We start from the raw sequence: 144179 nt of genomic DNA on the forward strand, positions 1-144179 counted from the left end.
CATCGATTGTCTATTCAGCTGTGGATAATTTTTGACCATTTAAGGAACTACCGGTAACCCAGTCTTGAAAATTCGTGCAGGTTGAAAATTGATGCGATTATCGTAAAAGTAGAATAACAGCTGACACTATAGTTACGAGCTGCAATTAATCGCAGGAGATTAACCCATTGAATACCAGACACAAGGCCTGCACCGGAGATTAATACAATAAGTCCCCTCATAAGCATTGCTGCAGTGCCGTGGCCAGTGGTCTGGTCCAACTCGTCCTTAATACTGTACCTTCAATGAAGGTCCCTTCATTGTCTAGCGTCAAATCCAAAACAATTTAGAACTGTACATCAATAAAATAAAAATAACAACAATTCGAGATGCTTGCAAACAACTAAATGGAAGTACAACTTCATGGAAATTTTTTTTGTAAATTATTGGGGGGATGCTGCTAAAATATTGGGGGGGATACATCCTCCCATACTTCGGCACCACTGCTTTTTAAAGCAACAATCCAATTTATTGAACAGAAATGGAACATGCTTTTGACATCTGTGAAGTAAATTGTGATCAACATAGAAAGGAATAAAGGATTAGTTTACTGTAGGCCTATGTCAGAGGATTTTCGAAACTCGACAAATCAGGCAGCTTGTAATGATTTTGAATATGCATTCTAAGTCTGAATCAAATTAACTGATATGTCAATCAAATTAACTTGTAAGTTAATTGCAAGGTTGTTCGGTATTGTGCTGCAGCATTATAGGGAAGATAGCCCAACAGTGCCCAGTTTTTCTGAATATTTGAAATTTTTTCTCAAAACTTGTCAATGATATTCATTTTTCTACGCTATGTCTTAGTACTATCTTTATGCTATTTATTGATAGTTTAGTTTAAATTCTACGATAAGCAGTATTTGCATAATGGCAAAAGTAGAACTTGGATAACTCGTCACCCCAGGGGGAACAGAAAAAGTGACGACTTACGCGAACTGACGACCAATGCAAACAGCTAAATTTTGCCATTGTTTCGCGTCGCATTAATTTCATGGTGCTCCGCGACATAATTAAATGCGATAGTGGTAAAGTGAGACGAAGAGGATTTAGCGAGAAAAGAATTTAATTACGGTGCACAATAAAGTACAATAATAACTCACTTAACAGCTTAACTGAAAAACACAGATATTTTTAACTGCATTTTGCTTGCAAGTGTCTTGTCAACCAAGTAGGGGAAAGTGGTGTAACGTGGACCAGTGTGTAATTTGGACCAGTCCCCTAACTCGAAAAATAAAAATCGTTTTGTCAGTATTTTTGAACAGCTTGAAAGAAAAAATAATAATAGCCCGGATGTGAAAAACTCAGCTCATTAGGTTTAGAAACGTGGACGGGAGATTGGAATTTGTGGTTTTGGGTATGCTGATGTTATTTTGGGGAGTTGATTGCTAAGCGCTGAGACGTTATTGGCATGACGTTTGAGTCTGATATGATGTTGGTATTATCTTTAACCCATAAGGAGATGTTGTGCTCAATTACAAGACTTGTAACCAAGTGTGGAAGTCATAGTTGGTAATTTTTAACAGTGCATGAAAGTGTGTAATTTGGACCAGTCATTTCACCTATGCAGCATCGCGTCAGTTCAAAATTCCCAAAGCTGTAGTGTTAAAACATGTCCATAACAGGCTACCAATAAATATGCTACACAAGTGTCAAAAACCATTGGTCGACAACTTGATCTTCCCGAAAATATTCAAGATCAACAGGTCAAACATGTTTTGGAAATGGAGTGAAGATTTTATGGTTTAGGGGCCATAGATTTAAGAAAGCTTGCATATGACATTGCGTCTGCCAATAATATCAATACCCGCTTCAACAGTGAAAAGGGTCTGGCTGAAAAAGATTGGCTTAAGGGATTCTTGAACCGTCATCCAGAAATTTCATTTCGAAGACCTCAAGCAACTTCAGTTGAAATGACATACTCCAATGGTCCAAAATACACACCCCAATGGTCCAAAATACACACCATATGTGTAATTTGGACCATTTTTGAACATTTTTTATTGCTTAATTATTCTGTATTTTTTTATTGTATGTGATTTATATTTTCTACACTGGTTTGCAAGTACCTAGACTGTAACTGGGTGAAAAATAATACACATTGACCGGAAGTTGGCTGAGTTGTGCTTATTTTTCTTTAAGGGGTTCAAAATACACACCTTTCCCCTATTCATGCATATTTGATAGTGAGCTTGCGAATTCACCACTGTCTTTTTGGCATAACATATAGGTGGCACAGGCTCTTCTTCCTCTTGACCATCATCTTCTTCGTTGTCTTCATTTTCTGTACGTAAGGTGCTTTGGATTTCTTACAGCGCTTCTCTTATCGGCAACAGAGCACTTGCGCGCACACCCGCAATCGGCCAGACCAACATACTCCACGCATGTGCGTCTGGCCCGATAGAGTGTGTGCGTGCACACGTCTCAGCGCAGTAATTTCTTCTCGAAAGAGTTTGTAAATGCCACGTCAGCATTTGGGTGGATGACAACTTGGACGAATTTTACGTCCCAGGAGAATAAAAACAGTGACGACATAATCGAATTGACGAATTATGCGATGACCGCTTAACCGAACTTGATTGTGTACAAAAGATAGGCTTTCTGCCGGGACCTGGCAATCATTGACGACTTGGGCAAACTGACGAGTTTTCTGAAGACGAGTTATCCAAGTTCTACTGTGTAAAAATGCTTAAAAAAAGCGGGCACTGTAGGACACGAATGCCTAACACTGCCCATGTAGGGTTCCCACAGTGCCCACTTTCTGTAAACACATTGAAGAACACATCAATAGCAATTCCAATATTGTCGAAACCGATGTTTCTTTTTGTGAGCAGTCTACTAGCTACTAACTAGCATGAAAAACCGGAATTTTTTTATTGTATTTTACAGCAAGTTCGAATGCCAGTAGCCTATTCTAGCTGTCTTGGCCCTGTAGCCAAAGTGATGCTTTGCGCGTCTTGAAGTTTCACAAAGCTTTCTCTCTTCTTCTCTCGTTTGACTTGTAGTAGCTTAGATTGGCAATGCCTCCTCGTGCAGCCAAGATACGGTAGTTGGGTCCAGTTGTCGAATACCAGTGATTCCACTTGGGGGCCGTAAGATGGAACATTCGTGGAGTATGTGTTGCATTGTTTGTTCTACCGCTCCGCAGACACATATCGGCGAATTATGCAACCCCACCTAAACAGATTAGCGCCAGTGCAGCCAACGTCACGTCTGATCCTGTTCAATGTGACCCATGCCTTTCTTGAGAGGTCTGCTCCAGGAGGGATGGAGAGTGCCGGTATAACTGAAAACTGGGGAGGGATATGTGGCAGCTCGTTCCATTCCTGGGCCCATGTTTCCATGCAGCTGAAGTTCTTATCCACAAGTTGTGTAGCATATCGATGGAATGGGCGCCTTGATGATAGGCGTTGAGGTCTGACTAGTCCATTTGTTTGGGAGTGACTGTGGAGAAGGTGTTGAGGATCGAGTCTCGCATGCAAAGCCAGTTTGTGAGAGGCTTCTTCCCTACGGACATGAGCAGGAGCAATGCCAGCCAAAGTTGGCAGATAAGCAGTAGGTGTGGGGCGGAGACAGCCAGTGTCTGCTGCGATTCCACACAGCTAAGGCATATTCGGCTGAGCTGTAGACCAAGGCTAGTGCAATTGTACGCAAGGTTGATGCTCGGGCTCCCCATCCTGTTCCTGCTAGGCTTCTCAAGAGGTTATTTCGCGAGGTAACCTTGGCACGGAGTGATTCGATGTGGGGTCTGTAGGTCAACTGCCGGTCACGTTTTACTCCAAGGTAAGTTGGGTTTGCAGTATATGGTAAAGGATTTCCTTTTAGCTAAACAGACAGTAGACGCTGAGATTCCCGATTATTTAGATGGAAAGCAGAGATTGTTGTTTTCGACGCATTCAGTTTGAGCCTCCACTTGTCCAGATAGTCAGCCACCAGTTTCAGGTCAGTTTCAAGTTTTCTTTTCACCTCATGCCAGTTCCTGTGAGCATATAGAAGAGCTAGATCATCCGCATAGCCGTACTACTCTTACTACTCTTTCTCTCAAGTTGTCAACCTCCACGTGGTGAGCCCTGGATTCGACTGATGACAACAAACCGACAAGTAGCAAAGAGAAAGCAAAGCTTATCTGAAGCAAACAACATGCAAATGGAGTTGCAGTCTCCGATTAATTCCGGCCCCGATCAAGCGCCTTTATTAGGGCAGACATCAACGAATGTCGTAAGGGAAGGAATAATCTTGCTGCAGCTCAATGTGGAAGGCTTTTCAAGAGCCAAGTCTACAGTTTTAGAACACCTGATTGAACCCTTGCAACCGACTGCCATCCTGCTCCAAGAAACCCACTGCGTGGATGTTTCGCGCCTGAAGATAGCGGGCTTCCAACTTGCCTCCTACACTCTTAGTAAAATCCATGGAGTTGCGGCGTTTGTGCACAGTGCTGCAACTTGGTCACATGTGTCCTCTCTTCTTCGTTGGAGAATATTCTGTTAATGGTATAGGCCTAGTTCGGTTGAACGTTTTTCTGTGCTAAAGTTTCTAACTCATTGTTGGTGCACGTTTCTGAATAACGCCTCAGTGTCCTGCGAGGAATGCCGAATTCTTTGGAAATAGAATTGATAGACTTTCTATAGGTACGGGCTTCTTTGCAAGCTCTTTTCATGATTTCCGGAGAATGTTTGACCATTTTCTTAGCCATTTTTCTAGATCACTCTGCAACAATAGGCAATTAAGTTATACGTTACACATATGTAGTCAAGGGAGAAAACTGAAAATGGAGAACCGTAAAACGTTTGATAATGTAGTTTTGATCAAGCTAATAGCCTACAGACCATCTATCCTACCGAGTTGTCAGCTGACAATTTTATTCTGCAAGGTTCCAACAGTGCCCATTCTGAGCACTGTTGGAACTATCGTTGGTGGGCACTGTTGGCACCGACACCATTTTGAACAAAACAAGCTGTAACTTCCTAATTGCTGCAGTTATGTCTTGCCAAAACGTAACATATAAGACTAGCCTATAGGGCAGGCTACCTATTCACAATGGCATTGCTAAATATCTGATATAGTTGATGATGATTTGATGAGCACGGTTTTCCTTTTTATGTAAAATAATAATAATTTCCTTCAAATTTGACATCCTTTCGGAGCTAGCTGCCTGTCTTTAGTTAAGCCTTCAAGTTGTGACTGGGATATCATTGGTCAGGTGGCAATACCTCAAACTCGTTAAAGCGTTAAATCAGAATGCTGGTCACAGCGGTAAACCATAATCTCTTCGTGGGAAAATTGTAACATAAGATTTGCGGATCCGTTCGTCTGTATGCAATGACCGAAAGAAACACTCTTTTGAATCGTCTATTCAAAAAGTGTATATATTTCTGTAAAATTAGCCCGTAGCTATCGAAAATGGGATGCAACGCGATACACCACTAAAAACTTGTCACTAAAATCCAAACTACTTAGATAAAAGACGGAAATTTTGTTCAGCTGGCAGCACTAAGCAAAACAGTTAAATATGCGACTAACTTTCAAGCAACAATTTTACGAATGACGAAAATAATTTGCAATATCTCAAACGCACGTAAGCAGCTATGTGACGTAATAATGATAGGCAATGATAAGTTATTCAAGCATCTGTTCCAGCCTGGCTCACACCTGCTCAAGTCTAGGTCACACCTGCTCAAGTTTGGCTTACACTTGTTCAAGTAATTAAAGATTTAACGATGATGTAATCTTATGCTGCAGCTGCAAATGTTTTACAGGTCTTGCAAACGATTCTGCAATCTGCTCGTTTTTTAGCAATAGTCCATTACGTCAGACGCCAAGATTCAGTAGACCTGAACGGTTTTATATGACGTTTAATATGAAAATTGTCCGTAACAAATGCATTGCCGCCAAAAACGGAGGTTGAGCACTGTAGGACACTGGGCACTGTTGGAGGATCTCCCCTATTTGAAGTCTCTAATTACGAAGACCAACCGCGCATCTTGCGGTGGGAATTTATCTGCAATAGGCTACTTCCGCGTAATCATCCATCTTGATCAACGTATCCTACAAACCTGACGGGCTGTCGAGAAATCAATTCAAATATTTTCAAGCACAAAAAAAAAGTTGTCTTGCTTGTATATAAGAATTTTTGTTATTCATTCGCCATAATAAATCATCGCAAATGCTGTGGCAAGAAAAGCTGGCATCCAAACAGATATCAACTAATGTGGAGCTCTCTCCCGTAGAAAACTTTCCTTCAGCTAAACAACATGAGCCATAGACTATAGAGGTATAGACGATGCCTCAGCCAAAGAACTAGCATTGGCAGATGTAAAACGTTCATGCAACACTGGGGGTATTCCCAAAGCACAAGCGGACAGGAGCAAGCGATGCAACATCTACTTGAACGCAATGTCCTAAAAGCAAAATGCTCTGCACAAGATTTGGTTGAGTGCAACAAATAGAGCAAAAGCTTGCGTGATGCACTGGGCGTTGGCTGTGTGACACATGAAGATTCTTACCTTCCATTTTTTCGTCTCATATCTCTTATATCGAAGTAAGATAGGTCTGACAAGGCTCATCCTCAGCTTTCACTCATCACAATCTAGTGGATTAGTATTGGTCATACGCCCCCGCTTCCTGTCATCCTCGCAAATGTTTATTTTTTAAACATTTGTCTGGATGAAAAACGAGCGAGCAAACACCGAATGGAATTAATTTGATAAAATTGTTGCGATGAATGGCAAAAACAAAATTCAAAAGGGGTCTAGGCTAATCACTAGCCTACATTCGATTTCAAATTCAAGAAAACCTCGGAACCATAGGTAAAGGTGAGTCCCAAACCTGATCCAAGCATCGGGGGTTGAAAAGATGTGGTTCTCATTATACTAAGCCTTCGGCACCAACAAGAGTAGGGTGGTCGATTCTTTGCTCTCGACCGCCTTTCCTTTAACAACCTACGTCCATCCAATTTACTACACCCTAGGTAGAGGTGAAAGGTGTTTCCAACAACCAGCTTAGCCAGGAGTCGAACCAGGATTACATGATTGAAAAGCGAGCGTCTTATCCGTTGCGCACGACTCAAAAGCAGGATGGTCCGAAATTGGATGCAATGTGTTTAGGAAGGAAAGCGACATGTTTTAAGGAAGGAAAGCGACAAATTGATACAACAAACATAAGAAACTCGAAAACTTCAGATCATACAAGTTACAGATGGCGAAGAGGAAGTAAGGATAGCTCAGTAAACAAAACTCCAAATTTTCAATAATTAATCGACCAGACCTTTGCCAGCGACCAGAGTCGAAACTGATCATGACGTCAACGGAAAAAAATACTCTTGTTTGTAAAGCCTTGAAGACAAAGCATAACATACAGAAAAAAATGCAGCAGTAGTGCACTTTTATTTCATTTGTTTCGCCAGAGCCATATACAAAAATGCGTCGTAGGCTACGAAGGTTTTTGTTTTGGGAAATATGATAAGGTGTGTGAAAACTACTCTATGAAAGTAAGCTAATGTGGTTATTCTACAAAGAGATATTTGAAAAAGTAGGCCTGCTGTGATAGCAAAAGGATCGACCATCAGCACTCTTGATAACGCGCCATGGCCAATCTTCATATAGCAAATGTTTATTTATGCAATTCTTGAAAATATCAGCTAAAGTTATATTATGGGCTGTTGTGTTTGTTTTTTTTGTAACGTTTTCTTTTATTTCCTTTTCTATCTTAAATTTTTCTGAAGGTGTTGCAACCGTGCCAAATCCTTCGACTTACTAACTTACTTCGGTCGCAAGCACATTTTATCGTTCGCGTTTTATCGCTTCTACCTTTTTCCTCGACCTTCACTATGTAGACGTGTAGCCTATTGTTTTTGCTGTGATAGTCAGAAATAAAAACAACTGAGCTGATCGATTATCACAGCCTGCATGTTGTTGGAGTCGCTACAGCACGGCCACAAAGCAAAAGAACAATAAATAAAATGTAAGACTTTGCACAGAGAATTTTGATGTCGGAAATGATTTTTGCCAGTTTAGGTTTATGTTGCTGTGAATGTTTGGTCGTTTGAGTAAAATACATTGTCGGTATTTCAACTCTAGACTGTTTATAAAGAAGCTGTGTAGTTGGCTTTGTGCTATTAAAAGTTGTAGACATACAGATATTAACTACAACATTGTAAGCAAATGACTAAATAGGCACACATCATCAAAAAGTATTTGCACTGTATAAGACTCGAGAAGCTGCATATGAAACAATATTAGCACAATAGCATAACACTTTGCATAAAATGCAATCTCTGGTGGTAACAAAAATCATTATCAAAGAGCGTAAGGCAATTTAGCAGTCATTGTTGCAGTAGTCCATGAACCGCAAAAGTAAATAAACAGGAAAAAAGAGCTTGGACCACACCCACAAAAGTTAAAATAATTCTAGTTTTAAATCAGTTAAATGAACATAACAAGGTTTTACTTGAGGCGATACCATTTTTTGGGTGAAAGTTTGTGTGATGTTTTTCATTATTGTCTTTTGTGATTTTGAAATACCCCTTAAACGAGAAGATGGAAATTTTTTAAACTTGTTTGACCTTCTTTCTTGATCATCTACTTGAATCGCCTGACCTTCTTTCCTCAATCTATTGAGATTAGTCATATAGAGCAAATCCATTCGCAAGCTTTTAGGAGGTGCAGAAAAAGTCATCCGTGCCCGTTTTTTTGGAGTAGTATTAATAAAGTCACTTTCTTTTCTAAGCAAGTTTTCTTTTGTTCTGGTCGTCAACAAGGATGTGTGGGGTTGAACAATTGTCAAAGCAGAGCTGCGAACGATTTTCTCACAATTCGAAACAAGTGGTTTGGTATCCACTTTTGTGACTTTAGCAGAAACGAAGTCTTTGCTTATAACTTTCTCCTTCCGTAAAACAACTTCATCTAATTTATGAGTTAAATTTTCGTATTTTTCCTCCAATCTCTTGATATTGCCGACAACCTTACACTGGTTGTAAATGATTGTAAGAGAACGGTGCTTATTTTTTTTGTTTAAATTTCTTGATTTATTGTCCTTATGATGATTTGTTTTGCACTGTAAGGATTTTTTCTTTATTGATACTGAGTATTCTTTGTCATTGGAAATAGTACTGCGCCGTTTTTTCTTTGTTTTACATTTTTTATTATTTTTTGAAGGTGACAGAGAGCTTTCTACCCATTTTTCAATCGGTTCACTTTTTACAGGTTCAAAATGCTGATTTGAATCCATGTTAATTGTCTTCATATTTTCGTTCTCATGTTTAGTGCTCAAAGAAAAGCAACTAACAATCTGTACAAAGTCTTCTTCATCTTCGACAGTGGCGAGAGAAGAGGCTTGGTGGCTTGTGTTTAGTTGATTCGAAGCGTTATACGTGATATTCGCTTTAGCTTGCTGTACAGGAATTAAATCTTGTTCACGACATTCAGTTTGCATTGCACTTTGCAATGAAGTTGCATTTGAAAACAGTTCATTGGAAACGTCAGCAGACTGTTGCAACTGCACAGCTTCTGGTATAATGTTCCTTTTCTGGTTTGATGAATTGTAGTCAGTTGTTCTGTCAGCAGACGGTTGCAACTGCACAGCTAATGGTACAATGTTCCTTTTCTGGTTAGTTAAATTGTAGTCAGTTGTTCTGTCAGCAGACGGTTGCAACTGCACAGCTAATGGTACAATGTCCCTTTTCTGGTTAGTTAAATTGTAGTCATTTGTTTTGTCATGTAAATTTTGTTGGATAAATGGCATTTGAAGGACTCGATTTAATTTGTCTTCGACTATTTTAACCGAATAGCGGGTTGCAGACTGAGTGGGTTCAAAACAAGAATTCCTAAGCACTGGCAAGCCAGCGGCATTTTCTACGTATGGCATAGACTGCACTGTCTTTGCTGCTTTTGTGGTGGAATATATATTATCTATTCGAGCAGGTAATACATGTTTTCTTGGCAAAGGCAGCCGGTGCTCTGCTTGGTTTGCTTGATGAGGCATCACGTAGATATGCTGCTGTTCTGGTGGTAGGAATGTATTGGGGGATGGTTGATGGTGAGTAGGGATACTATTGGTTATGCAACCAAATGTTTGCGAGTGTTGTGAATTTGCTACAACAGGACGACTTGGCCCAGAAAAAGTAACTCGTTGCAAAGCATTTGCAGGTGTTGCTGGAGAATAACACAAATGATCCGGAGAAGGTGACGGAGTCAAGTAACCAGGATTAGCATAATGTGAAAGAGGCCGTGATGCTGTCTGGTTCAAGTTCATTCTTGTCTGTGTGTTAAAATACTGAAGACTCTCATCACGGGGTGGAGTTCGTTGAAATCTTAAGTTGTTCTGATCCGCTTGCAGCTGGCGAAAGTTTGCCTCATTGTAATAACTGTGAAGGGATGAAGCATTATTACGCCCTGTTGTGCACGGGGTCGCACACATGATATGTTTTGAAGGCATAGTTGGAAACTGATTGTGGCATTGCGTTGTATACTCTGTTGTATGTGGATGAACTTTGCCATTAGGAAGATTAACTGATGTTTGCCAGTTGTTATACGGTGAGTGACATTCTTGAGATATTCTTCTCAGGCTGGTAGCATGTTGCTGAGAGTATTGCAAATTTTTTGCTTGGACACCGTTTGTTTGATGACAAAAAAGTGTGCTGTAATAATTGCAGCCTTCCTGAAGTTGGTGACTGAATATTTTCTGTTGCTCCACTACAGTATACATTGAACACAAGTTTATTATGAAACGTAGCTACGTGCAAATTGATGGATGCTGGAAAACATAAATAAAAATATTGAATAAGATTGACCCAAACAAATACATAAGTATTGAAAATAAATAAACTTTTTGATTACTTGGTCCACCGTGTCCATACAAACATTGTTAAATCTAGGTGTTACTGCCTAGTTTATGATGATAACTTAACCATACGGCTATCCATAGAACAGCTAATCTTTTCCCATGGAGGACAAATCTATATAAGAAGCAAGACTTTGTATTTTCATTTTTTTACTTTTCAAATATACGTGTTGTTTTATGGGCTGTATTGGATTTCAGCTCCTGTGAATGACCTTGGTTTTATTGTAACGTAACTTGAAGCAAAAAACACATATTGCTTGTAAAAAAGATTGTCAAACTATTTTCACAAGCTCAATCAATATGACAACCGAAAACGACATAGGGGCCAAGGGGAGAGGGACAGGGCCGGATTAAGGGTACTGTAGGCCTAAGGTTGTTTACTAGAGAAGGGCCTATTTTTGCAAACCAAGCTACAAAAGTAATAAAAATACGTACATGAAAATTAAAATTATTTACTGCAAAATAACATAAACAGAACAAAAAATGTTTGTCAAATTTGAAGCAGATGTAAAAGATTATGGAAAGAAAGAAATAGATAGTAGGTATCTATGGTAATACTTTACCTAATGACACTCTAAACCAGCGGTTTTCAACCTTTTTTCCACCGCAACCCCTCTTAGCAATCAATGTAGTCTGAAAACGATACTAAGAAATCTATAATTTGCATAGGATTCTTCAAAGTTTTGCTTTTTTACCATAGCGGTGTTAATGTTTAACTTTAGTGTGCACAAAATAACGTAGGCCAACAAGAACTTTGTGAAAAATATCGAATGCTTTCCTATAGTTAAAGCCTTTGCAACGTCTGAAAGCTTAAACGATATAATAACCTCAAGTAGAGGAATGGGCGATTGCAAAAAAAACACAGTTTTTAATCTTTTCTGGCAAAAAAGAATTGAAAACAATACACTGGAATTTCAAGCGCCTCGCGAACCTCCGAAAAACGGCTTGCGACCCCTACGTTGAAAAGCTCTGCTCTAAACTCAATTTCGGTAAAAGTGGCCACTACGTGGTTTTGGAAATGGGCTTTTCACATGTATTGACTCAACTCAGTCATTCGTTTTTAAGCAAAAACTGTAGGCTATTGTACTGTTACTGGATCTGTATCACTATCAGCTTTACAAAAATTGAGGGCCGAATTTTTCCAGGGCCTAAGGCTATTTCCTATAGCCTTATTAGCCTAATGGTTAATCCGGCCCTGGAGAGGGACTATACCTTAAAGATAAACTTACCTTTCATTAGAGCAAAAATTATTAATAGCACAAATTAAAAAATACCAATGCAGAGTACTGACTTACATCGGCTGCAGATCCAAATATACATAAGTTGGCTGATGAGAGATTTTTTTTGAGACCTGATGAGAGGTGCAGATTTTTGTTTTCTGTAATCGTATATTATTCACATCCACTTCTTTCGAAGTCGCAGCTTTCATATTCTCATTTATGCAGGGTGATTGACACAAGTTAACAACTACAGTTATTAATTACGGTACACTAAAATTATTGAAGGGACTTAAGGGCTGAAATGGGGCCCTCAAGACACAAGAGGGTTTTTTTTCTGAATGACGGTTCTTTGCCAATACCAGAAGGAAAGAAAACAATTTTTTTGTCTCTTAAGCTCATTTGGAATTTGAATGGTTGTGTGGAGTGCAACTTTATCTGTTGCAGGTGAACAAGGAATATGCAACAGAAAATATCTGTTTACCAGAACTACAATAGAGGCATGAGCAACATTTTTCATCAGATGATTCATCATAGTTGATACACAAGTAATTCATTCACTCAGTTGAAAACTGTTTGAGAGTAAAAGAACAATTTGAACATATCCACGTCATTGCAATGGTCATTGGCGCATCATACTTATTTGTTTATTGTCAAGGGACTTTGGCTATTCATCAAAAACACAACAGCAAAAGCTTACCACAAATAAATCAACATGCTGTACTTTTATTCTAACATCACTGCTCAATCTCAATTTTATTAGTCGATGCTAAAAACATTCCAAACATTGACAAATCATCTTGAAGCAATATTTTCTTGAGCATGTAAGTTAAAGGCTACATTTTGTTTTGTGACATTTAAAGTAAAAATCATTAAATTTTTGAAACAATGAGAAATGAAGGTTGCCTGTTGATATGATTAGCCGTGTTTTAAAGCCACACATGTATATCCAAAGCGGAATTTAGACTTATTAAGCCTCAGAATGTTGATGAGGCCCCTTTCGCACTGGCTGCTCAATGTGGCTATAGATAGCTTGCATTAGAAAAGTATTGACAACCTACAGTAATGAACTAACTTATCTATGATATGATAACTAGAAACATTGATGTACATATTGTAAGTTTATTTACATTGCCTATTGCGTATATTGTTTATTATTTTTACCAATAAGCAAATTGAAATTGACAAAATTGAAAATTGTGCAGCTTAGAAAATTTGAAAAAAAGAGTCAAACTGTGAAGTATGGTGCTTAGAGTCAAATCTATTCACAGCAAGACGTTTAATTGGAAGCCGAAAGTCCGTAATTCAAGCGTAATATTCAGTTCAATACATCGAAATCGTCAACTTACACGAAACTCCATTTGTGGGGACTGTGAAAAAAATTTCAAATTAGGGGAAGCGTTGATATATCCGGTGTCGAATTAGCCAACCTTACTATGTACGAAACAAATGGCATTTTGCTGGATGTCAATTTTAGCGCTTTCTAGTGCACTGTACCCAGTGTTGGGCGCGATAACTCATTTTTCAGTTACGGTAAGCGATAACGATATAATCGATAAACGAAAAATGCCTAAAGCGATAACGATAAACAATAAATCAAAAAAAAGTTAAGCGATAACGATAAGCGATAAATTATCGCCGATAATGTCCGATAACGATAATTTTTTTTCTTGATTAGCGCTGCCCCATCCCATGCAGCACAAACTGTTTTCATCAACATGACGAAAAATCGAACATAATATACTGTAAAGGGACAAAACTTTTTGTAAGTTATGCATGAATAGAATCGCAACAGCGGCAGTAGGTATCGAATCTTCAACCTCTTGATCCAGAATCAAACCACTGAGGTAACCGCCGTGCTTATAATTATACCTTCAGATACCAGTTGGGTGCTTTTATCAATTGAGTTACACTGCCGCTTACGTGCAGTATGCAATAATTAAATCAAATGAAAATACCATAAAAAATTCCAAACTTTGTATTTTGCTTTCTGCTTAAAGGGCTGTCTACAGCAAAGTCAGCAATAATTGAAAAAATTCCAAAAAACGCAAAATGCTTGAAAATTTATCAGTAATCTTAAACGTTATTGGTAGTAAAAATGTGGATACTGTGAAATCCATCAAGCTTGTCAAATTAGTCGTGTTTGTTTACGAACAATAACATATTATCGTAATTTACTGATAATTTCAGATAATTTTTTTTGTTTTCTTTGTGAACACCATCATTAAAGCAATGGCAGAACGCTGAGTTGTTGAGATAAGAATTACAATATAGGCACTGTATTAGTGGGAATAAAAATATTTGATTGAGGTAGGCTAGGTCGCATAGGTAAATGAGAAAGGTTATACTGTATTTAGCATAATTTTACCACGCAACTCGATGCGCCTATTGTCATGCAAAAACTACTACAAGATGCAAAAAATGTGATGTCGGTCTGCATGTCAAATGCTTCAAGCAATATCATATTCCGCAATGACTTGTTTCAGTGATACGGTATTGTGTTACTTTGCTAATTTTCATCTTCATATTTTTTGAACTTTCATTTCAATAAAATGCTCAATGACAATAATGACATGAGAAGACATGAACAAGACATTTCCCATTTATCACTTTGAGCGATAAGTAAAATGTAATAACGCTTAAGCATTAAGCACAAGAAACTTGTGAAATTTGATAACGGATTTGCCTAGCGTCTGTCCTAACACAATTAGGAAAAAAATAATTGTGATATGTTCTTTAGGTCATAATTATGCAATATTTAAATTTTCCAAAATTTTTCTTAAGTACTTTCACTTTCGGCACAAATGGGTTAACTTTATAAGTTAAATGGCACTTACGAATTTGGTTATTATTTTTGGATTGAAGTTATATCGCCAAGCTAGAAAAAAATCGATCTTATAGTCTATAACCGATCTTGTGTTGTTATTGTGTGTAAATTTTGTCTTTTAAACTGAGTTTGTGACGTAACCGCACGTCTCAAGGCAAGTTCTTGCAATTTTAGTTAATCTATTCATCTAAAGATTTAATGCGCTTAAAACAGTAAGTTTCATGTTTTGACGAGAGGGATATTATTTTTTTACTGACAGTTACTAAAAACTAACACTTCCAACGAAAAAAAAACAACACAAGAATAAAATAGTTGATCGTGAGGTGGCGCGAAAGACCATGTTTCCGATGTAAAAGCGGCCTCGTATTGCGACACTTTCACAAACCACTTGCCAATTTCTTTCGCTTCGCTTCAAAGGAATCTGTACTGTCTGTGCGCTTACATTTTAATTGTAAAATTCACTCGCGATTGCCGATTGCAGCAAAACAGCAAGAGACTTGTTGCATACATTTCATTGCATTGCAATTTGCAACTCTAAAAATTATTGTGTTGTCAGGGCCGTCGCTGCAGGGGGCGTGCCCCCTCCCTTGACAACGACCTGTGCACATACACTTCAGGCACTGAAGAAGAACTGGTTTTAATTTTAGTTTCATTAACTAGGTGGCTAGCAAAAATATTACTTTTCATGGTCTTTCCCCTTGTGCGTTGATCCGAAATAAAATTTATCGGCGATAATCAAATATTGCCTTTGGCGAAAACGATAAACGATAACTGAAAAAATAATTGAGCGATAACGATAAGCGATAAAAATTTATCGCCGATAATGCCCATCACTGACTGCACCTACATTATAAAAAGAAATTACCTTTCTGAGCTTACAAAATTCCTCTCTGGAAATGACTTCTCCCGTTAGAAACTGCTGTGTTAATTAACTTGCCCACTTTTTAGCCAGTAACAAAGGATTATTTGCGAACCTCCTTTGCCAGGTCTTCCTCCCTACACACCAAACTGGGAAATCATGTATCTCTTTCAACTATCACTGTAACTTGCAACGTAGGCTACCGTAGTATTGAACTTTGAGGCATAACTAATTTGTTTCAAATAAGATCAAGTTAAACAGGGGCGCAATTTTTCTGCAGATGGAGGGGCAGGGGGGCAATGGTGCCCTTTTAAAGTCATGTCAGCTACTGCACACTTTGCAACATAACAATTTCCGTAATTCGCTTTTAGCCTAATTATAATCCTTCATTTTTGCCTCAAAATAATATTTACGGCAAAAAAATTTTGCAACACAGTAGCCTAGGTTACATCATAATATCAAAGGATGATGCCCTTCTTTGTATACCGGACACTTGTAGGCTATCAATACTCAATACATAGTGAGCTGATAGATTAGCATTATCGCTATATCTTATCTTAAAGCTTTAAAAAAAATTGGCCTTTTAGTAAACAAAAGTGCCTCTTTTTCATAATCCTGCCCCCCCCCAGTCAAAAATCGTTTCGGCGCCCCTGAAGCTAAACATTGCTTGTTACGATATACTGTATATCAGAAAACTGCTCTTACTCAGGTACCGTAATTCAATCACAGTCCGACATGATTCCAAGCTAGCATGAATTTTACATAAAATTTACAACACAGCAGCAAACCACCAAAGCAACGGCAAAACTATTCCACAACGATGCAACAAAACTTAACCTCACCATCTGTCATCTTCTTATCGTGCCATAATTAATACTGGAAAGTGCTTATACAGTACTACATATACGCCTAACACACAACCAGAAACCACTAGGCACTGGCTTTGGCTGAGCGCAGATCACAAATTGACATTTATGAAGCGAGTGACTGCAGGCAGAAAAAAGGCAAAAGTTCTTTTCTGCCATGCATATCAAAGCAAGCGTGCAATGATGACCACAGCACGAATGGCTGGCCTGCTGCGTTGAGTTTTGTTCTTTGCAAAAAATGTTACTGCATTTCCTGATTCAGGAGGAAGTTTACACGTACAAACAACTGGATCGCAAATCATTTGCACAGTGTGCACGCGGGCGTATAGAATCTTCGGCTGCAACTCTTGCGGTAATTGATGGCCTACCTCGCAGCACTTGACCATCGAACACAGACTGAATACGGGTACACTTTTGTTGCTTTTTTGCAAAAGCAATTGATTTCTTTGAAGCAATACAGTTTACTGCGTATAAAAATAAGTAGGCTACCAAACACTGTTGCCAGCATGAAACCTAACACAAAGCACACTTCTCTATTTTCCTGTTTTTCTTCAACGTTCAATAATGTACTGACAACAAATCCTAATGGTTTCGTTTGTTGTTGTTGAATCAACGTGAAGTAGAAGGGCCAATAATGTGGTCAAACCGCTTTTTTTCAACAACGCCTGTTATTTTGTTTGCATTACTACATAACTAAGTTTCTATAAACTTTAGGCATGCTCTAAAGAATAAAAATGTATGGACAGTAGCTTTCAGTTTTATACAACTGCTAACAGAAAAAAAATCTTCAAGCTACTTAAGGTTGCATATTTGCTCAATGTTTCGCCGTGCATAATTATATAAGTTTCTGTTTCAATCACAAAAGGGTGATGCCCACAGTAGTGATTTTTTCTTACGAATTAGTTGTCTTTTTTTCAATTTTGAAAGCAGGATTTTGCAGGGGGCTGCGGAGTCGGAAGAAAAATATACGACTCCGTCTCTGACTCTTTAATTTATAACTGACCGACTTTACTTCGGTTTTACCAGATTTTTTAATTAATTAAACGATTAATTAAATATATAGCCTAATCGAATAATGAAAACAAAATTAAAAAAATAAATTGAATAATTCATTAAATTAAATTTGATGTGAAAATTTTATTGTTCATCGTTTTGTATTAGGTCGGAGTCGACTTTTTTTAACCACTCCTACTCCGGACATGCTAAAATCCTTCTGACTCCGAAGCTCTGGGATTTTGTTTCTGAGATCAAACGCCTTCAGAGGGATTCGAGAGGTAACGCCAATAGGCTACAAAGAAAAAATTGATTTTGTTATAGAAACAATGCTGACTGAAATTAAATTGAAAAAGAACAAACTAATTTTCCTGAAAATAACTTTTAAATATAGCCTACTCTACAAGAGAAAACATTCAAACTCACTTAGTTCCAGTGTAAGAGCTCGTCTGTCAAAGTAGGTAACCACTTTAACAAGTCGAAATTCTGCCACTGAAATTGACTACAATGCAACCGCCAACCAATCAGAACGTGTTATAAGAGGCTACCGTCCAATTGTGACCCTTCTAGCACTCATCCAGAGAGTTAATGCTTGTTTTAAACTTTATTTGGTAATTACAGAAGAAAAAGAACAATAGCAGTTGTGAGAATCGAACACGCGTCAATGAAATGACTACTTTCTAGCCCTAACCCTAACCACTAAGCCAACCAGCTGACAAAAAATCCATCACTTAATTTGCTTTCTATGATCTTCTTTTCGCCATTTTTTACGTCACTTAAACCGTAGCTTATGATTGGTTGGCGGTTTCATTCTAGTCAATTTCAGTGGCAGAATTTCGACTTGTTAAAGTGGCTACCGTCAAAGTAACACGGAAGAAGCGGTTACTGTCTGAGATTGGAAAAACACTCATTTTTAAAATATAACGGATGATGTTTAAAACTTTCACAACTCAGTGATTAGAAATAGAACAAATTGACTGATTGATGTTCAGCAGCCTGACAGTATATTTTTGTAATAACTCATTCAGCATTATCATTTTTCATAACGACTCAAGGTTTGCAAGACATCCAGCAATCCGTCATTCAGCTGGCTCAACGTGAAAGCAATGGATCGATCGATATGAAAAGAGTTGATGTGCTGACCACAGGGGAACCATGGAATTTTGAAAAGTTGCCTAATCTGTAAAATTTGATTGCGTGCGAAAAAAAAACGTTGGAATTTTCCTAATAAACGAACAACGGCTCAACTTAGATTAACCAAGCTTAGGCGACATACCGAGTACCGACACAACAAGTTTGTCAATCAAAGCATGGCATGATTTGGAAAATGTTGAGGAAGCAGCAAGCTTTAACGGAGGCGATAACTGCCTCACACAACAAATTTGTAGTTTTTAACATTGGTTGAACGTCTGCGGTCTAATTGCAGACGAAGCAATGGCAAAAGAGACTGCGAGCTGGGAAGTTGATGTTTTTCAAGTGCTTCTGATACCAGCACAATGGCCAAAAAGTGGTTGTCATCTTCGGCTCTAGCGCTTGAAGGCCTACAGTGTAGATGTGAAATCGATTTTTGGTCGGATCATTCCGAAGACTTTAAAAACGGTAACGATGGTGTAGGCTACTTTCTTGCATAATGCAGTGAGGATAAGTCAAGTCATAATGTGATGACACCTAAATATAATACAAATTAAAAATGAGCCCTGTCGCTAAAAGACCATAGTAGTTATTATTATTAAGTGCTTCTGGTGCTTTCATTGCTAGGGGTCACATAAGTAAAGAGACCGTAAAAAGTGCAAGAGTTTGTTTTGTTGTATATGGTCACGATTAAAGTTTGGTTGCATGCAATGGCGTATGTATAACATTTTTGTTGCATTAGGATAAGGATGTAGGATAGCCCAGGACAGGATAAGGATAGCCTAGGGGACAATCGCATTAAATTTAAATCTTGTCTCTCCACCAATCAATAAAAAAATTTAACACCTTCGACATTTTCACGGATACGATTCGCTCTCAAGAGTAAATTATCTATCCAATGTGAAACCCAGCCTGTCTAAATGTAGGCTACATTGAATAACTCGACGTTTCGTCTAACTAAACACCACTGTTCCTGGCTAAAAAATCTCACATAACTGGATGATTTCCATGCCGGACTGAATGTCATACCGTACTACCAAGGTCCTGAAGGATTTGAGGAGTGTTTTCCAAATTTATTTTCACGCATGATATTATCTCCTGTTTGGCGAGATTCACATCGAAAATACAAAATTATGTTCAGCATACAAAACGTCCCACGAGAAATACAATTTCAATACACATCAATTTCTATTCAGAAATACAATACAATACACATCCGAAATTGTAAGGAAACAAACATGCGTCATTTTTCGTGGGACGTTTTTGAATGCTGAAAACAGTTTTGTATGTTCGGTGTGAGTCTCGCCTTACTTTTCCAATTCACTTATATCAATATCAAGAAAATATACAGTATAGGCCTAAGCTAAAACGTTTAATTGCGTGAAAGAATATAAATCAAATCACGAACAATCATCAAGCTGCAAAGAACAACCACTTGCAAAGAAATAATAATACTATCTAACTGATTGCTTTAACTGAAGGTCAATCGCACAGAATTGAGTTTTTTGTTTGTTTGTGGTCTGTTGCTTTGCACAACAAGTTGTCTTTTGCCCCATTACTAACTTTCTCGCACTTTTCGCAGTGCCTTATCCAAACAGTGTCTTATCCTATAGCTGTTGTTGTACAAATATCAGACAATTTGTTAATGAACTAAGCAATCATTGACCGCTTTTCATAAGCGATGTTCCACAGATCTGGCTTTGCAAAATGCGTTTATCAAATATGATATCTTCTGTGTTGCATTTTTAACATATTTTGAACAACTTATGTTTTTTTACAGATTAATTTGCACGATTGCATCAAATCCCATCCCAAACTTACTCTAAATCGCGTAGTTGTTTAACGTCTGCTGATATAAAAATATGTGTGGGTTGAGTGGAAAATATAGAGATTGTTTAATTCTACGTTTCGCCGAACTCAACGTTTTTTTAATTCTTCCTTTGGTGTTGAGTTAGGTGGTTTTACTGCATAAATATTAAGATGAAATCTTCACAATGTAACTATAAACCACCTGTTTTAGCCTGATGCTGCAAGTTCGATGTGATAATAGCGAATTGCACTAGCTTTCGGAACGCAATTCACTAGTCATGCTGTGCTATGACAAATCGTCACAGTGCCAGGCGATGAGTCACTTTTACATTAATAAAACGCCAGGTAGACATTGAATCAATGACAAAACGAATTGATTTGCCGACTGGGGTGTGACTTTTTATTTTTTTAAAACAGGCCCCAAGTACTTTTATCAGGGGATTAAATTGATTTTGTTAAGAAAAGACATTAATCAGTTTTTAGCAACACACCGTAATGCGAGTTGTGGTAACCTAGTAGGCTATAACTATAATCAAAGTTTAACATCAATATGGCGTATTATAATGTAAAAATACCAATAAGCAAGTCAAAAACAACAGCGGTCCTGCCATTACGGCGAAAATATAATCTGTTTACTTGTTAAACAAATATTAATCCTAAATATGAATTCATTGTATGAATAAATCCCATAAAAAAGTGTGTGTGTGCGTACCGTTTCTTTTAAAGAAACTTGGAAAAATTTGGTAACACCCTTCTAAATAAAAACACTGTTGCAAAGTTTTTTCAAGTAAAAGCATATTTTCTACTTTGAAACATCGTCATAAGAAGTGTTAAGAAAGAAGCACCATTTGTGACATTTTAAAAATCTTTAGTAGCACTAGTATGACAAATTACTACAATTAAATTCTGGTTTACATGCAAGTTTTTAATTTAGGCTGAGATATAGATGTTTTACCTTGATTTGAAGAACACGTTCAGATGGAAAGTGCATGATTTCTGAAGACGCACGAGTAAAGCTTAAAAAATGTGCAAAAGTGATCAAAACAAGACAACGTTGAAAAAGAAATAACTCGGGCATGTCTTTAATCGTATTTTCTTTAGTTGAATCTTCAGTGACTGAGAAATACGTTGTGCATCGCTTATTTTCTTTTCCAAAATTTGCTTTGACGACATTTTGATCTTTCCACCAGTTTTTTTTTTTAATCCGCAAAATTAGTCACAAAATATTTTTTTTCGCTTTTACATTAAAAAAGATTCGATCTTTATTAATTGAAAGAGCACAATCGATGCTCTTTTTTAAAGTTTAATATTTTAAAGTTCTTAAAGTTTTTGATGTAACCAAAGGGAAATTAATTCAGTGGTAGCTAACAAATGGTTTACAATTACAAATAAACAGAATAACTAAAATCTCACAGACTGTCTTGGTGTGCGCAGCGGATTAAGACGAATAGCTGGAGACCTGGAGTTTTAAAAAATTCTAGAAAACATACTGGAATTTAGCTTATTCTTAATAAGGAATGGAATGCAAAAGATCTTAACACTGATAAGCGATTAACGTCGCCAGAGGCATTTTAATGTAAGCTCACCACCACTGTTGATTAAACACTGGTAAACCGACTTCTGCAGCTTAGGCCTCAACAGCAAGGTTTCAGGGCATCGTTGTTTGTTATCATCCTGCTCTCTATCTTTTTCTTCAACAGATTGATCATGTTTGATCTCCCATATGAACTGCCTCCATTTTGTTCTGTGTTTTGTTTTTATTAGTGCTTCCGGCATGCTTTTTATTCCCGTAATTTGCTTGAGATTGTCAAAATACTTCATGTTTTGTCGTTCTTTTGCCTTGCACTGGTTTTCTTTGAGTAGCCTATAGGTATGCAGTTGTTTCTCTGGGCTATAGGCCCAATCCTGCTTAAAGACAACTCTTCATCACGAAAGGGTGAAGTCGTGTTTACCAATAGAGTTGACAGGTCAGGGAGTAGCCTACTTTTGGTCCTGGAAAATCGAAAAGATCACTAAGTATTCTTTGGATATTGCCTAGTGCGTTTTTCTCAGATGTATCTTGATTTTGGGCGAAGAATCTCATTCATATTATCCGAATGTTAATATTCGAATTATTAGAAATGCCTAAATTATCCCCTCAACGGCCTTGGTGTTTACCTTCTTGGCCGATTTGGACTTTTATAAATTTTGAGATTTGGTCTCACCAAAATTTCCACCATCAAATTTCTCGTCCTGGCTACCTTAGTCAATAAATCTTATCAAAAATAATATCATTCCAAGTGAGGGTCGTACCACTTTTGACACACGTGCGCCGTGCGGTGAGCCATTGAATCGTCACGTAAATACCACACCCCTGTATATTGCGTTGTTTTTGGAGTGAATTTATTTATAATTTGACAGGATGTGTGAGTAGTTCGACCAAAGTACACATAGCTAGCCAAAGTGGTTGTCAAACTTTTTTGGTGGTTCAAAGAATTCTGGAATCTGGGCCTATTGATTCAATACGCCTGTATTTTTTTCGGAAATGTTGCTTTTCACTAGCTTTTCGATCAAAGCTGATACGTTGAACAAACTATGTAAGTTACGATAGACGTATTTTAAATCGACGCATTCCAGTAAAATCATTTGTTTGCGACTGGGTGCTCTCGACAAACGCTTATAGGTTGCAGAATTGACTAATAACGTTCATTCTGTTGTGTCACAAAAGTATTATCATAAGCTAATAGTTTACTGTGATCAGCAGCGTTGAGTTCACTTTTGGACCCGGGATGATTTTTAAGGGCCGGTATCCTTTGCAGGAAGCCCGGGAATTTAAAGAAACCAGGTAGTATTCTTTGGATATCGTGCGTTTTTCTACTAAGTGTATTGATTTAGAACCTGAGGATCTCATTGGTACCGGGCTCAAATTATCCTGTCAACGAACCTGACTGTAGCTACAAGCCGCTTCTGTGTTTTTAAGGAGAGGGTTGCTTCAATCACTATACCCGGTCCACACATCAGCTTGTTGCAGAGTGTGACGAGATACCTCTATTGCTTGCATACCAACTCTGTTTAGAATCTGTGAAATTGCAGGAAAGCATAGGTTACACGAAGGAAGTCACACTCACCAGAAAGTGGAAACTTGCTCTAATCAGAAACTCAAAGAATACAGAAAAAAATCGCATTCAAGTCTATCTAGGTTAGCGTTTGACGTGAATAACCTACTTTGTAGGCGCCTTGCCTAGCCTATAAACTGTAGAGTGTTTGTTGATTTAGCCTAGTAGGCTACCACTTTTGGACTTTACCTAATCTAAAGCCCACAGGTGCAGCTGGAATTGGCAAAGCCACGGGAAAAATATAACCATGGGAAGAAGAACAATCATGAATTCATGATTTAGTAATTTGGTATGAAGTCAACACTTACAGCACGCGAAAAAAATGATTTATTATCCCGGACAATAATACAAACAACCTTCAAAAATCAACATGACTTCAATCCGATTGTGACTTGGTGCTTTCGATAAATTCGCTTACTTATTCAAATTCCAACTACGGACTCATCTTTGTTCAGTGCAAGACCTGCCGCATGCCTTGAAAGTTGTAAGCCTACTGGAAAATAGAGGTTTATTGTGTTGTGGAAGCCAAGTTTGGCTCCAATGTCGGAATCGAATGATGTCCAATGCTGTTGCATCTGTATCACTGCGTCCAACGAGAAATTACTGCTTTCACGCCTCGTCGAAACAACATGTTGCATATGATAATGCTAAAGTTAGTTATCAAATGCAAGAAAAAAAATTGAAGTTTACAGTTTGAAGATTCCTTTTCATGCTGTTATTATTTTTTGTTGGTCTTCTGGTTGCTGCTTTCTAATTTACCATTATAAATCCACCACAAAATATTGGTTTAACCGTTCAGGTTTTATCACACTGTCTAACTCGAACCATGCAAAGAATCTGCTGTAACATGCATGCTTGCCAATGTGTTTAATTTATTGTCGAAAGATATTTCCAGAGCAGCCATACGCGCGCAACAAACAGTCGGTTGGCAACGCTGCAAAAACTACTGGTTGGTGTCAGAGCAATATGAATGAGGCTTTCACGATGCGCAAAATAACGTCTTTAATTCGGTCTAACTTGCTGCATGCCCAAGGGGAATGTTGCACTTGTAAAGGCCGAAAGCCTTCAAACAAACAAGAGACACAGCATTCACAATCTCGCGATTCGCTCTGATTGTTCGACTCTTATGTGCCGACAAAGTGATCGTTGCCTCTCTGGCAATACACATGAGTCGAGTTTGGATTTCAAAGGAAGAACTCGTGTGAACCCAGTTTAGTTTGGTCAATCGCTGTCAGAGGAATCGGGCCTCGCTTTTCGTTTACGTTTTCTTTTTAACTCTTCGTCGTCCTGCAAAACAACAATGGAAGTTTTTACCAATAAACTGCATGTTTTTACACCATTTTACCGTCTCGTGTATAATTTTGCAGCTGGATTTCTTTCTCTTGAACAGCACGTTAGTAAACACGTTAATTGGTCTAAATTTCTGAACAACGCTGATTTTGAAGTGATGAGAAAAAAGCAACTGTCACATTCCAAAGAGATGCATTACCAATATTATCAATCAGCATAAATACTTCTGAATACATTAATTTGATAAATTAATTGAAGCTCATATTTTTTGTTGGCAGCCTACGGTACGAAAATATAGCATGTCCTGGCTATGCTGGCTGCAAAATCGGCAGTTTCTGAGACAGCATAAAATTGCTTCCAAATCGTTTTACAATATCGTGTTTTGCGTGTGGATCATTATGCATATTTTTAAAAGTTCGTTTCAGATCAATTTTTTTTACCATCAGAGCGAAAACAACACCTTTCATAACATAGCAGAAGTCCACAAAAGAGCAAAAGCGACAAAACTCAAGCATTGAGGCATACTTGATAAGAAAATAAATCAATCCGTTTATATCTGTGTTTAAGGCTTCGTGGCTATTTATTTTTTCTAAAACCGTGCACAGCTATACATCAGCTCGCTGCAAATGTAATTCTTTGCCAAATGTTTGAAGTATAACAACCGCAATACAATCAGCGCCCTTTCACGCTTGGTGATCACGAAGATAATTTCATAATCGCTCGAGCGTGTGTGACATTGTGGAGCAACTTCAAAAGAGAATTAATCAATTGCGTGACTTGTAGACAGAACCGACTTACAGATGAAGAACTTGAGTCCGACTCTTCCGAGTCATGTTTCCCTCCGTGCTTCGTGCGCCACTGTGGTCCGTGCCGACCTGGCTTGGCTCGTTTCCTTGTGTACCTAAAAGGTAAAACATACTTTTCGTGTCAATTTTAACCATTTTTGGCTTTGCTTTATGCATAGGTCATTTTATCTTTGAAAAAAGCACACAGAAACCTATATAAAGGTAAATGACGCAACTTTCTGTTTACAAATTTATTGCGCATGCAAAGCACAAACCCACTTCATTAAAACTTCGTCGTCAGAGTCATCGGCTATGGCGAAGAGATCGCTGAAGCGTGCCTTGCTGGCCTCATCGCAATGCTGTTGGACATGAACCAGGCATGCAATGACCGCATCTTGTGAAAATACTGAAACAGACAAAACCTTATTAAACATAGACTGTCAACTTCACAATGTAGATATTAACGACCTGTTTTAGCCTGATGCTGCGAGTTCGCTGTGGTAATAACTGCTTCTACTAGCTTTTGTAACACAGTTCCCTTGTCATGTGCAGTGCCGGTCTTAGGGTATTTCGGGCCCGGTGCGGAGTATACTTTGTGGGCCCCAATGACAATGATCCAATTCAGTAGCGTAGCTAAGTATTTTGAAAGGGTACGGGGTGGATTGACGGCCGGCGGGCAAAGCCTGACGGCCGACACCCAGCGGGGGGGGAGGGGGGGGTCTGGGGGCCTCCCCCAGACAATTTTAAAACATTACTTTGAATTTGGGGCATTCTGAGAGCATGTTCAACAAAAGTTTGGGTATGAATATTACTGTAAAATGGTGCTGTCCGGTGGCATAGCAAAAGGATAAGATCATGCTTTCTTTGGCATTTTTCGGAAATAAAGCTACCGTATGTCTCTATGTTGAGTCTGGATGCAACCTATTTCGTTCCCTGAAAATTTCGTACCCTAAATTCGGAGTAACAAAATCAAATTTCGACCTATTTCGTCCCCTGAAAAGATCGAGAAAAATTTTGAAATGTTTGCGGCAACTCCGATCAGCGACTTCGGCTCTGTTGTTTTTTTTTCTTGATCTTTTCAGGGTACGAAATGTTCATTAGACAAAATAGGTTGCACCGTTGAGTCTCTATGTCTTCTTGTTGCTAATTTCTTTGTTGAATTCACTTGTTGAATTTGTCCATTGGAAATGGCAAAATTACTGCATTTTCTGAGTAAATTGCGGGCCCTGTGCGATCGCACGGTTTGCACACCCCAAAGACCGCACTGGTCATGTGCTATGATGAATGGTGTTGAAGTCAGTGAGTCGTTGTTTTATGCGGTTCTTTTGGTTGGCTTGAGGCTGCTGAGTTTCTGTGTTATTGCTGTGAAGTTTTGTTGATCAGGTATTAGTTACACAGGTTAGGTAATCCAAATCTATTAATCAACTTAAATCAAATGACAAATCAATCAAATTACGGGAGGGGGAAAGCATGCTGAAATTACTGATAAAAACAAAACATAAAACAAAATAAAGGTGTTCATAAGGGACGTCATAGCTGGTCAATCTGTTAAAGATGAGGAGTCTAGTGCGTCCAAACATAAACCATGCAAAGCTAAATCAAGAGACGTTATATCGATGCAAATTGAAACAATTTCTGGTCTGTAGCAGGTTCGGGATTGATGTACAATGTTTCGGGAATTTTTTTTTATTAAGTTATTCGTGGAACCTGCTTCTTAATGATGTGTTGTGATGGAAATTGGTCTCTCAAGGCGAAAGGTTCCACAATTAGTTTAATTGACAACGTTGACTTTGCGTAGACGAACACAGAATTGATTAATTTACTATCATCTTATTGCGTGATTCACCAATGTGTTTTTTTTCTTGTTGAAGTTTGAATAAGATTGATCGTGTGTAAAGAGACTGAGACTGGATAAAGTTTACTTCATCTCAAAATAAAGACACCGAAACAACAAACAGTTTAAATTCCATCACTCATTGAGGTTGTAAAATTATTGTTTTCCTTTCTTTGCTGGGGACAACATTAAGAATTGAGATAACCAATATGGTATGGGTAACGTCCTAGACACAAGTTGGAAGCAAACGAGTTATGTTACTTTGATCAAGTAACAGCATTAATTTTAAAAAAATGTCTTTCTATCGGCTTTCCCTTAATTAAGATTAGTCACCGGATGCATGTCTTTCCACCACGTCTACAGTATCTCAGAAATTTTAGCCTTCTACAGACAGTGTCACAAATCTTCTCTTGACACCCTTGTCGTTTGCTGTTTTCCAGATCAACGAATATCAAATGTTTGTTAGTTCATTTCTCAAACACCATTTTGGTGAAGGTTTTGCGTTGCCTGCTCCAGTTGTCATCGCCACTTATTATTGATCAGGGCTTGAGAGTCTCTCACAATGAAATATTACAAATCTAAGGACTTCTCATACCATCTGGTTGCGACGAACGATAACAATGGCCATGACATACAGTGCACCAGCACTTAATTCATTTAACTGCCAAATGAATTCCAAAATGTATTGAACTGGAATACCATAAGTCAGAATTTCTTCGTGGTGGACAGGGGAGCATAGACACACGATACTTTTCAAGCAGTGACGTAAGCAGTGCTTACTGAGACGATTGCTCGAATTGTAAGTTTGAAATGTTGCTGATGGTGTTGTTGTCGAGACTTTTACTTTGATTTTAAATCGTAAGTTCAAAAAAAAATTGAATGGTAGCCATTTATTTTGTGGAAAGTGTTTTCTGAAAAACAGAACACCACTCGTTTAAAAAAGCAGACATAAAAAGCTATAGACAGTTTCTGAACTATAAGCAGATTCTCAACCAAAAGTTTTCCTTGAAGTTTTTCAGCAAGAAAACAAATCTAATCTACATAATGCTGAAAGCGCTAAATAGATCATGACGCTAATATGCGTATGGTTGAATCTCAAACAAAAACTAACCAGGGAAGATTTGAATTGTCTGTTTTGCTTCATTCGACTTGATGTGCTACAAAAATTCACTTTTATCGCAATAAACTGGTGTTGCAATTTTTATGTAAAAGTTTGGCAGAATTGCTTGCAGTTATAACTGTGTGGTAATGGTGGTCAGGAAACTGCACTCCCGCAAACAATGCACAGCCGGAGATGAGTCGCTTTCTGCTCATTGGTTGCAGAACCACATAAACGTTGCCTCTTTTGAAATGCCATGACGAAGATGGGTGAGTAATTGCAGTCACCCCACGAGTGGGTGTTTCCTTAATGAAATAAGATTTCACAAATAAAAAACAAACAAACTGACAGACACGTTTAAACAATGTAACAAAGCATTGATTTGTTGTTAGGAATACGACCCTGCATGACAAGTAAGAAGTACCTAAAGCATGAAAGACAAAATATCGAAAACATCGAAATGTAAGATTGCAGTAGAAGCGCGTAAGATCGAAGTTTGCAAGAAAAGTTACTTCAAAAACTTTGTGACTTGTATGGTATATCCGGGGTAAATATGTTGCAAGAATTGAATCATAATGTGTACCAAAGGCCCATTGGGAATGACATGTTAGAAATTTACCTCAATACAAGTTGTCATTCAGCAACGGAAATGGCATTCGACTTCACCAATGCAAGGGGCAATTATATTGACAGCAGAGGAAACTAATGTCTTTACATGTGCAATTGTGCATGCTGACAAAAAAGCTATGAAAAAACCTAAGTAGTTATTTGGCGAGCTTGACATGACTATTGTATGCACTCAATATTGAAACGTTTGCCAGAGATATGCATTGAAAATAAATGGTAGTACGCCAAAACATGCAGCAGTAGTCCTAGTAATTGGTTATTTTTGATGGAACGATATCGAGAAGTCACGAAGTAACTTGCACGCATTTGTTCAAATGAGTCTGTAACACAAAGTAAATTATAACTCTCCTACAGAGCTTGATTCTTTTCATCGCGCTCACGTTATACCAACATCATGCATTTGTTTGAAGTGAACCACTCAAGCTCTTGCTGAAACTGTTTTACAGCATGACTTCCTCAAAACTGGTTCAAAATAATCGCTAAATGACCCAATGACATATCAAGTGGAAGATATTGGCGAATACAACCTGTATACAGACTTACACATGTTGTATTCTCTGTGAGCAATCGGAAATTCAATCGCCGTCTTTGCTTAGTATTGACAACACAGAAGTGGACGAACTCGACATTGTGACTACAAAAGTGACTCCTTCCAAACATTGAGCCAAAGCAGACGTTAGATCAATGTAAAAAGCAATGATTTGCGGACTGAGTTCTTGATGTATACCAAAGTGTTTATATGCACTCGGCTCGCAAAATTTGTCGTTTTCGGATGAATTTATCGTCTGCATTTTATGATGAATTAATGTAGAAACCACAATTTTGATACGCTCAATAAAAACACGCTTAAACAAAGCAACTTTTCACTTTTGTCAAAAGCAAAACATGATATTGAATGCTTGCGGAAGAATTAAATTGAAAGTTCTCCATGCATCATTCTCGGACTTGAGCGACTCAGTTACTGACTAATATTTTCCAAACTCGAAATAATTTTCTGTTGACGTATGTCAACACGGCTGGCCTACCAAGGAGCTATAATACCGGTAGGTATAAAGCGGGTATTCGGCGGGTACCAGGTATAAAGCGGGTAATTTTTGCTAGATAAAGCCTACTCGTAAAACACAAAACTTCAACAGAAATTTTAGCGGGAAAATTAAGAAAGTATCAGGGTGTGAAACATCATCTTTAAAAGCGACAAACAATCTAAGTCTTGCTTCATAAATCAGTAAACTAATCTTGAAAACTTTGTTTTTCTTGATGATGACAAATTGTCAGCAAAGAGCCAAAAAGTAAATACCAAACAGGCAAACACCACAAACTGAAAAGGCGCGGAAAGTAGAATAAATCTGTTCTAATTTATCAAAGTAAATCTGTAGACAAAAGGATAACTTTGATTACACCTTTGCTTTTTATTTGTATCCAGGCTTACGCCCGGTGGTTGAAGATTTAGATTAAGTACACTGCCTGCAAAAAAAAATCTTTACATTCAGTCGGCAAAAAAAAATTTTTCATGTAAAATCTGCACAAGTTCTTAGATTACTATTCCCGCCAAAAGCATTGCGTCATAAAAACGCTTATAGTTACATCATTAGCTACTCTCTGGCAACACTTCATCGTAAAGCCATTGCTCTGCGTGCCTAGTGTTGCTTTCCAGCTTCGTGAATAGTAAGGGGGGTGAAATCGCACAATATTTTTCATTTTCTTAAAGTTTCGAGGTCTTGCAAATTTTTTTCAAAAACTAAAATGGGTCGAAACAAGAAACAAATGGAAAAAAAACCTTGTGCCTTGACTTTGTTAGAGAAGGGAGATTCTTTGATTGCTGTAGCCAGAGATATTGGGGTCTCAAAAGAGGCAATTTATCAATAAAAAAGGTGACATATTCACTCATTGTAAAGATTTTAGTTGATACATTGCCTCTCTGGAGACCCCGATATCTCTGGCTACAGCAATCGCAGAATCTCCCTTTTCTAACAAAGTCAAGGCACGAAATTTTTCTTCCATTTGCTTCTTCTTTCGACCCATTTTAGTCTTCGAAATTTTTTGCAAGACCTCGAAACTTTGAAAAAATGAAAAATATTGCGCGATTTTACCCCCCTTACTATTCATGAAGCTGGAAAGCAACACTAGGCACGCAGAGCAATGGCTTTACGGTGAAGTGTTGCCAGAGAATAGCTAATGATGTTACTATAAGCGTTTTTGTGACACAATGCTTTTGGCGGGAACAGTAAGCTAAGAACTTGTGCAGATTTTACATGTAAAGTTTTTTTTTTGCCGACTGAATGTAAAGATTTTTTTTTGCCGGCACTGTAGATGGGAAGGCAAGAAAGCCAATCTTCGCGTCCACCTTCAGGTATGCCTTTAAATGTCCTTGACACAACCGCATGCTCTTGAGCGGTGTCAAACCGACGCCCTTTCGAGTGCCGTACCAAGGCTCTTACCACTCGGCTATTTATGGCAGAGATTTTGTTTTTCAGCCGACTTTCTGTAAACAACCTTTCAGTGCAAACGTTTGTGTTGGCATATTGGGTTGATGCAAATCAAATATGCCATAATTATTTGTAAATACTAAGAATTGTGACAAAACTACTGGTTAAAAATGATGTGACAAAATGTGTAAAGAACGTTAGCAGCTGTTATCAAAACTTCCGGTAATGATAACTTGCTCGCTGATGAATGCTTCTTGGATTTCACACCAATTCAGTGAAACATCAAAAGGAAGTCACCATCAACGGTATAGCGTTTCAGGAAGAAGATAAGCCCACTCCATCCCACCTAAACAACATGCTTTTTACACCAATTTAACGTCTATAGATGTCGAATCTATTTAAGAACTTTTCTTGCTGAGCTGTCATGGAGATGAGTTTTTCCAGTCGTATATAGACTAACGCTTGGTTGGCCAAGATTTAGATAAAGCGGAGGGGAAAGTGAAGAACTTGATCTTTGTGTCCATCTCATCTTCATGCGAGTCATTAAGTGTCTTAGCAAACATGGTACATGTTAAACAGGAAAGAGAGGAGCGGACATGAAGCATTCGTTGAACAAATGCAAATACGTGAACGGGTTTAAAAAAATCTATCCTCGTGACGGGCATGACCACAAAGAAGCTCTTATCGCAGTTTCCACGCTTTCACTCAATTGATCTTCCATAAGACAAAATAAATCTCTAGCGCTAGCCGTGCCCCTGGCAAGTTCAAAACACTTACGACTTCAGGCTGTTTAGCTTATTCTCACAGTTTTATGACAACAGAAATAACGTCGGCTGCAACAAACCCAATACGCGCTAATTTTCGTGACATTTGGATCAATTAATCGATTTTAAATATGGGAACAAATAGCAATCCTAAAAATGGATTAATTCTACAGATCTGCGTTTGTAAGGTGGTCCCATCCTTGATTCCAAGCATTGGGGGATTAAAAGGTAAGGTTCTTATTTTTAGGGTTGCCAGTTCTTTCTTTCAGCTGCTTTTTCTTCAGAAACTATATCCAGTTATCCACCCAACTTATTTCGCCTTAGGTAAACGTGAGTAGTGTTTTCAACCATCAACAAGTCGGGAGCCGAACCAAGATAGCATGATTCAACAGCGAACGCCTTATTTCCTGCAACATTATTTACAACTCTAATTTAGTTTTATACTTTCAGGAAATTTGAAGAAGATAATATGTCAACCGAACAGTTGATATGTTACATGGAATACATGCCGTTCTGAAAGAAGTTAATTTACGAATGAGTTAAAATAATCAAGTTGGAAAACACTCTCGGTTAAATTTCATGTTTTCGAATTTCTTTCAGAACGGCAATATTTCAATAAATTTCACACTGTCAAGTTCTGACAGGAACCGCCTAATGATTTCACCTCAACATCGCCACCTGGCGGTTAACATCTCTGTTACTTTGAAGTTCTTTTTTCGAATCTTATAACGAAATTCTATTGATGGCTGCTAGTTTACAGATTGGCTTAGTCTTTTGTACGGCGACCAAGTGTTAAACTGATATCACAGTAAACAAATTGCATTGTCGCGAAACCGAACTGATCAACAGAACGATCTAAGATTCATGCGGTATTCAACTCAAGCACATTAAGAAAAGTTTACCATTATCAGAAAATGAGCGTGAAAGACACAAAATAGCAAAGCAGTGACCGCAGCAAATAAAAAGAAACACGGGCAGTGAAAGACGTACGGTGCTACAAATGACAAAGAGAAGACGGTTTCTATGTGACATAACATCTTCATACAGGTTTCGACAAGTATCGCTGCCTGAATATCCAAGTATAACGATCACAAACAACAGGCCATCGACCTACAATTACATAATTCTTAATTTTAGTCAAATCAGACTGAACTTAAACTACAATCGCAAAACAGAAACAAGAAGATACACTTCCGTGGTGGGTATAGTACGTCTTAATACCATTTGGTGAAAACTTGTCTGAGTGTATTGGAACCATAATAGTTTCAATCCTTCTAATATGTTTTATTTCAGTCTCGCGATGACATTCGCGTTCTGTCATGTTCATTTTTAATATTTTACAATGCAATTACCCCGGTCGTATTTTTGCTCTGGCGATGAGAAATAAACGCAACTGAACCAATGTTTATCAGAACTCAAAAATTTAAAATAAACGTTAATAGCGACGCTTAGTGGATACTCTCTCTTCGTGTACAATCCAATAGATGTGCTGCAGAGCAAGAATAAAACACTGACAAACAGTTCTACTGAAATACGCAAAAAATTTAACTTATAAAAAATGTGTAATGAAAGCATCGATCCAGATACCTAGAGAACCAAGCAAATGTACAGTGTACACCCTACAATCATCCATAGACATTTTACCACTCACAACAATTCTACTAATTTTAGATTGAGCATCCAATCAGCTATCACTCGGGTTTGGTTCTAAGAAAAAAATTCCCAAAGTTTCGATGAGACCACAACATTCCAAGTAGTTTCAGTTCCGACCGCAGCACACTAAGCTGAAGTCCAAGAAAAAAAATTCCAACAGGTTGATGTGAATAAACTGAAGAAAGTGTTCAAAACTAAAATAAAGTTTTATATGCAAAACCAAACCAAATTAACAAGTCAAAGTATGGACCATAGCAAACAATCAACGATGGTATGGAAGCCGAGCCCTTTGCTACAACAAGCTGAACATTAGCAAACAATACAAGGCCAAGCACTCGGTTCGTCAAAAATTCTATTTTGCCAAATTGGTTTCAATTTTCAGCACAGATAAAATATAAATTTGAAAACAATCAATTTACACCCAAGCCAGCACATATCTTGTGGGAGTATGTTTATAGAGTTTGTAAAAGATGTGTGCAGTTGCTTGGCACTTACTCACTAAACTGTGAATTGTGTCCAACAGCACATTTGTATTCAAGCATGTTACTTGCGCTTAAAATAGGGGGGTGTGTTATTTGACGAATTTCACGATGGCAACGTGGTACGGTGCTTAAAATATGTGGAGTAGTATCCAAATCCGGAATATGAAAACAATTATCATCTTGGACCACCCTAACCCCCATGTACATGCCCCCTGAAAAGGAAGTATCCATAAATTCACCAAAATATGAGTTTTTAAGCCTTTTCACCAAACGACGTGTATTTTGGCGGTATTTATAGTGCTCCTATAGGGGTTTTCGTGGTCTGCGAGTTCAAATATGGCATTAGAAATTACCTCCAAAAATCCAGTATAATGGTAATCCAATATGGCGGCCAAAACGGCGCTTAGAATGGGTACTTTCGTAAAATTTAACCAAACATAGTCATGTAATATGTCGAATTATAGGTTCTCGGGGGCGTAGAATACGAATTCATGATTATTTCAAACGAAAAATAAGCTGATAACAACATATTTTCAAACTTATGACGTATATGTAATTTAGTATAAAACACGGTATTCAGCTCTTTGTTAGATTCATGCCTTCAAGAACAGAATTTAAATCAGTCATCGTAACATCCGCTTTGCAACTCAAATTACTCAGGTAAGCTTTCAGATTAGCTCCATAATCAGAAGATGGCAACTTCTTATGGTTTTTCAATAAACGAAAAATGTCACTTTGTTTTGGAACTGAGAGTGCAGTGTCACGGGCGTATCTGATCTCGAGGTATAACCGCTTCTGTTTCTCAATCTCTGTTATATTACTATTTAGGATCTCATCCACATCAGAGTCCTTCGTAAAAGGACCGCCTTGTTTTTTCAGTTCGTTTAAATCATTATTTCGTCTTTTATCAAGTGCTACATTAGCTATTTCTTTGTCGGCGAGGCCCTGTTGTTGCAAATGCTTCTGTTGCTCATCCCAGGCTTTCATTATGGCGGGAATCGTAAACTTTGCAATGTTGCCATATTCTCGGAATGAACCAGAAGATTTGGATTCTATCAAGTCCTGTGATTTGGCCTTTACTTGAACAGTCGACGCACACTTTAAGTTCTTGGCGCCTCGTTGTTTGAGTTCATAATTTATGAATCCTACCGCCCGTTCTGAATCCAGATTGTGTATAGGGGCACTTTCTAGTTTTTCCGAATCCATTCTTGACAGAGCAATCTCCGATACTTCATCTGAAAGTCCAAATCCAAATATGTCCCCTTTCTGGCGTTGCAAACCATCCGCTAGTTTTGGTAATAACATAGTAAGAACCTTAATCACTTCAGGACGTGTGTCTTCAATTGCTTTACTAAGTGACGTACGGATATCTTGGCTGTATGTTGTCTGGTTGAAGCGTTCCAGGGAAATGAAGTTGAATGCAGGCTGTTCGAGATTGAGCAAAGCCTGAGCATCGGTTTCACGAAGGTTTTTATTCAGTGTTTGGAAAGCTTCTGTTAGCTTTGAATACTTAGTAGTTTTTGCCGTAGTGAGGGATAGAAAAGGTTCTACCAGATGCAATCCAATCAGTGCTCCTACAACGTACATTACTCTCATGAAATCTAGTTCTAGAAAACATCTTACAATGCAAGCGAGCTGGTTTGTTACTTGCTCAAATTTTTGTAGAAATCTATTCACGTCTTGAAGATGGTGAACAACTACAGCGCAAGTGAGTGTCAACCGATTAAATCTTTCATCTTTTAAACATACGGAAAGATTCTTTTTCGGCGCTATGAAGATATCAAAATCCACTGCTCTGTTCCAAGGCTTATGATCGAAGTCATGGTTTACGAGCCTTGTTATGCAATCGAGTGCTTGCTCGGTCACACTTGAATGTGTATTACTTGCTTCAACGAGGAATTTTGAATAAATTTTGTCCTTTCCAAGAGCGTTCTCTATCTCTGCCCATAACCTCGTGATTATTCTATTAAACATCAATGTTGGATGCACATTACAGAAGAGGTGATCAGGGATGTGCCCAGTCTCAAGTCTTTCAGCTACAAGTTTCTCTACCTCTAGATTGTGCGAAGTCTGATCAGTAAGAATGAAGTCAAGTTTTTCAAAGAGAAGTTTGGTGCTGACTCCACTAGCAGCTGATAACACATTTAACACGGCAATCTTCAGTTCTGCTAGGTTTTCACGAGTCTCGGATGCAATTGGCAATGTTGGTAGTGGTCGAAACATGCCATTTACCGTTACACCCTGAACTGAGAAGGACCCAGCTCCTTGCTTTTTTGATCCGTCATCTGCGTACGTAACTGTAGATTTTTCATCGCTATCCATCATCTGTTTTACGATTTTATCTAACGCCAAAGCTTCTAAACTTCGTCCCACCTGTTTCACGTTGCGCTTATCAGGCAACGTATCTCTGTCTATTTCATCGGGAGACTCATTATGAAGTTTCCATTTTCGACCAAAAACCTTATTGCCGATGGTCACAACGGCCGCTGCCGCCCGTGTTTCTGACATGTGGTTGACGCTTTTTAATTTGTCCATTGCCTCGTAAATCTCTGGACGCACTTTTCGTTCACCTAAACGGATGTGACGATACTGCGCTGGCATGTCATCATGTTCATCAGATATACTGAGACCAAAACTGAGCTTTCGTTTCTTTCTGTGTCCTCTTGAAACTTCCTCGGAATCACTTATTTCATACTCGCTTCGGTTTTCTTCAGCTGATTGTTCGGAGGAGCCACTTATCTCTGCTTTCTCTTCCAAGTATGATTTTTCTAAGACAGCCGTCTGGCGCGATCTGTCGATACTCTGCACATCCTGTCTACGTCGCTCCATGGTTTTAGTCCATTTTGTGTCGACGAACGTCTCACAGTACATTATTCTCGAAGATCGCTGATCTTGAAGAAAATCCACCTCTGCTGCTGTCATTTTTACTCCGTGAAAAGTTTCTAGTTTTTTTCTAGCGATTTCATTCTCACAGTATATATCAAACAGCTTCGAACAGTCATCATTAAATTTTTCCACTGACTCAAAATATGTTTGATTCTTGCGATCTTTTCGTGTTTGGTATTTATTTATGAAAATGCCATATAGTTTCAGTATTTTTGACTTGATATTGTTCCGCGCAATAGTATATACATTGCTGAATATCCAGTGCTCCATCAGAACATCGCTTAGTATGGAAGCTGCCTGTTCTTTAGTTCTCGCATTTTTTCCCGCACGATCTGGTCTTAACAAATACATCATATTTTCAATAATGTCCTGTTTTGTTGGCAGTACTCCATTTTGAAAGTCCGCTTGTTCTGTGTAGGTCTTAGAACCCAAAATTCTATTAGCAGAGGATCTCGTTGGTCGTTTTGAAGCACTCATTAATCAATTATTGAAGGTCACAGAAACTTCTGAAAGATACAACTTTACTTTCAAGATTAGAAAAAATGGCCCTGTGATGGATTTTAGAACACGTGAACAACGATTTATAATATAACTGGTAACCGTCGGTAATGAAGTTAGGTTACAGGATAGCCTACTACTGGTACAACCACACTAAACTACTACAGGTTATACGCTAAGCCGCTTCATTCCTTCTGTTTACTTAAACCGGCCCTCGCGGCACCGATTTAGCAGAGTTCAGTAGGGCAATCGCAATGAAATACCCTTAACTTCACTGTCTACTTTCACTGTCTACTTTTCACTTCACTGTTTATTTATAGGCTACCAAGTTGACACGCACGTCTTGACTACGACGTACAAGTGAAAGAATCACAAGTAATCTGATGCGGTCCAGTTGCGCAATACTCAATTATTACATCATAACGCTATGACTACCAATTTCAAGACTTGCACTGTAATTATACAAAAGTTCCACTATAATGAAAAGGAGCCGCTAATTTGTGAACACCTTCCCTGCTTACAAGCTTAAAAGTGCCTTCTATACTACACCATTGGATTGCATGTTATTTTAATCTCACCAGACTCTACTCACCACACATCCAAACATGATATAAGAGGATATTGCAAAACACAATGCAAAATAACAAGCATAATTCATCAGTATGAATATATATAAATACTCAGGTATATTCATTGCGCATGCCAGGAAAGAATAAGCCTACTTTTGGGATCAAATTTGTATTCTACGCCCTCGAAAACTTATAATTCGACATATCACACAACTATGTTTGGTCAAAATTAACAAAAGTACCCATTCCAAGCCCCATTTTGGCCGCCATATTGAAATACCGCCATATTGAAAATTCTTAGGAATTTTCTAATGTCATATTTGAACACACAGACCCCGCAAAGCCACATATGAGTAAGATAAATACCACCAAAACGCAAGTATAGTGGGTGAAAAGGCCAACAATCTCATATTTTTCTGAAAATAGGGGTACCTTATATTCAGGGGGCATGTACATGGGGGTTAGGGGGATCGTATGTCGAATTTTTATAAATATTCTAGGTTTTGATACTGCTCCACAAATTTTTAGCAGCGTACGGTATGAATCGACAATTAACACACCCCCCTACTTAAAATCGGGTAAATGCTAAAAATAACCCAAGAAATTCTGAAAAAAATATACATAACAAAAATTCAAATTTGGGTAAACTGGGAGAAAATATTTCTGTACTTACAATTACAACTTTTTGGAAGGCTGGCCTTTCTTAAGTTGTCCACGTGATTCAGCATATGGATCGTGGTTGGCTGAGACACGGGAAGCAAAATTTGTGAAGATCTCACGCTGAAATCGAAAACAAAGACGATTGAACAAGTTGAAATGAAGCCGTTTGAACATATCTGAATATAGAATAAACGAATGTCCGCCATTTTTTCATCAAGCTTGAGGTCTCTCACTCAAGAAAGTGTTTGGAAAGAGGGAAAGGTAATAACCTGGAGTCAGATATGCTGGATTCAGTGGATTGTATTATGCTTCTGTTTTAAGTGATACAAACTGGCTTGCATCACATCTCGTATGGAACGCAAAGTTTAATGGAAAGCTCATCAAGAGCATCAAAATAAGATCCATACAAAAACGTACGACGGAAGTATAGATAAGTACGAAAGTATTTATTTAGAAATGTCTGCAAATAAGCAGGCACTAACCAATTAATGCAATAAACAAAGAAAAACGAAACACATAATCAGACCCTGCTTCAACGCGCGACGGAAACCTACAAGAAATTACCATCAGGCATTGGAGCGTGCAAAGCAATGTTACATAACGCGTTTTCGAATAATAAATTCTCATCAGTGCAACTACGTTTGAACACGTAATAACAACGTTACAATTTAAAACTCATTACATATATTAGAAAGAAACGGAAGTCTTCATCTTCCAGCAATCTAACTAGTCAGACTTGGATCTTCTCAATGATGAGAAAAAAGTTTTCTGCGCTTACACGACAGTAAACGGTAGTTTTCTTATATCAAATATTACTGGTAATTTCCTTAAAGTTTGTCTCATCTGAAAATACGAAAGTATAGTATAGACATTTTTATAAAAGAAAAAAAACCTTGGTTGTACACAAAAAGAGTATAATTAGGGCGTAGTGCATCACAGACCATTTCTTCAGCATAATAACCAATCGAACCATACACATCCAAGTTCTCCAAACGGATGAGAAATTTTTTTCGACAAATGCTCTTTTGTTCCAAGAAACACATGTTTTTGGAAAAGTCTTAATGGCTAGTGTGGAGGGCTGGAGGCTACACCGGTATGGTTAGCGAAACACAATGCTCGTTGTTCTATAGTGAGTGGTCAAGTAGTGCTGACGCCAGGAAGATCGCTCCTTCTAAAAAATGCTCTTTTACAACAACAGAAAATGAATGATTTTTCTGTTTAATTTAATGTTGGAAGAAATACGTCTTTTACTCTGTAAAGTAGCAAAAGCTTTGTGATACTCTATTTTTATTTTCTAGTTGTTTTACTGTAGTCTTACATGTGTTGGGAACAGTAAATTATTAACAGGACCAAAAAAAAAATCAACAAATCGTAATTGTTTCGCTACAGAAAGTTAACACAGGATAAAATGTGATAACGAAAGATAAAAGACAAGAGCAGCAGTCAGGCGATCGGGTTCTTTCTGTTCAAACAATCGTATGGTAGTAATTTCCTCCACGCGCACAAAGAATTTCTCCTATTGAACATTTTACCTTAAATTGATGTAAATATACATCAAACTTGTGCTAAGATGCATTTATGCTTTCGTTGACAGAATTGTTGGACAGTGACGAACGTAAAAAACAACCCAAAGCAATTTGGCTGAAAAACAGCTTCGTGAATTTCTATTCGAACGAGTGCTCTTATGCGAGTTTGAAGTTCGGAAAAACCAGACGTGTTGAAGTTCAGACAATCAGTGTGATGTTGCCATTGAGCACGTGGAAACCAGTGAAGCGTAACTTCCAACAAAATCAATTATTTCTAAAAGTTCCTTGGTTTCATATTATCTGAAAACTAGAAGGATGGTCAAAAAGGTAATTCAGCTTCACAAAGAGATTTTGAGGCAAGTCGTTGAGCATTTGAGCAACCCGAACAGCCTCCGCCCATGTAAAGTGTATGGCTTGAAAACATCTTGTTTTTCTACATGCCAGCGTTAAATCTATTTCAACAATTGTTATTTCAATGTTGTTGACACAGCTATCGTGTGTTTAGAAAAGTTTATTATTAGTTCAGATGACTTTGAATCAGTTTCAGTGAGGCTAGTATAATACAATTTTGGTAGAGAGGATTTTCTTGAAACAATTTTGGTTACTCATTAAGGGCTAACATGAATATGGCCGAACACGTTTGTAATTTTTAGTTTATTTTCATGTTGTTATATTATGTCAAATGCCGTGTGGTTGTAAGGTTTTATTTGTCTAAGGTTGGTATAAATAATTCATTAATGGAGTAGATAGAACGCAAAGTGAGAAAATAAGAAATATTGATTGTTATAAAAGTGCAGGAATTTGCGCAATGTTGGCACAGTTTGTTCGCTGCTAGTTCAAATATGTAGCCTACACTGAATGTAAAGTTGTGTAGTGGAGTGGAAAAGTTGGTTCATAGTCAACAATGGAATGCAGAGAGGTTTGTAAAGTAAGACGTCATTCATTAGGATGCCCTTGATGTCGCAAAGGAACTGACAACTGAAAGTGAACAGAAAGTGCCGTAGATTACAACTAACAGACACCAGAAAAACATGCAGTAAATAAAAGACAAAAGTAAAATAACAACCTATTTAGTTAAAGTAGAAGTATGGTTTTGCATAAGAAAGTTATTAAGATGGGCATTAAAAGTGGAATGTCACCAGACAACGTTTGCCACAATTCAAAGGTTATGTACTTATCCTATTTACTTATTACGTACCGGTACTCATATTTATCAAACAAATTTTCGTATGAGCAAATATTTAAACAAAAAAGATAGCCGGCAACTGTGCATTTTTTCAACTTTTAGATGTTCTGCTGAAAAGTGATAAGCTTAATGCAAGGATCTTGTATAATGAAATGTGCTGAAGCAGCATGTGTAAAAATGGAAATACATTTGAAGCTTATCGAAAGTACGTCAAGAGCAAAAGATACGGAAGCGAGAGTTGAGTAAAAAGATTCTCAGTTAAAAACGTCAAGTAAAAAGCTGTTGTTCAAGTGTAGGTGAGATAGTTTGTAAATTAGTTTTTTGGATTGAACAACTGTTGAGTTGAGTTGCCGTCGGGCTTGTTTTATACCTATCGCTAGACAAAAACATTCGATATGATAGTGGAAGTAGATTGTGACATAACGTGTTGAACAAGATCATAACCTGGGCAACGGCTAAGATGTCTCCCCACTTGATCGCACTTTATAATCATGATGAAAGTGTGAGGAAAAAAGTAACGCTATAAATGTAACACGGACAACAATGATATTATAGTGCAAACGAAATAAACGCCCAACAAACATATTCGGTGAATTACTATGGATGTTTTTGCGTTGATTTATTGTCAGTTGATTGAACAGTATAGTTGATTGAACAGTTGATTTTACATTACACAGTATGAAAATATTCTACTGGATTGTCGGAGAAACTTCACTGTTTTTCTTCTAAACATAGAATTAAACTGTGCAGCAGTAACACTATATTGTGGATGAAACAAACCGGATAAAATCGGCCTTGTCAAGCATAAAGGTTGATTGAGGTTGATTACCTCAGTATAACTTCGATTTGACGTATATGGTGTGACATAAATTAGATCATAATTTGCGGTTTTCTAAGTTTTAAGAGCCCTGAGTTTTATGAACCAAAAATATAATCATAGAAGTGAAACCTTTGCAAGACGCTACAGATTTTACTTGACATGACGTGGTCATTGTACATATATAACAAACCACAACAATTGCTAAAGGCGATCCAGAGCAGATATGAATAGCGTTGATTAATGAGTGATTCAAAAAAAAAACATAAAGAGAAAAGCAATTGATCTCCATTCACAACTCATGCAACACTGTTTTCAAAGTCAGCCAAGAATAATACAGCTAACAAGAAGTTTTACTAAATAATACAGCATGGTAAAGCCTCCATCGAATATAAGGAGTTTTCCTGTTGACAATGTAAAGTTTTGATAGAAAGTTCGCGTTGTCGTACCACAGGCTCACCAGAACAGATAAGAAAAGAAATCGAATAACAATAATTATTCAGCTACATCTAAACATTTGTGAAATTGCGGTTGTTTAGGTGTACAGTAGATTAATGAGTATGGTAGTGTGCCGGTCGATTTATATCTCAGTCTATTTTTTTGGTATTTTAAGAGGCTAAAGGTTCATGTTACTTTGTATGATTTGACGTTTAGAGCCAATCTTAGCACAGCTTTAAGTATTTTTCTTCAAGGGGAGGGATATGCAGATATGGGAAACTGACATCTTCAAACCTAGCAGCATTTCAACAAAGGGTATTGTACAAGCACTTATAATACTGTGCAGTGCATATTGCATATGGTATACAAACTGTGCCTCACGCTGCTTTAGTGAATCCAAAAATAAAAGCTCAGTCAATTGGTCTTGTGCTACAGACGACCATGGCAGGCTTAGGTAAAAATTTGAATACAGTTGCTCTTGCTGTTGGAAAAACGTTGAAGACAAATTCGGGGTCAGCAGTCAACATCGTGATATGCCTCGTCACGGTTGGGTCGGAACAACTTTTCTCATTCGCCATTTTTAACTGCCCTTGTTCTATCCCTGTCCTCAGCTATAACAACAGTCAAGAAGAAAGGAAAGGTATAGATGTGATGGTATGGTTCAATGTTTATTTTTAAACTTATGCACACCACTTTGTCATTCATTGTCATTTTCGACTAGGGACGACTTGACGAATAATCCTATGCCAGGCTTGATTTCAAGTGCGTACAAAATATGTCAAGAGATCGACAATAATCCATAAAACCCGTTCTAACTTCAAGCGCGTTTGCTTCAGACCCTCTCAGAGCAGGATTAGTGTACGGGTCGGTCTTCATCGTCGTGCCCGCTTTCATTTTGTTCCTGCTCGGTTGTGCAATGAACATCAAAATATGGAAGTTAATGACCGGTTGCCGGTACAGACATCTCCACGCAGCGAGAGGTTACCGCGCAGGATGTGCCACACTTATGGAGATAGTGATGCAGGTATGACGTCGCCAGTTTTCCACTCAATTAAATAATTTCATTGCCTTCTTGCATTACTCCTTCGGTTCAATTAGTTTAAAAGAAATCAAGCGTTTCGGGCCTGACTTCAATTACAAAAATAAGACTTTATACAATTTTGCTAGTGGCCTCTTTTATTTGTACGAAAAAATTATTATCGATCTCAAAGTTTGCAACAACAAAGACTAGTCATCTTTGTTTACGAGTCAAACTTATTACTTTAATAAAACCAAATAATGTATTATGATCTTTGCTGCACATTTTATTATTTTCACACATATTTTGTTGAGCACTCTTTTATCTCAACGTTTTATCTAGATTCTAGCTAGAAGGTATTGTTTCACTACGTTGAAAATTGGTAAAATCTTCTGAACGTAGGCGCAAGCGAAATTATGTTTAGGTGACAACCTTCTTGAATCGTTTCCGTTTGCGCAACCGGTTGGAAAAATATCTCACCGGAAACGTATTTGTAATCTGCAGGTCGCTGCAGCAGATGGAGTGTTTTGACCGGTAGACACTTTAAAAATACGACAATTATCCCTATGAACCAACTAACTGTAGCCATTGTGACCCTTTTAGTAGTCACAGAATTGATTCTTACTTTGAACTATTGTAATAAAAAATAAAAAAACTGGCAGCGGTGGGAATCGAACCAAGGTCATCACAACGACTACCACCCAAACTCTATTCGACCACCAAATTGTTCGTTTAATTTACTTCATATCAGAAAGTTTGAGAAGAGCGTTCACAACTGTAACGTTGTAACGTGACTGTGAGTCAACCTCTGAACTTTTTTTGCAGGCGATGGTTGCACCCTGCACGTGGGTATCTATTGCTTTCTTGGATGGAAAATACTACGCATGCGCAGTAGCAGTTGAGCCTTACGATATGACATGTGCAGACGTTGTGAGAGCTTCGTTTAGGAACTGTAAGAATTGAGGACTGTCAGCATTTTTACAATTATGAGTTCCAACTGTAACTTAGGATTTATCCTTTATCTCCAGACACTTAATAGCCTTGTAACAGTATCACGTGAAAACACAAAGCAAAATTATAGCTCTTATGATGTAAAATATATAGCCTTCACGTAAAATGCTGGGCATGTAGAAACATTCTACTTAGTCATTATACTATGCTCAACCAAAAAGCAGTGTGAATTTTATTTAAGCCTTTGCATTGCAGTGAAATTCACAACGGAGTACGAAAGCTACAAGCAGAAGTCGCAAGTGATCGGATGGATATTCATCTCATTTTGCTTATTCAGTGGATCGGTAATCTACATGGTCTACAGGCAAGTCAATTTCGTTTTCTTAATAACACGCACCAGTGAAGTTTCAGAGCAAAAACATAAAAAAATTACTTCTTTGAATTTTTTTGATGCACTATTTTCTGAGCTGTTTGAAGAAAGTAAACGTGGGTTCGAAAACCGCGAGTGCAAATGAAAAATGGCCGCATGTGTTTTGTAGGTGGTGTTCAGATCTGACGTACCATCATCGCCACTACATGAAATGGTATCAGAATATCGAGAGTGAACAGTTTGAAAAAATAGCAAAGGAACAGGTAATGCAATAACTAGTCAATGACACCATCAAACGAAAAATCATGTAAAATGGAAAATATGCACATGTGCGATTTTCACTACTGCCTCGTTACATTGATATTCTGAAATCACTTTAATAAGTGTAATATTTGCATGCTCACCTCACAAGCTGCGTGCAACGAGGTGCTAAGAAGAGGTAGCACCATTTGTGCAAAATTTCTGAAACCATGCTACTAAAACTATCCAATTTGTGAAATTGATATATATTCTGTGCAATGTATACAAGCTGCTGACAAGTAGCAATTTATCGATGGTCAGAAATAACAAACTGAACAAATAGCCTACTCACTTTCTTCCATCTGACATTAAAAGAAATGATATATTTAAAATTACTTAAAATAAGCAACTACACTGTAACTTTCGGTATACCACAGTGTCGCCAAGGAAATTTTACAATTTAGCTGGTCGTTTTTACGCAAAAGCATAAACTTTCAGTTGGCTCTAACAAACATCTGTTTAAAATGACAGTTGACCGAGCAAGCGAAGGAAAACATTGACAACTTCTTGTCGGAAACACGTAAAAAAAAGGAATGGGACTCCATATCAACCGTGTTTACATTCAAAAGAAACGAAGACGATTACGCCATTTACAGGTAAGCTCATTTTCAGTCATTGGCTGCAATCAAATCTGTAATCAATATATTGAAAAAAACTGCATAAAATATGATTTTTCAATGTACATTTTACATCCAACTTATTTTTAAAGAAACGCATTTCGGAAAATGAATTCCCTCTTCATGCGATGAGACAAAAGATATAATAGCCAATTACTAACAATTACGGCAATGTGAATCTGGTATCGATTTCCTTATCTGTGCCGAACTATTAAGATTATATTCCTTACCACTGCACAGCTCACCAATGTGCTGTATTTAGTATTTAAATGCGCCTTTGATTGATTAACGAGTTAGAATGAGAACAATACAAGAGAAACGATCGTTAACGACCGCAAATGTTTTCAGCCGTTTAGACGACTGGAATGAAAGCCATCCTTTGTTGAGTAAGGAAGATGAGAGAGAAGATGATGAAGACACAAGCAAACAAAACAAACAGTCGGTAAATGCGGATGATCCTTCTGAGCCTGCTTCCAAGAGGTCAAGTGGAAATGCATTGCGAACCACAGAATCTGCATCAGCAGAAAATATTCCTTTGAAGGAAATGACGCTTATTAACTCAACCAAGCCAATACATAACAATGTAGCACATGATAAGCAAAGCAACGAATCTGTTACAAAATATGCGACTTGCAGATTCAATGCAAATCAAGCAAAGTCAGCGTTTAAAAACAATGAACAACCATTCAGGACAATCCATGAAAATTGTAATAATTCAAACGCTCCACTGCTCTCGAATTTCAATGACAGCCATTGTTGAAATTCGATGTGATGACAATGCGAGATGAGTGCTGACGATTCATTTATTATTGAAACCGAAAAGTAGTTTTCACATCTTTTTGGTAGCGCACAATCGTAAAATTTTTTTCGGCACCCGCCAAAATAAATGCTTGCCAATTTCGCTTTCTTTAAATCATATCTGATAGCGCACGTTTTACTATAAGCTTTAAGTGCTACAAATCTGTAACAGCGGAAAAGAAATCTTTCTATTCTTGTTATTCGTTTGAAGTCGTTGTCGCCTGAACGACTTCAACATTGTGTTTTATTTATTGGAGGAAAAGTCTCCTAATTTCAAACCTTTACTGTACTCAATTCAACCAACTCAGGTTACCAGCTGCGACTTTCAGCATCAGATAGAAACCATTTGTGAATTAGTATGTTTTCTAATATTAAATCTCTCGTAAAAATGCACTGTTAGTACAATGTCACTTGAGACTCTTACGTGTTGGCGACAAAGGCTTCTTTTCGCCGTCTCCTGCATTATAAATCATATTCCTTGCTCTGAGGATGTGCATCGCTGCACTGCACAAAACGTCAGTGAAAAATTAAAAAAAAGTAAACTTTGCTCATATTCTTCACGTCATCATTGCAAAAGCGCTAAATAAAAACTACTAACATTTCTGAATCGTTGCTCTGGCGACGTCACATTTTGTAAAGCTGTCAAAGCGGTTCGGATCATTAAAACAGGGCTAAACTAGCGGACCGCGCGATCCGAATGCGAGCCTTCTGGGTGTTAATGATGGACCTCGGGATTCTGGAAGAATAACCTCATTGCCACGTTTCAGGGCCTCTTTAAACAGATTTCTACTGGGAGGAAGCAATTTTTATGTGATTATCCTAGTAGCTGGGGGGGCTTTGCCTTCCAGACCCCCAAATAAGTTGTTAAAGGTCCAAGTCAAGTTACCTTTTAGCTTTTACACCCCCCCCCAAAAAAAATGGTTTGGTAGTGATACTGATAATTTAACTTCTGTGGTTGCATGTGAAATAACTCATTCACCGGACCGCTAAAATTATTCAACTTGCCAAACTGGACCTTTGTTACCATTAGTAGAGTAACCCTGTGGTTCAAAGTTTCCACAGCATTGTAGATTCCATTCAATTGCCTTGTGATTGCTTTACCATGCCAAAAATTTAACATCCTTATCGCCCGATGTGGCGAATTTTCAAATTACCACAAAAGTCGTGTTACAGGTGAATACTGAATATACTCAGGACCAAGGCTGTCTAAAGATAGCCATGCTGCCAATGCAAAATAGTAGTTTGGAGACTACGAACAAGTTACAAACCCAAGCTGATCAGGTTCTCATAAAGTTTTGAATAGCCAGACTTGTGTACAGATATTGGAAAAACATGCAAAGTTGCTAACGTTGTTCAAACCGTAAATCCCATTTTTGTCGCATCCAAGTTTGTGCCCGGTGGTTAAAGATTTAGATTTAACGGACGAGAAGACAAGAAAGCTAATCTTCGTGTGTACCCTCAGACATGCCATTAAGTGTCTTGCCAAAAGCACAGCCGCATGTTCTTTAATGGTGTCGTACTGGTGTTGAAAAACGGTGTTGAAACCGAAAAGTAGCTTTCACATCTTTTTGGTAGCGCACGATCGTAAAATTTTTTGTTACTGCACCCGCCAAAATAAATGCTTGCCAAATTCGTTTCCTTTAAATCATATCTGATAGAGTACGTTTTATTATAAGCTCTAAGTGCTACTGTACAAATCTGCAACAGCGGAAAAGAAATCTTTCTATTCTTGCTATTTGTTTGAAGTCGTCGTCGTCTGAACAACTTCAAGATCGTGTTTTGTTTATTGGAGAAAAAGTCTCCTAATTTCAAACATTTACTGTGCTGAATTCAACCAACTCAGCTTACCAGCTGTGACTTTTCGCATATTCCGCATCAGATAGAAACCATTTGTGAATTAGTATGTTTTCTAATATTTAATCTCTCGTAAAAAGCACTGTTGGTGCAATGTTATTTGAGACTCTTACATGTTGGCGATAAAGACTTCTTTTCGCCGTCACCTGCATTATAAATCATAGTCTTTGCTCTGAGGATGTGCATCGCTGCACTGCCAGAAACGTCAGTAAAAAAATTTAAAAAAGTAAACTTTGCTCATATTCTTCACGTCATCATTGCAAAAGCGCTAAATAAAAACTACTAACATTTCTGAATCGTTGTTCTGGCGACGTCACATTTTGTAAAGCTGTCAAAGCGGTTCGGATCATTAAAACTGACGGTTTAAAACAGGGCTAAACTAGCGGACCGCGCGATCCGAATGCGAGCCTTCTGGGTGTTAATGATGGACCTCGGGATTCTGGAAGAATAACCTCATTGCCACGTTTCAGAGCCTCTTTAAACAGATTTCTACTGGGAGGAAGCAATTTTTATGTGATTATCCTAGTAGCCTAGTAGCTGGGGGGGCTTTGCCCTCCAGACCCCCAAATAAGTTGTTAAAGGTCCAAGTCAAGTTACCTTTTAGCTTTTACACCCCCCCCCCCAAAAAAATGGTTTGGTAGTGATACTGATAATTTAACTTCCGTGGTTGCATGTGAAATAACTCATTCACCGGACTGCTAAAAATATTCAACTTGCCAAACTGGACCTTTGTTACCATTAGTAGAGTAACCCTGTGGTTCAAAGTTTCCACAGCATTGTAGATTCCATTCAATTGCCTTGTGATTGCTTTACCATGCCAAAAAATTAACATCCTTATCGCCCGATGTGACGAATTTTCAAATTACCACAAAAGTCGTGTTACAGGTGAATACTGAATATACTCAGGACCAAGGCTGTCTAAAGATAGCCATGCTGCCAATGCAAAATAGTAGTTTAGAGACTACGAACAAGTTACAAACCCAAGCTGATCAGGTTCTCATAAAGTTTTGAATAGCCAGACTTGTGTACAGATATTGGAAAAACATGCAAAGTTGCTAACGTTGTTCAAACTGTAAATCCCATTTTTGTCGCATCCAAGTTTGTGCCCGGTGGTTAAAGATTTAGATTTAACGGACGAGAAGACAAGAAAGCTAATCTTCGTGTGTACCCTCAAACATGCCATTAAGTGTCTTGCCAAAAGCACAGTTGCATGTTCTTACCAGGGCACTCACCACTTGGTTGTGTAGCTGCCTTGTTCCAGTTGAAAAGTAGAAACGTTTCAGTTAGTTTGTAACCGATACTCTGCCGGTGTGACCAGGCGAAAACTGACTCTTTGAAACCAACTTAAACCTAACAAGTTTCTATTTTACTTGCATTTAAATCGCCACTGATTAGAAACAGCTCACCTGTTTGATGAAAATACCATGCAACCTGCTGTAAGATTAGTCGATCAAAGTGTAGGGGTAAAAATGAGCACCCACCTCTGTCTGAGACCTTTACGAGGAGGAGTGTTCCTTGACTTGCTTTTGATTAGCAGAGCAGTCAAATGATCTGTCAATTCCTTCATGTGTTCAATCGCCCAGTGACGTAAAAGCGAGGTAGCAAACGGATCAACATCACCGCATTGACGCGATATCACGTGCTTTACCATTTCTTGCGACGGCCTGTGAACAAAGTAGCGTCTGTTACTTTAGTGAAAAAACAATTCACAAAACACCAAGCTGCCTCGACAACGTTATTAAGTTCAGCGCACATCATTAAACAACTGGCTACGTAATTAAACATTATTCAAATTATGGTCATTCTTTTTTGTGACCACTAGATGTCAACCAACCATCTGACTGGAACATTGGTTGGTATCGTCGAAACGAAACATTTATTAAATTTATCGAACTCATCTCATCATTACCTCCTTCCTGGGATAGAGACAACGGCAATTTAAATCGCCCAAACTACACCAACAACATTACCACACTCACATCCCACTTAAACACAATATGCGAATCAACAAACACTGCATATCACTTTTACCTTGATAAAGTCAAATTAATTCCTACAAAGCAACAAAACAGTTGGCAGCACATTGCTGGAATGAATCGGAACCTGACGCGGTGGGAAAACATTTACAAATCTGTACACTACAGCACGCTAGAGAGCAAACTACGAGCATTCCAAATAAAGTTGAATCTCAGAGCAATTGTGATCAATGACGCGTTGTTCGCGTTTGGTCTGAAGGAGAGCAACCTCGGTACATTTTTCAAAATTGCTACGGCCTACGGAGAATGCATTTTATTTGTTTTGCGAATGTCATGTTGTAAAAAATTATTGGGAAGATGTTTTTTCTTGGATATCAGCAAAACTGAGATACCCCGTGACAGCAAATGACCAGTTGATTTTGTTTGGAACTACCTTGTTGAATTGTTTACTTTTACGCGCACGATATGTTGTTTATCGATGCAAATATGCCGAAGCTAACCCGACAATTTTCCAGTTTATTTAAACGGTGAAAGAAACTCAGCAATCAGACTGGTGATTGCCGTAAAGTCTGAGAATTTGAATAAACACCAATTGAAATGGAACCACATGACATAGATAGATTGTGAACTAGAACTTGCATGCATCTTGCTGACGTGCTGATGAGTACAATATCTTTGTGTTTGTTATCTGTGTTGTTGTATTGTTGTAATAAAAAAATAAAAATAAATAAAAATCGTCGAAAGTGAGCGTTCTGGCATCACGAGAAGGCTTTACTGTCTTTTTTAAAATTAAAAAGCAATATCATTTATTTGGGGATTGTTCATTCCTGTATATCAAACTACTGTAACGTGAATATATTATATAAACGAGAAACAGTAGAATACAGTCTGGAATGTTGCTGTGGGTAAGAAAGACGAACAACAGCTAGTCCTATTGAGAGTGTCCTGGCGACCTTTATACACAGGCCATGTCAAAGTACAGCTTCAAATTTGACTGGAGACCGATTTGGTAGTAGACAAAATCACTCTGAGTGTAAGTTAATAGTTTGAGTAGTAGTTAATAAATATAATCTTTCTGTGCAATTTGAGTTAGTTTTGTGCTATTGTTACCATTGAAAAAGTTGAGTAGATTTTGGCACTTGTGCTGGAAATTTAAAACGCGTCCAGCCTATCCTTCAAAGGGATAGGCTATAAACCAGATTTAGATCTGAGTTCAAAATCGAAATTACATTAGCCTCTAGTTTCCACGTTGGCAAACCTGTGATGTGGATCGCTATGGTATTAACCTGAATACTTTGGTCAATGCCGCCAGGCTAATAAAACATTCCATGCCAGTTTTCATCAAAGACTTTATATACAAACTCACACGAGGCTAAACAATAGTGGAAAAAATATTCTAAAAAAGGTCAAGTAAATGCCGCTCAAGTGCTAACTCATTGTACATCGTAAGACAATTTGCTAAAGCAATTAAAGTGATCTGTCAATAGTGTGATTAGATAACTTTTCCGTGACAAGCCTACCTACTACGGGCTTGGATAAAATAGGACGTCGCGTAATCGTCTGCCTCAGAACAATAAAAAAAAATTACAGCCACAAAGACATGAGTACGAATGTTTTAATGGCAATTGGCAGCTTACTTGGTGTGCTTGAAGGCGAGCAAGAGCATAGAGAGAGCTTCTGCATGATTTTTCGAATTTAATTTCTGAACGAGGGGCAGCGCGACTTCCGGTGAAATATCATGCACAGCAAGCAGCTGCCAAGTGCAATATTGCTCAAAGCTTTCCCAATCCAAACTAGCCTCTGAATAAAATAATATAAATCAATGCATGAAAAAGTGCCTGATACAATGCTTCAATGCTAACTAAACCTTTGAATATATTCCGACAATTCAATTAGATGCAAACACAGGATAAAGATTCAAAGCTTGTAGAATATAGATATGAGAATTGCTCATGGCGATCTATACTACTGGCCATCCCAACGTGGCAACAGCCAAATAATGTGGGGGCCTATACGAAAATTCAATTTACCACTTAGATAAGTGTTGCAACATATAATCAGCAGTTTTCATTGGTGAAGTACTGTTTTTTAGCCTAAAAATTGTAAATACAGTGCCAAAACGTAATTAAGATGAAATATTATTAAATAAGTGGCAAGAAAGCAGGACAATAGCTACATGTTAAGAATACCATGAGAATCAAGATAACATAATCAAGGTACACGAAATCAAGAGTGACCCAATTTTCAAAACATTCAGTATGTTAAAAAAATCGTTTTCTAATCCAAAAGTATTTGTTTGTTAGTAATAATTCATGCAAAGACGCCTTTTTTACGCCTAATACCTGTTAGTTGCCAAAACTTAACAGGCCCCAACATTATTTGGCTGTTGCCACGTTGGGAAAAAATATTATTTTTTTATTTAAATATAATTTTTTTTTTGTTACAAACCAATTTTTTACAGAATGTTTTAAAATAACATAAAAATCAAACTTCACGTGAAACTTAGCTTGAGCTAAAAACAAACATTGCGCCAATTAGAAAATGAGCTAAAACTGTCTAGAATGAATTAAAACATAGACGGTACAATAATACTATACAACTATACAACAACAATTTTAATGAAATTAACAAAGAAACAAACTTTACTTAAAACGTTGAGAACACTTTCCTTCTTCAACATGATCAACTCTCCGGTCATCACCAGACATTGCAACCTTTCCAACTGTTGCGGATCCAAAATGGCGACGATGATGTTCAGCAATTCGTGGTTGCCAATGCAGTGTTCTGGAAACTTAAAAAACAAGTTCAGGCGTTACAATTCTACCCCCTCCCCCGACAAGAGAATGCAAATCAGGGTCTCCATTTGCTTATATGTCGCATCTAAACATACCATTTGTATGAAAGATATGACAACTGAATCCTTTGTTTGTTCAGCTTTGTTTGGCCCTGGTACAAACCTGGATGTGCCATTTCACACAATCTCCTGTAACTAAAAAACTACAACTTATGCATGCGCATTGCGCAATGACAGATGCAAATAAATACTGCGTTGCATATGACCATTGACCAAGCATTGGACCGGACATTGGCCGTTGCATATGACACATCATATGGCCGTTGCATATTGAAATCATTGAAGCTTACTTCTTTGTATACATGGGGTACCAAGAACACAAGAGCAAACGGATCATCTTCCTGGCAGCACTTCATGTCCATCATCAGGCAGTTGTAGACGTCACCGAGCTGTGTGGTTTGCGCAAAAGCTTCGTAAACATAGAGCTTGTCATCCGAAAGGGTTAGTTTTCTAAAATATATATGATCATGGCTTATACTTTATAGTATAGTCATGATATGACTAGCCATCCGAAAACATATATAACTAGGGTGAGCGACAAACCAGCTCCGGTTTGATGGCGAGTGCTTCAATTTTTTATCGCAAAATCATGATTCAAAACGATGGTGACAGCTTCATACATGACATGTGCGTTTATACGTCAGCTGCATGCTCACAATCTAACAAAGTATCAACGCTGATAACTGAAATACCTTAACTGCAGTGACGTGCGGTAAAGTTCCTAGATGGTGAGGCACTCATTTTTTCAAGTCATGTTTAGAAATTAGAAAATTTTTTCTTTAACAACAACAAAAACGGTATCCTACTAACCAAAAAAAAATTGGCAGCATGCTTTCAAATTTATTTAAAAATAAAATCCACGCGCCTATCCTTTTGGACAAAAACATCTGTGACTTTAATAAAAAAATAAAGAGTCCAAAATGTAGATACCAAACTCAACTTTACGAAAAAACAAATTACAATTTACTGGATCAACGAGATGGGTTTGACAAGTCAGAATAAGTGCTATACGGTATATCAGTTCAACAATTAAATAAATATTAAGGTGCAGATGCCAAGTCGAAGTTCAATGTATGGAGATTTTTCTTTGATAAATAACCTTTCCAGAATTTTCAATTTCTTTGAGTCTTCTCCTCTTCCTAGTATTCCTAGTAATCTTGTGGTCTGTATTGGTGCGCAAATGGTTTGAAACCTCAGATTCTTTTGAATTTTTGTGATGCGGATTGTGTTCTAAACCACAAGATTAACTAATACAGATCACAAGATTAAGTCGGTTCTTGGAAAAGAAGAATAAATAGCTGCACCATCTCCACATCATCCTTTGACGGAAGGACTTCTTTGTATGAGTCATGACAGAAGGATAATGCGACGACTATGACTTTTGTGCGGTAAGGGAATTAGAAATTGTTGATGAAATCATAATACTATAGCGTTAATACTTTGATTGATGGCGTCAGACTATTTAAAACCTAACATTTTACATTAACTGAAAGCGTAGCCTCGTGTAAATTAGTATGAAGTGTTTGCTCATGCAATAAAATGATCAAACATTTGTTCATCGTTTTGTTCAAATATTGTCACGGTCTGATGGCATTGACCGAAGTATGAAACCTGATACTACAAAACTACTGCTGAAGAAACTACAAAAGAAAACATAAACGAGCAGTGTAACTGTCGCTATAAAACAAAGTTTGTGATCACTGACCTCACGGCAAGAAAGAATAGCAAATGATAACCAAGTCTTGGTTGCAGACCATACATCTCAGACAGCAAGGAAAGTAAAACACTGAATGAATCTTCATCTTTGTCATTCGTGCAAAGGTTTCGAAACAGAACATAAAGTGGCTTTTCAATGCAGCTCTCCAAGTACCTGTAAGTGCAATGCTCTTTTTTTAAAACTGCGGCCACAGTTTACAATAAACTTCAAAAAAGTTAGCACAATCCATTATTCTATTAGTTGGATGTGAATGTTCAAACCATGTTACAGTTTATTGACAACAGTACAATATACATAAATACCTATAGGGCACAAAATGAACTATTCGATATTTCTATAATTACATTTTTTCCAATTCAAAAAGGCTACGTTAAAAGTTTATCATCCTTTATCATAAAATAAAACCATGAAAAAAAAAATCACCATCACAACTCACAAGTTTATCACAATTACATTGGACCAGTGATTTCCAGGCTTTTTTTGTGCGACGCACACAAAATATAAACAATTAAATTGTTTAGACCCACACATAAACAAAATTTTATTCATTGAAACAACAACAAAGAGAAATATACCATCAATGAAATTAATGTGCAAACTTTCATTTTTTGTGGTAGTCTGATTGACTGCCGTTTATGAAATCTTATCAAATTTTGCGCGGAAGTTTTGTGCAAACCACTACAGAAATTTTGCATACCTACTTCGCATACATAAAACAAAGGGAAAAGTCAATGTAGTGCAGTCTTAGCTAAGCCTGTTCGAGTGTTCGGTAGTTAATGAAAAAAAAGCGATCTTTAACGTTTGAAATGAAGCTTCATTGAAAAGACAATGACTGCAAACCATGAAGCAACAAACTTTGATGGAAACCGCAACATTTTCGAGCTGCGCTTATTACGGTCTGCCTTTAAGCTTTTAATCTGTGAGAACTTGCTCTTTGAGTTTGTACTTGTGTTTCGCATTTTGCTTTACGTGTCATGTTGGTAGCCACTTTAACAAGTCGCAATTCTGCCACTGAAATTGACTAGAATGAAACCGCCAACCAATCATAAGCTACGGTTTAAGTGACGTAAAAATGGCGAAAAGAAGACCATAGAAAGCAAATTAAGTGATGGATGTTTTGTCAGCTGGTTGGCTTAGGGGTTAGGGTTAGGGCTAGAAAGTAGTCATTTCATTGACGCGTGTTCGATTCTCTCCATTGCTATTGCTCTTTTTCTTCTGTAATTACCAAATTAAGATCAAAACAAGCATTAACTCTCTGGATGAGTGCTAGAAGGGTCACAATTGGACGGTAGCCTCTTATAACACGTTCTGATTGGTTGGCGGTTGCATTGTAGTCAATTTCAGTGGCAGAATTTCGACTTGTTAAAGTGGCTACCTGTCATGTTTACGTTGCTCTTTTTCAGTGGCGTAGCTAGGGAATGTGCCGCGCGGGGCGGATTCAGATTTTGCCGCCCTTTTCAAGAAAAGCATGTGAAAATGAATTTTTTTTAATTGATTTAAAGTGGAATTATTGTATGTTTTGAACCAGTAGCGTAGCCGGTAATTTTGAAAGGGGAGGTTTTAAGGGGCACCGCGCGAAGCCCGACGGCGTTCTCGCCAAAGACGACACCCAGCGGCGGGGGGTCTGGGGGGCCTCTCCCAGAAAATTTTGATAAATTACTTTGGATTTGGTGCATTCTGAGAGCATTTTCAACAAAAATGTGGGTATAAATCCCCTAGTATAAATATTCCTGTAAAATGGTGCTGTCCGGTGGCATAACAAAAGATCATGTTTTCTTGTGAATTTTTCGGTAACTTAATAAAGCTAAGTCTCTATGTTTTCTTGTTGCTAATTCCTGGCTGAGATATTTGAATGTTTGGTATTGGCAAAACTCGCTCTTTTAATGGAGTTTCGTTTAAAATTAGGCAAACTTTGTTTTAGAGACATAGAGACTGAAAGCATCATTTTCAATATCGTGACGTCACATGCGTGCCAAAGGGGGGGGGTTGTAACCCCCAAACCCCTCCTCCCCCTTGGCTACGCCACTGTTTTGAACGTTGCCATTCTGTTTGCTTTTATTTTCCGTGTACTTTTGCATTATCAAAAAAAAAAAAACCTCCTGTCTGAAAGTGCCGCCCCCAGACGCGCCGCCCGGGGCGGTCCGCCCCCCCCCCCTAGCTACGCCACTGCAGTCTTTTTCAAACTAATTTTAAGTTAATATGTCGAAACAATGTGGATTTCAATCTAAAGTGAACAAGTGATGTGAACTTGTGTTTCTGCGTCAGGATTTCACTTTTCATTCGGACGCAGAACGTGCAAAAAAACTTACTCATCATTCAAATCATAAGAACCGGGCTTCAGTATCGGATGGTCGAAGTGATCAGCAAGAAGATGAATAAGGCAGGATGACAATGGAGAGGAGACGTCTTTGTCAAAGTCATCCTGTCGTAATAACAAAGCATGCTACTTGTTATTAATGTATTAACACATATTGCTAACTACTTCTGCCGAATTAGCATGAGCTAAAAGACGGTTAAAAACAACAACCTTCATGCACGCCGCCCGGTATATATAAGCTGAAAAAAAAAACACTGTTGAAACACTTAATTGAAGGGGGCGATTTTCTCCATGCAGCAATTATCTTCATCACTTTTTCTCTTTTGGAAAGGGGCCAGATTAAAATGGAGAAAAGAGATTAAAACAATTGCTGCATGAAGAAAATCAGCCACTCTCCTTAGTTGGAACAAACCAATGGGACGATGGTGATTTGAAATGCACTAAAAAAACGTGAAAAGTAAAGAAACAATAGTGATGTGTACACGGACAATTGCAGTACTGCCCTGAGTCAAGCGAGGGATTTTTCATTTTGTGGGGCCCACTCACCATGGATAAAACATGATCTACAATATCTTGCATCCTTTCACATCTCTCGTCAAGGTCATTCATTTCAGTGTCCTTCAGTTGACCAATCAAATCCCGCAGCGTATCATCGAGCCTGTTGACGGTTTGTTTAACAGAAAGTTTTGTGCTTTACTCAAACCCTTTATTATACTCCAGTTCTTCAAATATTAAACTACGTTTATTCTTGATTCTATGCTTAGTGAAATATATTTTCAACTCCACTCCATGCCACCTTGGTAGTTATGTTGGTTTGGTCTACCATAGCCGACACAAAAGTTTTCATATCACCCAACTATGGACCAAATTGAAATTATAATTTATTAGTGTTTTAGCAGTCTAAGCTCTCAATAGCTAAAAAAATAACAAAAAACAACGTTTAAATTAAAGCATCATCCATCACCTTTCCAATTCCGCACTGATGTCTCGAGGCTCAATAGTTGGAGAATCTTTCCAAGTGGCGAGCTGCATTTTCGGCTTTTTTGCTAAAAAAAACAAAATAACAAAACAACACATTAAATACAGGATATGACGAATTCACGATCTTAGCCGAAAAAGATGCTTCGTAATTGCACTAATCTTACTCGTGTACACAAAAGAAAAAGGCAAAGATAGGGATATGTTAACACGGGACAATAGCGATTTAGGCCAGGACATAAGAGACGACAGCCACTTTAACAAGTAAAAATTCTGCCACTAAAAATGAGTAGAATGACACCGCCAACCAATCATAAGCAACGTTTACTGAATACTGAAAAGTTTTTAATTTCATCAGATCAACGTTGCAACTAGTGCTATAAACAGCAACGTTTACGGGGACGTGAAAGCGCGAAAACCCAAATAGACCTTTCCCGCAGCCAACCAATGAAGCGTGACGTTGAAAACAAACCACTTCGAAGAACTGAAATCGTAGAAGTGAAGTACAGTTTTTGAACGTTTTGATCGAATAATCGCTCATTTTAGTCGTACATTTTGTACTAAAAGTACTTTTTTGACTGAGTATTACAATTCAGTTATTTATTTTAAGAAAAATTTGAATTTACTACAGGGCCTTAGCCCATGGGCCTAACTACCGCCGGCACAGCGCTATAGCCTACTGCACGGGACCACTGAACGAAAGGACCTCGCATTGATAAATTTTATTTCAAAAATATTTCAGCCAAAAACTAAAGTAGGTAGCCCAAACCCAGCCAGCAAGCCCATATGGGCCCCATATACTATTTTAATGGGCTTGTGGGCATGTGGGTTCTATGTGAGTTTTTGTGTTTTTGCCATATGTGCCCAATATGGGCTTTCTTGCAGAATGTGTTGCTATTTTAATAAATTTAGCCACATAAAATTTTTGATCATGGGCTAAGCATAAAATATTGATGGGCTTCCTACTTTGTTTATGGGCAGACCATGGGCTACCCACATTTTTTATGGGCAGAACATGGGCTGCCCACATTTTTTATGGGCAGACCATGGGCTGCCCACATTTTTTATGGGCAGATCATGGGCTGCCCACATTTTTTATGGGCAGACCATGGGCTGCCCACATTTTTTATGGGCAGACCATGGGCTGCCCACATTTTTTATGGGCAGACAATGGGCTGCCATTAAGACATCGCTCCAGAGTTTGCGGCTGCGTCTCGGCAAAGACACTTAATGTCATGCTAGAATAAGGATAGCACCTACTCTATATGTTGTTGCAATGGGTGCAAAAAAACGTGATTGGGCTAGCCTACTACTGGACTTCATGTCAACTTTACTGGGTGGCTTATATGAAACTAGGTAGGCTAAACAAACAAATAATTTAAATCCTTCTGTGGTCGGAAAAAAAGATTAAAACGTAGCTTCGATTTCATATCTAAAGTAATCACCAAACTTCTGCGGAAATCCAGTTTTCATTGGATGAGTTTGGGCAAATGCGAAGTGTGTGCCCATACGTCTTCATCAATAGGTTGACCCGTTGGGCAATTGAGCGAAAAAGAGGCCAAAACAAGGTATAAGATTATAGTAACAATAAATGTTTGTCAGCAGCTGATTGTAGCAAGAATTGACAGCAATAGACACCGGTGTTTCGTGGTCTGCACTCGTGCAAGCTTTACATAATTATGTCATTTCTACGTTCTATAATAAGCACAGAAACAAATGGAGGCCTCATAATTGTATCGGAGCCCTAACTGACGAAGTTAGGCTACGGCCCTGATTGAATGGCAGTCCAGCTTATTAGCCTATTTCAGTTGTTCATATTCAGTGCAAGTAGGCCATAAGTGATAAGTTGCGTTGCTTTCACAAGTAATGAAGCAAAAAAAAAGGCTACAAACTGAAACCCACTTAGCCTACTTATTGTAGCAAATAAGACAGTAATTCTCACTTATTATTATAAGACATACCGTAGTAAAAGTAGAAAGAAATTTCAAGTCTATCAGAATTGCAGACCAACAGCGTTTTGCTTAGGCATTAACACACTACCAGCAGTTCCTTGAAGCGCCATAGCTTATGCGTAGTTACTAGAGCCCATTAAATAAGCGGATAATCATTGTATCACTTGACTTGTTTGTCATATAAAAGTAACTTGAATGAAATTTAACAGTCAGATCCTTGTTTTTTAAAGTTGATTCCATGTTTTTACAAAGATTCTACTAACTACTAAACAAGTTATCAAGTATTCACAAGCAATTTGGTGCTTGCCAATGAAGCAGCCAGACTGATTGTTTTCAACGTCACGCTTCATTGCACAGAGTTGTGGGAAAGGTAGAATTTTTACTTGCTAAAATAAAGTGGCTACCATAAGAGACAGTCAACAATGTCACGTGATATCAGGAAAGAAAAACTACAACGTACAATATATAAGCTCATCTTCACGTTCAGGTTCATTCACTCACTCACGTGCAGTCTAGTGAAAGGTACCGTTACAAATCAAACCCAAGGAAAAAAGAAGTTGCGTGAAGAAAAAGAAAATCAAACCCAAGACAGTTTGGTGAAGGTTTTCTTGCGAAATGACTTAAACAAATTAAAAAAATAGTGCTTTTGGTAAACTACACGTAAACAATTTAAAAAGCCAAAACAAAGTTGTGAATTTTTGCATTTTCTGAAATATCTGTTTCAAAATAAACACAATCAAGTTAAATTTATTTTACTGTATGACAGGTTAATCAGTAGTTTTTTTTTGCAATTTTGCTTTAGCAAGTAGGCTACTATAATCGCTTGATCCTTTGGGGGTGGAAATCTACCATTTTACCAGTTTAGATTATTATCGGTATAGCCTAGCTACTCCAAATACGCTGAAAGTCAATAAAGCAAAAAAATAAATTTGCTTTCTTTCGGACAGCAAAGTATGCCTGACTGGCTACAAGACTGGCATACTTTGTATCAGTAGCGTAGCCAGGAATTTTGAAAGGGGGGGGTTTTGACCACCCAACGGCGGGGGGTCTGGGGGGCCTCCCCCAGAAAATTTTGAAAAATTACTTTGAATTTGGTGCATTCTGAGAGCATTTTCAACAAAAATGTGGGTACAAATATTTCTGTAAAATGGTGCTGTCCGGTAGCATAGCAAAAGGATAAGACCATGTTTTCTTCGGCATTTTTCGGAAAAACAAGCTAAGTCTCTATGTTTTCTTGTTGCTAATTCCTGGCTGAGATGTTTGAATGTTTGGTATTGGCAAAACTCGCTCTTTTAATGGAGTTTCGTTTAAAATTAGGCAAGTTTTTTTTAGACTGAAAGCATCATTCTCAATATCGTGACGTCACACGCGTGCCAAAGGGGGGGGGTTGTAACCCCCAAAACCCCCCCCTTGGCTACGCCACTGCTTTGTATAATGTACTTTGCAAATTCCTATTTTTCATCCCCACAGGATCAAGCATGTTTAATTAATCATTAATCAACATATGTATTCTGCAAATAGAAATCTGAACAGGCATCATACCTTTGTTTCAAGAACCACAAAGATTATCTTCAACACGCCAAATGGTAAGACAAATATATATCATAAAAGGAGAATACTTTATATGACGTTCCCCAAACTACGAAACTGCCATTGTTGAATATTTACATTGAATCTTTGTTGTTAGCTTAACTGTTGCTTAACTTAATTTGTCAACATTGCAAGTGTTGAATGAACAATAAAAAATTGTTTTCCCGTAAACAAAAGGCTCAAAATTGTCCGCAGGGATGGGCTCAGTTGGTTAGCGCGCTTGAGCAACGCACGTTAAGGACTGCTCTCCATTCAGCGGCATCTAATGAATGGAATAGTTCCCCGGGAACAAGACTTCAACAATCGGAAACTTCACTCTGTCAATCTCGGTGACCGAGTCGCAACTTTCTAAAAGGTACCATTAAAAATCCCGTTTGAGCAACAAAGGGAAAAGGCAAATAATAGCTAAACTAACTCATCGTTTTGCTACCGGCTGACTTGGCGCGGAGGGTTAGGGCGGTGGTAGTCATTGCATTGACGTGGGTTGATTCCCACCACTGCTATGCTCCTTTTTCTTCCGCAATTACCAACAAAAACCGAAGGGGATTTTTTAATGGTACCTTTTCGAAACCGGGTCTGCGTCAGTGATCCAAAGCCTCTACAAGTACAAGTATGCAAAACCGACTGGATTAAGCTCTTAAAGAAGCTTTCCCTGTCCGAGGATAAAGATTCAATCAATCAATCAAAATTGAATTTGTTGTTAAAGAGCTTTGAAAAGCAAAAACTTCTTTGAAAAAATATAACTCTTAAAAACTCTATTACAACAAACTCAATTGAAACAAAATAGACCTGCAAGTACGTAAATTCAGTTGGAACTACTCCAATCAAGTTCCAGAAGAACGTTGCAAAAAAGAACTGTTCCGTAATTGAACATAATTTCCTTTAGTTAATGAAGCGTTCCTAAGTAATTTTTTCTAGTTTTTTAATATCACAGCAACATAGCACAAGGAAAAAATATTGTAAAGTTGAATATAAAATAAACCTTACGATTTATTTTGATAAGATATTTGGGGTTGTTTTAATGAGCATAAATGCTATACATCAAAGCCAAAATTCGAAAGAGCAACTCACAATTCCAATTTTTTAAAGCAGGGTTGTGCCATGGTTGTCCAAAGACAATCGCAGAAATTTCTGCAGTGTGACGTCAGAAAAAAGCTAATGTGACATCACAAAATGTCATAAATGGTTGATCAGTGTAAATAATTGTCAGCAGTTGCAAAGCTCAAATTTTCAATAAATAGCCGAAAAAGTTTTCAAAGTGCGATGCCGGTAGAACATGTTTAGAATAATGTTTTCTTAGCACACGTAGTAGCCTCGTCTCGTGACATAACGGTTGTTGAGCACTGAACTGGATACACCACCTACAAACGTCTCGTTCTACTCCTATTTGTTTAGCGACAAGAACATCACACTTTATAATCGCGACGTTTGATACCAGCCGATCCAGTGTAACGGTTCAGGAGTGACCGCAGTCCAAAAGTTACCAGGGTTGCCAAATATAATTATTTATTTTTTATGAAAATAATTGAAATTCCTACCTTGGTCAAAAAGTTACATTGACAATTTTAAGCATTGATTAATCTTAAATGAAAAGGTATGCATTAGCTTGAGAGCAACTACTCAATTAAACTTAGTTGTATTTTTTTTGTTTTTATATCGCTTTCGGAAACGCCGGGCAGCTTTGGTCATTTGTGGTCTGACGTCACACTTCTACGATAGACTGCCACGCTGTAGCAGCACGGTAACTTTTGGACCGCAGGACCGTTACACCGCATTGTATTTCAACTCTTGTACAATACAATAACATGAAAAGATCATTAACACAGAAAAAATGTAATAATTGGGGCCAGTTTTATTTTGACTCAGTATGTTTTTTGACTTTATTTTGATCTTACGAAATTGCTTATTCGTAGAGGCCACAGTTCTTCCTTGAATTGATACCAGTTATCCAAAAATAATATTTTGTAGATTTCAGACCCAAATTTAATATTTTGTCGAAAAGTCAAGTGTTTTATGGATTATAAAAAGTGCGTCTTGTTTTTGGCGATAGATTTAGGTAGCCTGTGTTATTTTGTCTTTGTGGAAAGCGCACTTCGCCTCAATTTTCTCCGCATGGTAAATTAAATTTATCAGCAAAATTTCGACAAAGGTCTAAATCTGAAGACGATTTAGCTTACTTAGGCATTTTTGTATTACAGAATGTCAGTAGACTATTCCTAAAATCCAAACTGTTGATCTTCAAAAAGACCACGTTTGTGAAGAGGAAGTGTTTTATAAGAATTACTGTATATAAATACGTAACAATGAATAAACAATGGACAATTTGCGATAAAAGTTACTGTTAATCTAAGGGGGCATTGTAACACATTTCCTGCTTTTATGGGTTAACATGGTTTAATTGTGTCGCAGTTCCTGATTTACAATGCTTCCACTACCACGAGCATTTTGACAAAAATTAGTTTCAAGAAACACAAAAGTTTATCAAAAGCCATAATTTGACAAATTTTGACTTTATTGAAAATTTTGACCTATAAACTTCTTAGACACAGTCCCCTAGGTGCTGAAAACAACTTGATTCTTTGATTCGTGGACAGACGAGGTCCTTAAAAATTTCTGACTTTATTAACTTTTGCGGGCCCTAGTGATATTGGTAGAGAATATTGAAAACCATGAATCCCACCACTACATTGATGAAGTGGCCTAACGTTTTGTTTTTTATTTTCAGGAGACAGAATCGAAAACATTCGATGACAGGGATGAGGTTACAATAAACGGAAATCCTTTGAGATGTCCAAGTTCCGATTTAGAACCGGTAAATATAGAAAAAGCTGCAAAAATAAAAAATTAAATTAAACTTGATTGAAATCACCTCTAAGTATTTTAACAGCAAAAATAAATCCAGGGTTTTCATCATCCAACTTAAGTAAAATGTACGACTATTGAATCACAAAGCGAGCATTGGTGAACTAAAAAAACACGAAAGTTTATGGATCGAGCGGCAATTTCAACACACTTTGATGGGTAATGCCTTTTCGTAATGCATCGTCTGTTCAAATATTGTGATATACAGTAGTCTGTGTTTATTAAACCCACCAGGGGACCGGACGATTTTGGGCTTATCAAGCGGGGAACGAATTTCTGCCACTCCTAATACGCATAATTGACTATGGCCGACTGTACTATGGCTAAAAGTTTCTAAATTTCTTAGCAACGAGACAAAGCTGTTTTCGAGCGTCGCGCATACGTTCTCAGTATTCTCACTACTCGGCCACGCAGCAGCCAACACAACGACCTATTCTTATTCAAAATTGCGTTTTATGCGAGTAGTGTCAGCAACGAGCTGTATTTTGCAAAATCCAATAAAATGAGATCCAGATTAAACAATTTGTGACGAAACAGTTGAATTAACAGCTGAGTCAGCAGCGTAATAAAGCGTGAAATTGTCCAAAGCAAAACGAAAAAGTGTAAATTGTGACGCTTTTTATACAATTTCAAGCAAATGTAATCGAAATTTGGACTTATTAAGAAGGGACCGGACCAAATTGGGCTCAACAAACGAGTGGGCGTATTAACTGTGGGCTTAATAAGAGAAACTACTGTATATCTATCTATGTTATACATACAGGATGAGCCAAACATCGGCATCACACCATCAAACAGAAGTTCAAATCAAGACGAGCAAGAAACAACGCTATGCGAATGTTGCTTGAGAGCCCTACAACGTTCTTTTCGACGTCTAACTGGATCGACAGAACTTGAATCTTGACGAACTAATGAAATTCGCACCAAGCAATGCGATCGTCTTCGGACTATGATCTACGCAGTACGAGTCACGACTTCTTTTGTTTTGCTTTTGCATAATTATTATAATTGCATAATTAACCTTGCCAACAATTTCGCAATAAATACACTAATTTAAAGCAAGTTGGAAAGTCACTACAAAAACGTATTGGCTCAGTCTCTGTGGAGAAACATCTGAAAAGGCACGTTTAGCTTTGTAAAGGGGAGATAGAGGTATCACACAGGTATTCTACAGTTGATGTAAGTCGTTCGTTCAACGCAACCCTTAAGCACTCTGCTCTCGGTGTCGGGGGATAAGCCCGCTACCCTGCCGGCTGAACGAATTGCGATCGGATAAGGAGGACTCCTTGAAAAGCCCGGTAGTTGATTGCAATTCAAGACTCTCTCACTATTTACTAACGCCAGCTAACGTTAGCCCTGGGAAGCAGCCTAAATTGCTCAACAAACAAGGAGAACAGCAAAAATAAATTCAGTGTTTCCTGCCAACACAAATAAAACTGTATTTCGATTTTTATAAATTAGACATAGATGAAGTCAGAAAATAATAAAACATTAACGTTTATACACCAGTCTTCAATTTCGACACACTCCATAGAGTAAAATGCGTCTTTTCTCAATGTACCGTACTTTTGATCATGGTGACAACTTTTCATTCCAATGATATCTTATACCAACAGGAAGAGTCAAACATTATCATCACACAGAACGTCAAATTTAGAAAAGACCAATGAACAACAAGGACATCCAATTTACACACGGCGTGTGTGTTTAGCACTTTGGTTTTGGTTCACCTAGAATCGACAGCGTCGTGTATCCAAGTTGCTTACGTCATAAATCACTACCATGATGATCACGACGTACAGTCGTACAACGACGGTTAAAGGTGCGTCTACACGACGACTGTTTTCTTGCTTAAGCTAGCCAAACTTCTTGTTTCTTTAAGTTAATCGCAGTTTGTGCCGCTTACTTTTAAGAAAATGGGCGAGTAAGCGAGCCGTCGAGAAAAAATACGCTCCAGAGCGAAAAACTGGGCGCTTAAGTGAGTTCTCTTGCTTAGAAATGTTTTTTTCCCGCCAAAATCTCAGGTCTCCTCTCAGCTCAGTATCCAGATAGGGCAGCGCGGTATCGTTAAAGGATTTCGTTAAGTTTTGATCCCAACCCGTTCTTATTAATGTTGCGGGCTGAACTGGCGGTGACCGTACTCGAAATAGCCCATAGAAAGCACAATATTTTCCAATTTCAAATCCAAAACAGGATCTCAGCAGAAAACCTTTACCATTGTACACTGGGTAATAAAAATAGCGGAGGAATGATCTTGCTGGTTGTTACCAGTCACCCACGCTGACACGAAATTCTGTTTCCAACATTTCAACCTCACTGAGGTGTCTGAATGCTTCAATAAGCAGTAAATTGCGGGTTTGCATCCTTCGCTTTTTGCAGCATTTTTTACACAACTTCTGGGAAGCCATGACTGAAAGACTGCAACAACTTGAACAACTTCAAATGGTTAAAGAACAGTCAGTTGCTTGGTCTACTCTGCTGTACTTTAGCGCGAACTGCTATGCTTTGGCGGGAACTTTTTAAAACGTGACGTCATTGGGGATTAGATACTCACGTGACCGCGATTCAAGCGAGCAAAATCTTCGTCGAGGTTGCCAGTGTAGACGAAACGACCTTAATCACTAGCTTAAGCAAGAATTTCTAAGCAAGAACACTTTCTCGTGTAGACGCACCTTAAAAGTGAAACACAGAACACATGTCATCCTTGTGTGAAAAAAGAATCGTAACTCAATGTGTCAATATGAGTACAACAAAAGTGCCAAATATAATAAGTAATGTAAAAATCCTCTAATGATAAAACATTATTATATACATAAATACATCTGCTCAAAGCATGTCAAACACCACTGTCAGACGCTTTTCAAATTTTGCTCTAAAAAATTATCACAAACTTTGCGAAAAATAAATGCATAAAAAACGCTCATCGATGCAACAATAGTTGCTGCTGTATACTAGTTTCAGGTAATACACTGTAGAGCCGAAGTCCACCAAAATACTCTCAAATAAAGTCTGTTTACTTTTAAAACTACTGAACAAACGAACAGCACAATTCCGCCGAAACACCTCAAAGGTGGCGATCGTAAAACAATTTCAACATCGTTTTCACGTTTTATCCACTTACGAGATCACTCAAGCGTGAAATCTACAAGCAGACTTTATAACTATTTTTATACCATTTTTACTACAGTGTCTGTTATGAAATGTAAATAGCCTAATTCGCTGACTAAAAAAATAAAGTAGAGCTTTTACAACAATAACTCGAAACAACAACCGGAAGCTCCACAACGCATGGTTATTTATAATGCCCTGAAATCAGTAAAATCAGCATGTATTGCGTAGTTGCATACTTGTCATTAACACGGGGTTATTGTTATTTGTATAATTTGTAAAAAAATTTGCATAAAAACATTAAAACAAGTTTTAATAGTTTCGAATGTGAAATCTACCTACAAAACCCCAACTAAATTTACGAATTTCCTGATGGAAGTTTTAAAACACCTTTTAAATATCTTTTTTTAAATAAATACCTTTTCCAACCGTTCAACAATAAACTATAAAACAGGGTAACATTGGTTTGCAAAGCCAATTGCAAGTTTCAAATTAGTGCTTCCGTTCCAATGAAGAATATATCTAGCACCAGGCATATGCCCTCACAAAAGCGACTTGGTTGTATTTTTCAATCTAGATCAAGTAATGACTAGTGTTTACTGTGGAAAAGGGACACTCAGGGTCAGTTGGTAAAGTGAGTAGTGAGTGCATAACTAATAAGTAACAATCAGAACTTGTCGGTGGTTATGATTAAAATGTAAATTCACATTGCGGAAATACACTGTAACTCAAGATGACGAGATCATGCGACAGTTTGAAATATCGCTGTGACACGCAGTAACGTAGGCCAGTCAAATTTGTTGACCGCACCTCAGTAAGAAAATGTTGCCTTTACTCACATGGTTTCAACGTAACTAGACGCTGAAACTATGTAAAAACAACAACGTTTGTTGGCTGGGTTCTGGGATGTTTGGTGATGAAAATGGAAAAGTAATCGTTGGCATGGAAAAGCATAAGTGATTTAATGAAACAAATGAATACAGATCTAATGAAAGTACGCGCTTCGTCATCACAACAGAAACAAATAAAAACTAACACAAATAATACCAAAATTGTCTTTCTTAAGTCAATCAATTTCCTTATTCGAACTAAAATAGCACATGAGAGCGCACATACCTTGGTCGTCGTCGTCATCGCTAAAAATCGCGGCATTGTTATCTTGGCTCAAGTCAGATTCGTGAGAGGATTTCTTTTCAGCAACGTCGTTGTCCGAGTCGTCTGCGAGTCACAAATATATGAAAACTCGGCATCTTCTCTGATACACAAAACTTTGCAAAATCTGAAACTACACTTGCAATCGGATTAAATTTGTCGCATGCATCTAAAAGAATATGATATGAAGCGTTTTATGCGTCTTTGCATATTTGGATAATTAATAATTAAAATCGCAAGATAAGAAAATATATGTTTACTAACAGTGGCTGTCTCAATATTTGCAGTTGTGCTTTTTAAAGTTTTGAGAGTACCTTATAATGTCAAATGGTGTGTCTTAGGTAAATATTAACGTGTTACGAACGAGTGAATTTAGGCAATCCTGTAACAACACCGAAAAAATTGTGAGAAGAATATGTGGGATAAAAACGAGGAAATAAAAAAGGACTAAAATCGATAGATATACTAGAAATGAAGGAGAAACAGACCAACTTGTAAAAGAAGAGGTAGCTGAGAAATATGCTGTGCTGAGAACGAAAAAAAACATGTTGGAAAGGCAATGGGTTTGAAGGTGGATGAAAAAAACATGGACGTCAAAAAGAACATAGGAATGAGGTAGACAAGGTCAGAAGACGAAGATGGACAGTTGGACACAATGAAATAAACTAAATTGAATACCAATGCTGATTGGTTATATGGTCAAATTTACTCTCAAAACTCTACAATATACAAGTTTGTGAGGGAGGGTGATTAAAAAAAGAGAAAACGTCAGTGTGAAGGCCATATGACAGATGTCAACCGAATTTCTTGACCCAGTTTGTTAATGGCAGTCCACTTTTCCAATTTTTTTTCAATTTAATTGATACGCTGGTTGCCACAAGACAACAGATGCACAATACAAGTGCATTAGAAAGCTTTTCAGAAAACGCAAAACGCTTTCAATAAACTGCAATTCATTCTAATTGACAAAAAAACTTTTAATCGCTCTCATCACATGACTACTCCAAGAGTTTGTGTGACATGTTCTCCGAATGTGAAACATGAACATTCACAAAGTAGCAGACATATGATAGTACAGGAGAACGCTCCAGGTTCCACACAGAAACTAAGTTGCGAAGGCAGAAGTTTTAAACCGCAAACAACAATAAACTACTGCTCAAAGAAAACTGCAATTTCTGAAAACCACCGTGAGAAAAACGAATGTGAGGATCTGTGCACTCCGCGAACAAAAACAAAGTCTTTCTTGGGAGACAGCGAGAACATTTGTATCTGATTCTCAAGAAATAACAAATACGCAACTAAGAACACTTTAAGCCACTGCACCACAATGAGAACGCTGGCAAAATTTTCGTGGTCAACGTCTCTTTCACGAACCACACCGACTGTGATACACGTAATGCGACGAATGTAATGTACAATCTCGATTATTCAAAAAAAATTTAGGGTAAGATATTGCATCGTACTTTCAACCACTGTTCAACGATCAGTGTTCTCGCGACAGTATAAAGAAGTACACAACCATTGAAAGCGTGATCGACTTCGCCGCTGAAAAAATTGAGCTTCAATTTTCATTCTAAACTAATGTTTTCACTTTGTTTTTACTCTACATTTTCTACCAAGTAGTAAACTAGTCACCTAAATAATAATTAAATAAAGAAATATAATTAATCACCATCTTCGATCACCATGGGTTCTTCCTTAACGATGTCTTGTTCTGGAAGAGACGATTGATCACCACTTGGTTCGGGAGGAAGAGGGGGGTTAGGAGGAGCCTTGCCTGAGGAGAAAGTGTAAAAGATATTTGATGCAACAAATTTATGTTTGAAAATGCGCAGCTATATTCAGAAATTAAACAATTAAAATTTTGCTGAAACGCTCTGGAATTTGGAGAGCCCCAAAACTAAAAGCACGACTTGCAACAACTTGCCGTCTTTTTTTAAATCGGAAATAATAAAATAAAAAGCAGTTAATTGTTCTGACCATCCGGAGGAGTGGGAGAACAAAATTCCTGAAGATTGCTTCGGATCAATCCCCGCAGCTCGTGGTCCAGCTTGGGATTGTCCAGGATGGGGGAGAGAGACTGAACCACGCGCTTATCGAGAATAGTTCGAAACGCTGCGTGCACTCCTTGACGGATCTACAAAAAAGGAATCTTACAGCTACTCTCTTCTGCCACCTGACGGCGATACAATTTCTACTCAACTATCGTGACGTCTCCAGAGGTGATAAGTCAATTACTCAAATCACATGCCATTTTCACAAAATGAAAGTGCTAATCTGTGACGTGTTCATTTTGTTGAAAGGCCATTACAATCCTTCACAAACTTGCTCTGCAACGTTGCAGTTACGATAATGTGGGCTTGCTTTTTTGCAACTTCACGACAAAGTTCTTGTGGAGAAGCATGCATAGAAAACTGCTACTAGTGGGTGTTAAATTGGTGCAGCGAGAAAGCATAAAACTTACTAAAGACTTTACAAATAGAACAAAATGTATCCAGGAAAGTATATTTTCAAACATTTATCACGTAAACGTTTCTGTCATAGTAACCTGGTTTATAAGAGGTGGGTGGAATTCCACTATCGTCCTGCACAGAAAGTCAAGCAAGCTTGTGGTGATGGCTGGATGGTTTCGCATGCTTTGGTACATGACCAGTATGCCAGGCTCGATGTCCATTATGCTGTTCTTTTCCGGGGAGTAGAACAACCAGTCCCAGAAAAGTGCCAGGTTACTGTAGGAAGTAGCGATGCGTGACGTGCACGTTGACAGCAACCAACCAATCACAGCCCACCTTAAAAAACAAAAATGTTGTAGTGACCGACAGAGTTAAACGAACTCGCACAGAACAATCACGACTATAATGATTAAAATAATTCAACATATTATTGTAAGAAACCAAAATTTCGGCTAAAATAAAACACCTGAAAGCATTATATTGACTTGTGACTATGCTAGAATCGCACACCTAGTTTGACGGATATCTCGCATGTATTTTCTTATTTATTTATCTGAAACAGCGTTAAACGTATTTGCATGCCACTCAGCGCAACAACAATGAAGCCCGAACGTCAAGTAAACGACAAAACAGCGTTATAAAATTGTTGAAAAATGCGAGACCGGCTAAAAACAAATGAAAAGTTACCTTGGCATGACGTCAGAGCACAGAATTTCATTGGAGGGATGGATGCAGCCGCATATGTACCGAATGAGGTCGCTACGGAGCGTCTGACTGTCCGGAGTCGAGAGGTACAATCGTTGAAACCAATCTTGATAACGTTTGTGGTTGCCGAATCTAACCTATCATGAAAAAAACTTTTTGGTTTTCCACGCATTCCTTCAAATTGAAATAAGACCTTTGCTGTACAAGTAGAGAATTTATGAGAGATAGTGAAGCGAAAGCAATAAACAAAACCTTCATGACCTCATGACGTGTTTTCCAATTGTATTATACATATGTACCATATTATACTATAAACATTATAGGATTTGTATTATATATGAATTATAATGCACTTGCAGTTTCAAACTTCGAGGGCTGAATTTTGAAAAATTTGGTCCGTTCTCTATCCAGTAAAACGAATAAAATCATATTCTAAAATCTACTAATATAAACAAATAGAAAAAAATCTACTTAACTGTCAAAAAACAATGAATTCCATTATAACCGGATGCTTTGTACATAGGGTCTGCTACTATTCGGTGAGTCCGATTCGGTGAGTTCCTAACCTCTAACCCTAACCCCAAACCCCTAACCCTAAAACGGCAATGATAATTAATTAGGCTACGGTACCCGATAACTAAAAAAAAAAATTGAAAAAATACCCGTGAAGGGATCGGACTCACCGAAACGGGCCATTCCGTTGTACATAAGCGTGGAACTTAATTAAAATAGAAAACAAAGCCTGAAGCGACCAGACCAAACGTGCACAAATCTCGATGGCAAAATTTCAAGCGGGCACAACACCAACCTTATGAAGTAGAAAGTGGATTTTATTCTCCATGTCCGGCGTTATGCGGCAAGTAAGGAACTTTCTAGACGTCCGAGCTTGCAACAGCGATAAGATCCCAGTGAAAGATGAAGACAACACCTGAAGAACAACACGAAACGATTTGACAACTATTGAGCTTTATGGCCGACTTATGCCACATTTCCCCCGTTAAACCGCGTAGCCTACTTTCTTTTTGTCACACTTTGATTACGAAACTAAAATGATCATAATGGATATAATATATAAAAAAAAAAACTAAAAAAATTGCACTAAAAGAAAAGTAAATATACTTGACATGCCACACCAAACTCACCAAAAATATAATCTGTCCGAGTGCTTTACTTGATAGGACATTTATTAAATCTAAGCAGAGATATTTCCTTGGTAGTAATTTCAGCTTGTTTGATAACCACTGAGACTGACACCTGGCATCAGTGTAAATTTGTGAACTTATAATATGGGCGATATGAAGCGACCAACCTGTGGCTTGTGGATGAGGTCGGACCAGAGTTTTTCAAATTCCGGTATCCTAGCAACAGCAGAGAGCAACCGAATCAAATCTCGCCCTATTCCACAGCATTCCATCCACTGCAATGCAAAGAAAATAAAACACTGCCAACCAATAACAATCGACCATTGCACAATGCGTATAACATGAATAATAGGGTGTTTGATATTTTCACCATTTTTGATTCTTCTTCATCGTGTGTCACACGGCCGTAGCCCAGAGCATCACGCAGGCTCTTGCTCTATCGTTGAACTCGGCTAAATCCTGTGCAGAGCACCTTGCTTTTAGGTCAGGGCATTCGAGTAGATGTTGCATTGTTTGCTCCTGTCCGCATTTACAACTTGTGCTCCCCATGGAATACCCCCAGTGTCTCATCAAAGTTTTACACCTGCCAATGCCAGCTCGTAAGCGATTGAGGCATCGCCAATACTTCCACGGTCCATGCTTTCCGGGAGGAAGGCCCTCCGTTTGCTCGCTGTTATGTAGTATTGTAGTGTGAGTATTCAGTCTTAGCTGACCTAATATATCGCTCCTTCTACTACGTAGATTGGTCATTGACTAAGAAAAGCACTAGTAGTGAATGCATACCATTGTTTTTGTATTTGTATATTTTAGTAATGTTCAGCGGTAGTGGTCAAATACTTATTAGTGTTTTAGTTGTGAATAGTTATCACCAATTTGTTTCTCGAACAGTCATCATCAATGTTTTTGAGTTGCTTTTGCTATGAAGATAACTAGAACAACAAATGAACGATCAAAGAAAAACGGCGAAACTTCTTACAACGCTATCATCCATGACACAAGATCGCTCAGCAGTTTGCATACTGTACAATAAAAAATAGAGATAGAGTGTCGAAAAAGTGAATATGCATCATGTTTGGATACGTAGATCGATGATTACCTTGTCTCTGAGGTGTGTAATCAAAAAGTTTACTTCTTTCTGCCGCAACTGAGTGAGACTTTGGTGGAAATGATCCTGTGAAACAAGTGAACATTTCAAAGTTGAAGCACAAATATCTTTGTTATACAAATTACAAAACTACTATGATAACTGAATAAGCTTCTTCCTTCCCAAGGCTGAGTCGCCGCAATGAGTCTCAGCTAATAAAGACAAAAGCACCAAGCAAAAAGAAGAAACTATACAATTTGTTTTTCGTATCCAGGCTTAAGCCCGGTGATTGAAGATTTAGATTAAGTGGACAGGAAGGCAAGGAAGCCAATCTTCATGTCCGCCTTTAGGCATACCTTTCAATGTCCTGCCAAAGATACAACCACATGCTGAGTTGCTCACGCCCTTTCGAGTGCCGTCTCAAGGCTCTCACCACTCGGGTGTGTGGCCAATAAAATCTATATAATATAATAGTGGCACATAGCGGCTTCGTCTCCTTGATATCACGTTTCTTTGGTTTAAATTTCCACCATTAAGCAATAAGCAACCGACTGAACCTGATGAAAAAACACCTTAATATGTCGGGAGCTTACAATCTATCGATTAATTATTTGCACCTGAAGCAGCCGTAAATAAGTGTAGACGGCGATTTGCATCAACGACACAGACTTGTCGACAAACCCTGGATTAGCATTCAACACGTCAAGTAGTCCTTCGATCAATCGAAGGTTTCTTGGTGTCGTGTCGCCACCTGATCAACAACACAAAACATTCTTCAATAGCAAAACACTAAAAATAGTTCGAACAATATTCGAAACAAGTTTGTGCAATTAGGACACAGCGTGACTTCCATCAAAATTCATTCAAACATATGAAAGTTTTCGATGACTTTGAAAATAATAATAATAACAATTACAATCGTGTTTTTATTTGCGTCCATTGCGATAACATACAGTACACTGCGATCACAGATGCGATACAACAGACGACAGGAAGCAACGAAGTGACATATAGTCTTCAAGTCAGCTGCTCCCCTTATTTTGGCTTTGAGTTATAAATCGCTTAAATTTCATACCAAACAAATGACACAAATCTGTCTGAACTAAACAATTTTGAAACCGTATTGTCAGTAATAACAAATGTAGAGTTACCAATTATCTGCTTCATGAATGAAACGCAAAGTCCTTCACATCCCGGAGCAGACGTTTTCATCAGCTCTTGTATGACCCAAATAAGCTGGCAACAAGTTAATACGAAACTTAATGTGCATTTGAACTAACAAAGAAATAAAATCACACTCAGAATCTCACAAAGTCTTGAATCGGCAGCAACATTGACAAATATTTTGCTTAAGGCAAATAAATTTCAATACTCATAGCTAGAGATGTACCGATACCAATATTTTGGCCGATACCGATCCCGATACCGATATCACTTTTTTAGGCCGATACCGATACTGATATCGATATTTTGGCCGATACTTTGGTGTTACAAAAAGAAGCAATTTTGGTATTTGCAAGGAATTATATCAAATGCTAAGTTTTATATATATACCTTATTTGCATAAAAACTATTAAAAAAAGCTTTCAATTGGCATAATTTATTAAAGATTCAAGAATCCAATTTCAACCGCATTGTTGTGTCATAATAGTAGGTTTTAGTTATGAAAGGCCACTGTAATTGAGGACTGGGGTATAAGGGAAGAAACATTACATCATAATTGGGGTTTCTGAAAAATTAATAAAGTGTTTGCACGAACTCTCCAAATAGGCTATCATAATGGATAATAAGATGTAAAATGTAAACCAAGTCATTTGTGTAGTCGTACAAAAACTATTCGACAAGTAATGTGCAACCTAAGGGCGCTTTTAGTTTGGGTGAAAAGCTTTTGCCAGGCCAAGACTACCCAGGTAGCAAAAATGTATAATTTTGCATCGTTTTTACTTTGCTAAGCGTTTAATCAGCACAAGGCTGAGCACTCACTAGTACAGCGAGCAGTTGCGATTTGCTAACCACAATGATGTAGCTTCCACACTAGCCATTTCAATTCTTGTTAATGTCAATTCTTGCTACAACACGGCTGCCGAGAAACATATAAGTACCGGTAGTTGATTGGATGGTCTAAATGGCTAGCGTGGAAGCTACACCGTTGTGGTTAGCAAATTGCAACAGCTCGCTGTACTAGTGAGTGCTCAGCCTTGTGCTGATAGCCGGGAAGAATGCTCCTTTCTTCACAATGAGGTTGTCATCTTACGCGCAACAAGACCATTAGGGTGTACCATTTTTCAAAAAGTTTTTAGAAATTATTGCGGCTATGTATTACGGGTTTCCACTTTTGTTAAAAAGTATTTTGGTAGAGTTTCAGAATTTTCCCGCCAAAACTGTGGTTCTGCCGCCATTTTGAAAAAATGGCGTCCAGATAAGATATTATGAAAATCTGCAGCCGTAAACTGGCGTAATGTGATCATATAATATGTCGATTACGGGGTTTTTGGGGTCGCAGAACTCGAATTTGGAGTTAAAAACACTCTTCGACAACAATTTTGCAAAGTGAATTTTGACATATAAATGTGATCACACTGTTTTGGACTACAGAGTTACATGAAAAGAGCATCTTATTGTCATTTTAACCTTGAAATGCATGTAGGCTATGCATAAACTTTTCTAGTCGGTGTGATTATATCAATCAGTATGAGGAAAAAATTAACATGTACTTTCTCGTGTACTTTCACATCCGATGAAAATCTACTAATTAGTCCACAGTATAGCCTGTACTTATAATTACTAACCTACCTGCTTATTAACTAATGGACGGCAACAGAGTACCCCATGGCAGACCAAAAAGTTCGAAAAGCCGAAGTGAACTCTCCCAACTGGGTAAATGCTTTACTTTTACACAACGAAGATCATCATTAGCTCAGTGACTCGAAGAGTAGCTAGTGATCGTACGCAAGTTACAAGATTCAGATCAGTAATGCCACTGAATGAGACGGCCGGTGAAGCACACCGCTCACTGGCACAAAAACCAAAAATAAAGTTCTTCCTCATTGGGAACACTAGCGAAAGACTAGGTGTTCCAAAGCTTCCTAAAAGCTCTGACGTTCTTGCTAGGCTGTTGTTCCTCAGAGACAAAAGTCACAGAACGATCAACCAATCCATCGTGACAGCTAGGGAAGAAATTCGCCAGGTATGTAAACATCATTTTGGCGTGGGTTTGGTATTTAGTAAGAAGAACGAGAAACAATCTGGAACAGAGAAGGAATCGTGTAAGGTTATTGTTAAAGTGCTGATATAGACCGGCATCTGAAGAATTTGTATGAAACTTGGTATCAACTAGAACTTGATTCCAGGCTTGAGAGGAATAATAGTGATTCATTTAAAAAAACGTTTGCATGATATGGAAGAAAAACTCAAAGATCCTCTGAATATATGTAAGACTACTTTCCGATCAATTCTCATGCATTCTGGTATTATTGACTGGAGTACAGATTTGGAACATCTGAAAAATCAGCTCCAGAGAGATCAAGTAGGTTGCGCATTGGGCAGAGATGCTCTGTAGAAGAGACGGGACTGAGCTAGAGAAAAACAACACAGTGCAGCTGGTGAAAGGAAACAGAAAGAGGATGTTGCTGACAATCTGAAAACCGTGAAGTTGGACTTAAGTACAGATGAAGAAACAGAAAGTGACAGTACCAACTGGAAAACTCCTGAATGGAAAAGGAAATGGGTATTATGTCGCCTAGCCTATACCTTTAACATCTGATCGACTTGGATGAGCTATTGGCAAAGAACAATGTTCGCTATGTGGCTCAAGCGTCCGGTATACAAGTCGAAGATATTAATATAGGTCACAACAGCTCATAGATTGGCTAATAAGACTATAGGTCCTCTCACTCCCAAATTAATTATCAGAGATGAGTTCCAGGCCCCTGATTTGGCAATAATTCACTGGGCCGGTAAGATTCTGAAAATGAGAGGAAATGTTTCATCAGAACAGTGCTGTGTATATGTATCTGGCGTTAGTTTTGATGATGAAGGTAATGCAGAAATGAAAGCTTCTGGGGGTGCATGAGATACCAGACGGCACCAGATCATCTCGGGAACAGGCCGTTATAAAATTGGTGGGAGACTGGAGAGAGAAAGGTGTTATTGATGGTAGGTATTTGATACGACTGCCGTCAATTCAGGGAAGTGGCAAGGTAGCCTACTTGTAGGCTACATTGCTGGAGGCAACAATTGGGAAAGCAATTTGGAACTTACTAGTTACTGATCAAGAGTGGCAACAAATACCAGTATCAAAATGGAAAAATTTCAGTGATTATAAGAAACTAAGCAAATACGTTTTGAACGTAAGGATGGTCAACGACATTGCGGAACGCGGGATTAAGCTAATCACTGATTTTATTGACAGGTGTTCTGACGAAAGCCACCGGAAAGCTCTCTTGCTTGTCATGCAAGGGCACAGAGAACAGTTCTCAAATTACGAAAAAGCTACCTTAGCCAAACTCAATTGTTAAAGAAATTCGTCAAAAATTCAGTGAATTGAATGTTTGCATAAATCTGATAGGCTATTGTGTTGATGAAATACTGGGAATTGAAATCAATCAGGACTGAAGCATAAGGAATAGCATGCAGAAGAAACAGGGATGGATCGTGTTTGAGAGTGATTAACTCAATTTGTTTGTAAATGAATCGTGTTGTTATTTCAACAGTTTGACAATATTTCAGGAATGCTCATTCTGGGGTGAGGTATTCTTGGTCAGGTTGCGTCCATGTCTGCAAAATTTCACCATAAATTTCAAATGGTAAAATTTCACTTTGCAAAATTGTTGTCGTAGAGCGTTTTTGACTTCAGATTCGTGTTCTGCGACCCCTAAAACCCCGTAATCGACATATTATATGATTACATTACGCCAGTTTACGGCTGCAGATTTTCATAATATCTTATCTGGACGCCATTTTTTCAAAATGGCGGCAGAACCACAGTTTTGGCTGGAAAATTCTGAAACTCTACCAAAATACTTTTTAAAAAAAGTGGAAACCCGTAATACATAGCCGCAATTATTTCTAAAAACTTTTTGCAAAATGGTACACCCTAAAGACCATTTATTGATTAGTTTAGTGAGGATTCGTAGTTCCATTGCTTTCATTTTGAGCCTACTTACTCTGCCATGACATTGTTTAAGCTTGGTGAGTTTATTACAACGAAAGGTGGAAATTAAATCACAAACTGAAAGAACCAGCTTACTAAAAACAACCAAGTTACACGTTTTTTTTTAAACGTTTAGCAACGTAAAAACGATGCAAAATCATACATTTTTTCTACGTGGGTAGTCTTGGCCTGGTTTTATCCTCTGTTGAGAGTAAAAAAGAAACACAAATGATAAATATTGGAGAAATTGAGTCTCCTTGACAACTTAAGAATCGAACAACGCAAAACTGCTGAAACAAAACGTTGTGTTTGAGTGAAAGAATCACTGTAAGCAAACAATGGCAAAAGGTGCGCGCATGAAGTCATGGGAGTGTGAGGTATCAAAAATTTGAACAGGTTGTTATTTTTCTACATCAATGTGACGTTAGTTATTACTTTAAAAAATCTATATATATCTTTGCTTCTGCAGAAAATCCGCAGCAAACGCATTTTTTTACATGTTTTGTATCGGCCACAGTATCGGCCAAATTTTGCCGATACCGATGCCGATACCGATACTCAAAAAATGGCCGATATCACCGATACCGATGCCGATACCGATATATCGGTACATCTCTACTCATAGCTAATATCAAATACAGAATATGCACTTCAAATAGACTCTACTTACTTGCATTCGTGCAGGATCGATTACTTTTCTGAACCTTTCCAAAATAATAAGGTTGATGTGGCTGACCACGCAGTTGAAGCTGTCCCGATTCACCATCATTAGGTTTTGAAACGACTAAAAATAACAAAATAAAATGCAATAAAAATGATAAACGTTTACCATAGAGATACCAATTTGCCATGTAGATTACGAATCGCCTAGCTGGAAAATCGCTTGTTCTATGGATCTAAGATCACTTGCCTAGATTTCTGCAAAATGTCTTCACCAAACAAGAACATTCGTTGTTTTTCAAAATGAGCTTGATTAATCTGAATCGCAGTCTTATGCAGACAACCAAGAGGAACAGAACACCATATAGCATGCTAGCCAAAGCTATATACGTGACTACGCCACAACACTGAACTAAATATAATATTTTTATGTTTACAACATTTATGTTTTATTAAATGTTTATTATACTGTATATATTTATATATATGTTCATACTTTTTTCTACTTCTCATACCACATTATAAACCAATATCTACATGAAATAGTCTCTTTATTATTGTAAAGTAAGTGTAATCATTAGTGAATACTTAAAACAACAAAATAGACATTCAAACCTTCACAGCTGTTGTTCTGTCTGAGAGAACTTTGCAAAGAAGTCCAACACAAACTTCTTCATGTTCGCTGTTGCCGATCGAAACCTTTTATATATTACAGTATATTGAAACATCAGTGTATGTATTCAAGACATGTCAATACATTTACGAAACATATTCTCACTGTATACTACAATGGGTCTGCTACTATTCGGTGAGTCCGATTCGGTGAGTTCCTAACTTCTAACCCCTAACCTTAACCCCTAACCCTAAAACGGCAATGATAATTAGGCAGGTACCCAATAATTAAAAAAAAAAATTGAAAAAATCCCTCGTTAAGGGATCGGACTAACCGAATCGGACTCACCGAAACGGGCCATTCCGCACTACAATTTGCTGGTCATATGTTAACACCGAAGTAAATGCTGGAGAAACGTTGCATAGGCCTATGCATATTTAGATGATTATTTTTAAAGTTTGAAATATTAAATAAATCCAAACATCATTAAGTAATGATAGATAACGCCAATATAAACACAGCAATAAAAATGAAAAGAATTTGATGGGTCCTTTCAGATTAAATTTCACAAACCAGTCATATCAGTCCACGTCAGCAAAAGAATTAAAAGAACTGAAAAAATGAAATTCAACGTTCACGTGTAAACTTTCTATTACCGATACTTTGATTGATGATTTTAACAATCAAAATAGGCAAAAACTGCTTCTTTGCCCACCCAAGCCAATGAACAAGTAGACGAAATGCTTACATGCTTAGTGAGAACATCATTTATTTCACGCTCCGATGAAACATTTTCGAGAAGCTCTGTAACAAGCCAGAAGTATCGATCCAGTTTCTAAGAAAAAAATAACATGTTATATATAAAATTGTAAAATGCAAGATGTAACTAATCTAATGAATCAGTCAATTAAAAAGAAATCTATTTAAAAACATTGCATGAAAACATTCATTCATATTTGACTATAAAAAGTGGTCATTGCCAAGCAGAGCACATTACATCAATTCAGTTACTACTTAGTAAGTAAAAACCTAACAACAGCCTGTTTCACCCTTATTAGGATCATTAGAAGGTACTTATTCAAATAAAATCCTATTTTCATAACTAAAGGATACTAAAAAGTACACTAAAAGTGACACAACAAACGATTGAGAAAGATACTTTTTAGAGATCAATTTAGAGTTCAGAGGCTGGCGATAGTAACTTGCTGTAGAAAAAGACGACACAAAACACTTATGTTAATCATATATATAAGAAAAAATACTTAGTATTTTTTCAAACCTCTTCAAACTCATCTTTAACTTCTAAAGGTGAAAGACCAAATAACTTTAACGCTTGTGCTGTTGCAGAGTGGGACATTGTTTAATTGAAAATGCATTTATCAGTTGCTGCATTAAATTTCAACAACCCTACTTTTGGATACGAATCTGAAAGCATTTTGCACCGAATTTACAAAGCAGTTAGGCAGTGGTAGCAACTATTCACAGTTTACACTCTTACAAGCATATCACTAATAGGAATTTTAAATGCAATACCGTATGCTTATTGCTTGTAAGACTTTTACTAGGGGGGTGTGTTAATTGTCGATTCATACCATACGCTGCTAAAAATTTGTGGAGCAGTATCAAAATCTAGAATATTTATGAAAACTCGACATACGATTCCCCTAACCCCCATGTACATGCCCCCTGAATATAAGGTACCCCTATTTTCAGAAAAATATGAGATTGTTGGCCTTTTCACCCACTATACTTGCGTTTTGGTGGTATTTATCTTACTCATATGTGGCTTTTCAGGGTCTGTGTGTTCAAATATGACATTAGAAAATTCCTAAGAATTTTCAATATGGCGGTATTTCAATATGGCGGCCAAAATGGGGCTTGGAATGGGTACTTTTGTAAATTTTGACCAAACATAGTTGTGTGATATGTCGAATTATAAGTTTTCGAGGGCGTAGAATACGAATTTGATCCCAAAAGTAGGCTTATTTTTTCCTGGCATGCACAGTGAATATACCTTAGTATTTATACATGTTCATACTGATGAATTATGCTTGTTATTTTGCATTGTGTTTAGCAATATCCTCAGGATATGCAGAGTATCGACAGATCGCGCCAGACGGCTGTCGTAGAAAAATCATACTTGGAAGAAAAAGCAGAGATAAGTGGCTCCTCCGAACAATCAGCTGAAAAAAACGAAGCGAGTATGAAGTAAGTGATTCCGAGGAAGTTTCAAGAGGACACAGAAAGAAACGAAAGCTCAATTTTGGTCTCAGTATATCTGATGAACATGATGACATGCCAGCGCAGTATCGTCACATCCGTTTAGGTGAACGAAAAGTGCGTCCAGAGGTTTACGAGGCAATGGACAAATTAAAAAGCGTCAACCACATGTCAGAAACACAGGCGGCAGCGGCCGTTGTGACCATCGGCAATAAGGTTTTTGGTCAAAAATGGAAACTTCATAATGAGTCTCCCGATGAAATAGATAGAGATACGTTGCCTGATAAGCGCAACGTGAAACAGGTGGGGCGAAGTTTAGAAGCTTTGGCGTTAGATGAAATCGTAAAACAGATGATGGACAGCGATGAAAAATCTGCAGTTACGTACGCAGATGACGGATCAAAAAAGCAAGGAGCTGGGTCCTTCTCAGTTCAGGGTGTAACGGTAAATGGCATGTTTCGACCACTACCAACATTGCCAATTGCATCCGAGACTCGTGAAAACCTAGCAGAACTGAAGATTGCCGTGTTAAATGTGTTATCAGCTGCTAGTGGAGTTAGCACCAAACTTCTGTTTGAAAAACTTGACTTCATTCTTACTGATCAGACTTTGCACAATCTAGAGGTAGAGAAATTTGTAGCTGAAAGACTTGAGACTGGGCACATCCCTGATCACCTCTTCTGTAATGTGCATCCAACATAGATGTTCAATAGAATAATCACGAGGTTATCGGCAGAGATAGAGAACGCTCTTGGAAAGGACAAAATCTATTCAAAATTCCTCGTTGAAGCAAGTAGGCTAATACACATTCAAGTGTGACCGAGCAAGCACTCGATTGCATAACAAGGCTCGTAAACCACGACTTCAATCATAAGCCTTGGAACAGAGCAGTGGATTTTGATATCTTCATAGCGCCGAAAAAGAATCTTTCCCTATGTTTAAAAGATGAAAGATTTAATCGGTTGACACTCACTTGCGCTGTAGTTGTTCACCATCTTCAAGACGTGAATAGATTTCTACAAAAATTTGAGCAAGTAACAAACCAGCTCGCTTGTATTGTAAGATGTTTTCTAGAACTAGATTTCATGAGAGTAATGTACGTTGTAGGAGCACTGATTGGATTGCATCTGGTAGAACCTTTTCTATCCCTCACTACGGCAAAAACTACTAAGTATTCAAAGCTAACAGAAGCTTTCCAAACACTGAATAAAAACCTTCGTGAAACCGATGCTCAGGCTTTGTTCAATCTCCAACAGCCTGCACTCAACTTCATTTCCCTGGAACGCTTCAACCAGACAACATACAGCCAAGATCCGTACGTCACTTAGTAAAGCAATTAAAGACACACGTCCTGTTATTACCAAAACTAGCGGATGGTTTCCAACGCCAGAAAGGGGACATATTTGGATTTTCAGATGAGGTATCGGAGATTGCTCTGTCAAGAATGGATTCGGAAAAACTAGAAAGTGCCCCTATACACAATCTGGATTCAGAACGGGCGGTAGGATTCATAAATTATGAACTCAAACAACGAGGCGCCAAGAACTTAAAGTGTGCGTCGACTGTTCAAGTAAAGGCCAAATCACAGGACTTGATAGAATCCAAATCTTCTGGTTCATTCCGAGAATATGGCAACATTGCAAAGTTTACGATTCCCGTCATAATGAAAGCCTGGGATGAGCAACAGAAGCATTTGCAACAACAGGGCCTCGCCGGCAAAAAAATAGCTAATGTAGCACAATTTGATAAAAGACGAAATAATGATTTAAACAAACTGAAAAAACAAGGCGATCCTTTTACGAAGGACTCTGATGTGGATGAGATTCTAAATAGTAATATAACAGAGATTGAGAAACAGAAGCGGTTATACCTCGAGATCAGATACGCCCGTGACACTGCACTCTCAGTTCCAAAACAAAGTGACATTTTTCGTTTATTGAAAGACCATAAAAAGTTGCCATCTTCTGTTTATGGAGCCAATCTGAAAACTTACCTGAGTAATTTGAGTGGCAAAGCGGATGTTACGATGACTGATTTAAATTCTGTTCTTGACGGCATGAATCTAACAAAGAGCTGAATAGGCTACTGTGTTTTATACTAAATTACATATACGTCATAAGTTTGAAAATATGCTGTTATCAGCTTATTTTTTGTTTGAAATAATCATGAATTCGTATTCTACGCCCCCGAAAACCTATAATTCGACATATTACATGATTATGTTTGGTTAAACTTTACGAAAGTACCCATTCTAAGCGCCATTTTGGCCGCCATATTGGATTACCATTATATTGGATTTTTGGAGGTAATTTCTAATGCCATATTTGAACTCACAGACCCCGAAAACCCCTATAGGAGCACCATAAATACCGCCAAAATACACGTCGTTTGGTGAAAAGGCTTAAAAACTCATATTTTGGTGAATTTATGGATACCCCCTTTTCAGGGGGCATGTACATGGGGGTTAGGGTGGTCCAATATGACAATTATTTTCATATTCCGGATTTGGATACTACTCCACATATTTTAAGCACCGTACCACGTTGCCATCGTGAAATTCGTCAAATAACACACCCCCCTACTTTTACTATATGCAATGCATGTTAAAATGCAAAATGCATGCACTCATTAAAAAACCATCAATTCATCAATATGCAAACAGTGAGACAATATTGACTGTGAAATTTGACATATCACCAAAACAAGGAAAATTACTCCCAATATTTAACACATGGCTATTGAAAATACGATACACAGCAATTCGGTACACAACTTAATGCCATGGTCGTCCAAACAATGCGAATTCAAGGCTGCAAGACCCCAATGAGGCAAGACAATTTCGAGACATGAACAACACGAGATTTGATTATTTTGTACTAAAAGTAATTAAATATAATACGATAGCAATTTCATTTTGTCACTGTAGCAATTTTCATATTTTATACAAACAAAAATATAAAATTGTTTTTTTTGCACTTAATAAAATAAAGATAAGAAATGGCTATTTCTCAGTAAAACTAATTGTTTTTTTTTAATATGATAGTAATTTCATTTGCTACAGGAGCAATTTCAATTTCCATTTGTTAGCCTATGCCTTTTTTTATGTTGCACACAAAGTGAAAATGGCCAGGTTATGTTAACAAATGCGTTTATTGGATATTGGGTAAAATTTCACCTAATTTGTTCAATTACTTCAGCATTTAGGCCTACCTTGGCAATTGCAGACGTCAAATTTGAAGCCTGAAACACGCCACTGCACTCCCCTGCATAATTCTCTAAATAAACAGATGCCATTGTGGGCTTTTGACACTGTCGCCATAGCCATAGAGATACAGTAGTTATACTTCAATCATGAAATGCTGTTTGACAGTGAGTCCAAATCTAACTGGTCTTCAAAAATAAAATAGTGCAACTGATCTCCGGTGTTGTTCCTAGAGCAGCGAGGAACGAGATTAGCTGCGGGAAGCCAGACTTAGCCTACTACTTCGAGTTTGTCTAACGTTTCTGATTAGTAACAGTTTCCTGCAGACGTGTCCATTAAAATTAAAAAGCAACAGATAAATTAGTGGCACTTTCACCTTCATTTTGTAAGAAAAAAACAATTTTTATAGTTTTGTTTATTGAGAAATTTGAAATTGTTCCCGTGGCAAATGAAATTACAATCGTATTAAAAACATTTAGTTTTACTGAGAAATAACGAAGTCTCATCTTTATTTTGTTAAGTGCAAGAAACATTTTTCATATTTTTGTTTATATAAAAATGAAAATTGAAATTGCTACCATGACAAATGAAATTACTACCTTATTTGATTAATTTTAGTACGAAATAATCAAATCTCATGTCAATTATGCATTGCGGCATTCGAGTCTTGCGTTATTTATGCATTGCGGCATTCAAGTTATGCGTCATTCATGTCTTGCGTCATTTATGCATTGCGGCATTCAAGTTATGCGTCATTCATGTCTTGCATCATTCGTGCGTTTCAGCCTAGGGATCGCGACATTCAGACCGTGGCATAGTTGAGTATCCACAGCAAGTAGAGATTTATCTACATTCCTGAAGTAAGTGATTTATATATATTTGGACTACTTTGAAGAATGAATGCAATTAGTGACTTATGCACATTGCACACTTAAATGCCATCTACCTACTGAATGTTTGGAAACACTTAGTCAAAACTTTCTATTAAAACAAAAAATTTTCAAAGCCATTGTTTTTAGCACAAATCAATCCTTTTTATCACTCGTACTCGCAATTAAACATTTTCTGGACAATGTATAAAGACATTGTGCTGCTTCAGTACATATTTGAATTGCTTCTTGCAAAACATCACAATCTAGATTACCAACAGATAGAAGACCAGAAATTTGATTAAGTGTAGGCATCAATGCCACCATGACAAGTCCATTGTTAAAATCATTTTTTCGAGACAATTTATGGCGATGGTATTCTTCGTCAAATGTGGGATCAAGCAAAAATTCTTGCTTTCCATAAATGCGCACTGTAGATGCAGTGACAATGTCATACTGTTCAATGCATGCATCTGACAATGCCAACGATGCAGCTGTGATAGCTGCGGCCAATGCGGAACCATCATCTTCCAAAACTATAACAAATACTTCAATAAGTGATTTAGGATACCGATGCAGACATATAGAAGGAGCAAGAGCTTGAGTTAGGACTTCACACATTTCACTTTCTTCTGTATCTGGCAAATGCCCTTTTCTCTTCCGGCATGCAAATGGAGCAAATTTAAAATCGCACTTCAACTTCCCACTCATCTGAAAGTCTTCTTTTTGTTCAACATCTTTAGGTCCATAAACAGAACAAATCACTTTTGTGTTGTGTACTTCACAGAAAGAAGAACCTTTAGCTTGAGACACAGTTCCGCACTGCATAAACATGGATCCAGCTTCATCTGATGTACGTCCATTAGATCTTACCCCATCATCATTCAATAAAGATGTCTGAGGGACTGCTTTACAAAACAAAGCTGGACTTTTACTGACCTCAGGAGCAGCAAGTCGACGTGAATCAGTTGGCATATTTATGTATCTTAGTCGTATGCTAATACTGAAAACAAAAAATAGAGCAAAAAGAATAAGCATAGAACTAAAAAACATGTTTGAGCTACGTACTCTTGTAACAAATCAAAAAAATTATTCTTCATTATAGCAAAAATACTCTCACATTTTCTGGAAAAGAAAGTCAATATGCTACAACAATCAAGTGGTCTGCATTAGAGTCTGTTTTGTTTGGGTGCAACCTAATTCGCAGAATGGCCCGTTTCGGTGAGTCCGATCCCTTAATGGGGGATTTTTTCAATTTTTTTTTTTTTAATTATTGGGTACCGTAGCCTAATTATCATTGCCGTTTTAGGGTTAAGGGTTTGGGGTTAAGGGTTTGGGGTTAAGGGTTTGGGGTTAAGGGTTTGGGGTTAAGGGTTTGGGGTTAGAGGTTAGGAACTCACCGAATTGGACTCACCAAATCGGACTCACCGAATAGTAGCAGACCCCCTAATTCGTACCATGAGCAATTCGTACCGTCAGTTCGTACCTTGAAAAGATCGAGAGAAAAAAATTAAAAAAGCCAAAGTTGCTGATTGCAGTTTCCGCAAACATTTTAAAAGGGTTCGGAGAATCTGTATCCACAAACAAACTGAAAAGATCGAGAGAAAAAAATAGAACATCGCTGATCGCAGTTTCCGTTTTTCCGCAGACATTTTAAAATTTCCAGTAATGATCCTAAGAGTTTGCCGAAGTCTATGATCGCAGTTTCCGTTTTTCCGCAAACATTTTAAAATTTCCAGTAATGATTCTAAGAGTTTGCCGAAGTCGCTGATCGCAGTTTCCACAAACATTTTAAAAGGGTTAGGGTTGGTCGGAGTTTTCGCAAACATTTTAAAAGGGTTAGGGTGTTTCCGCAAACAAACAAACTGAAAAGATTGAGAGAAAAAAATAAAACAAAGCCGAAGTCGCTGATCGCAGTTTCTGTTTTTCCGCAGTTTCCGCAAACATTTTAAAATTTCCGGTAATGATCCTAAGAGTTTGCTGAAGTCGCTGAACGCAGTTTCCGCAAACATTTTAAATGAGTTAGGGTTGATCGGAGTTTCCGCAAACATTTTAAAAGGGTTAGTGTTACAAACACATCGTCGTTTCGGGCCGGTTGTCTCTCTAATTTTAAAGTTACATGGATATTGTGTAAATATTCGTCTTGGAACGTCATGTTTAGGTCTCTTACATTTGTTGCAAGAGTGGCGGCGTTTAAAACTCTTGATACGAATCATGTGGAGTCATAGGACAGCGACTTACTTTCTCTCTTGCTATGATATCTGTGTTTTGTTGTTCAACGTAACTTCTATGTATTTAGTAAGATATGGGCCACTGCTTTCTAAGCGCACAATTGTCCAGTAGAACACGCTCGTCCAATTTATTTGACCAGTTTAGTAGCTTGATGTGAGCATAGCATGTATTCGTACTTTTAGTGCAGCTTCATTTATGGCATGAATATAAACTGTAATAGTTTTGTTCTATCTTTCAGATTTAAGCTCGTTGTTAGGTGTTTGCCACAACTATTCGAAATCTCTTTCTCTTTTTCTTTGTCTTTAAATACCAATCTCAATTTGATATAGTTTATTTCGAATTTGTCTATTGGAAGCGTACTGTCTTTTTGGGTGGAAACGTTGGAAATTTATAGAAATTATTTGAGAGCATTTTGCTTGGTAGGCTACCTGCAGATGAGACGATTAGCGATCCAATTGCCTAAGAAAACCGCACCGTCTTATCTTAGCTATTCGGGTTTGGTGAGAGATCTCAATAGGTGAAATCGCTTGCTACGTAGAACATAGGGTTCTACATTTAGGGTTGATCGGAGTTTCCGCAAACATTTTAAAATTTCTGATAATGATCCTAAGAGTTTTTGTTTGTTTGCGGAAACTGCGATCAGCGACTTCGGCTTTTTTAAATTTTTTCTCTCGATCTTTTCAAGGTACGAACTGACGGTACGAATTGTTCAAGGTACGAATTAGGTTGCATCCGTTTTGTTTTAGAGCTTATGTTTCAATTTATTTTAGTTTGTTTATTCCAGTTATACTGTGCTTGAAACACAGGCTTTGCATTCACATCGAAAACATCTGACAATGGCACCACAATCTTTTAGACATTTACTGTTTAAGTGTTTATAACATATATGGGAGCTGGTATACAAGTCCCCCTCCCGCCTTGGTAACTCAATACTCAAAACCACCAGCTACAGTTACCTATGTCAGCTGCCAGTCAGACCACAAATATGAGAAACAATAGTTGGCATCATAATAATAGTGGTAGTAAGTCCATTTTTAATCCATAGTCCTCATCATTATATTTTGACACACTTTTACTATTGTCACAAGACAACACATCGAAAAAAATGCATATATGGGAGCTGGTATACAAGTCCCGGTGCTGGTTTAGGATCGGCCGCTTTGGTTAGTGACGTCACGAAAATCGGTGACGTCATGCACAAAAACGCAACTACTTTTAGGAAGGGTGCAAAAACGCGGAATAGAAGTAAAAGCGGAATGGCTATTGATTTTTAAATATTTGTAGGCATTATTATTGATCTAGCGCTAACTTAAACTGTTACTATTTTGTACCAATTCTCAGCAATTCATTTTTACGATAAAAATACTTGCTTTATTAACGTAACAACTTTCACGTTTATATGTTATCTACAAAACGAGCAATCGTGGTTCAGTATAAGCCGCCCACAGTTTGCTGTGATCGATGAATACTGCCTCCACCAAATATGCTGTAGCTTTCTCATTTCTGCTCGGATTTTAACAATTTTCCTATCGTTGGATGGCATTATGCTTCATCTACCCGAATGGATTAATTGCCAATCTAAACTTTACTATTTTGTACCAATTCTCAGCAATTCATTTTTTACAATAAAAATACCAAACCAACATAAATTAAAAGAGTATGTTTTGCTTATTAACCTAACAACTTTCACGTTTATATGTTATCTATAGAACGAGAAATCGTTGTTCAAACGTAACCGCTCGACGAAGCTTTTTTCCAATGCATTTTTCAAGGCGATTCGATCGTGGTTCAGTATACGCCGCTCACAGTTTGCTGTGATCGATGAATACTGCCTCCACCAAATATGCTGTAGCTTTCTCATTTCTGCTCGGATTTTAACAATATTTCTATCGTTGGATGGCATTATGCTTCATCTACTCGAATGGATTAATTGCCAATCTAAAGTAGGCATTACATTTATGTAGCGCTAACTTAAACTTTACTATTTTGTACCAATAACAGCAATTCATTTTTTACAATAAAAATACCAAACCAACACAAATTAAAAGAATATGTCTTGCTTTATTCATATGTTAACTTTCACATTTATATCTAATCCACAAAACGAGCAATCGTTGTTCAAACGTAACCGCTCGACGAAGCTTTTTACCAAAACAATGCAAACACAAAGCGATCAGTTTCGAGTGTTCATTACAAGCCGCCCACAGTTTGATGCGATCGGTGAATAGTGCCTCCACCAAATATGCTGTAGCTTTCTCATTTCTGCTCGGATTTTAACAATTTTACTATCGTTGGATGGCATTATGCTTCATCTACTCGAATGGATTAATTGCCAATCTAAAGTAGGCATTACATTTATGTAGCGCTAACTTAAACTTTACTATTTTGTACCAATTCTCAGCAATTCATTTTTTACAATAAAAATACCAAACCAACACAAATTAAAAGAATATGTCTTGCTTTATTCATATGTTAACTTTCACATTTATATCTAATCCACAAAACGAGCAATCGTTGTTCAAACGTAACCGCTCGACGAAGCTTTTTACCAAAACAATGCAAACACAAAGCGATCAGTTTCGAGTGTTCATTACAAGCCGCCCACAGTTTGATGCGATCGGTGAATAGTGCCTCCACCAAATATGCTGTAGCTTTCTCATTTCTGCTCGGATTCTAACAATTTTACTATCGTTGGATGGCATTATGCTTCATCTACCCGAATGGATTAATTGCCAATCTAAAGTAGGCATTACATTTATGTAGCTCTAACTTAAACTTTACTATTTTGTACCAATTCTCAGCAATTCAATTTTTACAATAAAAATACCAAACCAACACAAATTAAAAGAGTATGTTTTGCTTTATTAACCTAACAACTTTCACGTTAAATTATATGTTATCTACAAAACGAGAAATCGTTGTTCAAACGTAACCGCTCGACGAAGCGTTTTACCCAAACAATGCAAACACAAAGCGATCAATTTCAAATGTTCATTATACGCCGCCCACAGTTTGATGTAATCAGTGAATACTGCCTCTACCAAGTATGATTAGCTTTCTCATTTCTGCGCTGATTCTAACAATTTTACTATCGTTGGATGGCGTTATGCTTCATCTACCCGAATGGATTAATTGCCAATCTAAAGTATGTGACTTTGGCCACTTTTGTATGATGTTAATCCACTTTTTATCGTTTATTACAGGATATTAGTTGTGTTAGTGATCCATTTTCTTCAATTTTGGCTTGATGGAGTGCAGATTAATATTTCAAAAATTGACATGCCTGTAGGAAATAAAAACGGAAACCAGGTGCCAGGCCATATATTAGTGGTACATTTTCGTTCGATTAACTTGATATTTGATACATAATCACGAGTGCTGATTGTTGAAAGTATTTTAAAAACTCTAAAAGGGGCCAGTGACACCCGTTTTTGGGGTTGGCAATGAGCATGTCTTGAAAAAAGATTACTGCTTATAGTTTTTTTTAAAACACTGGAGTGAAAACCACTTATAGTTTTTTTTTTTTTTTTGATACTCTACGCATGGACCAAATGACTTCAAACTTGGTAATATGTAAGGGCTCTTGATAGCCCTCAATATCGGTCATAATTAAAGTTTTCTCCCAGAACCATTGTAAAATTAAAGTAAGCGGTGTCTCATAATTGGACCAAAGTCACCCCATTTTACTTCTCGTATTAAAATAGGCGATGTTAAACTGCTTCAAGACGTAAAATTTGATGCTGTTAAGACTACTGATTTCTGCATCATTAAAGGGTTTCCATTGTTTAATCTTGAAAACTGGTGTTGCTGCGTTTGGCTAAATGTGTAGCCTACTATTTTTGCTTGACCAACTGAATCTTGACTTCAAAAACTGCGTAGGCCAAGCACATTGATCCAACATGTCTGGAATATTTACAAATGTTCAAGCAAGATTCAATTAAAGGGAATTAGTAAACACTTTTTGCCTATTGTCTACTTACGGATATCATTGCTTAAGTCTGTTTGGAGTTCATGGTGTTGTCAAAATGTCATATCACTTTCGGAGTAATTGATGTTATAATAGTGAAGTTTAAGTTAGCACATAAATATACTGTATACCTTGGACATGCAACCAATTGATTCGGGTAGATGCAGTATCGTGCTTTCCAACGTCAGTAAAATTGTCAAAAAAGCTTCATCGAGCGGTTACGTTTGAACAACGATTGCTCGTTTTGTGGATTAGATATCAACGTGACAGTTAACAGATGAATAAAAGAATACATTTGTGTTGGTTTGGTATTTTTATTGTAAAAAATGAATTGCTGAGAATTGGTACAAAATAGTAAAGATTAAGTTAGCGCTACATAAATATAATGCCTACTTTAGATTGGCAATTAAACCATTCGTGTAGATGAGGCATAATGCCATCCAACGATAGTAAAATTGTTAAAATCCCAGCAGAAATGAGAAAGCTACAGCATATTTGGTGGAGGCAGTATTCATCGATCACAGCAAACTGTGGGGGGCTTATACTGAACCACGATCGAATCGCCTTGAAAAATGCATTGGAAAAAAGCTTCGTCGAGCGGTTACGTTTGAACAACGATTTCTCGTTTTGTAGATAACATATAAACGTGAAATTTGTTAGGTTAATAAAGCAAAACATACTCTTTTAATTTGTGTTGGTTTGGTATTTTTATTGTAAAAATTGAATTGCTGAGAATTGGTACAAAATAGTAAAGTTTAAGTTAGCGCTACATAAATGTAATGCCTACTTTAGATTGGCAATTAATCTATTCGAGTAGATGAAGCATAATGCCATCCAACGATAGTAAAATTGTTAAAATCCGAGCAGAAATGAGAAAGCTACAGCATATTTGGTGGAGGCAGTATTCATCGATCACAGCAAACTGTGGGGGGCTTATACTGAACCACGATCGAATCGCCTTGAAAAATGCATTGGAAAAAAGCTTCGTCGAGCGGTTACGTTTGAACAACGATTGTTTGTTTTGTGGATTAGATATAAATGTGAAATTTGTTAGGTGAATAAAGCAAGACATACTCTTTTAATTTGTGTTGATTTGGTATTTTTATTGTAAAAAATGAATTGCTGAGAATTGGTACAAAATAGTAAAGTTTAAGTTAGCGCTACATAAATATAATGCCTACTTTAGACTGGTAATTAAACCATTCGGGTAGATGAAGCATAATGCCATCCAACGATAGTAAAATTGTTAAAATCCGAGCAGAAATGAGAAAGCTACAGCATATTTAGTGGAGGCAGTATTCACTGATCACAGCAAACTGTGGGCGGCTTATACTGAACCACGATCGAATCGCCTTGAAAAATGCATTGGAAAAAAGCTTCGTCGAGCGGTTACGTTTGAACAACGATTTCTCGTTTTGTAGATAACATATAAACGTGAAAGTTGTTAGGTTAATAAAGCAAGACATACTCTTTTAATTTGTGTTGGTTTGGTATTTTTATTTTAAAAATTGAATTGCTAAGAATTGGTACAAAATAGTAAAGTTTAAGTTAGCGCTTCATAAATGTAATGCCTATTTTAGACTGGCAATTAATCCATTCGGGTAGATGAGGCATCATGCTTTCCAACGATAGAAAAATTGTTAAAATCCGAGCAGAAATGAGAAAGCTACAGCATATTTGGTGGAGGCACTATTCACCGATCACAGCAAACGGGTGGCGGCTTATGATGAACAATGATCGAATCGCCTTGGCAATTACTTCATTCGGGTAGATGAAGCATCGTGCTTTCCAACGATTTAAGCAGAAATGAGAAAACTGGAGGCACTATAAGCAGAAATGAGAAAACTGGTGGCACTATTCCCTACAAATATTTAAAAAATCAATAGCCATTCCGCTTTTTCTTCTATTCCGCGGCAGAAATGAGAAAGCTGGAGGCACTATTCCCTACAAATATTTAAAAATCATGTTCGGCAGCCGTGGCCGAGTGGTTAGCGCGTTGGGCTCGCAGTCGAGAGCCTGCATGTTCGACTCCAGCCATCCGCACTTGCTGTTGTTTCTCTGGGCAAGAAACTTTACGATAATTGCCTCTACCTAGTGATCGATTTCGAGTAATGGGTAGTACCAAATTTAAGTCATAAGTAAAGTAGACAACCGGAAACAGACATTGCCGTCGGCTGCAGCGTGGGTCAGGTGTATGTCGGAAGGCGTACACCGATGCATAGCGCTCAAGTCCGCTTTCCCGCAATGCAGGATAAAGATAAACAAACAAAACAAAATCAATAGCCATTCCGCTTTTTCTTCTATTCCGCGTTTTTGCACCCTTCCTAAAAGTAGTTGCGGTTTTTTGGATGACGTCACACATTTTCATGACGTCACTGACCAAGGCGGCCGATGCTAAACCAGCACCCAAGTCCCCCCCCCCCCTTGGCAACTCATGACAAAGAGGAATTGACCAAAACATGTGGATTGAAGTGTGTGAACAGTAAAGCAAAGGTAAAGTAGTTTCACCCTATATGTTTGGTTGAGTCCTGTCTTTGTCATGAGTGTCATGAGCCAACGGAGGGGAATTGTATACCAGCTCCCATGTTTGCACTACACAATCACAACAATGCTAAAAAATCAACGTTTTTTGTAGAGAGGGAGGCCATGGCCCAATTCCTGCATTCCATTTGGCACCTTGTAAATAGGAAATAATTTTTTTTTTGTGAAATTTAGTTTGAAATGAAACGAAACTAACCGAAATGGACCAGCACAAAACCGGCGACTACTAAGTATTTCTCGCGACTCCAAAACTAAACTAGCAGGGTTGTCAGATTAGTTGTAGCCTTTCCTTCCAGATTGCATGTCAGTTTGATTCTAAATTATTCTAAATTTATTCTAGACATTTCATTTTAAGTCTAAAACAAAATACCATTACATATGCAGTGTATGTTGTAAATATGGTATAACTTACAATAAGTAGTGGTGAGAATCTTCATGTTGAAACGAAAATATCCCTACGATAAGATGATGCCAGCACATTTTTTATCACATTTTGTAGCCTTTGTTCACCCCAATTTTATATCTGTGCCTGCGTGCTTGTTGAAAAAGTTTGTCAAATGGTCGGCAGTGTAAACGATGTATGCTAACAAATGAACACAGCAAGTGAAAGAGCAACTGTTTTTTTCTTTATATCATTAGAATTCCTGAAAAATGTACGTAGTCGTAGCGTTGCCTCCTGCTGAGAAGCCTTGCCCAGTTTTTGCCTGTTTGTGTAAGAGCTACCTTTGATAAGTTAATCGCTGTACATCTGCTAAAAAATATCATACCGTACATACAAATATTAGCCTACCCTAAAAGTGTTTCCAGAAAGCAATATAATCCATTATTTGAGTGTAATTTTGCAAAAATTTTCCAGGGGGCATGCCCTCGAACCCCCTAGAATACGCGTGTCTTCGAAACGTTCTTACCCCCCATGAGTTTTATTGCTTCCCTTCAATCCCTTGCTCAACCCACCAGGATACGCCACTGCGTAGAGCCATATTCTTCCTACAATAAACTTCACATACGCTTGGATTTTTGAACTTCTTCGATGCAACAAAATATGAAAATCAATAAATACCGTACCGGTACTTAACAATAACTACGGTACTGTATTCTGTAACAACCTAAAAACATAACAGATTAAAAGTAAACTTAACATACATGGAAATATAACCCAGTGTTCGGAAGGTCTTGTCAGCTAACTAGGTTGCGCCACACTTCTCACAGACAGGCTTTCGCGCCAGAGAGCGTGCAATTCAGCAACAAAGTTTCAAAGAAAGAGACGGAACTAGGGCAGAAAGTTACGCGCACGCGTTGCAGCTACTAAATGCAATGAAAAAAATACAATTACCGAAACAATCTAGACTTGTCTAAATAATCCCAATTTGCTTCTAAAAATTATTCCAGATTCCAGACATTTTTTTTCTCTACTAGACAGTTCGTTTTGATTCCAGATCTGGAATCAATTATTCCAATCTGACAACCCTGTAAACTAGCCCTATTCCGCGGGAAAACCGTGGAACTGGCAAGTGGCAACATTGACAATGATAGAAATATTAGTGTTGCCAGATAAGCAATAAAATGTGCAATACCAAAAAAATATGTTGCCACATGACTAGGCTACATAAGAATAGTAAACAATACTAATAAGTAATAAGGTACTGAGTTTTTTCTATGGTTTTATCTTCAGATCTTTTGTTTGGCTGTACCTGCGCAGCGAAGTTTATAACTTTATGCAATCAATTTTCCAAGAGGCGAGGTAGTGCTATCGGTGTGCTGCGCGCTTGACAACACCGGTTTTTATTTTTTTTCGTCTGATTGATTGATTGATTGAATCTTTATCCTCGGACTGGGAAAGCTTCTTGCAGAGCTTAATCTTGGCAGTTTCGCATACTTGTAGAGGCTTTGAATCACTGACGCAGGCCCGGTCACCGAGATTGACAGAGAGAAGTTTCCGATTGTTGAAGTCTTGTTGCCGGGGAACTATTCCACCCATTAGATGCCATTGAATGGAGAGCAGTCCTTAACGTGCGTTGCTCAAGCGCACACCCCGAGAGTCGAACCAGCGCCGCTTGATCTTGAAGCTTTTTCGTTCCAGAAGATCATGATGCGGCCCTCTTTTTCTTGAAGCCTATGGAGTAGCTTATTTGCTTTGTTTTACTTTTATGTGTGATTGGAATATGGACCATCTTGAGTCTGATGCTAATGCAAATAAAGATAAAGATAAAACCACCAAAATCCAAACCTTGCCGACTACAAACTACCCACTACGGAACGACGACACGTGTAGGCTGCAACCAAAAACTGTGTCTACAAGATCATATGCAAGAAATGCAGGGAAAGCTACATAGGCAGCACGATCCGCCCACTCCACTCCGCCTGAAAGAACACCTTAGCACAGATAAAAGTTCAATCTTTGATCATCAACAATAGTGCCTCGCCGTCTTTGAATTTACAATCATTGCCAGAGAAAACGACGAGGTACAATTGCGCTTCAAAGAGGCCATTTTCATGAGTAGACACAGTCCAAAGATCAACTACCATGCGGAAAGGGAAGAATTACGTCACTTAATCTGTTAATCAACTAATTCAAAAAAAAATTTCACAGCAATAACGCCTAACAATGCAGAAACTCAATAGCCAGCAGCCTCAAGCCAAACAAAAGCGCGCAGAACGACTCACTGACTTCAACACCATTCATCATAGCACATGACGAGGGAACTGTGTTACGAAAGGGGACGCGCAACTCCGTTGTTCCTTCAACATTAGAAGAGTCAATTGCCAATTTGACATTTTTTTACGCTTTACTGCAGGCTTGCTTTCAACTAAAAACCTTAAATTACTTTAAAACCAACTTACTGTAACTCTTCTTATATAACCCATAAAAAGTAAAATATTTTGTAAATTAGAAAAAAACGTAACCCTTCTAGTGTTGCGGATAAGCCAAAAGCGGATGAAGTTTCGCAATCCCTATACGAAAGCTAGTGCAATTCGCGATTACCACAGCGAACTCGCAACATCAGGCTAAAACAGGTCGTTAAAATCTACATTTGAAGAAAGATAAATAAGTTCAACCAAAGTGTTGTCAATTTCCAAAAGAATGAAGGCTTATAATATTGCTTAGTATGAATCGAGAAGAAATTTTATTTAAAAAAGTTGCTTTATTATTATTTATTTTGCTTCAGATATGCATAGGCTACATTGTTACACATCCATATGGAGTTACATGGGAAAAACTACACGTAGGCTACAGGAGTAAGACTACAAACATAAACATAGCCTAGGTAGTGCAAGAGTAGCAGGGCCGTAGCCAGACCGCAGAGCAAGGGGGGGCCAACTTTTCGTTAGGGGGGGCGAAAAAATTTGAATGATTTTGGCACTTTAACCTCTTAAACACCGGTATCCACAAAATTTGCAATATGTCAGTTTAGTGGACCAGTAGCGTAGCCAGGAATTTTGAAAGGAAAGGTTTTGACGACCGGCGGGCGAAGCCCGACGGCGTGTTCGCCTAAGACGACACCCAGCGACGGGGGGTCTGGGGGGCCTCCCCCAGAAAATTTTGAAAAATTACTTTGGATTTGGTGCATTCTGAGAGCATTTTCAACAAAAATGTGGGTATGAATATTCCTGTAAAATGGTGCTGTCAGGTGGCATAGCAAAAGTATAAGATCATGTTTTCTTCAGCATTTTTCGGAAATAAAGCTAAGTCTCTATGTTTTCTTGTTGCTAATTCCTGGCTGAGATGTTTGAATGTTAGGTATTGGCACAACTCGCTCTTTTAATGCAGTTTTGTTTAAAATTAGGCAATTTTTTTTAGACTGAAAGCATGATGCTCAAGCATAAAGAGACTGAAAGCATCATTCTCAATATCGTGACGTCACACGCGTGCCAAGGGGGAGGGTTGTAACCCCCCCCCCTTTGGCTACGCCACTGGTTAAGACCAACACTGGTCTCTTATCACGGCAACCATATTACAATGACCAACATAACAAAGCAATTGTTGACTTGTTGTATAAATAGCGGTACTTGTTACGAGCAAAAACTTTAACTGGCTCGAAGAAGCTAGTGCCGAGGATTTTGATATATATGATTACATTCCGCCTATACAACCGTGAGCTAGTCTATTGCAATTGCAGTCGCGGATGTTTGGATGCAAGCCGTCTCACAAACAAGTCTAAATCGATAGATTTCGATACAGAATGTTCAAAGGCCATAAGCACTAAGTTTGCTTGTCTTGGTTGTAACATGCTCCGTCTAGTGGGAGCGTCAGCCCTTGTTAACACTGAGAATCCACACTCACAAACGGCAGTGCTAGATTCAAATGTAGCAATATTTGCTGCAAGGTTGAACACTTCACAGATCAGAAAACTAGAAACAAAATTTATTTACACTGATTGGATTGAAGAAAAAAAATAAACACTGCTTAACTGCACAAATTTGGTTTATCACTGCACAGATTGGTTATCACTGACCCTTAGAATTAAGTATGGTAAGTAATGGGTATGAATTAAGTATGAATTAAGTATGGTAAGTATTTAAGAATGGTAAGAATTAAGTAGGCCTATAGCCTAATTTGTACCGGTTTGTAGGCCTGCTGGAAATCCATTCCCTCTTTGTTAGGTTATCATTCTTTCCCAAAACATTTTTATTTTACACAGTTTCTGACAATTTTTTTACCAACCTAACACGTGTTGGCCTTGGTTGAATTGAACCTGTTGAGGTTGCCAAAGGAGGAGTTAGGGGGGGGGGGGGGCGAAATTGTTTAATCATCATAGCTGTTAACTAAACAAAACAATTGTAGTTAATCGGGCCAGTTCGAGCTGTGCAACGGGAAAATGGGCAAAATCATTATAATTGCAGCTGTTGCTCACGAATGTTGGGATTTTGCCAGGGGGGGGCGAAATTTTTTTCGGGGGGGCGAGGCCCCCCTGGCCCCCGGCTGGCTACGGGCCTGAAGAGTAGCCTACATCGCTCGGGCAATATCAGACCAGCCTGGTGCAAGTTTGACGGTAAATTAAAACTAACCGTCTGCACAGTGGTTAAACACCCGAATCAAGATCAAGTGGCATTGATTCGGCTCTTGGGGTGTGCGCTTGAGCAACATATTTTGAAGGCTGCCCTCTACTCAGCGGTAGGCTACATAGTGGATGGAATAATTCTCAGGCAACAACTTTTCAACAAGCGGAAGCTTCACTCTGCCAAACTCCGTAACCGGCCCTGCGTCAAAAGCATTGTTATTAAAGCCAAATTTTATAAAAAAAAAAGTGACAAAACAATACAAGCTACGATGTGTTAAAATTCTGCGGAGACATATCCTTGAAAAAACATCTTTGCTTTTATTCAACCTCAAGTCTTATATCGCCTCATTTTTAAGTAAAATTTGGTTTGTCTGAAATAGTCTATGATGCTCTCAATTTTTATTTCTAGATTAATTGCTATTGTTTCTGTGGTCATAATAAAATGATTAGAAGTTTTAAACCAAACTTTGTACCGGTAGCTCCAACTTTTACAGAAATCTAGTTTTTGATTGATTGAATTTCGTCAAATACAAAGTTCGTGTCTTGAAAAGTAGGCTCCCACATAAGCGAATATTGGAGCACAAGACCAGCAAAATACGACAAAACGAAGGTTTTTTTATATTTTTTCTGGGAGCAAGCCCTCTCTGAGCTATTTTAGATTTTTGGATCTTAATTGTTTTCTTGTTCATATTTCTTTATAGTTTTTCATTAATCTTAGCGCATGAAAGAACGCAGATGCTATATTTCCAATTCTACTAAAAAGAAAGTTGAGAGAAACGTGTAGCCTAGACAGCTAGGATTGTAGATCGAAATTATGAAGAACACAAAAGGTACATTTTGGATTAGCTACCAATGCATAAATAGGCTTGAGTTAATATTTTTGTTGTTGTTATATTGTAGCCAGAGATGGACAAGATCACCAGTATTGGTGATCTTGAAGATCAAGATCACCAAGAATAGGTGATCTTAAAGATCAAGATCAAAATCACCAAACTATGTGATCTTAAAGATCAAGATCGTGATCTTGAAGATCAAGATCACTTTCAAGATCACTTTTTGTGTACTTGAAAAAAAATGAAGTTTTTGATTAATGATGTTGCAAAAAATAATTGCTATAAGCAACCTGGGTAAAGGTATAACTTATAGTTGGTATTGCTAACTTCTACTTTTAACTACTCGATCGCTGGCCTAAGAATTGTAATAAGTTAGTGACTGTTGCTATTAGGCCTATAAATTGTTGACGTAGTTTGCGTAGAATCGCAACGTCACACCCAAGGCCGAGGTTAATTACAGTAGTTCTGAAAAAGTCGCAAAATTTGCAATTAGTTTTATACCTTTTTTTATAATAAATAAATAAAAATAAATTTTGAACTACATCACATTTTACCAAATTTTTGTCTGGTTTATGTGGGAGTTTTTATTCGTGTTACTAAGTAGTTTTAACTTTCACTGTATTATGTCAATGTTTATTGCACCATTTACCCTACTGGCAACATTGATACTGTTGTCTGCTATCAAAAAAGTTCAGAGGTTTGCGGTCAGACAAACCGCTCCATACTCAGACCCTAAACAAGTCTTGGTTTGGTTGATTTGCTGCAATAAACCACTTTACATGACCAAAGTCGGCTGGAGTCCAGATTTTTTAACATTGCCATTCTAGACTTTTGAAACATCTAAAATTGGATCAAAGAAAGCAAACATTTTTTTAAAATTTACACATAAAAATTGTGAACAAAGTTAATTCATTTTTTATTATACGTCAACATAAAGTAGACTACACGAAAGTTGACTTCTTTATTATGACCAACACAGAAAACTTTTTCAATTTTGAAATGGCAACACTGACCAGATTAGATGGAGATTTTAAATCGTCTTTTGTTGGACACATATCATATTAACAGTGGCTTAATGTTAGTAATTGCCACTAACTACTTTGTACAGTAGGCCTACGAGTTCTAAAAAAATGCCTCTATCTAGGAAGTAAAATTCAATTTCAAAGTGATCTTGATCTTATTGTCCTTCAAGATCACACAAAAAAAAGTGATCTTAGATCAAGATCAAGATCACCAAAAAAAAGTGATCTTCAAGATCAAGATCACGTCCATCTCTGATTGTAGCCTATGTTTCTCTAATAGCCTAGGCTATTTCCTTATTATATTTCTTTAATATTTTTTCTTCTCTAACTATTTCTTAAGTTAGGCTAAATGTATAATTTTTCTTTTTCTTTTAAAGGCTTGTAAAAAGCTATATGAATACCGGTAGTCAAATTTTGTGATGTTAAATGTTGTGGTGTTACTGAGCATTGTTTGTTTAAGGTTAAAATTTTTCGTTGCTGAAATTCTGCTGTCCCACAAAAACGTTCTAGATCCGCTTGTGCCGAAAAACACTAAAAAAACCTCAGCTATAGTAGCGGCGTAGCGCACCCAGCATGGGGCTAAGGGGGATCAAGCCCCCCCCCCAAACCCGCCACCAAAAGTGAAGTTCTTGTATGTTCCCCATTTATGCCTTTTGCTTATAGGTTAGGTATGAATAAGTGTCACGCTTTCTTTCTATCTCTTACCAGGAAAAAGACTTGGAAAGGTTCAATGACGTAGTTTAATGGGTTAAACCGAAAAGCAGTCAATTAAATTCATGGATAGTTGTAAGCTACTAGTGAAATGATATATATGAAAACGCTTGAAGGACTCCAACGAATGGTTCACCACTTCCAGCAATTAATCAAAGTAACAGTAAACAGCAATAGATTCCAACGTAACAGTAAACAGCAATAGATTCCAACGGTTAGTTCAGGTCATAACCGATAATAACACATCGCACCAGAATTTTACAATCAAAACAACACGCTCGTTGAAGACACAAAGCAGTCCATCGCGAGGTCTTGCACATTGATTGTGACAATAAGACACAACAATACAACAGGGCTGAGCATTATAACAATATATTTCACATTTTACAAATAGTTTTAATAGTCGAACGTTTTCGGCTTAACTTAAGCCCTCATCAGGAGCTTAAAAATATTTATAAAAATGCAATAAGTTTCAACTTCTTGAAGGTAAAATTATATTTGGAAAAGGCAACTACATAAATAACTTTAAAAAAATTGCACCACAGGGAACGTGATAGGCCTACATCAAGTAAATGTTGAGGAGAATGGACGCGCCTCCAGCAAATAATTGTTTGTTTAAATTTGAGTTGTAGCGTTTGATTAACGCTGCTTCCTGAATTTTGGTATCAAATTGGGATTTGCTTTTGTGTAAAATTTTAAATCGGTCAGCAGAAAATTTTCGATCTGTGTAAAAAGAAGACCCCATGATATGGTCTGTCTGGTGGACATACCGATGTGCCGTACGTCAATGCCAAATCACACGAACATGAAAAACTGTATACGACATTTGAGCAAAGAGACGAAGGCGTCTGGGACTTTAGTTGAAAATACGAACTAATTTTGAATGTTTTGTAAGTAGGAAAAACTTCCACATCAAATTTACTGTTTACAAAATTAGTTTTTTGTTTTAAACTGTTTTCATGCTAGATGTTGTTTTCGCACTTATTTGTGTTGGCAAACAAAAAGCTCATTCTATGGTGTCATAGCCTACATGACAAAAAGTCGAGATTTATAGAAGATTGCAAAGAGTGGACATAGGGATGAGGATGCTACTAGTAGCATGAGGTTCACTAGGCCAACTTCTAATCTAATTGAGAACGAATCCTGATGCATTGGCAACCGGTGAGTTGTGGGCCGTGAGTGCCTTTAAATATTAATCAAAGGCAGTGGCGTACCTATGCAAAATGGCGCCCATGGCGAAATTTAAATGGGCGCCCTTTTTAACAATGAAGTTAAATATTGCATACAACTCTTTTATGAACAAACCACGAAGAAAATAAATGTGCTATTGCCGTTTTATTATATTCAAAGGCAGTCACGTGAGATTGTTTCGTCGTGCAGGTTTTGTTCTCTCTGCGGAACTAATCGATTTGATAGAATGCTGCGCTTTGTGCCTTCTTTCCAAGTTATTTGCCACATAAAATCTAGCTAACGCGGCTTCCCCTTTCTTTTTCATCTGACGCTGTGTATAGGCTACTAGGCTACTGTAGCTTACTGTAGCCTAGTTAGGCTACTACCAAGTGAATTATTGGACATAATCGAACATAAGTTAATTATAATATGTAGGCCTACATGGACACAATGTTTTCATAGTCTTTTACGTATAGGCCTACTTAAATTTCATCTCAACAGAGCGCTGTGTTGATGCAACCGGCGATGACCGACCTATAGACAGAGATGGGCAAGATCACCAGTATTGGTGATCTTGAAGATCAAGATCAAGATCACCAAGAATAGGTGATCTTGAAGATCAAGATCAAGATCACCAAACTATGTGATCTTGAAGATCAAGATCAAGATCGTGATCTTGAAGATCAAGATCACTTTCAAGATCACTTTTTGTGTACTTGAAAAAAAATGAAGTTTTTGATCAATGATGTTGCAAAAAATAATTGCTATAAGCAACCTGGGTAAAGGTATATAGTTGGTATTGCTAACTCTTATTTTAACTACTCGATCACTGGCCTAAGAATTGTAATAAGTTAATGACTGTTGCTATTAGGCCTATCAATTGCTGACGTAGTTTGCGTAGAACCGCAACGTCACACCTAAGGCCAAGGTTAATTACAGTAGTACGGTACTGAAAAAGTCGCAAAATTTGCAATAGTTTTATTCTTTTTATTCATAATAAATAAAAAAAAGTTTGAACTGCATCATTTTTTACCAAATTTTTGTCTGGTTCATGTGGGAGTTTTTATTCGTGTTACTAAGTAGTTTTAAGTTTCACTTCATTATGTCAATGTTTATTGCACTATTTACTCATCTGGCAACATTGATACTGTTGTCTGCTTTCAAAAACGTTCAGAGGTTTGCGGTGAGACAAACCACTCCATACTCAGACCTTAAACAAGTCTTGGTCTGGTTAATTTGCTGCAATAAACCACTTTACATGACCAAAGTCGGCTAGAGTCCAGATTTTTTAACACCGCCATTCTAGACTTTTGAAACATCTAAAATTGAGTCAAAGAAAGCAAACATTTCTATAAAATTTACACATGGAACTTGTGAACAAAGTTAAATCATTTTTTATTATACGTCAACATAAAGTAGACTACACGAAAGTTGACTTCTTTATTATGACCAACACAGAAAACTTTTTCAATTTTGAAATGGTAACGCTGACCAGATTAGATGGTGATTTTAAATCGTCTTTTGTTGGACACATATTCAGTGGCTTAATGTTAATAGTTGCCACTAACTACTTTGCACAGTATGAGTTCTAAAAAAATGCCTCTAACTAGTAAGTAAACTTCAATTTTAAAGTGATCTTGACAGGGCCGTTGACAGGATTTCTCGGGCCCGGTGCCAATTTATTTTCGGGCCCCCTTCGACTATGTTATGAAAATAAAGGTTGTGTACAAACTTTTATTGATGTCGTTTAAGCATGGTCATTTAACAAATCTTGCGCAATCTTAAAATTTCTTGAACCGCAAAACTTACTATCTCTATTCTCTATCTAGCGGTTGCTTTTTTGAACTTTTATTTGTCACATGGCGCTACAGCATTCTAGGCTCACCAGAAGAGAATTTACAGCAAAGGTAGTGCAGACAGTCAGAAAGTTTTCAATTTGATTTGGGAAAGGTGTTTGGGCCTCGATCAAACATTTGCTGATTGCTGCAATCTGAAAAGCGGTTTTGTGCAGTTTTTACTGCAGCACAATGCAATTTTTAGTGCAGAAACAGGGATAGCAATCTTCTTACCTGTGCCATTTCAGTTTGAGTTTAAACAAATATTAACCTGTTTATTTTGAAATTCGTGTTTCGGGTAATATTCATGGTTAGGGAAATCACTATACTAGACTAAACTAAAATCTTATTTTACTGTTTGGTGGCTGAAGTGGCTATTTGACCACCAGAAAGCTGAAGTGCAGTGCTGTGTTAAGCCCTTTGTGGGCCCCCGGGGCAAAAATAATCTTGAGCCCCTTATTGGCAAGCAGACTTATGATAATATAGTGTGTATGTTAACTGCACTGATATGGAAAGGTGGTTCACTTCACTAGACTTTCTCACCAGTTGAGAAAACAATACAAATATAAATAAGAGCAAACACAGGTCTATCAAGTCATAGCTACACCTTTGCTTGCAATGAAAGCCAAAAGTGTTAACGATTTCTAAACATACTGGCAACGGTCATGAAGCGTATGAGTCATTCAACCCAGATCTTATATCACACAGTAGAAGCTGGTATCAAAATTTGACATGCTTATCACATTCAGTTCATACAATTTTTTATATCGGACAAGAATTGACAAAATTATGAGAATTTTAAATTGGTTACCTACATTTGGAAGCAATTTTTTCCAAAAATTACAATTGGCATTTGAAATTTCACTAACCTATTATTTTTAAATGTATAGCCATAACATAGCAAAACAGTTTAGAAGTGCAAAAAAAAGTGAATTCACAAATGCTTTAACAAACAACATTTTAACACTTTCACCAAGTGGTAATTATGTTTTGCCTTATAGGATCGCCGAGGTGGAGGCTGACTTGGTGACCTCATAAGGTCTTTCGCTTCTTTCCTATTTCACTTTTATGTAATGTACCAGTGCATTTGATGTGATATTTTGTGAAAAAAAATAAACCAGTGATTGATTGATTAAACCACTCACCTATACAATACTTTCAAAAAGCTAACAAGTACCCAATCAAAATGCTAACATGAAAACTCAAGTGTACTCAAATGTGCATAATCAGGAACTTAAGTACGATAAAAACAATAGTTACCAATTTAGTGATATACTTTCAATTCACAACAGAACAGTGTTAATTTATAACAGCACAGAATGGCGTACAAGCCGTACATGGTATATTAACTACTCACACAAGATACACTATTATTAGAAACCTGTTGTTAATCATGCTATATTTCACTAAAACATTTTTTTTATTAATTGCTTTATTTTTGGAACATTGTGGTTGTTGAATTTAAGAAGCACAATTATTATGAGCAGCAGTTGCTGTAATCTAACTGTTGAATTAACTTTTCTACATGTAATTATTTTTTCATATGCAAACACCATTGGTCATGCTAAAAACAGTTGTTATTGAAATGGTGCATGAGTGCTGACTTATGTAGATGAAGTTTAATAACTTCATCACATGTTGCAACTACTTCACAGGAATCACAGCATACATAAGAAAATTACTATGATCTTTAACAAAACGGAGCAATATTTACAGTGTAACACTAGTTAATAGGTTTCTAGGTAAGGTCTAACAGCTTCATCACTCACTGACAACTTTGCAGTACTCAGAAAGCCTTCATAGGTTACTGGTGCTTAATGAAATGTTATATGATAATGCTTACTGCACATTGCACAATACCGGCTAACTACTACCTAGTTAAACTTTTATAACTTCATAAACAATCATCAACCCAGCAGTGTACAGAACACAGCAGAAATATAACTAATAGTAAACACAGGTCTATCAAGTTATAGCTTCATCTTTGCTTGGAATGAAAGAAATGAAACATGAGCAGCAACGATTTGAAATCACAAACAAAATACTGGCAACTGTCATAAAATACTTATTATATTATACTGGTTACACTTGCTGATAGCTACCTCTGTAAAGTCAGGGATATTTATAATTGCGGGATTGTAAATGCTAAAAATGAAATGCTAATTAATCTATGAGAAATGCTATTTTTTTTACTGTTCACAATTTTTTAGCAATAAACAAAATATGACTCCACAAATGGAATAGGCTACAAATAAGACAAACATTTTTATGGCCTACAGTTAAAGGCAGGTTAATTGATTATAATATATACCTATTACATTACTCAATGTTCGCTTATTACTTGCTGACCTTTGACTTTGAGGTCAGTTTTTGAATTGTTTGTCTTACTTTTGGTGGTCGTTCTTAAGCTTGTGGCCTGCTGATCACTTTATCTGGTTCTTAGTCACAGCAATTAAAGACATGGGTAAAGATCGCATTAAATGCTTCATGGTTTCTGGTACATTCAAGGTTTAACATTTGGCTCAAGAAACTTTTGAAAAAAAAAACTATGCAAAGAGCTTGGAAAAAAATATTCCCTTGTTTGGAACATCTGCAAAACTTTTGCAGCACGTCTGCACCATTGCTAATCATAGTAAACGAATGTATTCCAATTGCAATAATGGCAAAGCAAAGTTTGCTAGGTTCTGACAAACCTTCATGTTCAGCCATTTCAAAGAATTCCTCTTTGAGAGTTTTGTTTATCTGAAATGTTCAAAGCAAGAATGTCGGTAGTTCAAACAAGACATCTTCTTTATGAAATGCTGAATGAAATCTTGGTACATAGCAAGGTTACACCATTCTAGAACTAGATTACCAGTTGTAAACCAGTAACATTCACTTTGAAGTAAAGCTTAAGAAAACAAAACACCCTGTAAAACCAAAACGTTAAGCTAAGTGCAACAGCCTTAATGCAGCTTCTGACACTTCAAAAAATACTTTTACCTTGCAAGTTATACCGGTAGATGTAGAAAAAATATTTTATTGTTAAATGGGATATCAATAGACCAACCATACTTTAAGCTAGTCCAGTATTACAAAAAGTATTTCATGTGTCTTGTTTACTTATTGGCAGACTTCAAAATCAATCGTACCTGACTCTTAAAGTTTATGCTAACGAGAAGCTAACCTACAAAACATGAACGCTTTCACCTTATGCTAAAGAAAGGTTTCAATCTATGCTTTTGCAAAATTTAGACAAGGCATTGCAATTAAGTTATCCAAATGTCTTATATAATTTGCCCATTTATGACAATCATTTTAAAATGAGCTGTCTACTTCGTGGTTTAACCTATAACAGTAGTACACAAAGTATGGTGACCCTACCACTACCAGTGTATAAAGCGGTTTCAGTTCAACAGTTGCCAATTCCAAAGTTTTACCACAAAATACGAAAAAATAAACAACCAAAATAATTAAAACACATTTATCTTAAACACACCTTTGTAGGAATTGGGCCTGTCTTGATTTCAAGTATTCAATTGCAACCAACCTGTTTTATTTCAAAAGCAAGTAATTTTACTAATGTTGTCACATTTTAACTTAAGATAATGTGGTTTTTAGAGATGTTTTGGTATAAGGGCCCAGCATCTCATTGGTACCGGGCCTAAATTATCTTGTCAATGAACAAGTAGGCTACACGCAGTAAACTTTAACAACTAAAAAACAGATTGTTACTGAAACGCAAAAGTCAATTACCTGTGGGCCCCCTGAAATTCTATCACAAAATAACGACCAAGATAATGTGGTGATTTTAGAGATATTTTGATATAAGGGCCCAAGCCCAGCATCTCATTGGTACCGGACCTAAATTATCTTCTCAATGGAAGTACACACAGTAAACTTTAGCAGCTAAAAAACATGTTGTCACTGACACGCAAAAGTCTATTACTAGTAGGCCCCCTGAGATGGTGGGCCCAGTACCCAGAAGGGGGCCCGGTACTTTACCATCTGATGGCTAAAATAGCAGTTTTAACCTCTGATGGCAATTCCTTCAGATCTGATTATATTAAGATCTTGATTATGTTTGAAGTCGCGGGGAATTTTTAAAATCCGGGCCCCTCAAATATTCCGGGCCCGGGTCCAAAAGTATCACCTAGACCCCCCTGTCAACGCCCCTGGATCTTGATCTTATTGTTTTTTAAGATCAAGATCACACAAAAAAAAGTGATCTTAGATCAAGATCACCAAAAAAAAGTGATCTTCAAGATCAAGATCACGATCTTGATCTTCAAGATCACTTGTGATCTTCAAGATCAAGATCACGCCCATCTCTGCCTATAGATACGGGTATTTTTGTCGGATAACTGTGGATAAAGATAAAGCGACCCAAGTCCGGCAGATTTTTTTAAAAACTAATATAAATTAATTTAATTTGTCGTCGACATTTTTTGTTGGCATGTCGACGGGTTTTGTGACCGTTGGGTTGTAGGCTATGCTAACTATAGAGATTGAAGAAACTGATATCGAATCATTCCCAATATTGGTGTGTTCTGCTACGAATTGCGTTCATTTTATCCGTTTGATAGCTTGAGGAAGTTAGGTAAAAGTACAGTACCGTATATTCATCAAGCACACTTTGTGAAGTTGTGAATGAACCTCAAAACTTCAGACTGCTAAGTGCTAGGCAGCGCCAGCGCAGCACGTAAAAATAAATCATACATAGCCTAATTTTTGGTCTCAAAATTTCATATAGGCCTAATCATTAATCATGCTTATAGGCTCAATAATACTTTAATGCTAATTTCTTCCTAGAACAGACTGAGTGCTCTGGTCAGGCCAAATTGAAGTCATACAACAGATTAGCTTTATAAATTCTTATAAAAATGAATAAGTAAGTTCTGGCGCTCTAAGCTTCAACTAATCGCTGCTTAGCGACTTTACTAAGCTTCAATTGTTGATGACTGAACGCTAAATGAGCCAAGAGATGCACAGTGTTGCTTTGTAACATCACAATTCCATTGTTTAACAATAACTACAGTAAAAGAGAGACTCTTTTTTGATCTTTGTATTGGGCGCAAATTAGATTTTGAAGGAAGTGTAAGTCACAAATTTTAATTTGTACCAACCGATTTTTGCGCCCCTATCAATGTGGCGCCCATGGCTCGAGCCATGCCTGCCATACCCTAGGTACGCTACTGATCAAAGGGATGTTGGCTGTTGCATTGGCCTATTGTCGCAAATCACTCGGCCGACATGTCTGAATTAGCCCAACCCTAACTTTTTTCTGGGTGCGCTACTTTTAAAAATGTAGCCTAACGGAGAGGCACTATATTTCTTTCAGTCTCACTCCCGCTACTTTCCAATGCGTGAAAAAAATCAAAGCAGATATCATTCGACTATTGCGGGAAACATCAAGCCACGCTGATACCAACGAGAGTAGCAGCGAGAGAGTACCAAAGACAAAGTAGCAGTAGCGCGTGCTACTTTAGCCCGAGTAGCGCGCTACTTTGAAAGTAGCGGATGCTCACCTCTGGGTGTATAGCAGCCGTTACCAGTTTTATCCGTCAAACGCTTCACTGGCGTCGGCCATTCCGTCATTGTCGCTTTCTTAGGACAAAGCTGCTACCCTAAATCTAGACCAATCAAGCAATAGTGCACGAAGTTGTTTTGTTGCATGACAAAGCAGCAGGTTGATAAGCATCGCCATGAAACAGTAACAGTGTTATCAAAATGAGAACAAAAAATTCTTGTAAAATTCAGGTAACACCTACAAGTGCAGATTAAAATTGTTGGATCTCCTGGTCGAACCACACAGCATGAAGTCAGATCGATGGCACGGTAGTCAAATGAATCGCAGCCTACTGTGGGTACGAACTATCAATGCCGGTCCACTCAGGGCCGGATTTAGCTGATGGGGGGCCTGGGGCACTTTTAGATCGGGGGGCCGCCCTGCAAAAAATTTTTTCAAGCCTACGGCGCGAAAAACCGCCTCTGCGTCTACAGTAGCATCAATCCAGCACTGCACATCATTTTGCAGAAACTTCAAAGGCTGAAAGGAAGAAAAAATAACACATAACACATTTTTTCCACGTAGGGGGGCCCTTCAAAAGTCGGGGGCCCGGGGCACCTGCCCCCCCCCTAAATCCGGGCCTGGGTCCACTTTACATTAACTATCAACGCGAAAACAACCAATTTTGCTAGCTTGGTCGATATTAATATATTTGGATCATAAATGCACAAGTGAGGTGTACAGGAGCCGGTGTTTTGGACTATTTAGGAGCCGAAGTCTCAAGCAAAAACAGGTGCCCGAGTCTGACTCTGATTTGTTTACCGGTTGAAACTTTCAATGAACAAATATTTGCACTGTAATTGTCACAAAAATTGTTATGTCTTGTGGATTTTCCGTCTTGCAACAAAATTTTCCGTTCGGCATTTTGCAAGAATGAAGATGAAATTCATGGTTGTTGAGAAAGAGTGGTCTTCCTGGCGTCAACACTGCCGTACTCACTATATTGAGCGGTCAGGTAGTGCGGATGCCAGAAAGATCGTTCCTTCTCAATAGTGCATATCCTTAGCGAGTTAGTTTGGTTGTTTTCTTTCCAGAAAGTTTGAGAACTAAGTGGCGTGAGTTGGTGGTGCAAAACTGGTATGTCCTGCCTCATGGGCAGGGCCGGATTAAGGCGGGGGCTGATAGGGCTGCAGCCCCAGGCCCACCAAAAAAATAGGCCCACCGATAACAACTTACTAAGAGCAACTGACATGCTTATTATCAGGATCGAAAGAATAAAGGACGAAAATCATAGAAGGAATGCTAACTGTGTAAACCAGTGGTTCTTAACCAGGGTCCAGGGGGCACGCCTCCCCAGGGGGGCGTCAGCTAATTTCCAAGGGTTCGAGAATCACAATCGAATGACAATCACAGACTGAAGAAACAACCAAGGGATTTATCTTGTCAAAGGAAAAGCTTGAAACCGTTATTTTAATTGAGTTATGGATGGTCTCGTGCATAATGGAACGGTTTCATAAAACTAGTCGGGCGCTGCAGGATAGCAAAACTACTTTGAAGAAGGCAACAAATTTGCTTCAGGGTCTACATGACTTTGTTCAACAATAAGATCCCAATTTCAAGAATTCGAAGAAAAGGCTAGAGTAGGCTATTAAGTAGCTGTCAATCTGTCATCATTATATTGAAGAAATTTCAAGAAAGAAAAGAAGAAAAGTATGCTTGGATAGCGATGGTGGATCTGAAGACACATCACTTGATCTATCGAGCAGATTCAAAGTAGACTCATATTTGCCAATCATTGACCAAATTATTTTGTGTAGGCTATGAAATCCCGAATTGCAGCATAGCGATCGTTTTTAAATAAGATTTTCGTTTCTGGCAGAATTAAACATGTCTAACTGTAAAATTGAAGAGAGTGCTAAAACATTGTTTCACTATTATCCAAATGATCTAGAATCTAGTTTCTAGAAGAATCACTGTCTGAAGAGATAATTCATTTTTTTGCACTGCTAAAACACCATTTTAACAGCGAATGTAGAAAAGAAACTCAAATGTTCATCAATGAAAATGAGTTGCCTATCTGTTGTACTAAGAATGTATCTTTGTCTGATGATGTCTAATTGTTCAGGCAATCGCTCATTTTCAGTGCTTAAAAGAGTAAAGAATCAACTGAGTTCATCCATGGACCAGAAAAGGTTGCATTCCTTAGCTCTACTCTGCATTGAAAACGAAATTTTGGAAAAAGAGACTTAACAGCTTTGCTTTGTCTAAATCCAAAAAACATGTCATTTGAATGTGTAAGTAAATACTTTATTTCAAGCATAATTTTTGTTATTTCATTTTAATTGTGATTGGTACAATGAGGGGAATGAAGTATAGGCTATAGGCCTCATATTACCATATAGCCCCAGGTCCATCAAAAGCTTAATCCGGCCCTGCTCATGGGCGAAACACGTATTTATCGCTGTCAATTCTTGCCACACTCGACTGCTGGGGAAAAAATTGAGTTTTGACAAGCTGTTAGCGGTTTGGGATTTCGCTTCATTTCAAACAAAAAGAATGCTATTTCTGGCTAAAAATTCATTTTATTTTCTTCAGTTTGTGCAAACTTTTAAATTTTGGAATACTTGTTGATAAACAAGGTTGTTTAAAAAGTTAAAAGTGGTGCAAGCAAGTTTTTTTTTAAGGTTTGGGTGACCGCTAAGTAGTTTTAAGAGACCGCAAGTGTTTCATTTAAATACCAAAAAATAGCCATATTTACTTAAACGATTTATTTATTAGGCCACTGTAGTTGCAAGTCCAAACTTTGGGAAACCGCTGGAGAAATTTGGGGGACCGTTTCGATCCACCAAAACACCTTAAAAAAACACTGGGTGCAAGTGATATTTTCTCTTCTTATATAAATTGCTTTTCCAATCGGCAGTTTTTTTCTTTTAAAAATATTCTGTCCTTTTCATGACAAGGTTAAGAGAAAGTATAAGTTTTATTATAAAAATCATGCGTTTGAGATTTATAGTTTGGGTTCGGAGTCGAATTGGAGTTTGGAGTCAATATCCCCAAAATATTTGGAGCAGGAGTGGAGTCATAGTCGGATTTTGGAGTGGAGTCCAGAAAACCTGACTCCGTACACCTCTGAAGCACAACTGTATGCTTCAGACTTACCACGTAGGCTACAGTTCGAAAACCAAGGTTGAAATCGTTGAGCACTGCGGTAAAAAGGCAGATGGATCATATTGCACTTCTGTGGTGGCAAATATTCAGTGGCATTAATACATGTAATACAACGTCAATCACTCTTCTCCACATATCTTCATTATGGAATCACTTGCGGCGTCGATTTAAGCTTCAAACAATGTCAGCAAAAAAAGCACAGTCGAAAGCAAAAGCACTAACGAAAATATCAAAACATCATAGGTTTATACAAGTCTTCGGTCAAACGAATATACTGCATCGTGAAATAGTACGATACTTCAATCTGTGGGAAAATATACGCTTGCGAGTTGAAAACCAATTGTGTTGAAACACTGAGTTGTTCGTACCTTGAACACGCAGCTATATTTGGCAAGACACTTGATGACGTATTTTAAGATGGACACGAAGACTGTCTTCTGAGCCTTGGTATTTATAAGCTCAAATAACTTTAATGCATTAGTTTAGTTCTTAGGTTAAAGCGTCCATATAATTTAAATCTTTAATACTACTACGGCACTACGCATAAGACTGGGACGAAAGGGCGACAAAAGATGAAAACTTGAAGAAAAAACACAATTGGAAAAACATAAGAGCCACCACCCATAAGCGATCAAAAAATAGCAGACGCTGAAAAATATTTTATTGCAGCTTATTGGAAATGTAGCCTGAAAACTTAGTGCCATTTCTGGTTTCGACGATCGGTATTGTGAAGACACACATCAGAGTGCAGCATTTGACTCGGCTTTATAGTGATGTGACAAGTAGTTAGTCAAACAAAATATACTGCGTGTAATCTGCTTTCATATGATTACAGAATTGTTTTTAACGTTGTTTGAAGAACCTTCGGCTTTAACCGATCCACTTGTGGTCGCTAGAGTCGATGACGAATCGTTTTCAGGTATGAGCAGGGCGGATGATGAAACCGAACTTCGTCTTGAACCTGAAGAGTTGAAGTTATAAAACAACAAACTACAATGCGTTTAAAGGTGGAATGCAAGTCTTAGTCATTGTTTTCAATTTAAATGCAACGAAAAAAACTTCAAATTCTAATGTGATTTGCTTCTTACCATTTTCTAATGCGTCCACCACCTTCTTCCTGTCATGCTGCAGATACAATGAGGCAACTAGAAACCCAGCTCCTCCGAGAACAGCGGCGAACAGGGTGACATACATCGCCTGCTGAAGACCAATGTACTTCGAGTAGTAGTCGTCCGGCAATGATGATGTAACGGAATCCGATATCTAAAAATATTTTTTTGAAGCAAGGCAGTATCAGTGCAGCACTTTCCTAGAAGTGGTTCATTTGCGAGAAAACTATTTTCGAAATCGCCGGTGTTTTAAAAACCTGTTGTTCATGTTACAAAATACTTTCAACTTTTCAGTTTGTTGTTTTCATTTTAAGGACACCAAAATGTTCTTACCACTCCAAGCAGGTATGGGCTTCCAGCGTCTCCGAACAAATGCATGACGAGTATCTGAACTGCTTGCGCGGTAGATCTCCTGTTTGGCATTGTCACGTACTGAACAAAGACAGTCATAATGAAAACATAAACTGTACGATAATAAACTCAACTTATAAGCTGAAAGATGATTGCACAAGAACCAATTGGTCACTACACTTGCCATTCTACAAGCAGCTGCATAACTACCTAATTGTTACTGACGTTGAAAGGCAAAAGAAATCTTTCTTTAATCAGTTTTAATGATATTAGGCTTTCGTTTCGTCTGATTAAACTTCACTTTATTTCAAGGAATATTTTATTTTCTTAGCCTTAAAACAACGCCACACGAAAAGCACAGGAAACTGATCAAATCACAAGCAAATTTAAAACTACCCTGTACTTCTAACTCGAAACGTTCATGATCAAAAAGCTAGTGCTGGTCGGTCTTCGCTTACATTCAGTAAACTTGGACAACTCACCAGAGACATGTCGCCCACCAAGGTCCATGTGAAGCATAAGGCCATGTCAGCTAAGAACATCAAAATCTGCGACAAAAGTAAACTTTGACTGATATTTTTTCACTAAATACATAGATCAGACACAAATTATATTCCCTATTGCGCTTCTTGGAACTTAAATGAAGTTAGTTGACATAAACAAGCTCAAACGTAATCCAAAAAACTTGTCAAAAATAACAAAACCAATTTCTGCTCCTAACCGTAAAGACCATGGGCTGCAAAGACCCAGAGTCCCAGACAGCAAAATTCGTCAGTTTTACATTGATTCAACGTCTACAGACGTTCAATCAATGTAAAAGCGAAGGATTTTGTGATCCGGGGAGTAACTTACCCAAGCGGCTGGAAGGTTGACGGACGCAAACAAGAAGCCTCCTAACAGCAAGGGTGCTGAGCATATGAGCCCTGAAAAGTAGAAAGGCTGTTGAGTGTTGAAGCAGTATATTCTTGGTTTAAATTTTACAAAGATGTGTGATCGAAACAAAATATGCAAATTTTAAAGCTAGAATTGAATAACGAGAAAACGCACCTATCGCACAAACGTGTGCGTCCGCGTTGATATTGCCACAACTTTTCCACTTTTTCGAACTTTCCGCTCCGATCCACACCCCGAGGAAGCCTGCCACACACGTGATCAGCCCAAAAACGAACGACACGCTGGAAAACAGAACAACGTCAAGTTAAATTTCATGACAGTTTCTTGCCATTGCTTGTTGGGCTTTTAAAACAGAATGCTCACATACTGACCAACTACCCAACCAGCAAAACCTGTCTTGCTAGCTGCGTAAAGCTCATGTTTAGGTGTTTGTTTTGATGGATGGCTACAGAAAAATATGGAGTCGACTTATCTTTCGTGCAGTTGTTACGAAATATGTTTCTTTTCGCAGTCAGTCAAAGCAAACTGTATTCAGAAATTTTGCTAACAAAAAAATCCTATAAAAAAGTGATATACTCACTTGGCATACTCGCAACTGTCGCTCGTACAAGGAAGAATATTTCCTGCTACGATTTGTGCATAAGCGACGTACACCGGACCCCAGAGGGTCAACGAACCAACAACGAAAGCCATGAAGGTGAAGCCTACCGTGACGGCCATGAAGCTCCGGCTGTGAAATGAAATTTAGCAAAAAGAATAAAACTAAGCTGGAAAGACAACTGAATGTGATTGGGCTATCCACAACGGGATGTCAGTGTAATAGCATAGATATTGCTTTCTTGAACATTAGGGTTTACAAATATAATGTAACAAACCAACTCGGCGTAAATAAATCCATCAGAATACTTCTGATTTGCGGTTATCACTTCGGTTCTGAATGCCGGCTTTTCAATATGAAAGATCAACATGTCACATCATCACATGTGTGTGCATTGAAAACGGAAAATTAAACACAATAATGAAAGCCGTACTTCGCCAAAATATATTTCAAGTCATCCAAGTAACTCGAAAAACTCTTGTCTGGACCACTCGCTTTCGTAACATCCCGAGTTGTCTCTGATCCTCCTCTTCTCGGGTTTGGAAGGATGATCATCATCAGTATCATGGTAATCACGCCCAAGCCAGGGGTGATCTGCAAGACAAACGTGGTTGGTGTTGGACAGGTTTTCAAAGGTGTTGCTTTGAAAGTAGTGTAACTTATAAATGCTTTGAAACTATTTTCTTGATTGGAGACTGAAATAGTAACTATCTTTACCTCTAACTTTGGGTCTTATAAGTTTTAAGCTGCATTAATCTCAGACAAGGCCCATTTTTTCATGCTGTTATGTCATGGGATGCTTAAACCTTAAAAGACAATCACCCACAATCAAGCACATCCCGCTTGCGAGGAATCGAAAATAACGTTAAATCAACTATTTATTGCAAAATTCGACATTCCATGATGTTACTTATGAAACGCAAATAAGATGCAATATTTACTTACACGCAATGCCCAGTACCATGCTCCAAATGCGTCAGCAGCAGCAGAGCCGACAATGTAACCAAGGCCACTGTGAAATGAACACACACAACACAATTATTAGTTTGATAAGTAATCCTCTGCATATAATAAGAAAAGGATTGACAACAAAGAAAGTTTTTACAACGTCATGTAAATCTAAAAATTGTTCGTTTCTTAGAATCTAACAGTGTTTTTTCCAACTGGCATTCATATTGACATTCACCGATCCGATTTACATAACTTGCAGTCTCGCTGAAGCTAGCAAGTTTTAGGTGGTCATCACGTATACGCGTTTCATGGATTTCTTCTCATACTTTCATTCGTAAGATTAACAAGATGCCTCGCCTTACCGATGATAGCCAGCCGCGCGCAATGAGTGAGTCCACAGGATTGAGATTTCAGTCAGTGGATGGTCACTCGCGCTTGGTCGTTGTGTGCAAGACCGATATGTCTCTGAGTCTCAACGTAGACATGATTGGGCTTTGCACAATACGACAGGCTGTGAAATGTGCAACTGTTTATGTTTCACGACTTTTCCTGATTATCCAATGCAGCATAATGACTAGATATATCCATGCGGAACATATGACCTTGCTAAACCTCCCTCTGCAAATGCCACATCAGTGTCTCGTAGAAACTACGCGGGTACTTGTGCTGTATCACTCCACTTTTCGCACGGATATTTGAAAAGCAAGCTTCACAGCCCCCGGAAACGACAAATAGGTGAAACTTTGTACCAAACAAAATTTTTTGTCATAATTGAGAGGCTGTTGGGAATCGATTGAGCCAAGCTCGGAAACATCTACGTGATGTATTTCCGAAAAACGACTGAACCGCATACTGGCAAGGTGGCGATCTCACACAAAACGATAAACGAGGCTTAAACAAAGTCAACAAAACAACTGTAGCAAAATTTCACAGATCGAAAAGATATTGTGGTAAATATGTTCTTACATGGCACTGATATTAGATATTATGACAGCTTAAATCCTACGAAACCCCATCCATAACTTAATTCCTTAAATAATAAAGTGCAAAACCGCCATTTCTTCGCTCTGTCACTACTGTACTAACAAGTCTTTGATTTCGCCATCATGCAATTCCACATCAACACAAACTTGATGTTATTACATCTATGTCTACATAGATCCTTTATTTTTAATACAATTGAAACATCTTGGTGTCTAAAATAAAGTAAAAATATTGTGAATCTCAACTTGTTATAAAATTCTTTCTTGTGTTGCTTAACTGCTTATTTTCTATAAAGTGGAAGCAACAAGAATATTTCATTACAAAAAGCATTTAAAATACAGTATATTATATACTGGTATTTTGCTAAATGCCAACTGACAAAAGATTGTGCTGCTACTGCTCTTTCTACTTATTTTTTCCAAATGTCACAGCCTAAATGAAAGCGAGCCAATAAATAAGGTCACGCTTATTGTTAGACTAACACGTCTTCACGCTTTGGAAAAGTTTCTAATTTAAAGTCTCTCTATGTCACAATGCAAATTAGAAGACTGTTGTTCGTACAATATAGTCAGAGAACGGTTCTATTCATCTAGGTTTCGATGTATACAATTCTGAAGTTTCTAGAACAGATTCAAATTGTTTGCCTCATCTTGAAGTGATCAGTATTTACATTCACTAACAAAACTGACTGGGCGATGCGGTGATGGAAACTCATTCATCATTTTGAATAAACTTTCTGTTTTAATGTTTTGACTTCATGACAAGAAACAGTTTCAGTTTTCTTTGGACAGCACCGCTTAACTATACATACGTATTTACAGGACAGTTTCTTTCCGTAAAAAACACAAGTCAGCAGTTTCAATTCCAAACAATCTCTACAAAAGTGGATGAATCCATTCAAATTTAAACGTTAGGCCTACAGTAAATCTGGAAGTAAACATAAACTTAAATGAGAATAAACTGCAAATTGGTGGCAAGACATTAGCACTGCAGTTAGGCAAACAAGGGTAAAGTGATGAGATAAAAAAATTGGCTCTTCACAAACCATCCCTCGCATTACTGTGGGATTTACGGCCTCTAAATAAACACAATGATTTTGCTGATCTCACAATCTCTTGCTCAAACACGCTACGATGTTTAAACCGCAATCAAATAGTGTAAGTTGCGTTCGATTTTTTGGCATTGATTGAAACACGAATGACATTCGGAAAACTTGTCCAAACTAAATAAAATGCAAATGCTCCGGGTGAGAAATTGCACCACATGCGACGTAGAATAAAAACTTCTACGCGGATCATCACCAACAATCGTCCCCTGAGTATCTTGTTGGTTTCTGTTTAGCAGAGTCACCACATACCACAAGTATGTTTACGCTTGAGCATTTATTGGCAACCTTCCAATTTTGTAGTCGGCTTTTGTATTTGTAAAAAATCAAAATGGTTTGGGCATACAGTAGACAAAAAAAACTATGTAATCAATTACCCAAAATTATGTATCGTCAGACATCTGTGTGCCGTAATTATCGCTATTTTTGACTTTTTCTTCTGGCTTCATTTGTTTTTTACTAGAGTAAATTTTCTATTTTCTGAACCGCAAGGCTCTGAGATTGTAATGGCTCAGAATGCAAATTAACTGTTTTTAGCATTGATTCAACGTCTGCTCAATGCACACGTTAAATCAATGTAAAAAATTTTTAAAAAAACGGTTGATTTGCGGTCTGGGGGTATCTCAACATTGCAGGCGGGAATGTGCGTTTCAATTATCATTATTAGTTTTTTCATTCCCTGTAGTTTTTCGCCAGCAGTTCTGTCATCTCTTGTTTCGAGGAAGTCACCGACTTTCGGGACTGACCAAATGCGGACCGCAACAAAATGCAAAACACTCTCTCACGGAAAAGAATATTTAAACAAAAGCAAACAAAATACATTATACTAAATCGGAAGCTATGATTAATCACTGTAGCGCATAACCTGAAACTAGGTGTGCACTGTGCATACACTGCCATGGCACAAAGTGCTGAATGCAACTCTCGGTTAGTTAACCCATTCTAATCGGCATTCGGCACACGCGAGTCTTTCAACATGAATGTGTGATGATTCTAGAGTTCTCCAAAACGAGAGTTTGTGAAAGTTGAAACTCACTCCGTCCCTAAACATTCAGATTCTTCGTAAGATCAAAATTTTCCTAGTTTCTTTCCTTTCCCTAACCTTCACATGAAAATTATCATTGAATCCGAATAATTAAATTATCTGCTCATGAAAAAGTGTACAATTCCTGTGCTATATAGCTGTTTTATATTGTAAATGCGTTACGATCTTACAATAATTGTTTTATGCAGACACGCCCTGTGCAGCGATGCATTACGTGAGTTTCTACACGTGGTTGAAAAACGCAACTTCCCGACCGATTGTAGCGAGCTGAATGAACATTGAACACTGAAAACAAGAAAAGCGACAATGCAATTTCGAGAACTCGTAAAAAAGCAAGAAAAAAGAACAATTACCATGAATGAATCATGATTAAGAACGTCGAAGCCGATAACCAGAAAAGAGATTAATCTGAGGAACAGCCAAGCCAAGCAGGCTTAAGATAAAAAAGAGATTCGTTTTCAACACCGCGAAGTAGAAGCTATACAAAAAAGCGAAACTTTCAGTCAGCAGCAACTTCACTTACTTTCCTTGTTGTTGAAATTGCTTGGTCATCAACGAATAACAACACTGTGCTTCTAAAACAGAAGTTTTCCCCAGCAATACAACACTGTCCTCACGATTGAGCAATGCGGTCGTCCGAGTGAGCATAAAATGTTTACTTTCCTTTTACTTCTGAAAATTTCAAAGGAATAACTGCAAAAGAAGTATTTTCACAGCCAAAAATAACAGCCTACAAACGAAAGTATATGATTCTAACACCTCCACTCTTCAGGCTCTATTGAACGAATACTCTACATCAGTCCTCTTTGTACAAATGCAACCATTTTGTTCAACTGCTCCAACAAAGCAAGATATACTCGTAAGTTTAAATCAAAACATCCATACATTGCAACAACAAAAAAGGACAAAACGATGTGGTTTCTTGTAATATGACATCATCAAAATGCGCTATTTTTGTGATCAAATCTAGAAAAAACCTTTCGTCAGCAAAAACTAGAAAAAAGGGAATTTTAAAAATAAAATAGCAGTGCTCTCGCATAGCAAATCCCACAAACTGGTTTCAAGCACTTTCAAGAGCCTCAAAGCGACGCATTTTGAGCAAGAAACTGACTCGGCCTGCCATTGACAATGGCATTAGTCAAGAACGTCTGCTAACGTTTGGTCGAATCAAAGAACTCATAATCTTGAAATAGAAAGAGCAGACAACTCACAAAATCTCAAATGGACTGCTCAAACAACTGAAGCTCATTATATTGCTCGACACACAGAAATTTGCAATCTAAATCGCGACTTAGTTTTGCTGACTTGCTATGCTTTCGGTTTGTCATCGCCCCAAACGATGAATAAAATCGCTGACAACAGTCAAATGCCCAAAGAACCATCATGTTACGTCATACTGGACTTCGCCCAATTGGTCAGCTGACAATATTTGATGGGTTTTTCTAATACAAAGTAAAAAGTCTGCATTTGCAAATTTTTGACATGAAGAGTTGAATTATAACTTAGCCGCTGCATCTAAGTCAGCGAAAATCGCTAAGGAAATGAACTGATGATTTGCAGCAAATGGCCATGCGTTGATGATAGATGGCAGCAATTTTGTTTAGGCTAAAAAAGATGGTGATCAATTGAAACTGAAGCAACAAAGAAATCAGAACTTCATTGAAATACAGTAAATACCAGTGAAACCGAAACAAATCACGTGATCTTAATTAGAAAGCACACAACGCAACATGGTAGAAAATAGAAACAGAAATAAAACTACAATGGTTGGTAGCTTAGCTTTCACTATCACCCAGCCGCATAATCTCTTCCATTGTGGCAAAATCTGTAATGCTTATGTTGTTAAATGTTCCAAGGCTAGAAAAAATATTTTCACATGATATTAAGCAGCTACACGGCCCAGACTGTATGAGACAACATCACAAATTGTTACTCAAATACGCTACAGCAAAAGTTTGGAACTATTACTTGCATCAGACGCTGTAAGTCAATTCTTTGATTCCCCAACCAGTGAAAGTAGTCTGTTTCAAACCCTTTCAACATGATCAATGTAAAAACGACGGGTTTCGCTAGCTGGCTCCCTTGTCGCCTGCTAGTCGACAATCGTTAGTTTGATGGAGACGAACGGATGAACTGAAGGAGGATGCTGTTTTGATTAGCTACAGTCAGTAGCTTAACTTATCACAGTCATGAATACTGATCGGCCGCCATGAAAGCCGTTGCAGATGGAACTAAACTAGCCCAACGTTATCGTTTTACATCGTTTCAACGTGTTGTGATTACTTTTCCTAGCTAAAAAAAAACACCACGTGATTGTAACCCAGTCAACAAACATCAAGACGTTAAAACAATGTAAAAGTTGGAACTTTTGCTTGGTTGAAATTAATACTCAACACTCTTGATAAGGTCTGAATGATGATGAACGATCGCGAAAACAGTAATGTGAAAGTTGATTAGATTGAAGTTGGGTGCGATCAACCGCTACAAGGCATTGTTTAATGTTTAGTTCGAAACAAATACAAATTACACCGCACACACACTCATTATAAATCACAAATTCTTATGCTGAAGAAAGACCACAGTAACTTATTGTTGAACACAGGAGTTTGATTATTATTTATTAGGATAATTCACATTTTTAACATTGCTCATCCAATGGCTGGAAACTTAAAAAGCTATAAATCCGAAGTACTGTATCTAAAAGCTTCACTGGAGCTGTAACAGCTTATGACGAAGTAAAAATGCAAAACAACAGCACCAGGGAAGCATTATCACCAACCAAATACAGTTTAACCTTGAAATCACGAACCAACTCTTGCACCCCTCTTAGAATGGCTGAAAGGTAATAGTTACCTACGATTCAGAATGTTTGTTGAAGCCTGATAAACAAACATAGCTTCTTACGTCATTTTATAACTAACCTTAATGATTCAGTATCCTAGTACCCCCTAGAAACAGGTCTCGCCCCCTAAGTGTGTGCACTCCTGATTAAGAACCCCTGCTCTGCACATTATATCAACACAACTACTTTGCTTGCTGAAACAATGCAATGATTTTCTATTACAGTACATTGTTCTTCCTTGATGTTACAGTTTACATGTCGATAACAGGGTAATCTTCTTAAAGGTGTAGGTCCAACATTTATTTTGATGAGTCATTTGGGCACATCACAATTAAAATATGTTTCTAATCACGAAAACTGATGTGCTGGTTTTGTCATTGCACAATGAAAGATCTTGCTGTGAATTGAAAAACATGCAATGGCGCGTTGAGTGCTTGACGGTACGAAGCACGAAAAAACAACGTACAATAACTCTTTGCACGATTAGTTTTTGAAGGGCGCGGCTATATTTACACAATATAGTGTAATAATAGCCTCAATAGTGTTGCCAGATGAGAAATTCTGTCCTAATTTGGGAAAATTTTAAAGCTGTTGAAAATAAAAGCTTGTATTTTGGAAATTTTTTTTAGTCTTGGGGAAAGATGAAAACCCTAATCTTATTCCTAACTCTAACCCAAACCTTAACCCTTCCTAACTTTAATCCTAACTCTGGCAACACCTGATTGTAACCATGGCTTTAAGTGTGGAAAAATAGCCACTTCCTTTTTTTAACTGAGGAATTTCGTATGTTTGGGAAACAAGATTTGTTGGCTTCAACAAATTTATCAGCCACCACTTACAACTTACCAACAGACTAAAGTATTGTAAAATAAAATTACTTATTTAGTCTTTTTGGGTGAAGGTTGGGTGCAAGCGAATTGCATTTGCAAAAGCGACAAAACCGAACGTCAAAATTAATGCATAGTCGGCTTTTGCATTGCTACTAGGTAAGGAGGTAACCTAGCAAGACATGACAGTGGACTTTGAACGTTTCAAAGCTATTTCATCATGCGTTGGTCAAATGGTTTCATTTTTCAACAGACTAGTGGCGTATGTGGAAAAATAAGGGAAAGTTCTGTTAAACGAAATGCAGGAAGTGGGTGCATGGAAGATGTACAAAAATGGTTTTAAATGTGAAAGATGGAAGAAGATTAAAGAAAGAATGGTTGGTCTTGTTGAAAATCTGAATGACGAAGTTGAATCAGTGAATGCCTTTTGCCATCTAGGAGATAGATTGAATGCCAGCGGTGGTTGTGAAATGTGAAGCGACAGTGACTGCAAGAGTAAGATTTGGTTGGATGAAATTTAGAGAGTATCGAGAGTTGTTATGTGGTAAAAGATTTCCGTTGAAAATGAGAGGAAGAATTTATACTAGTTGCATGAAATCTGCAATGCTGTACGGAAGTGAGACATGGTGCTTACAGGAAAACGAATTGGCGATTTCAAGAAGAACTGAGAGAGCGATGGTAAGAGCAATGGGTGGTGTAAAGCTGATTAACAAAAGGAATACTGAATGAACTGGCTTGGGTTGAATGAAAATGTTGATAAGTTGGCGAAGGCGAATGGAGTGAGGTGGTACGGGCATGTTTTGAGAAGGAATGTAGATGATGTTTTGAGAATAGCACTGGAGTTGCAAGTGGGGGGTCGTAGAAAACAAGTAAGACCCATGTAAACGTGGAAAAGGCAAATTGACGAGGAAAGAAGCAAGGTAGGCTTGACAAGAAAGGACGCGTTAGACAAATCGATGTGGAGGCAGGGTGTGAAGGCGATTGCGGCACTTGGAGGTGGATCCAGCTAGCCTCAGTAACTGGGACATCACAGGATAAAAACTGGACTACTACTACTTTTCACAATTAATTTCTGTGGAAAGCGAAGACGACACCCTTACGAAATGACGTTTACATCAATTCTCAACGCAAAATATATGTTCATAAAACGTTACCAACAACCAGCAACGGAGCAAACCACAATCTTTTTTATTATTGTGAATTTAAAACGAAACTCATTGTCAATTAGTCAAACTCACGAGTGCTTGGCCCAAAAATGCTTTAAAGCATTTTCTTTCGACACAAACTTTTTCGTCTTTAGTTCGTTTTAATTGTGTTTTTTTGTGAAGAATTTAATTTTAACTCAAAAAATCTTAAACCACCCTGGTTGCAATAAAGCATACATCCAAATTACTTTGAAAACCCAGTAAAACTAGTGGTTTTTGCAATGCAAAATGCTTCTTCTGGCTTATGAGGCAAAAATTTAAGCAACATCTCTCAACTGTTTCAGCGTTAGGGTCTGTGAGGTTCAGATGTCTCGTAGGACGAAAAACTGTATATGCAATGCATATTGCATAATTGCACATGCTCAATTGGGGGTACCAAATAATGGAAAGACAACACCCATTTTTAGAACAAAAATTAAAACAAACGGAAAACAAATTCTTCTAAACTCACCTCCCGACAGGAATGGCAAAGAAAAACACTGAGAGCATCCGCGTCCTCTTGGTTTTCACGAACAGATCGGCGATGATCGTTGGCGCGATGGTGGAGTACGAAGCCTCGCCAACACCAACCAACCCCCGCAGTGTAAGAAAGAGCCAAAAATCCTGCAAAAAATAAAACATGTCTTCAGACAATTGTACGCTGTGTAGATTTCTAGTGCAGTGGCTGAATTCCATTTCCGGGTTGTTTGAATTATAAAAGAGCGACCACATTTCAGTTGTTGCAACATAACCGTAAAATGGGTATCTAAATACAAAGCGGTTTTCAAGAAACATTGAAATAAAACAGTAAGTGGTACCTGATTGTTTTCAAAGCATATTTTTACTTCTAAATGAAAAGAAGAAACAGCAACTTGACTCGAAACAGCGGAGTATTTTTCAATGAAACCAATCTAAAGCGTGCCTGTTCAGGCCGAAAAACTTGTGTTCAATCAATGAATACCATGACCATGGATAAGCAGCTTTAAATGGTACTCCTATTGTTTTCATAAACTTTTTTCAGTTCTTAAGAGCCTTGCTGTTTATATCAAATCGATCTTCTTGCATTAATTAAACGTTCAGCAGCGACTTAACAATGATAACTTTGCTTGATTTAACATGGTATACATAAACACATGACTTGGCAGGTGACAAAACTATTTCCTTGCAATGCCCAATGGCAAAATGCAACGTATATATAAAGTTGCGACAAAAGAAGTACAATAAATTGTCGCATTTCAACAAAAAATAAATGGTCAAACGAATCACATGTTGAAGCAGAAACAATTGGATGAGTAAGCCCTGAGTCACTTATTCAGTCATATGGCAGAAAGAGCAATTCAGCAAACTTATGAAATCGCCAACAAGGAAACGGTAGTACATATCGCAATTCAAGAAAGCACACAGTCGGGTCACAAGATGCCCACTGTCCGCCCAGCTCAGCAAATCAGTACTTTCTCAACGTTTGTAGACGTTGAACCAATGTAGAAAAGGACTGGTTTCTAGCTGGGACAATCCCAGTCGCCGTTACTTGTTTCATCACATGATAATGCTGATGCCAGATGCCGACCGGCCGCCCATTCTTCACCTAGTGAAGCAAGCAGTTTGGAAGAAGGCATCAAGTGCGAAATTTCGCAATAGCTTATCCGTACTTTTCCGACGTTACAACGCAAATCTTCATTGCATGGACGCAAATAAGTTTGCCTATCCTGTCATAACAATAACGTCATCATTTGCCAGAGCGAATCTCACTGATATGTGACATGCCTAGTGCAGTGAAATGTTCGGAGGAAAGGTCATGTATGTTAGATAGTTGGAGGATTTAAAAAATATATAAACTGGCTTGGTGAGCCGAACAAAACATTTTAACGACAAACTACTGTATGTTCTTAGGGCTCTTCATGTTGTCTTACAGTAGATGTAGAGTAGACAACCGGAAACAGACATTGCAGTCGGCTGCAGCGTGGGTCAGGTGTACGTCGGAAGGCGTACACCGATGCATAGCGCTCAAGTCCGCTTTCCCGCAATGCAGGATAAAGATATTGAAAAAAAACAAAACAAAGATGACTTGCAATAGACATCAGGCAGATGCTTCTATGTTCTGATTCCGTCCATGTCAATTTGGTGCCTCAATACCAAAGTGTTTGCTTTAATAGCCTCAAGATCTTCTTCACTGACTGGCGACTGCTGAGTAAAATGATTCATCGACTTGTCTTCAGCCGTTTATCATGCGATCCAAATACGCTGTGCCCATGATTTTAGAGCAAATTAGATCAGAAAACAATAGTCCAATATTGACTTCTCCGGAATGGTCAAAACGACAAAATGAAGCAAAAAGTACAAAAATAAGCTTGTTGCACAGTGGGCTGGGGACTCTCCAATACTCTACAAAGTAATTATGCGACGAAAGATGCTGGGAGTCGCTAAAGTAAATGCACAGTTGCACACAGTAACTCGAGTTGCGAAAAATTAATTATGCACTTGACGTGTTAAATTGAAATTGTACTACGCCTTTGCCTCAGACTTGCAAAACTGGACAACATTGGCTGATCAAAAAGACGTAGTTTAACACGACACAAACCGACCAACAGTTTAGCATCGGCAAGTCAATTTGTTAAGGAATTCAAACACGAGAGCCGACATGTCTTCTCCAAGAGAAAACAAAATCTGATTTCCAGCGGCCAACGAAAGTTGACATTTCTGCATTCGGTCCACATCGTCAGACGTTGAAGGATTGTAAAAAGTAGTACCTTAGCTCGCTGGGTTGGAAAGCAATGTGGAATTAATTTGCTGGAACAATGCTGCGAAACTGTGTGATGGAGCGTCAGACAAAAACCAAAATAAACAAAACTAAGTTTTAAAATCAATAAAAAAGTGTTTGAACCATAAATCAACGTCAAACACAAGTAATGTTGTTTTGAGATCAATTCAATAACGAATGACGTCACCAACAGCTAAGAACCAGCTCACTTCTCTAAAAAAATTAATGTTTCTGCGTTTTCCACATCCATCAATCGATTGAAATTTAACTGCGGCATCAAGGAAAAAAGAAAATATTTACTCCATTACCGTTTTTGCCTTTGCTGGGAGTATACATAGTTTCTTACATGCCGTCATAAATCTACGATAAGTTTAATAGTTTGCGAACTGCGTCACTTGCTGACCATTTTTCCGTTTCTTTAATACCACAGTATGACTAACGACGAAACAAAACTATCACAACCTTGATATAATGATAAAATTGTATGTTAGTGCCTAGCGATGAATACATTGAATGAATACATTCAAAATGTTGTATGTGTTGTTTCAGCGCAGCCAGGTACATTATTGACCTGATTAGTGCTAACTAGGAATGTAACCCAGCAATTTTTAGAAAGTTTTTGGTATGACCCAGCAAGGTATCGAACTCACTTCCAGTGAGTTTGTGGCGGCAAATACACAAAAAGTTATTGAACAGATGGAATAGTTTGTGTATAAAACAGCAAAGCCAGAAGGTATCGTAGCAGCACGTGCCAGGTTTTCCTATTTACACTTTGCCGAAGCAGGATGAAAACTTTACCAACCGATGAAAACTTAACCAACCGATGAAAACTTTACCAACCGATGGATCTGTGACAAAAGATGCCAGCAAGGTGCATCCGGACCACACCAACATTCCAACAAGCATCACTATCTTCCGGTTATAGCGATCGCCCAAGTAACCAAACAAAGGAGCGACAATCATGTAGCTGATGATGAAAACTGTCTGAAGCAGACCAGCAGTTGCGTTGCTGATGTTGAAATGTACCTGAATGGACAGAAGGATTCCTGAAATATAAAAAATAAGAGATGCAGTTCGGCTGTTAAATATTTTCATTCATACGCTGTGCAATTGCAAAAAAAAAACGTTTTTATTTGAAGGTTGAATATTAGCACAAAAGAAAATGAAACAACTGCAGTCTAACTGTGCCGCAATGCAGGACGTATTTTCTGCAAGTCTTTATCTTTTTGCATCAGTAACAATGAAATGAGTCTGGCACCAGCGTGGGAAAGGGAGAGAATGCAGTAAATGCTGATAAATACCGAACACACAAAGATAAGTCGAACTTGATTAGCCAACAACACTTGAGAAAAACAACCGTAGAATTGTTCTGTTGGAGTGCAATGTGGATTTGTAGTTCAGGTGTGACTTTTCTTCTAAAAACGATAATAAACCCAAACAAAAAATCAGTCGTTTTTTACATTCAAACGTATACAGACGTTGAATTGATGTAAAACGACTGATTTGCTACCGTCCAACATGCGTTAGTTTTGTATGTTAAGCTAAAAAAAATGTTGTTGTTGTTGCAAAGTTTCGTCATGAAATAACGACTTACAAAAACTTAACGAGTTGCAAGTACACGAATAAAATGACGTGTTTTTATGAGTTTCTTTTTCAACGCTTGTCAGTTATCGCTGTCTAATATGGGAAGTCTGTCTTGTTTAAATTTGAGGTTTTCAAACGTGCTTTTACGTTAACGCAAGTACAAATTGATGCAGATAAGAAAAATATTCATGATCTCTTTCGCAGTGGCAGGACCACGCAAACGAAGCTGCAACTATAATTTATTTTTAATTTTTATTTTGCCTTTCACTGGTTGCACCGAAAAAACTGGCAATTAAAACCCCAAACATCCGGCAATTCCAGTCCAATGTTGTCGGATAATCACTGCACAAACGGATACTAGTCCGAAAGAAGCCAAACAATAAAAGCAGACTTTTTTACATTGAGTTAACCCACAGATTTGTTGAAACAACGTAGTCATGAACTGACTTACAGGCACAGAAAACGTCGCATATGCAAACGTCCACTTGCGTTTTTGTACGCGTAAGTTTTTGAAAGCAGGCTCTATTGACATTGTGATAAAATTACACCAGCGTACTGCCAGAACCATGGCTAGAGAGTCACCGCAAATATGCCGTTCGACGCTCTGAGCTTTACCGTTAATCATAAACTTGAGCCGGTGCCATGTACGTACAATGCAAATCCTGATCGTTGATTCGTTGGGAGGCAAACACTCTGGTGACTGTGTTGATGTTAAGGCGAGATTCAAACAGATCGAAACGGGAGGCAACGTTTTTACAACATAGCTAACAAAAACAGAAAGCAACAACGCGCCAACATCTTGCGAGGAGGAAATATGTAAAAAAAAAAAACTTTTGTTAGCTGGGAAGTTGACGGTTGGGATATCTTGCCTTTTTTGAGGATCAATAGTATTCACAACATCAAAAAATTATGACACCGAAACTTCGATTGCAGACTTGCAGAGTCTGCACATCAAAGAACCGTTGAGGGCAATCTGGAGTTAAACTGACGAATTCCGTTACATTCAATAAAGGGTTTGTTTAAGCCAGTGTTTCCCAAACTTTTTTTTAATAGCGCCCCCCTGGACAACGAACAGAGTATCAAACGCCCCCTTTGACAAAAAAAGTAGAACCAAAGTTATTTTCCATTCATCACAACTTAAAGTCCAACTCTAATGAGACAGATGAGGTTGGTGCAATGTCATCAGCCTCTTGATATCGAGTTTCAGTTTGGATAGGAACAATTTTAAGTCTCCCCGTCTAACTATGTCAAGACGGTTTCTTTTTTTATCCAGAAGCGTTGTCACGGCACTGAAAGCATGCTCCACCAAGTATGAGCTGGGAAAGGCAATGATAGAAACTTTGACCCGATTCTACACGTGAGGGCACTTCTCTTTGATTTGGTTCTGTAGCCAGAACAATTGATACGAGATATTGAACTTCGGTTTGAGTGCAAAATCGCTTTGCAATGTTATCAGTTCCTCCTCAAGAATTCCATCTTCGAAAATATCACAGAATGGGTGGATTATCCAGTCATGGATTACTAACTGGAATACATCCTGGAATCGAACTCCCATGCCTTTGTGTACTTTTTGAAGATGATTGCTGTACGTCTCTACATCAACATCAGATATGCCTTTGTCAAATTCTCGTCTAGCTAAATTTCGCTGATAGGCTTACAACACGAGATTTCGTTACCCTGAAGGGATAATTTCAATTCATTAAATTTGAAAAATATGTCTGACAAGTAGGCGACATCATTTCTCACAACCAGGACGTCATTCGCAAGGCCAGGGTCACAACTTTGTAGAAATTCCACGACAGTTTCAAACAGCGAATAAAATCGTGCAAGGCAATTTCTCTTGGAAAGTCATCGCGCTTCGGTGTGGAGTAGTAAGCGCTCAAAAGCTTCATCATTCTCATTGCACAATCGTTTGAATAAGCGTATATTCAGAGCGTGCGCTTTAGTTTTATTTACTGCTTTGATGACAGACTTCAAAGATAGATTAAGACGAACGCTAAATCAAAATACTCTCAGATTGTAAGATGGAATTTGCGTAATGGGAGTGCTTCAAATTGTCATGCGTTACGTTACGACCTCAACTAACTTGTGAGGCACTGCGAAACGACGTTGCCAACATAATTGCCACAATATCTGCCACAGAGTTCTTATAACCACCGTCTTTTGTATTTTTTTGAAGCAAAACATGACAAAAAAATGCTTTGCAATGCTCTTCTCGTAACTGCCCCGATTTACTATCAGCGCCCCCGAATCGCCCACTTTATAGTTAGCGCCCCCTTCATGGTCGCAAACGCCCCCAGGGGGGCGCTGGCGCCCACTTTGGGAACCACTGGTTTAAGCGATCCGAATGGTTTCCACCTAGAAAGTTTATACAATTTGGCTTCAGAACAACGTTTCATAACAAGCGGAAACGATTCGTCACAAATGGTAAAACAACGATGGTAGGCTTTGCTGGAGTCTTGTTGCAATTGCTGAACACAGATGAACAAAGTCGATCTTGAACGAGCAGCCTTAGTCAGAAAACAGTCAGAACACTACATCTTGGAAAAGCTGAACATTCATAAGTTTTTCCTACTGATGAGGGAGAGCGTGTTTCAAAGAAACTTGCAAATGCAACGATGGAACGACAAGAAAGCTCAGACTTGTCACTGTGTAACGGAGATTATCCATTTCCAACATTTCCTTTGCTGTATAAAATTACCAGTCGGTGGGAGAAACGAACGGGATGCATTTCGACGCGACGATGAAACAAAGAATAAAAAATCACGGTGAATTGTACATGATTCATGGTGCTGTCAACATTTTAGAAACGTTAGATCGACCAAACCGAATTAGTGTAAAGGTTTCTGCAAAACTGTACGCGAAGTTTACAGAGAATAGCGCCTGTGTATGGATACTAATTAATAAGCGTTTGATTCTATGACAATTGGTCAGTTATGTGTCTTCGGTTGATGAAATGTGAAGTGTGGGGGTAAAATGTGCTGTCACAACAAAAATTGCATCAGTTATATTGCCCACTTCTACTACACACTCAAAGAGGCAAGTTTGATCACTTGTATTGATCGATTATTCTTCGCCAATTGATTATTACAATAGAAAATCATAGCCCCATAAATAAACCTCCTATGAGAAGCACCACATCAGTACAATCGCACAATTCATGTTCGGATTCGACATGAAGTTTCATTTCCGATCTGGACACCGAGTTGTGGTTAACACACTCCACATGTGCTCAACAGACTATTGCAGTTTGAGTGAGGAAACGAGCAAATTTTTCAAAACTTAAAAGGCGGATTTGTTTCTAGGCAGCCGATTACAGCAGTTTGCACCAAAAAAATTACGGTGAATTGTACATGATTCATGGCGCTGTGCAGTTTTTGTCTTTTATTGTTTATAGATTTAGTTAACCATTGTATTTTATTCAGATGTAGTTAAGTTGTATGTATATTATTCTTGAAGAGGACATCTTGTGATGTCGAAAACGTTCGATACTTAATTTGTTGCGTAGTTTTGTGTTTCTATATGTTTAAAGATGTTAAACTTGATCACGTTACTCGGCTTCGTATGCCTATGGTTCAACAAAAAAATTCTTGAGCATTCACATGACCAGCCTACGCAGTTTCCTGCGAATGTAAAAAACGCTTGGAGATGGATGTGTTCGCTTTTTTCTTTAGATTCCAAGACGCAAATATAGAAAGACCTTAATATTAGCGGATTAGCCACCCATAGCAGACTTCAATTTAAAGAGCGTATTGCTGGATGAGTGTCGCAATCCAACCAACAATCAGGCTTCAGTTTTGAGACAATGAAATATTCCGGGTTTGAGTCAAAGCTCTGCACTGCCACCTTGCGATCAAAATAATTTTAGGGTGCCATTTAAAACAAAAACAGATTCAGTCGCGGCTCAGTGCGTGCTAAAATGTTGGTGAGGCAATGATGGTATTTCTGCGTTCTCATTTTAAGCAATTCATGATGTCTTACGGTAATTAATATTCTTTTGTATTATTTTTTTTGATAACTGATCAGTTGTTTTTAATTTGATTGTTAGAATATAGTATTTATTTATTAGTATGATATTAACGAGAATTTTTTTTGTATATTTCATAAAAAAAATCCTCAAAAACACATATATACTGTCCGGACAAAGTTGATTGCGCTCTGGAAGGAACCAATAGTTTGCATAATTGTGTCATAGGCTATCAGCATGAGGTTATATGGACAAAAAAACGAAGTATATAATAATACAATCTAATTCTGGCAGGGTTTTTAAGGTTTCTCAGCTTCTTTGCGCGTGAAAACAAATTGGGCAATGGACATGGTAAATTCGGTATTTAGGTTGACACATCCATCAATCGTGAGAAGTTGAACTTATCATTTTACTGTCGGTAGGACCAGGTTATAATATAAAAGTGCTCTTTACACCGAAAGTTCTAAAAGGAGAAGAATATGCCCTTGCGTTTAAAAAAGTGAAGAATCACTGAAAATATGAGAAGTCGGCTATGGAAATCGACAAAGCAGAGCGGCCTGCTTTAGAATCAGCACAGCAGTTGGCTGCCTCTGTCCACAGATGTGAAAATTAAAATATGATTTGTTGGCTTGCTCGTTTTACGAAGTTTAATAAACCTCTTTGCCTCAAAACCATTTGTTGATTGTAAATTCATATATTTCAATAACATACATGCTACAATTGCTGCATACAGTCCTATGTCTGAAATTCAACGCGAAGGTCTGTTACAGGGTGGTTACCAACTACACTGTTTGTTGTGCTTTGATACAGACAAGTTTAATGATCGCAAAACAAATTACTCAGCAGTGAGCATTGTCAAAAAGTAAATAGAACTTGCACAGCAAGCAAATAATCTTGATGAAATAACAGACTTTGGTTACAAACAAACACATTACATTAATTCAGGGAGGAGAAAGCCAATGTACTCTGTCGTTGGCACACTTACATCTATACTGTAGATTAGAATGCTAGATCAGATAACTAGTGTTACTTTGTTAACACGACATGACTGTTTTGCCGTCTTCCTTTTTAAAACGTTGCATGATTTCTAAATAATTATTATTTCCGGGTTCTTGTTGATCAGATTTGCATTAATTTACATTTTCACTGAGATATTCTATTGTGACTTATTATGACTATCTGGAAACCAACAGAGTCTTGTGATTAGCATGAGCTGAACCAGCAAAAGTTGCCTTGTTTTACATAGTTTCAACGTTGTTACAAATTGAAACAACTTAAAATGGCAACTTTTTCTGGTTGGGCCAACAAACCACAACCATTGCATCACAATGGCAAATGTTATATTAGCAATGATTAAAAAGTCTAGCATAGCACTACAGCAATGACATTAAATCACATAAATCTTTAGCAATTCAAGTACTGGTTGTTGATAGATTGTGGGAACCGGTATTGTCGGACAGAGAAAGCATCTTTGCATGCATAATCCTGACAGTTTCTTGCTTGTAGAAGCTTTGTCCAATGTCCAGTCAACGAGACTTGTTTGATGATGATGATGAAGTTGATGACTTGTTTCTGTCTGTAAAGTATTCCAACTACTAGGCACCACTGAATAAACAGCTGTCTGAAAATATGTTGCTCAAAGCGTGCACCCCAAGAGTTGACCTAGCACTGATAGACCTTTTCTCTTTCTTTGTTTGCAAAGTCAAAAACTTAATCCACTGAACTATCAGGAAAGATTTTAGTAAATCTTAACTGCATAAAATAGAAAAACAATCTGGCAATGATGCTACAAACAAGACAGCACAAACCTGCAATGGTATATCGATCCATGTAATTGAGTAGGTTGATAAGAAAAAGAACGAAAACGGCCAGATACTTTCGAGTAGTAGAAATTTCATCCAAATCTACCAGGTCATCAGCGGCAGCTACTCCATTAGCAACGGGTGGTTCTTGAGTTTTCTTTAGTCTTTCTCTCGGAATTAATAGTTGATTGTCTTGGTGGTCCATCCTCGCATCTCCAGAGGAGGGCGACTGTTGATACTTTGGCAAGATCACTACAAAACATATGATTAGCATTGATTAGTGATCACTTATTAAAAATAACTAGGTTTTAATGTAACTGACACGCGGAAAGATATGTTTTTATCATACATAATCAATTCTATATGAAATTTTCCCTGTTAACCAGTGTAATGTCTTTCTTGATGAATTACTTTTACTTAGATTGAAATTACAATATAGCAAAGTAAACATACATTTAAAAATGTTAGTGTCTGTTGTTAGTTAGATCTAAAATATTGAAAGATAAAAACTTTACATCCACCAGCTTATGCAATTTACTTTCAATGGCTTTATTACTACAACTATGGAAAACCACTAATTTACTAGCCTACTCAGACTGCCATTTTTGCTGCAGCAAAATCATTGCCGACAGCGATTACGGATTGTGAAGGCGTCGGGCAACGGTAGAAGTATAAGTTTTGAATACGTTTATTTGCAGTGATTCAAACTTAATTTTCAAATTTAATGATTTCTTGTCAATTCTAAACTTTATACACTTGTTGAGCAATATGCAAAGCTCACGAGACAAAACAGAAAGAGCTGTTTTAAGCGATCAATTTTTTTTGTTTTTGCGTGTAGGATATAATCGTTTTTATTACGTAACATTCCATGATTGTTGAAGTCGATGTCAAACCTTAGCGGCCGCATAAAACAATGATGTCAGGTTGGCTAGGTGATAATAGCGGTAAGAGACGTCGTTAATGCAGGCAATATCTGCGACTAAGACCATTAAATACAGGAAGGCTAAGTGCTAATTTTCATGTGTTAATGAGCGGATTTCGATTCTCGCGCGTCAGATAACAAAACCATACGTTCTGTTGAATCGTTCATAATTGATCTCACCGCAGGAAGACCTCATTGAAAATAGCGCGTCTAATTTAGCTGGTTTACATAATATGGCCGTGAATTATTACGTGACTATTCCAGCAGCGTAAGCTACCCTGCGCTCTACTTTGAAATTCCCTCACCATACGTCAATGCCAATACTTAGTTAGATTAACCATCCAATGGTAGTGTCAGGAATAAGCTATTCGACTTATACACCAGAGAAGGAAATATCAACGACTTTCAGTTCAAAAGTTGGGGTTCAACTTATACACGAGATCGACCTGTACTCGAGTACAGTATATAAGATATGCTTAATTTTCTGGTTATCACTTACGAAAACAGTGTTATGGTATTTCTTGCCGATGATATTTACATGGAGTGTATTATATGATACAGCAAGGATTATTAACAGATTCGTTGATCTTTTGTATAATGAGATACAGTATATTGGTAATCTTGTGCATTATGTATGTTTACTCACCTTAGAGTGGCTATTCTGGACACATGCAAAAAACTATTGATCATAAGAAGAAGGACCACTGGCACTGTTCAATGAGAACGATAAAGTTCTCAGGAAACTAATCGATAGAAAGCTAGAAGCCTTTATCACACTCCAGAATGACTCTCAATCTGATATAAAACGTGACTTGCACAAAAAATGTAAGGCTGAAGTCCAAAGATCTACTCGTATTCTCAAAGATCAGTGGTGGGAAAAAAGCTCATGAAATGTAACAGCTGGCAGATGCCAATAATACCGGAATGGCCCGTTTCGGTGAGTCCGATTCGGTGCGGAATGGCCCGTTTCGGTGAGTCCGATTCAGTGAATTCGATCCCTTAACGAAGGATTTTTTCAACTTTTTTTTAAATTATCGGGTACTGTAGCCTAATTATCATTGCCGTTTTAGGGTTAGGGGTTAGAGGTTAGGAACTTACCGAATCGGACTCACCTAATAGTAGCAGACCCGATTCGATGAGTCCGATCCCTATTCAGTGATATTTTGATTTTTTTTTTTTAAATTATCGGGTACCGTAGCCTAATTATTATTGCCGTTTTAGGGTTAGGGTTTAGGGGTTAGGGCTTAGGGCTTAGAGGTTAGGAACTCACCGAATCAGACTCACCGAATAGTAGCAGACCTCAATAATACACGTGGCTTTTTTAATGCAATGAGAGAAGTCTACAGACTATTCACGCCTGGACAATCCCCTCTGAGAAGTAAGGATGGAGAAACAATATTTAAGAGTGAAGCTGAAAAAAGATCTCGATGAAAAGAACATCATGAGGAGCTTCTCAACCACACAGTTGTTATTGACAAATGTGTGATTGACATCATTCCCAACATGACACAAGAAGACTCTCTTTCTTATACACCATCTCAGAGAGGCCAAAACTGTCATCATGGCCATGAAAAACAACAAAGCAGCGGGTCCTGATGGAATCCCAGTGCTAGATTTACAAACAAGGTGGCAGTTTAATCCAACATGACCTCCATCAACTGCTAATCAAAATCTGGACAAAAGAGAGTGTTCCATCTGATTTCAAAGATGCTAATATAATCACCACATACAAACTTAAAGGTATTCGATCAGAGGGTGGAAATTATTGTGTGAATTCTCTGTTAGCAACTGCTGACAAGATCTCAGTACGTATTTTGAACAATTGCTTCAAACTGATATCCAAAAAGATTCTTTCTGAATCTCAGGCTGGCTTCAAGCCATGGCGTAGCACCATGGACATGATATTTTTCCTCAGACAATTGCAAGAAAAATGTCGTGAACAACATCAACCACTGTAAAATAATGGCGTTCATTGACCTTACTAAGGCCTTGGACCACGTCTCAAGAGAGCTCCTGTGGGATGTACTTTCTAAATACGGATGTCAAGACAAATTTCTTTGTATCCTGCGCTGTTTTTTTTTGCTGAGACTTTTCGGTCATTTGTCCGAAATGACTTGAAAAAATTCGGTAATTTTTTATTTATTTCGTTTATTTTTAGTCATTTTTTATTGACTATATATTTTTTCGAACATTTTGACCGAATTCACTATACTTTTTTTTGGACATTTTGCTAAAAAATCGGTCAATGACCAATAAATGACAGAAAAAAAACCCAGATCCTGCGTCTTCTTCATGGCGGTAGGCTTGCCAGAGTCCAGACCAGCAACAACAGTTCTGAACCTTTCCTGGTTAACTCTGGAGTGAAACAGGGCAGCGTGAGAGCACCAACTCTTTTTGCAATTTTTATTGCATCTATCTAATCTTGGAAATAGTCCACCATGACCTTCAGGCCAAGACTACAACATGTAGTATTATGGAATTTCAATATGCCGATGATAACCATGTAGCAGCACTGAGTGAAAACCACCTATATATAGCAGATTTTGAATGTTTTCTATCAAACATGTACAAGAGGCTTGGACTTAGCGTCAATGTTAACAAGACTTAAGTTCTCTTTCAACCACTTCTCAAAGAACATAACAGTGCTCTGCCAGAAATCCTTCTCAATGGTGCACCTCTAAAAAATGTGAAACACTTTTACTACCTAGGAAATGAAATTTCAGACAGCGTTGACCTTCAGAATGAAATACAACATCGTTTAGAGTGTGCTAGCACTGCTTTTGGAAAACTTTGCTCACGAATATTTGACAATCATAACATACGAAAAGGTAAAAAGCTCACCATCTACAATGCAATAGTTATGACAACAGTACAACACTATTGTATGCCTTCGAAACCTGGACCACCTACCGAAATCATATTACCACTCTTGAAAGATTTCAATAACGCTGCCTGCGCAAATTTTGAATATCAGCTGGAAAAAAAGATAATAAATTTGAGCGTGCTAGAAGAGGCTGAAACAACAAGCATTGAGTCTGCATTATTCAAAACCATCTCAGATGGTGCGGGCATGTAGTGCAAATGCCAGATCAACGTCTTCCTAAGCAAATGTTTCGCGCAGAATTGGCTGAAGGTAAGCGTTTGCCATTCAGTAGGTGGATAAAAGAAGCGGTATAAAGACTCACTGGAGAGTAATCTTAAAAAGTGCAATATCAATTACACAAACTGGGAAGAAACGGCAGAGGATTCCGGTAGGCTGCTTTGGAGATCTGCCACTCATGACGGTGTCGCCACGTTTAGGAGCAGATCTCAAAGGTTAAATGTAAAAAGAATACAAAGAAAAGAACGACAATTACATCCACAACCAATTCTCCTAAAGGATCTTCAATGTCCCAAATGTAACCGAACTTTTAAAGCCAGGATTGGAAAGCAAGCCTAGCAATTTAAGAACTCACCGTTGAAACTAATGATACAATAATAGTATATATATACTTTACATACCTTCAGAGTATGCCATTTCACCATCACTGTTATCTCCACTGCTATACTCTAAAGTCGGTGATGTGTTGTTCTGATAATTATGATCCATAACGCATATATACTTTAAATTAACAAATAAAATAGAAAAAAACTTCTACACAAAAAATATAAAAGATATGTTATTTTGTAAACTTAAGTTTGCATCATACTCATACTTTAAATTTTCTCAGTTTTGTCAAAAATGCATATTATGTAAAAAATTACAGATTAAGAATGATTATATATGTAATATTTAACTTTTTTTGTTACAAATTTTCATGCAATAACCATCTTTATCACTGATATTCATCAACAACCTGCATAGCCGAGTGGTAATAGCCATGGTTCGACGTTCGAAATGCCTCCAGTTTGACACTGCTTAAGAGCATGTGGCTGCGTCGTTGGCAAGATTGTGTCGATTGTGGAGTGGCTCTTCTTCAGCTATACTATAGTGGTAGCCTTCGATTTTATTCATAATTATGGACAGTACGCTGCTCTAGAGAGAAATGCATATAAGCATTTAGCCTAGCCTACTCCCACTGAATCCCGCAAACTAAAAACTAGCCTACTAAAACTGAATCCCGCAAACTAAAAACAACAAAAACTGAAAACTAACATAACTGAAACAGGACTGAAAACAACTAAAACCTAAATATCTCAAAACCTGGTGTGCTGGAAAAAATAAGGGCATTTTCAGAATCAGTGTAAAAAACCCTTTAAAGTCAAGTCAAATCAATTTATTTTGTTTTAACAGATTAAAAATCACCTAATCAGATCTCTGATTACAATTTGCTGTTGACCAGTGTAGTGAGATAAGGCTGATGTAATATTGATTTTGAACTTTAGGCTAGATGGACTTTACATCTTTATAAAATGCTAGTTAAAAGAATCAATCAATCAGTTTATTAATTTGTCACAAACACAAACCTAAAAAGAATACGAAATATGCAACAATCAGTTGTGTGTCATGACGAAAAAGAAACTCAATTGACCAGGAGTAACCCTTTTTTTCACAAATTATTGCAAAAATCTGTTGTCTTCCTGTCTGTTGTGGAATCTAGTTTGTTTCAGACCAGTACTATTTCAATTTCATACTGTACCTGCTTTGTTTATTATTGTATAAAATTCTGTCGTTCTATGATTCTATTTCTATCCCTATTACGAGTGTTGCCAGACGCGCTTTGGATTTCCAGCAGTGCCAAAATGTGATTGATTGAATCTTTATCCTCGGACTGGGAAAGCTTCTTGCAGAGCTTAATCCTGTCAGTTTTGCATACTTGTAGAGGCTTTGAATCATTGACGCAGGCCTGGTCACCGAGATTGACAGAGTGAAGTTTCCGATTGTTGAAGTATTGTTTTTTTTTGTTATTTTTATCCTGCATTGCCGGAAAGCGCATTTCAGCGCTATACATCGGTGTACTAACTCCGTTGTTCCTTCAACATTAGAAGGGTCCATTGCCAAATTGACATTTTTTTTACGCTTTACTGCTGGCTTGCTTTCAACTAAAAACCTTAAATTACTTTAAAACCAACTTCACTCTTTTTATATAACCCATAAAAAGTAAAATATTTTGTAAATTTCAAAAAATCGTAACCTTTCTAGTGTTGCGGATAGGCCAAAAGCGGATGAAGTTTCGCATCCCTATGATCTACAATCTCTACGGTGTACGCCTTTCGACTATAAAGTCCCTACTTCCGACGTACACCTGACCCACGCTGCAGCCGACTGCAATGTCTGTTTCCGGTTGTCTACTCTACTTATGACTTAAATTTGGTACTACCCATTACTCGAAATCGGTCACTGGGTAGAGGCAATTATCGTAAAGTTTTTTGCCCAGAGAAACAACAGCAAGTGCGGGTGGCTGGAGTCGAACCAGGGGCGTAGCAGCCACTTGGCGGTTCTGGCTCTGCGCCAGGGGCGGCAGGCTGCAAGGGGGCGGCAAAATGAGGGTGCACAGTGCACACAGCACGAGAAATGAAGTAATGCAAAAATAAATAAAAAGTAAAACAAGAAAATGATTTACAAAGAGACAGTTTTCTCAAAG

At 37.8% G+C, this 144179-nt stretch overlaps 4 protein-coding genes and 1 long non-coding RNA gene across 6 annotated transcripts; 2 read left to right on the forward strand and 3 right to left on the reverse strand.

The window, feature by feature from the left end:
• Positions 1-24530: 24530 nt before the first annotated feature.
• Positions 24531-82831, reverse strand: LOC145778206 (integrator complex subunit 3-like). The gene is made up of 26 exons (XM_082589664.1): positions 82714-82831; positions 82183-82269; positions 81437-81520; positions 80832-80945; positions 76161-76245; positions 75627-75760; positions 75022-75096; positions 74093-74200; positions 73592-73711; positions 72766-72920; positions 72174-72414; positions 71606-71762; positions 71298-71402; positions 69590-69691; positions 58948-59029; positions 58530-58641; positions 57976-58088; positions 55655-55819; positions 54240-54399; positions 53742-53886; positions 52733-52895; positions 50601-50783; positions 39258-39364; positions 26026-26152; positions 25760-25862; positions 24531-24958 (listed from the first exon to the last, which is right to left on the reverse strand). The coding sequence occupies exons 1-26, from the start codon at positions 82789-82791 to the stop codon at positions 24893-24895; spliced, it is 3171 nt and encodes a 1056-aa protein (XP_082445790.1). The 5' UTR covers positions 82792-82831; the 3' UTR covers positions 24531-24892.
• Positions 42940-47860, forward strand: LOC145778215 (calcium homeostasis modulator protein 6-like). Of its 2 annotated transcripts, none has more exons than XM_082589675.1 (7): positions 42940-43851; positions 44048-44235; positions 45055-45181; positions 45436-45544; positions 45720-45813; positions 46322-46446; positions 46816-47860. In XM_082589675.1, exons 1-7 carry the CDS (start codon positions 43653-43655, stop codon positions 47225-47227), a joined length of 1254 nt encoding a protein of 417 aa, XP_082445801.1. In that variant the 5' UTR covers positions 42940-43652; the 3' UTR covers positions 47228-47860. The 2 variants fall into 2 exon arrangements, with proteins under 2 accessions (XP_082445801.1, XP_082445808.1); XM_082589682.1 differs by having other exon boundaries at positions 43752-43865.
• Positions 62382-66398, forward strand: LOC145778231 (uncharacterized). The gene is made up of 3 exons (XR_014290427.1): positions 62382-62499; positions 65229-65315; positions 66129-66398. It is a non-coding gene; the product is annotated as an uncharacterized LOC145778231 (long non-coding RNA).
• Positions 82832-82871: 40 nt separating the features above from the next.
• On the reverse strand, positions 82872-88723 carry LOC145778853 (exosome complex component MTR3-like). The gene is made up of 2 exons (XM_082590442.1): positions 86237-88723; positions 82872-82995 (listed from the first exon to the last, which is right to left on the reverse strand). Exon 1 carries the CDS (start codon positions 88698-88700, stop codon positions 87882-87884), a length of 819 nt encoding a protein of 272 aa, XP_082446568.1. The 5' UTR covers positions 88701-88723; the 3' UTR covers positions 82872-82995; positions 86237-87881.
• Positions 88724-115189: 26466 nt separating this feature from the next.
• On the reverse strand, positions 115190-142560 carry LOC145778263 (protein spinster homolog 3-like). Its single transcript, XM_082589723.1, has 14 exons — positions 142452-142560; positions 142117-142186; positions 137700-137945; positions 131181-131386; positions 128055-128206; positions 119590-119656; positions 119078-119238; positions 118627-118776; positions 118200-118327; positions 118005-118075; positions 117635-117700; positions 117135-117233; positions 116781-116955; positions 115190-116653 (listed from the first exon to the last, which is right to left on the reverse strand). The coding sequence occupies exons 1-14, from the start codon at positions 142521-142523 to the stop codon at positions 116514-116516; spliced, it is 1803 nt and encodes a 600-aa protein (XP_082445849.1). The 5' UTR covers positions 142524-142560; the 3' UTR covers positions 115190-116513.
• Positions 142561-144179: the final 1619 nt, after the last annotated feature.

Source organism: Aplidium turbinatum, chromosome 1 (assembly GCF_918807975.1).
Source record: "Aplidium turbinatum chromosome 1, kaAplTurb1.1, whole genome shotgun sequence".
Taxonomy (NCBI): Eukaryota; Metazoa; Chordata; class Ascidiacea; order Aplousobranchia; family Polyclinidae; genus Aplidium; species Aplidium turbinatum.

Excerpts from the sequence above, each read along its gene's own strand:
- LOC145778215 (XM_082589675.1), top strand. The coding sequence starts at position 43,653 with ATGGCAGGCTTAGGTAAAAATTTGAATACAGTTGCTCTTGCTGTTGGA. Across the intron at positions 44,236-45,054 it reads TTATGGAGATAGTGATGCAG|GCGATGGTTGCACCCTGCAC; the intron begins GTATGACGTCGC and ends CTTTTTTTGCAG. Across the intron at positions 46,447-46,815 it reads GACGATTACGCCATTTACAG|CCGTTTAGACGACTGGAATG; the intron begins GTAAGCTCATTT and ends AAATGTTTTCAG.
- LOC145778206 (XM_082589664.1), bottom strand. The coding sequence starts at position 82,791 with ATGTCCCACTCTGCAACAGCACAAGCGTTAAAGTTATTTGGTCTTTCA. Across the intron at positions 81,521-82,182 it reads ATGATGTTCTCACTAAGCAT|GTTTCGATCGGCAACAGCGA; the intron begins GTAAGCATTTCG and ends AATATATAAAAG. Across the intron at positions 72,921-73,591 it reads TCCACTTTCTACTTCATAAG|GTTAGATTCGGCAACCACAA; the intron begins GTTGGTGTTGTG and ends TTTTCATGATAG.
- LOC145778853 (XM_082590442.1), bottom strand. The coding sequence starts at position 88,700 with ATGCCAACTGATTCACGTCGACTTGCTGCTCCTGAGGTCAGTAAAAGT.
- LOC145778263 (XM_082589723.1), bottom strand. The coding sequence starts at position 142,523 with ATGCTCTTAAGCAGTGTCAAACTGGAGGCATTTCGAACGTCGAACCAT. Across the intron at positions 131,387-137,699 it reads GGATCGATATACCATTGCAG|GAATCCTTCTGTCCATTCAG; the intron begins GTTTGTGCTGTC and ends TTTATATTTCAG. Across the intron at positions 118,076-118,199 it reads CGCACACGTTTGTGCGATAG|GGCTCATATGCTCAGCACCC; the intron begins GTGCGTTTTCTC and ends TCTACTTTTCAG.